Source organism: Thunnus maccoyii, chromosome 6 (assembly GCF_910596095.1).
Source record: "Thunnus maccoyii chromosome 6, fThuMac1.1, whole genome shotgun sequence".
NCBI classification, from domain to species: domain Eukaryota; kingdom Metazoa; phylum Chordata; class Actinopteri; order Scombriformes; family Scombridae; genus Thunnus; species Thunnus maccoyii.
This window is the reverse complement of record NC_056538.1, coordinates 15,491,975-15,636,153: the sequence shown is the minus strand read 5'-3', so window position 1 is coordinate 15,636,153 and position 144,179 is coordinate 15,491,975. Positions and strand designations below refer to the sequence as shown.

The following is a 144,179-nucleotide window of genomic DNA, read 5'->3' as shown; positions in this document are numbered from 1 at the left end:
AAGAGAAACTTTTATGTATGATGAAAAAAAGATTTATGATGAATATCTGCAACTGTTATTTTCATTACTGATTAATGAGCTGATTATTTCAGTAATAATTGATTGTTTGGTTTTTAAAATGTCAGAAAATACAGAAAAATGACTACTTTTCTCCCCATTCTTCTTTGCATTATTCATCTGCTTTACAACCAGCATCTCTTCATCCTTTGAACCCAAACAAATCCCACATTATGTATGTTGGCATTACTTCACTTTGCCCTACAATCTATAGCTAAAAAGAGGACACATGCATTACCATCTATCTGCGATCGATATAAGTGAGCTGTTATTCCCTGGTGTGCAAACACAGACACTAAAACAGCATTAGGCCTCCACTAACCCTAGAGGGGTAGAACAGGAGAGGAGAGGATGAGGGAAAACATCAGGCTTTTCAGACTACTGGTAACCTTTTAGCAGTCACTTGTTAATTCCTCTGCCACTGGGCATGGAGGAGAGGAGGGGAGGGGAGGGGGGAATAGAGAGTGAGGAGAGAAGAGAGGGGGCAAAAAAAAGAGAGCAGGTAAAATGAAGAGAGTGTGTAGGAAGAGAAGAAAGAAAGTGGAATATTGGAGACAAAATATCAAAGAGAAAAGTGGAGATGTGAGAGGAGCAAAGACAAGCAGAGGAGGAGAGGAGATGAAATGAGAAATGGGGAGGAGAGGAGTGATTGCAACAGATGATTCTTCTGCTCTGACAGAGAGGTGCACTCCTCTAATCTCTTGGTGTTGGGAGGGCTGGAGGGCCACTTGAGAGCTCCCCTATCACAATCTCTGGTGTGTATTTCTCTGTGAGACCACCTGTGATTCACTTTACAGACGCTTTCAAGAGGAAGCCACTGGGGAATAGAGAACAGTGGACCCACAGCAGAGCCGCCGAGTCTTTTGAACCACTGCTTTTAAGCTCATTGATTTCCTACAACTGGTTCCATATGTTACTCTTCTAAAAATATGCCACAAGACCACAAATAAGCAGTAATTAAAATGTTCAAACTGCTCTAACTACAACTATAAAATACATTTATCTTTTCTCCATTTTTTACACAAACCTAACTAAACTTTCTTTTTTTCTTCTTCTTAAAGGAATAATTTGACATTTTGGGAAATACACCAATTCATTTTCTTGCTAAGATGACTGTAAAAGTTGCGGTTTTACAGTGGCGTTATTTGCGGGACTATTTCTTGGCCTGGAGCAACATCCTGGAGGCTTGTTGTTACTGTGAGGTTGCCAGGCAACCAGTGGAGATTAAATAAACATGGTTAATGTGTTAATTAGTGAGCTTTAGAGGTACTGATATGCAGATTTTCTTACTTTTGGACAGAGCCAGGCTAGCTGTTTCCCCCTGTTTACAGTCTTTATGCTAAGCTAAGCTAATCTGCTGCTGCTCATACATAGCATACAGACATGAGAGTGGTATCAATCTTCTCATCAAACTCTCGGCAAGAAAATAAATATTAACATATTTCCCAAAAATGTTGAACTATTCCTTTAATTGCTGCTCAAAACAACATTTGGCAAAGCCCAAACCTTGTCTTGGGCAACCTAAAACTATGAGCATGAATTATGAAAAACATGAATAAAGCTGAAATTATTTTAAACAATCTATGGAATTAGCAGAAGTTACAGGAAATAAGATGGTGTGGCAGAATGCCTTTTCAATCTGGCGACTGACCAACAAGAGAAAACACAGCAGACTGCTTCCACTTCTGTTCTGTTCTGACTTAAGTGACAGAAACGTTGTGTATCATGATAAAACTATAAAGCATGGGAGTTGCAGGTAACTTATGCTATTGCTATGTGTGCTGTCTACACCTTTTTGAAATCTGGCAAACTATCTTCTGTCTGCTAATAGAATATCAAAAAAAAAGAAAAAAAAATCATGTTTCTTTGACCTTCTCACTCTTCACACCTGTTTTCAAACGGACTCACTTCAAATATCCAGTCCTCTTGTTCCTCTTCATCTAGATGCATCTTGGTCTGGCGCAGTGTCCGGCCCTGTGTTAGCGGTTCAGAGGGCAGATGAAACTCCACCCTCTGCAGGTTGAAGCCCAGCCCCGTGCCGATGGCTTTGATGAAGCTCTCCTTAAGGGCCTTAGTGGAAAGGGACAAAAACCCAGTCAACTCAGTGAAGAAAATACAAAAGAGAAAGCAGACAAAGCAGAGAAAGGCAGTCTGTGTGTGTGTGTGTGTGTGTGTGTGTGTGTGTGTGTGTATTTTGGCTCAGTAGGACAAAGTAACTTAAAACCACAATAGAATCTATGCTCACATATCAAACAGTGAATATACAAAAGAGTGACTGCGTGTGTGTGTTTGCGTGTGTGTCCGGTCAAAATCAACCCTGCTCGACAGCCAATGAGCCACAACAGTATTACAAGGCTAATCACTATGGCAACCATCAGGCTCTGCCATTAGTCAACAGTGTGGTGATGATATCAGAGCTTGACGTCTCTGTGCCACCCTCTCAATCTCACAACATCTTTACTTAGCACCACCATTGCTGTGCTTGTCCATCTGCGTGTGTGTGTGCAAAAAATTTAAAAAAAACAAAAAAACCTGGAGAAAACAGAGAATGAGGAAATAAAGAAATGACTTTTTGTGTATCTGTAAAGATGAAATGTAGAGATAGAGGAAGACAGAATGTGAAGAAAAGACAGAAATGGAGAGAAAAGACAGTTTCACACATGCATGTGCAAAATGTACAAATGTGTGTGTGTCTCAAGGGACATTGGCAATGTTATTTTCTCTCTATGTTTCCTTCTCTCTCTCGCGCACACACACACACACACACACACACACACACACACACACACACACACACACACACACAAACAAAACAACGCCTGTTGGGCCCAGCAGCAAAGCAATGTGACGACAGGGTAGTATGGTTGCCATGGTTACCCAGTGGCGGTAGAAAGCGGCAAGCTGCCGGTGCTCCGAGTCGGCTGATTGGATGACGCTCCACTCGTACGCTGTAAACTGACGAGTCATGATGCGGAAAAACTCGGGCACAGAGCTGGTACCTGGAGGGAAGGAAAGAGGGAGGGATGAAAGAGCGTAGGGGAAAAGTGTGAGGAAAAAAGAAAAGAAAGGACATATAGATAGGGCGACAGACGCAAGGCAGGAGAGACATAAATAGGAGGAAGGGGGAAGCAATATGAGGTTGGAGGTAGATAGCTGAAGGCGTCAGATATAACAAAGACTAATCCAAACACACCTTTTTTTTAGATTAGAGTGGACTGTTTCCCCTTTTAGAAATACCTCAAAACACCACAGATTTGACAGTTACACACACACACACACACACCTTTGGCCTAGACCTTTTGATTACACAAGACAACAGTGACCCCTTGTGGTCAAACTGGGGAATACAGCTTTTCTGCCTGATAGGGAAGGTTTGTCTGATATGGATAATTATCACAACTATCGGGTAGTTGAAAAGGACGTCTGACGTGGATATTTTTATATCTTAATTTTTAAGATTTTGCCTACTAATCCAGTTATAAAAGTGATCACGGCACACTGTCTTCAGACAGGTAGGTCAGAGAATAAGTGGTGAGTCAAAGTAATAAAAATCAACACCCACACATTGTCGACACTTATGATAAAAAACCAACAGTGTTGAAAGTATGTAGGAGCTGATTTTTGTTACTTTGCCTCCTGATCCAGGCAGCACCGTCAGGATCTGTTGTTGTGCACATTTGGAGCTTGAATCTTCATGACAGACGACATCAACTTAAATTGAATTTAATCAACAGCCAACAATTAGAGCTGGTGAAAATTATTCCCTTAAGTCCCCTAAAAAACTGTTCCACAAGTTTAATGCCACAAAACAGTGACAGAGATTTTGGTGGAGTGATTTTTCTTAACAGAATTTGCTCTGTCTATCTTGTTGTCATTGTTTCTCTCCATTTTCTTCCCACAGCTGACCTTGCTCTCATAGCCAATCTCATGTTGCCACCATTTGCCCTTCTTTCCTCCAGACATTATTGCTGTAAGCGACTTTCAATCTCCAGAGATGAGGAGGCTTCTTTTTTTTTTGCACAGAAGTCTGTGATGGTAAGTAATTTAAAGGAAGTCTGGATGTGGAGGACAAACCAACTGATCTTCAGTGAAAGGCCACTTCATTCTGCTCTGTCATATCTATGTGAGCCTGTTCATTTTACTTTTGAACTGTGCATAAAGTATTTGCCAATTCAGAAAAAAAACTGTGGGAGAAAACTATAGACTTCTATATAGACCGGTAATTATTAGTAAATTTATGTATAAGAAAAACACTTAAGTTTGTGACATTTTTATCACTTGATTGTCAGTAAAATGTATTCAGATCTCAAAGTAAACACAAATACTGATTAACATCATGGGTGCTGCTTTAACTGTTAACATCAGCACTTACCTGGCATGGTGGTCTTCATTATATCTATGCCGACCTGCATCCCCTGCTCTGCAGCGAGCACAGCATAGTCCCCCTGGTGGGAGAGGTTGAAACTCCAGGCCCGGAGCTCAGGGCCTGAATCTGAATGGACCTGGAGGCAGACAGAAACACAGGAAGTATGTGAGATGCTGAAACACCACAGTTTTATATTAATTAATTGGTACAAACATCATACAAAAGTACTGAAAACGTTTGGAAGTGATGCAGCCACTCATGTTTTATAATTCCTGCAGTATTGAGCCGCCCATTCCTACTATTTATACATTGAGTATAGAGCTGCAACGATGAATTGATTAGTTGCCAACTATTAAGTTAATTACCAACAGTTTTGATAATTGATTAATTGTTTTGAGTCATTTTTTGATAGCAGCTCCTGAAATATGAATATTTTCTGGTTTCTTTAGTCCTCTATGACAGTAAACTGAACATCTTTGAGTTATGGACTGTTAATTGGGACAAAACAAGACATTTGAAGAGGTCATCTTGGGCTTTGGGAAACATTAATCAATATTTTTCACCATTTTCTGACATTTGAAAGATCAAACAACTAATCTATTAATCGAGAAAATAATCCTAATGAAAATAATTGTTAGTTGCAGCTCTAATTGAGTAGAGTAAACTGTGATTTGAGGCCCCACTTATGCGATATCCATCTCACACACTATTACAGCCACAACACTGAAGAGTTAGACAGTCTTCATATTTAGATTCAGCTCTGATTCGTATAAATTCACAATAGGAATCACTGTCCTTTGACAAGCACAATAAGAAATGTGCAGCTTTCTGTCTTGATGTAGTCAGTGTAGTATCAGTGAAACAAAAACAGACTTTTTACAAGTGTTAAGGTGAATAAGAATTGCAAACTTGGTCTGTCGAACAACTCAATTACAGTTTGGTGTAATTCACAAAGCTTCAGTCACATAGAACGCTCTGTGATCTCATATTTTAAACTCAACACCTGCAACAATTTAAGAAAGCCATAGAAGGTTTATTTCTCTCTCAGCAATGTTACCCTTATAGATTATCTTTGTAAACTGCCCACTAGTAATTAGTCATTTCAATCATATCTTCTATTTCTCTCTCTCATCCTCTCAATGTTTTTTCTCCTTCTTTTTTAGGTAAGTAAGGTATGCACTGGAGAATGCTTTGTTCAAGCCCCTTTGAGGTTTTTTTTTTGCACCTCTCCATCACATTTTTCTGTTGTTTCTGTGCATAAAAACTTTTGCGTATGTGTAAACGACTAAAAATCAAATCAAATTAAAAAAAAAAACTGCCATAATATGAGACTTTATTGAAACTGACTGCGTGAAGTTAATCGTTTTGAACCTTCAGCGGTGCTGCCAGGTAAGGCTTCCCTCTGGGAGATCGGCCCAGTCGGATCTCTGACCAGGGAATCTGCATCCTCTCACACACAAACCTCCTCAGCAGCAACCTGCCAGCCTGAGAGGGAGAGAGACACATGCATCACACATGGACGCGATGATAGAGCGATGAGTTAGCAGGCAGTGTAGAGTCAGACTCACCATGGCTGATTTAGCATCTTTTGCGAACACAAACTGTCCGATTCTGTCTTTTTCCTCCGGCTGGACACATCGAGCAGCGAACAGCCAGTCGGACCTGCTCGGTATCCACGACCCACAGCGAAAAGCCCAGCGAACAGAGCCCATGTCTTCACCTGTATCCTCCTCACCTGTCATCCGGACTCCTCCACAACTTCAGACTGCTCATAAGTTGTTAATGAACTGACGTAACCGACAGCTAAACTGGAAACGTGATATTTGAGACATTCAGGGTTTTCGCAGCGGCTGTATGCGAGAAGACTGCTGATAAAACTACTCAGTAGTCTCTCTGTTTACATTTTTGGATTTGGACAGCGGCTCACATATCCGGAAGAGTCCGGCGAGATTCTATGTCGTCACAAGTGGGCGCGGTGGAGGTTTGGCCAATGGGAGCGATTGAAACAGTGCGCCATTAACAATGCCTTCAAGGCTCCCAGGAATATTGTAAACACAATTAAAACGGTTGAAGTGGGGAGAAATACGTCGACTGCAGCAACAGTTTCCAAACAACTGAGATGTGACATGTGAGAGGAAATAACTGAGGTTGTTTGAAAACGGTAAAGGTGTCGTATCTCACCTCTGCCCCCTTGAGAAGATATCTTAACCTACATTTTTGACAAACAATGCACCCTCTTTCCTCTGCAACTGAATGAAAAGTAGTGATGTGCTGCTTGAACAAAAGAAAAGGAAATGCTTCTACTGCCGTGTCCAATTTCGAGTTATCCTGTCTCTTAAGATTCGTATTAACAGCTTGATTCTTGTATTCTTCCGTTTTCGAGTCGAGCGTGAACGCAGCCTTATAAAATTACATCGCTACTACGTTGTTTTGATTGCGGCAGGCTGAGATGGCAAAGGTGAGTAATTTAACCAATATATATTCTAGATAATATAATTTTGGGGATGGTAGTGAGAAGAATTAATGCAGAAAACATTGTTCGTGGAATTAGGCGAAATTGTGTTTATCTGAAAAAAAAAATACTCATAGCATAGGTACTCTACATTTGGCAACGAAAAACACGTTATTTTAACTAGAAATATTTTGCAACCTCCGTATATTTAACATTGTAGACCAATGGAAGAAACGCACAATGATAAAAAATATCGAAACAATACACAGAAACACATTTGATTACTTTGAAATATGATCTATTCGGAGTGAATTAAGAGATGTAATGCTTTATATAACTGTTGCACAACCGGTTTATTAACGTGCTGTAGAGGAAATGCAGTGTTATTTCAAATGTGTAAATTAGCATTTTTTGCATGTTTACATCTTGTATTTTATACTGATGTTCATTAATCTTCTCTGTCCTTATCAAATAAACAAATAAATAAATTAAATAACTGTCAGCATCCAATTAATCTGCATTTCTTGTTGACTGACAAATATTTAAGTGAGTGAGAGATCCTTTAATCAGAATGTGACACAATGACATATCTTTAATCCTCCACTGTGATCCAATAAGACTGCTACTCTTTGCTTTACCTATAGGAAATCTGCAGAGCCATTTGTCCCTGTGATGTTCTTCTTACCTGGCAGCCGTCCAGCACAGGAGATAGAGGTAGAAAAATCCAACAAGACTTGTGATAATAACATAACATCAAATCGGTTTCTCATCAAGGCAAGACGTGACCCTTCCCCAACCTACTCGGTGTGACCTCTTCAACTAAACACACGTCTTTCTATTTGATGACTCTGAGTCTCACATGTCGCCACATAGATCCAGCCTCTAGTCTAACAACTAGGATCAGTCGCCCAGGTGGGAAACTTGACAAGGACTGGTGGAGCCACAGAGGAATTCCTCCCTCATGAAAAACTCTTTTGAAGGAAAGCTTCACAGCCAGACTCTGTTGCGCATGGACCAACCTTTACAACAAACACCTACGCTCTCCATCTGAGGAGACCCGTCTTTCATCTGACCTGTGATCTCTCTTTGTACCCCTGTTTCCATTTTCCCTCTCTCTTCTGATACATTCCTCTTTTATTTTTTTTGCCGATTTCTCCTTCCATAACTACTTGGTTTCCTCTGTCTTCTCTTCATCTACTGTTTTTTCCCCCTCCACTACTCTCTCCTTGTCTCTGATTCTCTTCTCTGTGTTTCTGGGGTTCTGTCCCCTCCTTCGCTGCCAAGCTGGATTTCCTGCAGGTGAAGCATCTGAAGAGGAAGAGGAAGAGTAACTACAGTGTGAGAGAGACGCAGACTCTCATCAGGGAGATCCACAAGAGAAAGGACGTGTTGTTCTCCAGACAGCAGGTGTAGATCTTCCTCTTCTCTTCTTCTCTTCTTTCTAATCATGCATGATAATGATAATATTTTGTCTCAGAATATGACAAATACCACAATATTATGTCATCAAAAATGATACATAACCAGTAGTGTAGTGCAAGATATTCTGCATAAAGTACAAACTGCTTTTTGTGCTACTCACACACTCATTCATTGTAAAATAGTGTAGACAAAGCACTTATTTTCTGTGAACTCTGAAGCGTGGGTTGAGTTGGGCAGAAGTCCAGCACGAACCAATTAACTAGCGCGTCTGTCCCGTCCAATTAGCAGCTTCTTCCATGTCTTTTGTAACCTCTTGTTAGAGGATGGGTTCACAGTTTTTCAAGTCTGGCTTAAAACAACAGTCGTACCCAAATGAACACTGGAATAGTGTTTTCTTGCCATAATCATTCCCCCTGTTTATACTGGCCATTAGAAGATCCCTTCGTAATGCACTTAGAATGTAAGTGAAGGGAGCCAAAATCCACAGGCAAAAATATATTTAAAAGTTTATCTGAAGCTAATATGAAATATCAGCCGTCCAAATTGGTCAAATCAAGTAGATATCTTTCAAAGATACAGTCTTTTTAGTGCCAAAGTCTGTCTTTTTGTTACTACACTAACTATCTCACTAAATGTAGCAGATATCAACTTTTGATATGACTAACTCAGACTGCTGAAGCCTCATATAAGCGTCAGATAAACTTTTAAATGCATTTTTGCACAAAAATGGACACAGTGGGAGAGGATTTTGGCCCCCATCACTCACATTCAAAGTGCATTTCAAAGGGATCTTTTCATAGCCAGTATGAACATGAGGAATGATTTCAGTGAGGAAAACCTCGTTCAGTGTTCATATGAGCATCTGACTGTTAAAGTTTTCATGTCTGTTTTTAGACAGAAAAAACTCACTTTTATTGACAGAAAAGCACCATTAAGTGAAATACCATAGAATTTGATAAATATATGTAATATATAAATCAAGTCAAATATATGCATCAGAGGGATTTGATATGATTAACTAACATGCTCCGCAAAAATCAAGTCACAACCAAAAGAGTCAGATAAAGAGTAGGTGCGAGACTGATCAGTAGATAGGGTTGATATATTGGCTGATATAAGCTGCTGATATATTGGCACCAGCATATGTGTAGGCTCTTCAGTAGCAAGAAATCAAAGTACAGAAATTCCAAAATATGTTTGAAATTATTTAAAAACACATAATTTTTCCACCAGAAGGCATCAACAAAATTAGTTTTCCATTGTGAAATGTCTCAGTATACATGTATATCTTGGTCACAATTCTTTCCTAAAGAAATGTAAGGGATCTTTACAAAACATGTTTATACCATGTGTTTATTAAAACAATGATCCGTGATATATCATTATTAAGTACTGATACTGGTATTGGCCTCAAAAATCCAGTATGAGCTGGGCTATACTGCAGAGGATAGTTTTGTTTTACAGATGTGGCAACTTTGTTATGTCCTATGGAAAAGTGGCATTTGCGTTATTTTTGCTCTGCATTTCTCACACCACTCTGCAGACTTACAAGAACTTCTTAATTTACCACAACAGCACACTGTCATCTAAAAGCCTTGCTAGAATTGTTAGAGTAAAAAAAGTCTAATTGTTTCTTCTTGTTCTGTTTCTCTCCTCTGTGTTTCTGAACAGAACACGGCCATTAACGAGCTGAAGAGACAGGCATGGGAGGAAGTGGCACGAGGTGTTAATTCACTGGGGGAGGGGGAGCTACGTACTGCTGCTGAGGTTTGTTTGTGTTCAAATCGCACTTTTATATTCCTCTAGTCTTGGTTTCTTGGTGTTCTGTCAGAAAAAATAAAAATGTAGTTCCTTTTCCATTCCCTCCGCAGGTGAAGCGCCGTTACCTGGACTGGCGTGCGCTGATGAAGAGAAAACAGCTTCAGGCTGAGCTCTCTCTCTCCTCCTCCTCCTCCTCTTTGGCCCTGAAGACGGAGTGTGATCTATCCTCCCCTGAGAATGAGGCGGCCTCTCTGGGATCTGGATGTGACCAGCTGCTAGACCTCTCAGGCTTCCCGAAGGACTGTCACTGCGACTGGCCGGAGCTGGCGGCTCTCGGAGAGCCGAGCGGGCAGGCTGTGATGGCGCCACTGGGCGTGAAGATGGAGGATGATGTCGGTGAATACAGAGTAAGAAACATCAACATGGTGCAGCAGTAGAGCCTGTTTGTGCAGATAAAGTCCACTCAAGAAGAGAACAACAGAAGCTTTGTTGTTACACCACAGGTTCCCTCTATATATCATATTATAGAGTGATTTATATAAATTTGCATATAAATGAGGACAAACAGACTTCATCAAACACATTGTTGCTTTAAGATACAGAGCTCATTTTAAAGCCACTCATGTTATGAGAAAACAAGCAGCAAGTATTTGCTAATGTCATAATTAGCTTAATTAATGTCCTCATCAACAGAGCTAGCTCTGTTTAATATGTTACAGTGATCATACCAGCACATTATGTTGATCAAGTGGCTCTTGTTAATCCAGTCTTTTGATTGGGCTCATGTAGGTACACACGGTAGAGATTAGAAATTAAGAACACAGTCTCAGTATTAATGAGAGTGTAGTTTCAATTTAAACTTAACATTTGAATAGTTTTTGTGATTGAATTAAGAGCTACTTTCCTGTGATATCTGTCAGTTTATTACAATCTTCCACAAAAATTCCACTTTATTTCTTAACAATGTTACTAAACTATCCAGTCTATTCAAATCTTGTCTCATCACAGTGGAAATTGAACAACATATAGCAAGTTTTGTGTGTCAGACCAGATCATTTTGTTTCATTACATGATCAGCTGACCACATGAAAACATTAGTTAGAGTCTTGTTTTTGGGTGTAAATAATTTAGGAAACTGACCTAACCACCTTAAAATTACTCAAAACCCCAATAAACACGCATTAAAAGCTCAAAACTGCCCAACATTTCTTTTTATTGATAAATCTTTGTAATTTTTCTTTTCTGGATTATGCGTTGCTACGTATTTAATGACGCGACTCTCTCGCTCTAGCTGGATGGCGATGGTGACGTGGGAGATGGAGATGAGGAATTAGATGAAGACGATATTCCCTCCCTCCTCAGCGACATCGAGTCACGTAGCGAGGGCCACATCGCTGATGTCTACTCCCACAATGACTTGGTGATGCTTAGCTCCTCTAAAGCTCCGACCTCCACCACCAGCCGAGACTTGCCGTTGGCTGGTGGCCTGATGGGGACACCGACTCATGCTCTGGGTGGACTATCCGGTCACGAGAACATGGGAGCCGGGTTTCTGGTTGCTGTTGAAAAACAGCGTCTGGAGCTGGAGAAACAGCGCCTGGCTGTTGAAACTGAACGCCTGGTAGTGGAGAAAGAGCGGCTGGTGGTGGAGAAGGAGCGACTCCGTCAGATGGAGGTAGAGCGGGAGCGGCTGCAGCTGGAGAGAGAGAGGTTACAGGTGGAGAGGGAGAGACTGAGGCTTGTGCTCCTCAGCCAATCGGAGCATGTCGACTCCTCTTTTAACCTGCCACCACAACAAGGCCCACCCTCGTCCTCTACGTCGTCTTTATCCTCCGCTCATGATGGACAGAGGGAGAGAGAGAAGCAAGGTAAAGGGTCGATGCCAGTGGTGGATCTGGAGACGGAGCGGATAAAACTGGAGAAGGAGAGACTGCAGCTGGAGAAAGAGAGACTGCAGTTTTTCAGATTTGAGGCAGGTAGACTGCAGATCGAAAGAGAGCGCCTTCAAGTGGAAAAAGAAAGAATGCAGCTGCACAAGGATCATCAGGGCCACTGAGAGAAAATGAGAAGAGAGAGAGAGAGAGAGAAGGAGGAGAATCAGTTAGTCAAGACCATAGCTACATGGCTACATGGGAAGCATTCAATTTTCACCAGCTTCCAGGGTGCTTTTAATACTGAGCAAACACAGAACATGTGGATTTACATCAGCAGCTGTTCCCTGAGCAACAGATGTTCCTCAAGTTTCATCAGAATTTGACCAAGGAGAAGACTTGATATGAAGGGCTGGCATATTGATGACTATCATGATAAAGCAGTGCCTTATGATGCCTTTATAAAAAAAAAAATGTGGCAGGACAGAAAAGATTCCCTGATAATAAAATTTTGGTTTTGTTTGGCAGTTTGATTAGCACACATACACAGCTGGCTAGCCCTGAAAATATATTTGATTCATAAAATAAATAATAAAAATAGTAAAAACATAAATGCAGGAGTAGCAATGCAACACATACAGTATGTAAAGAAAATGTAAAAAATAAAAAAAATGGGATCATGATGTCTTATTCTGCGTTTATGCACCAAATCAGTGCCAATTTATCTACAGCATGGGTGCTTGCTTTTAAGATTTAACATTGAAAAAAACCAAACTGGACAAATTTCTTTTATGCTATTTATATGTCTTGTTGTCTGGTGCTTGTGTTACAATGATCACGATTTGTGTTAACAGAGCCATATGTGGTGAGCATGTGGGAAAAAATAAAGTGTGCAAAGTGAAATATTCCTGTACGGCTATGTTTTCAATGTAGGGGTTACTACACTTGGAAATTAATATTATTCACTCGTAAGACTGAAAGGGGCACCACCTCTATTAATGAATTAATTAGGAGGAAAATTATTTACATCAAATGAATCAATGAGTCTTATATCTGAAAGTAGTGAACTCTGAATACAGGGAGCTTCATCTCTGTTGTAAAGGAATACACAAATACAATCTGGTGATAAATCAAGACATTTATTGAGCTACCAAGGAATAGAGAAGAATAGGGAACACTAAGAATATATACATATATACAACTAGAGTGGATGAATGCAGGAATGAATGGGTAAATTAATTTAACAAGTTGTCAGCATCAACTCTCAAACAGAACACTTGGAGGATGGTTAGTTCCTACCGTCTCTTGATGGAGGGCTGATGATGAGATGAACTCCCCGGACAGTGCAGCATGGTGACGCAGATTCTGTGATCTTCGGGGGGGCTGAGGTGACAGCCAGATGAGAACCGCTTTGGTTCAGTGGGGCACTTTGGTGCAAAACTTCCCAGGAGAGTGAATCCAATGCTAGACAGTCTCAAACAAGCCACACAGCAAACACACAGCAGGGCTGTGTGTCCCAGTCTTGGTGCGTTCAAAGGCAGGCTGGAGAGTTGAAGTTGAAGTCTTGACAAGTCTAACAAAAATTTTTTACTGCATGATAAAAATAGGAGATTACAAAAATAATAGATTAATCATATAGCAAACGGCGTGCAATGGCTAATGGTACTTGGTCTGTGGCTTTAGGCGTCTTTTCAGTCTTTCTTCTTAGTTGAAAGTTTCTTTTCTGGAGCTCTCAGCCAGAGTAAAAAGGGACAATGCCTGAAACGCAATGAACGGGCCATCACGACAAAGCCGTGTGATAAAAAGGGAGAAGCAGAAGAAGCAGCCAGTAAGCACCAGCCAAAAGTTGTAAAATTTTTTATAGTCAAGGAGGCTTGTTTTGAAAGAAATAGGATCCTTGGTGCTCTTTTGGATTACTAATTAATAACTTTGTGTGGAGAGAGAGCTGGCCTTTAACTAAAAGGGAAATCATTTTATTTTAATCCTATATGTGCTTGCAATTGGATACTCATTCATTTCTGTTGTCAGTGTTAACCAAATAAATACAGAATAAAACCTATACCTTCATTTTTAGGGGCAGATCTAGAGAAATATTCATAGGGTAGCATAAGGGTGGCATGGAGACTTTAAGGGATGGCAGAAATATATCTATATATCTATATATATATCTATATATATCTATCTATCTTTACCTATCTATCTATCTATCTATATCTATATCTATCTATCTATCTATCTATCTATCTATCTATCTATCTATCTATCTATATATATATATATATATATATATATATATATATATATATATATGTTGATTTAATTGCAAACAATCGACATACAATAGATCAGTACTTGCCTGGAAAAGCCCCCAAATGAAGATATTTGAACTCAAAACATTACGTTATTGTGGCACATGAGTAAAGCATTGAATAGAAATATGAGGTGGCATTAGAAATCAATAAATTGTTGTTTTGTTTTGTTTTTTTCCAAATACATGTCTTTTGTTCATCTTTGTGGTGTTCTCCTTCTTCCACCTCGTCACCTCTCTGGTCTTCTTTGCCTTCCACCTTTTCACTTCCCTGTTGCTCTTTCTATCACCAGTTCTCCTGATGTATCTCTCTGTTCATTGGTTGGTGTCCTCCTTGGTAAAAAACAAACAAAAAAAAACTGGTGTTGTCACCCTTCCTCTTTTATACAAGTGTCTCCCACAAGATTCAGAGTAACTTAATGTTTTTCCTTTAATAATCATCATTATTAATAACGGTGTACAACTTAACACTGAATGTTGCGGAAAGTTTGAGTGAATGCGTGTTTGTTGTTTTTCACTTGCTGTCTGTTTCAACCTCCTGCAGCCCCCCAATGTTTCCCAACAGATTTCTGAAATAAGATTCAAAATGATCAGTAATGTCAATGCAAGCTTTCTTTAAGGCTTTAAATTGGCTCCTAGGCAGAGACCTACATATAAAGATGATATTCACCAGTTGTGTCACTTATACTCTCTGAAGCCACACAGTGTTGTTAATGATCCAAGATATCCTATCCAATGTTTATCCAGTAATGTTGATTAAACAGCAAAACTCCTTTTCTCTGAGCTTCAATTTGAAAATGTGGTAAAAGTGCAAACTCTCAGATAAGATTTGAATGAACTGTCAATGCATTGCTGACTAATGTAGCTTTTTGTTTGGAGCTTGGAGCAAATGATTTTAATGCTTTTTATGCTAGGTGCTTTTGTATGTTGCACTTGCATGACTGATCTCAAGTTTGGACATTTGTCTGCAGAATGAGCAGTTTCAAAGATGTTGGTAGCTGCAGACACTCATAAGCACCAGTGAATATTTGGGTTTAGTCAGGTTTAATCTGTCCCTCACACAATAAAAAGTAAGTTACTATTACTAAACAAAACATGCTTTTAAACAAAACAACCCCGCCACTATCCATCTGCAGCTGTTGTATATTTCTACCAGTGCAAGTTGGCAACCCTACACACGCATTAACCAGGTCATGTTGACCTGGAGTGGGAAAGGTTGCACAGAAAGCTGCCAGGGCTGGTAGAAAACTGAGCTGCTGCCTGCTGCAGGGACCAGCATTGCCAGATGGGAAATGTTAAAATATTGTACCAGAGGTTTAAAATTATCGTATTTTGAGGAAAATTATCATACTCAGGAGAACAAATAGGCATAAATGTGTAATTTCAGAAAACACATATTTATTGAGACAAACAACTTTTTGATACTGCATACAAATCTAGCCACATTGTTTAAAAAAAACATTAAATTGCTGACATAGTTATATGATGCTTGGAAGGGGATAATCTTTTGGAACTCACTGAAAAAACGTCTCAACATTGAAAACAAAAGCATAGCTATTCAATAAACTTATGGCTATAATAGTAAACTATAACAACATGAGGTGTAACCTGTTCAGCATTTAACTTACATGGAAATTAAATAAATAACACGGTTACCTTATCAGCTCATGTTCCACATAGCCTACCACTGTACAATCTTCCAATAGGCTACTCCATGTGTCCACTCCATTGGTCTGATGAGCTGAACTTTTCAGCACTCATTTTCTTTATTTTTTTTTTCACATGGATGCAGCAGTAGCCTTCTCTCGAGCACACTCTCGCGGGAGAACGACAGCCAAGCTTGTGAGTCACGTTCATCATCACAAGAAGCATGATCTGCTGGAAAGACGTCACATGAGAAGAGATGCGTGAACACAGATGTAGAATCCAAATTTTACTATCCTGATCGTGTCGGTAAATTAAATAAAATGAGATAGCCTAGACTGATTACAACTACTAATACTGTCACAAAATAATCAAATTATCATACGTTATGGGACTTTTGGTATATTGATCGCACATCATACAGAGGGCAAAATTATCGTACAAATACGATAATTGTACATGGCAGGGATGGCTAGCAGCAGGGTATATGGCTCTGGCCCTGTTCATTTTCTAATCTGTAAGAACTAATTAGAAAGATCTACATGATCTTGGCACTCAAACCATAGCTCAATAATACACTTACACTGGTTAATATCAAATACACTCATGTGGTACTATGTAAATTAACAGATTTTGAAGCAGAATTTGAATTTCCCATAATATCATTAATGACATTGTTCTGAAACACAATAAAGGTTCTGGTATCTGGTATCTGAAGGTATCTGAAAAGAAAAACAAAGTCATTAATTCCAACTGTCCATTTTCCCTTATTCATGGCTGGGAAAGGCTGAGTTTTTAATTCTATTCAATGTCTTTGACAATGTCTGTCCACTGACATCCTTCATGCCTGTAGGTCAGAGGTCACTGGGTCTGTGTGTGTGTGCCCCTGCACCTACACAGACAGACTGTTAGACCAAAAGAATTCAAAATGTTTTTGAAAGAATATTAGCTTCTTCTTATATTCCTAGGTTCGTCCCCGTATCACACAACTCTTCTCCAATATGTTCTTCTTGTAATGCATTATAAATGTATCATGTGATATCATATATACATATTAGTGATGCACAGATCGCAGTTTTATCTGTGGGCACTTTGGTTAATCTTTGGATTGGGCAAGCCGAGTCATAAAAATTAACATTCTGAATAATAGCAGATGGGTTGTGGGTGGGTGAAATAATACATAATTAATGAGAAAAATATTAATTACATTCTCTAAAATGTGAACATATTTTAAGCTTTGTTTTTTGTCAGGCACGAATTAGCAGGCTAGACTCTCATTGCAGGGTCCATTTGTCTTAAGCAGCAATGGAGGCAAAAGAGACAGTGGGAGAGCTGCAGGCAGACAGAGGCAGCATACACTAATGTTACCATATTTGACAAGGCACACACACAACCATATTCTCCTGCCACATACACGACTGCACACACATACAGAGAAGAAGGGGAGATGGGTGCGCAAACACACACACACATGCACACTGGAAAGACAGCCCTCAAATGCAGATGTGTGGATAAACAAGAAGGATCCAACTGCAGACCTCCCTCTTGAGGCCCCTAGCTCTGTCAGCCAATGGGGTTTGAACATGAGTATTAGGGTTTTGTTCAATGAAGTATGGACACTTTCACTAATTTCACTTTAGCAGTCCACCAAAATCTGTTTCTGAACAAATTTGCGTAAATTTGGGCACAGCCGTAATTTAGACGCGTAAACTTATTGGTTAACTATTATTTTTTGTTTTCTTTGCCCCCAGACTTTCCAACTGTGGTCACACTCGCTGACATGCTTTCCTTTCAGTGTAGCTCCAGAGAGAGATGTGCACGTGTGGGAAACATGAGCAGAAAAGCTGTGATAGTTTGACACATTGTTTATGGGACTCTGTGTGCAAAAGAGGCTTCGCATTTGTGTGATAAGAAGTGATTTTGTGCAGCCTGAGGCAGGATCAGTGCAAACGGGGAGGATGAAGGGATCTGTCAGCTGCAGGGTTTTCAGCCCTTCACATTGGCTGGTTGTGCTGAACTCTGCAGGTTGTTCCCATTTTGTAAAATCAAAGTGAATTTGATCATTAACTGGTTCCTTCCTGCTGCTGTTTAGGTCTCATAGAGGAACATCAGGCCTGACAGAAATATGTGTGTCTCCAGAGAAAAACAAATGTTTGTGTCAGAGGTGCCAGAAAACATCAATCAGCTCCTGAGATAAATGTTATTTTATCTCTGCAAATGACAAATTGGGGACAAAATGATTTATGATTTATTTCCAGTCTAAATCCTTAATTTGAATAAAACCACTTTACATATTTAACTACTACTAAAACTTAAATTTTACCTAATTTTCCCCTTAAAAATAATTTCCATCATTGTAGGGTAGAGCTTTTTTTGGGTGTGACCGCATGGAGATTTTAGCTGCCTCTTGCTGGAATTATTGCCCTAATCTCCTGAAATTATACAGTACCTGCATGAGAGGGGTGTGAGGTTCTGCAATACATCCTCCGACCAGCAGGGTATGATAATACCTGCATGAGAGGGGCCTGAGGGGAGAGGTCTGAGGAGGGAGGTTTGAGGTGCTGCAGTTGGACCCTCATGGGATAAACACACACACGCAAACACACATATACACACATACTCTAACGCGTGCAGAGCAGGAATGACATACATAGCGATGTCAACAGGAAATACCTGATATCCCACTGAGAAATAATTATAATGTGTGTGCGGGTCTCTAAATCTGAGAAAATAATTTGTTCGGGCGGGTGGCAGTTGGATGATTTATGCGTACATCTGACTTGGATGACATCAGAGCCGATCTGCGCATCATTAAGACGTGTATTTATACTTTTTTAAAATGATTTCTTATTTGGTCTCATTTTTTTTTTAGATGATGTGTGTGCTGTTTGTAAATAAAGTTTGTTGAGGAGAAGAATTGTGACTTTCAGACAAATTTTGTCACACAGAGTTCAGTGAAAGCTGTGTTAGATATTCAAGTTTTATTGCTTTTGACAACCAGCCTTTGTGGTCTCCCTCATGCCTTTATGCTCTTAGAATTGTCTTTGAAGAATAATATTTAAAGAAAATGAGAAGATATTTCTAAATCTTACTTTTGTCTCATCTGTATTGATGCTCCCAGGAAGCCCATCAGGGAATCCAGATCATTGCAGGATAATAAGAAGAGACAGGCGTTAAAAATCACTTTGAAAGCAAAACACCAACCCTGCCTCCCTAAAGAGTTGACTTTTTAGGATTTCGGCAAAACTGATGCAACCCAGTGACACTCCTGCTTTATTATCATTATTATTTTTGCATTTGACATTTAAAATGTTTATCAGTAGCATGAAAGCACAGCCAAACTGCAAAAACTGGACCACACACTCTAAACAGAGAAATTAATGGTGGCAAGTTCCCGATGTATAAATCCATAAGTGAGCTTTCTTAAACTCTAAGATCACCTGAGCTCCTACAGATCCCAAACACACACACTCACAGGCAGGGACTCAAGGCAGGCAGATCAAATCGCAAAGACTCATTTATTTTTTCATCTGAAGGTTATTTTGTTGTCTTCCTGTGAGATGAAAGCTTATATAAAAGGCAGTTCTTTAGCTCTGTCTGGATTTAGAACTGGTGTGAAAATCCACTGTACTATTATGAAAAGGTTCCTCAGCACTGGAGGCATGCAGTGACTTAAGTGACTAATGTGTGGGAAAAGAACTGCAATATTTCATCGGTGATACTGTATCAATTTTTTATATTTAAATCCACAATTATAACAGCCTACTTTACCAATTAGTCAAGTATAGTATCATATAGGGTAATCCAAATATCAAATCAGGTTTAGCCCCATCTGCGCTGTATTACAGCTCAGAGTGCTTCAAGGTGAGAGTGAAAAATAAAAAACATAAAGGGTTGTTAGAGAACCAGATGTCAAAATACAGTATACTAGTCTGAAATGTCCACAGACTGACACCCTCAGATCATCTGACAGATCAGGATATAAAAGCCAAAAGCTGCTTGCTCATAGGTCACAGATCTCACTGTGGGTACAGCTCAAAGGTCTGCACCCAAGGATTTGAGGGGGCTTTGAGGGCAAATACCTTAAAAGCATGTCTGACATTTAGTATATCCAGGTGTTTTGAGTCTGTGAAGATTCTCAGTCATCCAGGTGGTTATCCAAGGAGAGCTGAATTGACTGTTGCCCTTGATTCAACTCTCCTTGGACAGGTGTTTCGAGGTTTAAAAAACAGTGGATGGACCTAACAGATGATTTTAGGTCTTTGTAAACAGACTTGCTGCTGAATTTTGAACAAACTGCAGTTCATTTGGAGCTTTAACAGTTTAGATTGAAGTAGGTCTTGGTAATGGGCTTCATTGTTTGGGATCAAATCCAAAATGCATGTCTACATTTTATATTAGTGTTTTATTACACGTGGGCAATAAGACGTAGTCATCACTACAAATAACACTCAAGAGGATTACATCATTAAGTGACACTGAAACAAATAGCTGTGAGTCATCTGTATAGCACTCAGAATACACTCAACTGCCATTTTATTAGGTACACATAGCTAAAATGGAGACTAATGCCAGTATAGCCCTTTAATGAATGAACCTTCATGAAGGTTATACTTTTCATCGTTTGTTTAAACAGTTTGAGAGAGATGTTGTGTGATAGCCTTCCTGCTGTAGCAGGGCCTGTTGTATGTGTTCCCCCTTGTCTGTCTGTGTTGCCTCGCAGGTCCTGGTAGGTGGAGTTCATTAGTGCAACTGGGAACACCTGGCCAGTCTCCCAGAAGAATTTAAGACCTGACTGTCCCAGTCCACTCTCTTTCTCCATTCCTCCAGCACCATGTATTTGTCTGGTTGGTTTCAGCCGTGTTGCTAGTTTAGGTTTTACATTATACAACACCCTCCACTCAGCCTGGTTGCCAGAATAAAACGTTGGCATTGTATGTTTCTGCAAGCCACAGAAACGTTGAATATCTATGTTTCAACACGTGTAATACATAGCAAATTAACATTTCTACAAAATGTATCATATCAATATTTCCAAAATACGTATCATCACAACATTTCTAAAGTGACGTAGTTCACATGCGATCTATATGAGCTGACTTTCATATTAGGAGGAGGAGGGGTTGATGGATGGTTAGTAAGTTTCTTGGCAGCAAGTTGGAGATCAGCAGAGAGCTGTTTTTCTGGTGACAAAACCAGGTGTTTTTAGTGAGACTTTTTTATTTTATTTTAACCCAAACCATGATCTTTCCCTAACCCTAACCAAGTGGTCTTTATGCCTAAACCCAACCAGACCTTAACAACAGCGTTGTCACACCATAAAACATCATTATTCAAAGGGGTGAAATGTTAATATGCTATGTTTGTAGAAATGTTGATATGATATTACATGTGTTGAAACGTGATGATTGGGTTGCTCAACTCATCACTCAACCACTCAGCCATCTGCTGACACACTGATAACACTGATATATACACATCATAACTTTTTTGCATCATTTTATTTTAAGTAATGAACTTGTACACCTTTCAGTATAAAACCATGTATTTTTTTGTCATAGCTCATGAGCTGACAGTTGATTTAACTTTATGGTCATTTTGGGGCCAGCAGTTTGTGGTGCTGTTGATTTTTATGGCAATACACTAAAAGGTGTTTGGTCCACCCTCATTGGGGTAGATCAGGCGGTAACTACCATGGCTTGAGACTGATGCCAATGTGGAAGTACCTAAAGTGCAATGCCACTGATGGCTGCTAGATTCTGGCTCAAATTGACTGACATTCAAAAAGCATCTGGTGTGCTGTTGGTCATTTTGGAAATTATTACCCTATTAATAAGATTTGAAGACTCAACTCCTGCTCTTCCCAGCTCCCCGACTCGCACAGTCAGACTATTGCCGGTAATAATATTTTGGTAAGTTTAATGTCACTTGATCGCGATACCTGTCCTTTCAGCACAATTTAGCTAAAGTGGGATGTGTTTCCAGAGTGTGAAAGTCAACATCCCACACTCCTTATTTGGAAGACCCTGGCTCCAAACGGAAAAGACGGTACCAATAAGCAGCAACTCTGGTTTTCAAACTGGTTCCAGTGCAAACCAATGGGTGACATCACACCTTGCTGCGTCCATCTTTATAGCCTATACAGTCTATGTGGTGGATATATACACATTTAATCAGGATTCTGGTCTTGTCAAGATACTGTAATAAAACAAATTTCTGGTGAACTTTGTAGAGTTTGAGTTTTTAATTTTTTTTTAAGTGTTAGTTAGATCAAAGACCATGAAGGCATGAGGTCCACTTTGTGCAGCAGCTCAGTGTCAGCCACTCCAGATTGGGCCATGTCAGCTGTATATTCTGACACAGAGTGGATGGGCAAGAGACGTTTAAGGTTTTCAGATAACATAAATGTTGTTATCTTCTCTTTGAAATATTCAGCAGACTAATCACATTTAGGAGAGGAAGTGATATTGTTGAGGCCATCGGGCATTGGATTTAAGAGGCTGTCAGTAGTTTTATAAAGCACTCTGTGGACGTGCAGCTTTTCAAAAAGTGAACTTTAATTATTTCTTTGCATTAAAGAGAGGGTGACTTGCACTTGCCTTTTTTTAGCTTGACCTGAGCCTGAGAATCAGTGTTCAGTACAATGCTCAATTTACAATTACTTTTAAATATATTGGGATCAGTTTTATTTGATTCATGTTTAATCAAAATTAAAAGGTTTAAGTCACATCTTTCAGATGGAAATAAAAAATGAATAAAAGCCTCATTTATTCCTCATTTAACAAGAAAATTACATATGTATTAATTCAGTCATTAGAATCACAGCTTCATTTATGCATGTGTGTACGGGAGGATATTCATTGTGATATTATGTCTTGTCTGTTTGACCATAGATCTATAGTTAACACACTTCTCAGCAGTCTTGAAATAAATACACCACACAACCAGCAGCAGCAGTAACAACAACACAACAGTAAAGGGATGACTTGCCTGTGTGCACTGAGAGTGTCGGTGCAATTTAATTTCCTATCTGATCTGGAGAGACACCTCAAAGAAAAAAGTGACAGCAGGGGAGGTGGTCATGATAGGAAAAGAGCTGCAGATGAGAAATCAGGGTTTGAGATGGATTCCCTTGTGAGACAGATGCAAAAAAAATGGAGAAATGAAGTAAGACAGGGGGAGGGAGGATAAAGGGAGGGAGCGGAGGAACGCAGAGTGAGAACAGGGGAGAAAAATGAGGAGGGGCGGGACAGAACAGGAGATAATGCAGAACTGAGAGAGGGAAAGATGGAGGCTGAGAAAGAGGAGATGAAATGAGCCAATGAAAATAAAAAGGTGAAAAGGCTGCTTTCACTCTGCAGTAATGATGAGAGGCAGGCTGACGGTATATGTGTGTGTGCATGTGTGAGCATTTGCACGTGAAGGTGCAAGGTTAAAAGGGTGGCAGGAGAGTCTCAAAATTGTCATTCTGCTTCATCTTTGGGTAAATGGGAAATACTTGTTTGTAATAACCCAGCATGATATGTGTGTGTGTGTATGTGTGTGTGTGACAGAGTGAGATGGGAAATAATGGGAAATGCTTGTCAGTGATGGCTCTGCATTAACAGTGTTAGGTCCCCCATGGATTGAAAAAAGGAGCCCAAATGACAAAATCACAGCAGGGAATTTTTAACCCCATAAGTGCTCAGGGCTTCACACACACACAGATAAAAATCTCTGGTAAGGCTTAAAAATTCAAATGCTCTTGAAGACATTAAAGCCACTGAGTGATTGATTGGAATTCTGGCTGTGATTGGAATTTGCTTTGTTGTTAAATACCTTACCATAGCTGTGTTGTAATTTCTGAGTCCCCATTGGGTGTGCAACAATAAAAAGGTTCAGCTAGGCTTATGACAAATTTTGAATTTTTCAGGAAAATTTTAACCACACCAGCTTTAGGGATAGCATTGTCGGTTGGTTGATTAGTTCAGACTGAAATATCTCAACAACTATTGGATGGATTGCCAAGTAGTTTTCAGCACACTTATGGTCCTCAGAGGATGACAATAACTTAGTGTTAGACTTACTCTATTGTCTTGCCACCAAGAGGTTGACTTTTGTGGTTTTGAGTGACATATCTTAACAACTATTGGATGAATTGCCACAGACTTTGGTACACACTATTGTCCACGAATTGGATGAATTTTAATCACTTTAGTGATTCCCTTACTTTTCCTCTAGCACAATCAAAAGGTAAAAACATTTTGGTTCATGACTAAATACCTGCAAACTAATGACATTCCCATCATCAGCTGTAATTTGTGTTTAGTGCTAATTAGCAAATTTGAGCATGCTAATTACTATGTAAACATTATACATGCTAATGAATTATCAGCATGTTCACACTGTTATTTTAGTGTGCCGACATTAGCTAACCTCTGGATTCTTGGTCTTGTTTATTACAGTAAATAAAGTTTTCCATAATTTAATTCAGGCATTATACTGTGCTGTAGTGTGATGTATAGGCATTCCTTTCTCACATTTTACTTGTTTTACAGTCTCCTGTGATACTGTTGATACTACCAGAGTTTTTGACAGTACTTGTTGGACAAACAAGTCCAAACTTTTTTGCTTTTAAAAGAAATTTCACAAGACTTCCATGACACTAACCCACTACCAGTGATGTCCTGATGTCCTAAAGTGAGGTCAGCCTGGGATCCTTAAACTCCATCTGCATGGAGTTACTATATCTTGGTACATGATGGTACTTAAATAATAAATGTTTCTTCAAATGACTGTAATAATGATTTATCTCAGTGGGTCATGTTAAGGACAAAACTCTGTTATTGTAGTAGATTTAAGATGACTGGAGGGTATTTCTTTTCTTACAAAATCTAACAACAAATGAATTTATGGTCTGTAAAAGACTATAATTTATTTCTTTAATAGTTCTGGACATCTGTCAGACTGTCTTGAACATCTATGATCACATTTATAACTAACAGATTAGTCAAGCTTGATACCTGCCAATCCTGTCTTTATACCAGTGCCTTGTTGGAAGGGAAAACTTGTAGAATTAGGCTTAGTACAACATTTGGTAGAACAGTTTTATGCCATTAACGGTAAAGAATCTCATATCTTACTGGTTTAGTAGGCATTCATATTTACTATTTACCACATAGTATCACATTTTAGAGATCTTAACCTTTCTACACAGTGAGACAGAGATTTTTACAGCATTTACTTTGTGTGTGCTGTAAAAAAAGTTTGGTGTTTGTGATTGATTTCAAAGGATATCCTGGTATAAGCATTGTATTGTTAAAAAACAAAAGAAGAAAAGATGTCAATCCTATACAGTGAATAACATGACTTCTATGATTTGGATAAATAACCACACAGAGAGAACAGGTTCAGCATTGATGTTTTACTAGAAAAAGAAACCAAATGGAAAGAAAGAAACAAAGGAAGAAAGAAACAGAGTGTTAAAGCCAGAGTGTTGACAGCCCAGCAGTCTGCTTTTTGCTGTCTACGCATGAAATCTTATTTGAGGTGGTGAAGAAATAAACAGTATCATGTTCAGTTTAACTGCCTGGTGTGTCTGGTCTGGTGATAGCTAGATCAGCGTTAACTGTCTCTTCAGAAATGTATCCACTGTAGAAATCCATCATTTCTCACATGTAGTGCTGCATTGATTCCCTGGACTGAGAGGAAGTGTTTGGAAAATGTCTATCTTGTTCTTTTCAGCCACAAAAGGGTTGTTTTAATCAGCTGTTTGAGATATTTTTATATTCATGTGTTTGTCTGATGAGATCTACTTGAATACATTTGATGCAGGACTGACGCATGATGATGTACTTTGATGAGTTTAACAAAAATGTGACTTTTTAAAAAAGAGATCAAGAATACTTTTTATGAAACGTTAAAGGTTAGAGCGTAAAAGTTATGTAATATTCAGAATGAAGAAACTCAGATTGTCAATTGGTGTTTTGAGTTCTCGATTAATCTCTATCCCACTATTTTGCAGTGTGTCCAGGAAGAAAATGTCACCGTTTGTCATTGTTGAGATGCACTTTGTACAGAGAGTTCTGTCTTACAGTGGGGACAGGAGGAGAGATGAAAGCAGAGGGGAAGGGAAGACAAAACAAGAGAAGGAACCAGATTTGAGAGGTGGGACAGAGGCAGTCCCACAGAGACAGTAGAATTATAAAAAAAAAGAGGACAAGGAAGAAAAGGAGAGGTGAGCAGGGCAGAAAACACATACAGTAGCATTCTGTATTATGACACAGTCCCTCTGTAAGTATCACCATCATGCTAAACTTGTATTCTAACAAAAAGACATAAAACAGCACTAATAGAAATATATTTTTCCCTTTCTAATTGTTTCTCAGATATCAATGTGATGTACTATATCCCCTAAGCCAGTGGTGAATGGATGATAGCAGGCTGCCATATAATATATAACAGATTTGAACAATTTTCTAGGATTGATTGCTCTTGCTGAGCACGATGGGTCCAATAATCTCCCCAAAAAGTGCAAACCCCCCTCAGGTAGAACCGGTGTTGGGAATTCAATCTGTAGCTGATTTATGTCTGGATGAGAAGACAAATGACAAAAAGTGCTGAGGCAATATTGAATGCAACACAAATGCTACAGTCCCCCGAAATGTCAGACAGGATTGTTTCACCACAGTACAGTTGTCAGAGCAGCCCATCCTCTCTAGAGGCCTGCATAAAAACGCTCTCATTGCATCAGCTTCAGTGTTGAATTCTGGAACCTGCACCAACAGATTTTGGGGTAAAAACACCAGTAGACGAAGAAAAGCAGTGAATAAACTAATGGTGCATCAGACAGACATGGGACAAAATAAAAATCATCAGAACCTCTCATGGTGCTGGAGTGATCACTCTGAGCTGACCCTGTGTATGCAACAATATGTGTGCGTGCGTTTTTCTACTGTACGTGTGTGTCCGTGTCAGTGCCAGATGGACATTCAGTGTTGGGTAGGACACACAGAGACGGTGGCATATTAATACTCTCAAGTTATCAAAAACAGCCATATAACAGAATGTATGCCATGGCCCTCTGACAATCAGTGATCAATGTTTTCTATAGCTCTCTATAGACGTATAGATATATATTTATTTGTATTATATATAATATGTAGATTTTATAAAAAAGATTTTATCTTAATTACAAGTAGTGGCATTTTCTTTTATATTCATTATTGCAATGAATTGTTATCTAAGATGATTAAAAAAGACAGGTGAGTTCTGTTTTGCTACGCAGTTATTTACAACAGTTTTAAAAAGCAAGCTTTCTGATATGATACTTTCCCCGGCCACTGGAAAAAGACTGAGGATCTCAAATGACACCCAAACTGACCATTAGATTCATTACTTAGAAAGAAATTGGAAATTGTACGTATAAGTCAAACAAAGCTCGCACAGCATAGACCAGTGGTTCTCAACCTTTTCGACTTATGACCCTTTAAACAAATGGTTCAGTCCTCTGGGCACTCAACTGTAGGCAAATGTGTGAAGAATAATGAGCTCTGATTTGCCTTTTCATTGCGAGGCTGCTCGGATTAATTATTCAAGAGGACTTCGAGTCTGAATGTGTTTCTAAATTTGAAAAGTTTTATCCAAAATATTTTAAACATCATTTTTGCTTTGCTATTTCCCCAATCAGTCACTCTCAAACCTCTGTAAGGTCCCAGTGTTCAGGTTGAGAAGCACCTTTGTTAGGTAGCCATTTGAGATCTGCCCATGTGTTTTATTTTTTCTTTTCACCACTGAATATACAGCTCAAACCTCGACTTTGCCACTTGGCAAAAAAAGTAATCATCAGTTTGCTATTTAGCATTTCTACTGTCATGATGATGTTGATGAAGGACTTTGTTAATTACTACTACTGTTTTTTTTTCTTCTTTTACAAACCCCTGTGTATTCTATGGCCGAGATGAGCCACACATATGTGTTCGAGGTTACTTCTGTTCTATATTGGCTGATTCTCTCACTGGTTTGGGGCGAGAAATCATTCTATATGCGCAGTAAGAAAGCATTTTCATTCAGTTTGAACAGTCCATGGCAAAGTAGAGGGTTTGCACAGACCGAATGTTCAAGCTTACAGTTTTCTGGTCTTCTAAGGGTGATATACCTGGCACTCTTTGCAGGCAAGTTAAGACGACGATGACCACGATGATGATGATGATGGTGAAAACAATGTTTGTCTTAGTAAGGCGTTGTCAAGGGGTGTGGCTGATCGGCCAACGTTGTCCAATGAAGACAGAGCAGGAACAGAGTTGTTTGGTTGTCTCTTTTTGTTGCCATCATCTTTATCACTATCATCATCATGATCAGTTTTGTGGTCGTGTTCACAGCTCGTAGTTCATTTCATGTAAGTCTGTGCTGGCTTTCCTGTCAGTTTGTCGATATCAGGATGGTATCCTCCGAAAAAAAAAAAAAATTTAAAATGAATGCTGCAGGCAAGTGTGATAGTTGTATAGTTGTCCGTTGTTTTTGTTTTTTTTTCTCACTGCTCACTCCACCGTTGTAATTCATTTGTCTCTTGTAAAATTAGTCAGTGGCAGCAGGGAAGTGAGATGATGATACGTAGTGTGTGTTTGTGTATTCAAGTGTGTAAAAATGTGTCTGAGTATTGATTTATGTGAATGTGTATTTGAGTTTCTGTAACTATATGCATCTTTGTGTGAATGTGTGTGTGTGTGTGTTTGTGTTGTGCACATGTGTGAGATCGTATGTAAGCACATGTCCTTGTCCAAGTCTGTATGTTTGTGTGTCGTTAAGGCACGGCAGGTGTTTTTGGTTTTCAGGGCAGTCCGGAAGAGACTACTGCAAGGCCGGGGTGTCGGAGGGAGGCGTGGCCAGCATGCACGGCTTTGGGGCAGTCTGGCGTCAGGACGCGGCCATTCTCCCCCACACTTCCTGTGATGGACAGACGGGCCTTGTTTCGCATGGCTTCAGAAAAAGACAGCTATACGAGGAGAGGCGGAGGGGAGGAAGAGGATAAGAGGGGGACAAAGAGGTGGGTCAGGGAGGAGACGGCAGAGTGGAGATTTTGTGTGAATAAAAATCATCTCATGTACATAGAAACTGTACAACAAATGCAAGACTGCATTAAAGACACACACACATGCACAAAACACCCTTATACATGCATGTGCCTATACAAATACCATAAACACAAGTATGCTAACAATAAGAAAGGTCTGAAGGTGCAATCACACATATAGTTGGAACAATTATTTAAAACTTTTTCTTTGTTGTATTTCAGTCTTTTTTTAGTTGTTCTTAGATCTTTATTACTTAATTATAAGAAAAGTAATGCTGAAACACTTTCAATAGATTAGTCAATCATCAAATTAACCAACATTTTGATAACTGATTAATCATTTAAGTCATTTCAAGCAGGAATGCCAAACATTTGCACTGGTTTCAGTTTCTCAAATATGAGGATTCACTGCTTTTCTCTGTTTTATAGTATTATGGAGGGTTTAAGACTAGCTATTTGAAGACCTCTGTGTTTACATTTTTTCATGCTTTTCTGACATTTTATAGACTGGATGAGTAATTGATCATTAATCAAAAATGTAAAAAAAAAAATGTCTGCAGATTAATGGTTTTGTAAATAAAATGAACATGTTAGTCGAGTGCTTGCTGCAGAGTACATGTTTCACCAAAGCATGAATCATCACTGTGTTTAGAAAAGGCCCAAGGTTTGGGTTTTCACATAATCTCAGGATGCTTATTTGTTATGCATCCAGGTTTGAATGGCATTTCTCTCCCTGTCCAAAACAAACTGAACTACAGGGAGAAATACCGCAGACTTCATTTGAATTAGTTCAAACAGGCGTGGTGTGAATGCACCCCAAACTACATGTTCAAATCTCACTAAAACGCTATCACTGTGCAAATGCTAACACCGTTCTAATAAAGGCAAAAGTAAAGGTAAAAGCAGGCAACAATCAACAAACATGTACAAAGTGGACAAGAAGATTTGGGTAGTAGACATCTGCATTTTAGGTGATCATGCATTTTGGGGGGTTTTAAGTTATCAGAAAAAATCAGGTGAGAATTTAAAAAGGATAGGTTTTGGAAGGTGACTTTGGAAAGACAAAAGGAAAACATAAAGGAGTGATTTTTCTTTCAGGGTTTCGGATTTATAAAGAGGGAGTGACTGACTATACTGCTCAGAGTAGGGTGACGCTTCACAGGGACCGGCTACTCCATGATGTTTCAGTAAGAACTGTGCTGCTACTGTTAGATAAAATATCTCTGAGAGACATTTTTTTCAGAGTGACAGCTGTGCATTTTTTTTTAAAGTAATAAGTTCAAGAGGTGTTGCTTGTGCTGTGATTTTGAAATTTGTTAAAATTCCCCCCATTTATGCTACACTTGCACTGCAGAGGGTATTATACAGAATTAATTTGCCATCCAAAGAAGCTCTGTAAATTATGCAAGGAAAGGAAACATGGTTGGATACTATAGTTTGGCAGGATGGATGTGTTACATTATAGCTTTCTTTTAAAAGAAGCCATGTGACGCTCTGCTTATAAACTACTGGTCTTTATACTAAAGTCTTGGAAAATAAACTTTTTGGGCATATAGATTGCTATAAATAAGCTTTTAGAGGTACTACTTGCCACGACAGTTTACTCTACATTAACAAACAGCCAACAGTGTTTAGTATTACACTGCTGGAAACAGAAGAAAAAGTTTTAATGAGTGCTTTCATACTATTAAAAAGTAAAGCACATGGAATAGATAACTCTAAAATTATAGTATCTGGGGTGAGTTTAAGGAAAGACAAAAGCAAGATAAGTACAGTCCAGAGACTTTGCATTGCAGGCTACAGTCACTGTTAACATCGGTGTCATTGCTTTCGAGAGTAATCCAAAATGGACTTCTTTCAAAATGGTTTATCTGTGGTAAACGTTACACCTCATTTAAAGTTTGCACCATTGTCTTTACAGATAACAGCTGACTTTTATTGTACTGCATTTAGCTGTTTTTTCTTTTGCATGTTGGTGACTGATTGATCCTGCTAATTATTTCAAGGCGATTATCAAATATGTGATGCTACTGAATGGTCTGCTAAGCAGATCATCAAAAATGAAGTCCAGTCTTTCCTTTCACTTCGGTTAATTGCTCTTTTACATCAATACACATGAGTCATGATTTTACAACATCACTGAGTAGCCGTTCTATATGAAGTGTTTGCTTCATCAATTATTCCTCTATAACTGGGCTGTTTTGAAGTTGTCAGGGCTGGAATAAGTCAAAGTGCTTGTTTGGACTGTCAACAGCAGGGGTGCACAACTCTAGTTTATGAACAACACATAAAAGGTGGATGGGAAACAGTGCTGGCTATGAGCCACCAGAGCTGGGAAATCTCAATTCAACAAGAGTAAACTAGCTAATGTGTGCACAAGATGATTATCACTTGTGTACCCTGGGTTGTTATTGCTAAATTGAACTTTTAGTGTAAATATTTCTAGTCCTGGCCTGCCTGACTTACATTTGAAATAAAATACCTAATAAATGCGACTCTATGACTGCATATCAGGTAATCTAAATATAACCAACACAATTATTATGATTAGTTACTGTTTTTAGCTACCATCAAGACTAGAAGTTAAGATTAGTCAACATTTCTCCAGATAAGGGACCGACTAATAACTTGCATTTTTGAGATAAACCATTGGTAGGTTGTAAAGGTATTCAGGATTTTAAAAAAACTTAAAACATTCAAATGATTGCTTCAGGTTGACTAGTATCTATGAACCAAAATTAAAAGCAATTAAAAACTGCTACTGGGGAAAAATAAACCATCCTGCTATTTAATTTGTTCACTTAATAGCTCCCTGATAATAACTTGTACATGTTACCTGAATTCACAAGATTAAATCTCTATTTTAAGGGAATGTTTGCTCAAAAGTCAAAAGCTGAGACTCATCCTGTATAAATTTGAATTGGCTCAGTGGGAACTGGCCTTAACAGGCACAAACAGGGTATTTTCTGCTTTCATGCCCACCTCACAAATTACTTCATCCATACATTTCTCTGGCCTTGTGGTGGTGCTAGTGGTATTACTGTGAAGCCTTGTTATGAAACTTGTTGCAAAAGACTAGACATCCACTGAAATCAAGAATATCTTAGAGTGTTTTTCTCCCTGAGATGTCTATCACATTATGGCTGAAAAAGTATTAGCCAGACCCAAATTGATGAAAATTGGTGTCCACACACTAGCTAATTAACTTGTAGCTGGAAGCAGTCACAATTTAATGAGAAGCACTACATAACAAACTTTTGCTCTCAGGATAGTGAAGTAGACCATCTCTACAACCTTAAAATAGTTTGACTAAAGAAAATACTGAAACATTAGAGGAAAATCTCAGCATTGAGATTCAGGTTTAGTATTAATGAACTTGAAACTTTTATACTTTACTTTCATGTATGCTGATTATCATTATAACTAGAATATATCAGGAAATCCCTTTCATTCCATTCTTATTCTGATGATGGTGTTAATAAAAAGAAGTCCAAAGGGCACTTTATATGTACAATATTTGAGCTAAAATAATCAGTCAAGTAATTGATGAGCCAACAGAAAAGTAATCAGCAACCATTTTGGCAATTGTTTAAGCAAAAATGCTAAACATGATGTGAGGATTTGCTGCTTTTCTCTGCATTTTAGACTGTAAACAGTATATCTTTGAGTTTTTACAAAACAAGTAATGTTCAGGAAACAGTGATGGGTATTCTTCACTACTTTTGACATTCTATGGACCAAATAATGAATTGATTCATTGAGAAAACAATTAGCAGATTAACTGATAAGGAAAATAATAAGCAGCAGCCCTACACTGTATATAAACAGAAAACGTATTTAATATGTCAGCCCCCGAGGATGGAGTTGTGCATCCCTGCGTCATTATTGTTTTGTCAACTGTTTAAGCTAAAATTACAATGCAGGTGCCTAGTTAAGTCATCAGCCATGAGCATCACCATCACTGTCATCATCATCATCATTATCATCATCATCATCACCATCGTCATCATCTGCAGCCAAAGACGATGGAACCAAATCTGTAGTCACAGAAATCTAACCCCAATCTGGTTTAACCATACATTAACAACCAAACAAAAACTCCAAAATCTAAAAAAATATTGAGGCCAATAATAAACAAAACAGCCAAAATAAACTTTCACGAGACATAAAAAGCTACATTGGTTCCACAATGCTTGACCACATCCTCATGACCACATGAAGAACAACACGGTATGCGTGGGGCTGCTGCGACAGCCTCTACATCGACAATACAATAATCTACAGCACCACCACCATGATCAACACCACCATTACCCCACCTATATGGGAGCCTCTAAATCCTACCCCTATATCTTGACCCCCTCGGAGCCGTACACGTTGTACCCCTCCCTATAAGTGGCTAGATTCTGGGTGCTGGGGGAGGGGCTGGGGCAGTGGGGGGGGCTAAGGTCCACCTTCATGCGCTTGGCTTCGGCCCGTGACTTGTAGCAGAACTCGACCAGGGCCACCAGCATGGCCAGGCCCAGGCCGCCCACCAGGATGTAGAAGACCCCGGCTACGTTGGACAGGCTCAGAGCCTGAGACGACTTGTCCTGGAGAGTGGGAGAGGGACGTGTTTGGGGAAAGAGTGAGGTAGGAGGTGGAGGAGGAGTAAAGACCAAGTTTTGGTGGAGTTGGAGGACAGATGTAGGGGAAGAGGAGGAGAAGCAAATGTAGAGGGTAAAACATAAAAAAGAGGAGGGAAAAAGTGTGTAGTAGAACAATGATAGATGAAGAAGATGGTGTGATCAGGAATGGAAAGGCAGATGGGATAAGAGGTGGAGGGAAAATATGGAGAGGTGGGAAGAAGAGAGAATAACAGAGAGAAGTAACAGGGAAGAGAAAATTAAGGAGGGGTAAGAGGAAATGTGAGAGTAAAGAAGTGTAAAGAAGTGGGGGAAAAGCAGACAGAGAAAATAGGGTACACAGGGTTAGACAAAGAGAAAAGGAGATCTCAAAAAAATATGAAAAAAAACATTAGACAGATTTTGGGATTATACAGTTACTATTGTACTATAACATGCTACTGACAATATGGCACAATTTGTTATCACTTAATTATAAATGATAATTATCACATTCTACTTCTACAACTACAATTACTACTATTGTCACCACAACAGCTACAACATACTGTACATATACTACACAATAAAACAGTCATTACAACTACAGAACACATTTCTACTGTAACATAATGATATCAGTTAACATCTAATTTAACAAGTCAAAAAGAGTGTATATCTTTTTTATTAAATAAATAACAGAGCAGGCTTTAATCTGAGTGGTGATGACATTTCATTGCTGTTTTAATGAAATTTTAAGGCTCCAGTAGTCTATTCTAAACATCTAGAACAACTCCCATGTTCTACATTGTAAAAATCCTAACAATGTTCCTGTCTAACAACTTCTTTAATACTCTGAAATATAACTGTAATAAATGCTTTTAACAGGGGAGATAAAGGATATAAATTAGCTGTAGCACTTCAATAACAAATGATAATAAAAATACAGTAATTCTTCATCTCACAGGTCCGTAATTTCCCATTTTGGAGGAAACTTCATGTAAAAAAAAAAATGTAATTATAAGGAAAATAGAGATAAAGTTCTAGTTAGAATTGAGTGGAGCTGCTTTGAGACTGTGAGAAGTTGTTGATTTCAGGATAAGTAATTATTCATTAATTACTACTACTACTTTATTCTCCATATATATTGAATTGTTTTCTCACCATCTGCATGTTCGGCTGACTAAGAGACTCTGGTTACACTACCAATTCATATGTATTAGCCTAAATAATGAACACTGCCCTCTATTTTACTTATAATTACTACAAAATTACAAAGTTTTCTCCAGGAAACTTTCTAGGAAATGATTAGAAAATGATGGACCCATAAAATAAAGCATTACAAAGAAATTCTCCCAAGTTATAGAAATAAATAGGTAGCCTAGTCCTGATTAAATCTCAAACATAAAATCAATAGTCGGCTGTTTCTAACAAGATATACTAATAGTGCTAATGAGACAGTGGTATTCAAATCTGGTGGGTGAGTTTCAGGCTAACAAAAATGAGCTAGTGTATGAGTTCAAAGCAAAAACATGAAAGTGACAACTGTCTGATGGTAATCAAAGTTTATCTCTCTGATGCTAATTGTAATGGAGATGAGATTGCCACAGATTGCTACAGAAACTGAACAAGAATTTGAGTTTAATCTGATGCATGTTTAGGTAAATGTGGTCCACCATCAAAATAGAAATAGGAAGGAAGTAGTTTAAATGGACAGTTCAGTTCAATGTGGAGCACATTCAAGATACTGTATGTTTCAGGTTATTTGAGGGTATTTAAAATGCTATTGCTAAAACAGTAGTTGCAGTAATCTGGAGCGTATTCAGGATGAGAGTTTCAGGCTAGCGTTCTGTGGGCCGCAGCAGCGTGAGACTGACCTTACTTCCAGAGTCCTTGGGTCCACATTCTCCCTTGTCATACCACCATTTGTTTTTCAGTTTGTCTAAGACGCCTGCTTCGCTCAGTTTCAAAACTGCAAGGTTTACCGGGGTTCTTCGCGTGTAAAAATAACATAAATAACATCATAGGTCATGTTATTTTATGTTATTAGGGTATTTCACATTTGCATTTGCACAGCTCAGTCACATAGAAAGGTACTTTTGTTCAGATCAAGTGACCTAGTATGGATCCCACTGAGTACATGTGTGTATGCTCGTTGAGGAGGGGCTGGGGGGAGCGAGGAGCTAAGGCGAGCTACAGACATATGAGTGGGACCCACCTTTGTCGCTTTAGGTAACACACCCATACTGCCCCAGCTGAACCTTTACCAAACCAGAGGCAAGTACTGTTAAGCCAGGACTATTGACATCGGGCCAGCACTGTGCTACGACTGGGAGAGCGAGCTACAGATGTGGAGCTGAGGGTTCAATTCTTCTGGCTTCGGAAGTCGGAGTAAGCTCCTATCTTGTTACAGGTACGATCTTTTCTTGTTACACTCAGATCTCACTTTCCATTCCAAATTTCTCCACTGTATTGTAACTAAACTAATTCTTAAAACACTGAGGCAATGCTTCAAATTTTGCAAGAAGCCTGGTGGGCTGGAAAATGGTTTTACCTCTAAATTTAGGGATCGCTTAATTCCAAAATATTCAATTCTATACTGCTATTGTCTAAAAAGTTAAAAGAAAGTAGTATACATGTTTGATATTAAAAAGAGATACATAGAACACTGTAGAAACCATTAGTTGTACTATTCTTCTACACAAAAAGAATAATGAAAATTGAACTAAAAATACTCAGAATATAATATCTGAAATCCTACAAATGAACAAGAGATGTAGGAAACTTTATCCTGTAATTGCATTCTGCTTCTATCAATTATTCATCCTCCCCTCTGCCAAGTCAACCTGAGCCTAAAGGAATCTGAGAGCTACGATTTCACTTGGGTCTCGTTTTTCCATTAAACGTTTTAAAACCTGTTTCAACTGTCATGTTCTTGAGCAGCGGATTCTCAGTTGGCATTTTGCCTCTCCCTCTTTTCTCTCCTCTCCCCAGAGCTGCCACTAGGGGGCGAATATTCCTGCCTTGACAGTAATTCCTCTCTTTCTTTTTGCATCTATCCATCACCGAGCCCTCTTCCCATTACCTCACACTCTGCAAGGCAGGACCAGATCAGTACCAAATATATTTGAAAACATTTTTATGAGATGTGCTTGATTTCTCTTGGCAGGCACTCAACCACAATGAATTTCTCTGCATGATATTGAAAAATAACCTTATTTTCTGATGATTCCAAATAATTGATCTAGTATATAAATCTTTAAATGCATTTGAAAACATTTTTGTTATCTTTTGGGCTTCCAAATAGCATAGCCGATTGATTTCTTTCAAAAATAATTTTATTTTTGGAGGTTTTTTGTCTGTGTCTCAACAAGCTGTTGTACCTTTGTCACTGGGTCTGAACCTTTTATATAAAAAGGCACACACCGCTGACAACAGATGCAACATGGTGCCGATGTTTGAGGCCGCAGAGTGTCTCAGGAGATTTCAGGGTGTCACTTTGTACGTTCCTTGACTCTTTGCCAGGGCAGATGCATGCATTACACTCTGAGACGGGGGCCGTCGCGGGCTTTCAAGCCGGTGAGAGGCCCCCGTCCCCTAGTGGTGGGGTGGGCAGACAGAGAGGGCTAACCTTGGAATCCCCTCCCCCGCTGCCACATTCTCCTTTGTCATACCACCACTTGTTTTTCAATTTGTCCAACAGGCCCTGCTCGTTGAGCTTTAGCACGGCCAGGTTGACCGCGTTTCTTAAAGTAAAAAAGGGGGGACAGATAAGATAGTTTGGTCAGAGCAGAGGATGGAGGGACAGACAGACAAGATGGACGTGGACCACAGGAAGGAGGAAGAAGGGAAGGGAAATGAGAAGCAAAGGGAGCAAAGGGAGGAGAAATCAGAAGGGTTGAGAGCACAAAGGTGGGTTAGTGGGGAGGGATGCACCTAAGACAATGCTCTGTCTTACTCTTTCTCTTTGACTTTCACTTCAAATTTATTTCTGTTTATTTCACTTTTTCTGCTTTTTATAAAAAAAGATTTTCAATTATTTTTGTGCTCTGCTGTATCTTTCCTCTGTTGCTCTCTTGTACTGGGCTGCACTCACAGAGAATGCTCCACGGTGAGTGTCAGATTGCTGGTATAAAGTGTGTTAACCAGGTCTCTGCAGCATGCTGATGATGCTCTTGTCTTCTCTTGCTGCTCCCCTGCTAGTCTCAACATGCATGCGTGTGTGTGTGTGTGTGTGGCTACAGTTTCCTACAGGCCTCCTGCTCACACCCCTGAAGGGATTGACCTCCAAATAAATTTCAGGGACACAAGGCTAAATATCAAACATTCATGCTGTGTGTGCACATGTACTCAGCTCTGTATATCTGGCAGGTTTATTACAAGAGGAGCTGGACCTGAGTTCAGCTACTATAGGGAAGTGATTAATAAATGTGGTGTATGACTGTGTCTGTCAAGGGATCATATCAATGTTTTTTGCAGATTTTAGCTGATTTGCTATCAGTAATATAAATACTATCAGTATACTTTACATTGTAGCTGTTTATTTTGTAAAGCTAATCATAACTTTTTAGATTGGTGACTGTTTTTTCCACACTATGTCAACCACTGGCTTCTGTTTATTTTACTATACAATGGAAGTAAACTTGCAGGTATTCGAAACCCACTGGAGATAGGTAGATTAGTCATCTTTATTTTTTAAAATGCAGCCTAAAGCATGGATTATTTAGAAAAAAGTTTTGTAGGTTCTCTCAACACTTGATGATCAGTTGCTAAACAAAAGAATCTGCTTCATTGCCTTCTAGTTTTGATTTTTCAGCATCATACTGCACTATATGAATGTCATTTAGCAGCAAACTCTCAGATCTTAGATATTAGTGCTTCTCACTGGCACCCAGAAGACCTAATCCATAATATCTAATGTCCTACTATGCAACAATAACATTAATTGACAGAATAATAAAGAAGACAAAATGGTCACTATGTTATATTAAATCTTGAGTTGATTTTGGCACTGTACTGAACTGAAAGCAATGGCTGTCTAGAAGTTAGAAAATATGGATTCAATTTAAACAGTGAGCTTTAAAAACTGGTTGGCAGTATTGTAAAGTATTTTCCACATTGCAGCAATATTTAGCTGAAACATGCAAAACAATGGCCTTTACAAATATCTCTCTTGATTGCCTCAGTACATTGCCTATGTTCCCTTATAGTTTATATCTTGCATTTTGTATGTAATGGTACACACCTTAATGTGAATATTTTTGTATTTGTTCTGAATAATGTGAACAGTTTTGTTTTTATTATGAATAATATGAACATTTTTGTATTTTTTGTTATATATATTTTATATTTTATATTTTGTATTTATTGTGCACACTCATCTCGTCTATGTTACACTGTGGACCTGGAGGAACAAAATTTCAATTCTCTGTATGTGCTGCACATACTGTGGATTGACAATAAAGGTTGACTTGCCTTGACTAATAATGTTCACTGTCAACTGTCTATAAAACAGGACTCTGGGAGCTGAATGATTTTATCAATTTATTCCCACCATGTTCCTTCTAAAATGTATTTTGTCCTGTCTCCCTTTTCTCTGGTATGTCTCTCCCTATTTGCAGCTACCTGTAAAAGACTTTCCTGTTCTCCCTTTCTCCTGCCACCTCCCTCTGCTGAACACACTTTTGTTTGTGAGACGCTGTAATCAGCGACGCTAATCTCAACAAAAAGGTCACGGTAGACACCGCCTGCTTGTTTGTTAGTTTGCCCCTTTGTCTGTACACCTGCCTATCTGAAAGTCCCATCTCATCTTGGAGTGTGTTGGTACAGTAGACTGTGGGTTATAGAGGGGCTTGTGAGTGGAAGGTTACTGTTTCACGACCAGGTAGGTAAATAAAAGTAGAGCACTGTTCTCACTCAACTGCTACTAGCAATGTGCCACTAAACACGGGACAAGGGGTGATTGTGATCTGATGTTTATCCATGAAAGACATCATTTTCTATTGGCTATTTCTATTTGCAATTTTGATAAACATTGTACCTGAATATGATTAAAATTAGCAATCTATCACTTCTAATTTGGAGGGGGAAAATGTTCTGAGTAAAGATATTCAAGAGATTTAGAGAAAGACAGCATTCTCAGGGGTGATCTAATCTACAAGCCATGACTAATCACATTAACGTAAGAGGTATGGATGAAAACAGTTCAAACATATCAAGAGTCATATCAAAAATAGCTGTACTTCATTAATCATACATCCCTAACATTCATTTTAATCAACAGAGTATTCATTCTCCGCATCAACATCATCAAGTCAAATTAAGCCTGTGATTAAGTGCAGCGAGAGAAGAGGCAGGCTCACCTGACGTGCACACTCACAGCCACATGTGTGCACCTGGATCGGGTTTCCGCTGATTGAGAGAAGCCAGAGACAACCGTGGATAGATCCAGGAATGTGTTTTTTTAGGGGGGGTTGGATGGGGGGGCTTAAAAAGGGACCTATCCACCCGCTGTCTGTCACTTTTCCCTCATAAACGGAAAAACCTTTGCGTAAGCAGTAAGGGATAAACTATAGTGACTGGGGTTTTGAGGGACTTGTTTGCACCACACACAGGGGAAAGTTATAGGACAGGATGTGAGGCATGCTGCTTGTGTTTTGCCTTTCATGAGGCAAATCTGAAATGCTGACAGAGAGAGATGGAGGGACAGAAGAGAGAGCAACTGATCTCTGTATCTAGTCAGTTATTTTCCCTCAGGCACTTGTCACATTGTGATGACAAAGTCTCTATACTGCTGTCATGGTTACCTGAGAAATTAATTATTTGCATTGCTCAGTGAAACCTATTGGGACTGCTTGGCACAAGTTAGCAAGCCAGATAAACAAGTGTCTGCTGAGGGAAAAATAAAAACAAACGGACCAAGTTTAGGACTTGTCACTTTCTCATTCATTCCTTCCATCTTGTGCTCTCTTAATTAAGGTTTTACACACACTGCCCTGCATCTTTTTAAATACAAACCATTTCTGGATTTGGGATTTAATTTGGCATTGTTCAATTACTAATCAAATTAACAGTTTTAAGGAATTGAAGGAATATTTTCCTATGAATTTGTGATTGGATTTTTGGTGTGGGATCCCGTATTATGTTTATTTTCTAGTCCCCCCATTGGTCAGGCCCCTCTACTTCCTGTTTCTCACTTTTTAGTTTCCTGTTCCTCTATAAATTCCCCCTTGTGGCTCTGGATGTAGTGGCAGCAGTCTGAGGTTCTGCCCCTCCTCATGGTCAGTTAATAAATCTCTTTTATCATAGTCATAATAATCATTATCATCATCATCATTATCACATCATGACTACCATCTCTGAGGATGAAAGGGACAAAGACACGGGACAGCAGACAAATTGACAGTTACCTGTAAGGTGGCCCTGTGGAGAAATAGAGTGATTGAAAGAGCAACAGGAAAGGAAGGAGGGACACAGACATTAAGGGACGGACGAATGACTGTGACACAGGACAGAGCAATGGGACTAACAGGCCCTAAGTTAACAGAGAGATGGCAGAAGAGAGTGAGGAAAAGTAGAACAGAGAGAGACAGACAGAATGAGAAGGAAAAAGAAATTAAGAAGTATGATGAAATATAATCTACATAATTAACACACTTGTTTATATCGCTGCTGTAGGGTGAAAACCTATAAATGTTTCTTTGTTTTTGAGCTGAAATACTAAATAAATAAATTGCACTATTTTAATACTGTACTATTTTTTTGAGTTATCCTTATGATCCCTTATTCTTATGAAAGACATTCAACATCCACTGATTAACACATTAATGCACTGTCATCAGTGGGGGAAAAAAAATCAATTGTATCTAAATTGATGAATTTGGGGGATGAGAAGTTTTCACCTAACAGCAGTGACAGGTTAATCTAGGTGTAGTATAAAAGGCACAGCAGGGTAGGTGGAATATCGCAGCAATAGTACAGTAAGAGCTTTGTTACTGTTTCCTATTGTTACACTATTCCACCCACCTTAACTGTGAGCCTTTCGGTGTAGCAATTCCATATCCTTTGGAGTCCAGGTTCCCCCCGACTTTCATGGTATCGCAAGGCTTGCGCTGCTCTGTATACTCGTTCATGGTGGACTCCAGGAGGAAGGCGTACTTCCCCTTGGACTTGCGGACCCTCGCCACCCCCTCTGCTGTGGTTTTGGTGAAGACAGTTGGCTCGGCAGACTTCATGTATGACCACATCTTCTCATATACTGCTATTTTGGACCTCTGGGGTGGAGGAAGGGGGTAAGAGGAGAGAGCAGAGTTTAATTAAGAGAGAATGGGCTACCATATTGCTAACATACAATACCAGATTTTCTCACAGATGATGGTTTTCATAGTTCAGTGAGGAAAAGATTTCCAAAGGAGGAGACATGGTGTAGGGTAAGGAGCTATAAATAGTAATAGATAAATAGTCTAAATCTTTGACAGGTGTAGATAAGGAAGAGCAGCGTGGATGTCTAAGGTCTTACAAGCAAAGGACATAGAGTTTTTCCTAAGTTTTTAGGATATTTGTGCAATTTGAACCTGCAAAACAGGATTCAATCAATTTGACAAAACTGTCACTGTTGTAGCTCAGTAAAGGTAGTTCAACACTTTTTCAGTTTTTTCAGTTGACTGTAACTTTATTCCTTCAAAAAATAAGACAATCTTCTACATACATAAGGCTGGTGATACCTTATTGTCAACAAATCCCATGAAAAGATCAAAACCAACAATTAATTAATCTTACTGAAAAGTTGTTGTCTGTGCAGCCAAAGCCTGACACAGCATATTCCTCTGCTCTCCACGGTTGTACAGAAACTATTAGAAACACATCATTGGGCCACACAGTTGACATGTTTCTTCATTATGATGAATGTGGCCACTGTTTATTTTGAGTCAAACTCACATACACCATCCTAGTGCAAAATACTACAATATAAAATACACATTGTTGATTTTCATTTTTTTCATGGGATTTGCTGACAATAAGAAAAATACCCAACAATACCAACCATTTAAGATTGGTATATTGTTAACACATCCAAGCTGTGCATCTTCTTCCGGATGGACATTCACATCTCAGAGACACCTTAAGTGTTATCAGCGTCTCTAACCACAGATTTGATTATTCAAATTAATGTGCCATTCTCACTGAGACAAACGGGATAAATCTGAGATGTAAATATGAGAACAGAAGAGATGGAAAATTAAGTGAGTAGACACAAGTGCTTTTTCTATGTTTCTACAATGGAACCAACAGTACTGAAGCTAGACTTGTACAAAATATATTAGCATGTTGTTTCATGTGTTTTTAATTAATTATATTTATTGCTCCAGTTCTTTTAAAAGCATAGCAAACTGCTGAGGCTGATTTTCACTCTTATAGTCTTTGAATAAAATTACACTGCTGTTGGTTTGTCTTCCATCATCCATTTTGATCCTCTGGCATATAATGACATTTATAACCACATTTAAACAGTACGGCTCCTTTGACAAGTCAAGCATCAATCTTTTCTTTAAATGAGTTTCTGACTGGAACAGCGGTGTAGTGATCCGTTGCACAGTTATGAATTCAGTTGCCTGCTCTAACAGAAGAGCTTTTGAGAGGACATCTGTCTGGTATGATGTATTGTGTTATGTTGTGTATATACCATGCATATGTGAGTCTGTGTATGTGCATATAGACTGTGCACCAATCTATATGTGTGTGTGTGTGTGTGTTTGAATCAGTGTGCTTTTATGTGTGTACTCAAGAGTGAAAATAACAAGCAGAGGAGTCAAACTGTCATCCTCCACAAGCGTCCTGTTTCTTTCTTCTCTTCCTCTCCCGGTGATAAAGTGTTATTCTGTCGCTCTGCAAGCGACAAGCCATGGCCTCATCCACCGTGTGTGTGTGTGAGCGTGTTGCTAGTGCATGACGGACACCTATCCCATAATAATGTCACTCACATCCAAAGGGCCCCTCCTTTCTCCATTCTACCCTTTCTTTCTCTCTCCATTCTTTCTCTTTTTATTCTCCTTCTGTCTGCCAAAGTCTATCATAAATAAAAAAGCCCCTCCCCCTGCCTTCTATCATCTTCAAGTTTAATCCATCCATTCATCCCTCCATCTGTATTTTTTTTTTTTTAGACATTTTTCTATCTACCAATTTCTCTGGCCGGACACAGCAAAATGTGTGTGTGCTTGTGTGTGTAAGGGAGAGACAGTGATGATGATGACAACGCACATATAAAGCAGCGACTGGCCTTGGAGGGATGGATGTGTGACAATATGGTGTGACTCTTTCCGGATTCTTTAACAATGAGTGAGGCTGTGAAGGGGGAAATGGATGCTGCAAGTCACCTTCAGGCATCCACGCTATGGAAAACAATATACATAGACATACAAATCTGCTTGCAGGAGATGTGCCGCATACACTCACAAGTGCAATGTATAGACGCATACATATGTGGCTGAATATGCATACATGCGTTCTTAGATACACACATGAATGCACACACACATGCTCACACAAACACACACACACACAAACACACACACACACACACACACACACAGATAATTAATGGTGGTGGCGAATCCCCCTCAGCTGTGGGAGAGTAAATTGCTTTTTCACCCTCCACAGATTTCAGCCCGCTCGTTATGTTGATGATGCCAGAGCCGCTCATAGGAGCACAAACTGTCTGCTACAACCTCCCCACCTCCCCCAAGTCCCCAAATACACACACTAGTGCACATATCTTTACAAAGCACAACTGTAAATTGGTATATATCCATGCACACAATGCATGAGCACACAAACAATTCAGAATATTCCTACAGAGCATGACTATGTGATGGAGCAGATTTGTTTTTGTACATATGATGACACTGCTGTTTTACCAACACATCCTCATAATTAAACGACCAAATAGGTTGATTGTACCATGCTCTCCCATAGGAGCGTTTTCTAATATGCCGCCTCTATTGGCAGCTTTGATTTAATTATGTTTTACGGTGTGACAACGCTGTGGTTAATGTCTGGTTAGGTTTAGGCACAAAAACCACTTGGTTAGGGAAAGATCATGATTAAAATCGGGTTAAAATGATCACTTGAAATGTGGTGTGGGTTAAAGTTACTACTTCCTTAAAGTTTGGCAATGTTTGTCGTCATGGCAACAATAAACATCAAACAGGGCCTGCTGGTTGCTGTTAGCCGTGGCTAAGCTACCTGGTTAGCACGGTGAAGAAGTGATATTTTGTTTGACTTATACTCGCTCAGACGAGGCATACGCCTCATAGTCAGATAAGTGAATAGTCTAAGCTAGTCTCTTTGTGCTCCAGTTCTGTTTTTGTTTTATCCAAGAAGTGTGCAGCATGGACAAGGACAGTGGCAGCGTGGACGGCGGCGCCTTTGATGTGCGCGCTTCCTCTCTCTCTTTCTCTCTCTCTCTCTCTTCACACGCACAGACTGTAACTATGGACTGTCTTCAACTCGGACTGTGAGTAAACTGTTATTTCCCTGCCACATTCGACTCTATCACGAACACTGAAAGAGAGAAAGTGCGACGGACAATAATAGCACTGCGAACTGTTTGTCACACCGGTGGCTTCACCCACAGACATTTCATGTGACTGTATCTGTGAGACAGTACCTGTTTTGTGGTTATTTGACCATGAATGTGTAACTGTGATGTGCATTGGTGTTTTCACTGGTATATGGTAAAAAGTGGAGTTTCTGTTCAGCCGTTATTTGGGTAGCTGTTAAGAAGTAGCTGTCACTCGCAGTTGTTATATACCGTGCTGATAGACATTCCTCTAATCTAATATACATATTTCAGTTTTTATTTTTATTTTATTTTTGGTTTCCATTTGGGGTTTGCAGTCCCCATGTTTAAAGTTACATATCTAACTCTGCTGTGTGATGTTGCTATAGGGGCAAAGCTGATTTGACTTTCATTTCATCTTATTTTTTATTATTATTTATTATTTATTTTAGTTCTACTACTAGAATAAACCCCCTATTAGCGTGGTCCAAACTCAAAACTGTTTAGAGTTCATTTCATAGAGGTCATTCTCCAGAGTGGGGGCGATTTAGTCCTGCAACTGTCAAGGAAGGGAATAAGGGGAGCGTTTAGGTGTTATTACACATGAGTACAGGTACAGAGAAAATGCACTAGACTACTACCCTTGTCAGGTAAGCCACGTGACACTGAAAATTCCTGAAGTTTACTCTTCCTAACACCACAGTACAGAGTAGGTCTGAGTCAAATTGTGTTGGGGGGGCCTGGACCAGATCCTTGGTCTTCCTGGCATCTGGAGATAGTAGCATTATTCCCCCACTACACAAGTACAGCTCTATCTGTCACATATAGGTTGTTTTTGGCGACTGAATTTACAACCTATGCTGTCATTTTCTTGGGAGGACGTGCTGTGTTTTGCCCATGTCTGCAGAAAAATTCTGTCTTCATCAACATTGTGTGTGTGTCTATGTTTCTATGTGTGTATATGAGTACTTATGTAACTGCAATCCTCATGGGTGAATGGGTCAAAAGGCCACTCCACATCTACTCTGGGCCACTCCGCTATCATTTCCTGTTTACTATTTTGTTGTAACAGCTCACTGTAGTATATTCTGTTCCACCTTGTCCTCCATCTGTTGTCCATCTCCACTTCACTACTCTTTATTATTATTATCTATCATTACTACTATTATCATTGCTTTATCTGGCAGGGTAGGTGAGTGATTAAATGCAACAGGAGTGTGGTAAACAAACAATCATTCTAATCATGATAGGGGAGGGTTTCACAACGTTAATCAAAAGGTACAAAATCCCATGCTGACTCTTTTTCTTATTCAGTATGCTCCTCCAAAACATTTCTGGGAAGTTTGATGATGCCATCAATCTTTCTAAACAAATTAGCTGGAAAGTAAAAACCAGACATTTCAGCTCAGTGTCATTTCAAAAATTTCCTTTCTCTCCATCCAAGATCTGGAGAAAGTCATACATGCATTCATTGCTTCCCACCTGGACTATTGTAAATTGGTTTACACTGTCATTAGTCACTTGTCCTTGTCCCACCTACAGTCAGACTAGAATTCTGCTTTGGCATTTTGGCTGTTGTCTAGATTCAATAAATGAGACAACACCACCCTCATATTTGCTTCCTCTTACTCTCATTTTTTCTTTTAGAAGTGACTTTCAGATTGTGGTGGTTGTCTGTAAAACTGTGGTCTTGATACATTATCCAATCCTCATTGATGCCACTGGATCTTTGCCCCTCTTTACTCCTCGATTTTCCCTTTTCCTTTTCCAAACCTCCCTCTCCACTCTGTATCACAAGTGAGCAGTAATGCAATAATGGATGGGATGGAGGCCAAGAAAACACCACAAATCAAAGCAGAGTGTTGTTCTTCATTCTGCAGAGTGCATTATTTTGGATAAATGCACATGAGTGTACATCATCATACAGTATTTACACCATAGCCTTTTGTTCTTAAAAAGAACAAAAGACATGAAAATATAAAAATGACCATCATTAAATCATTAATCAATCATTCAGTGCTTCTCGCCAAAATTCATAGTGTGCATCTTTTAGGCATAATAAACATGTTGAATGTATGTCCTTCCTCATAAAACATTTGGAAAGAGAATTTTTGAAGATTTAGTAGTCTTCTTCTTTCCCCCTTTTTGCAAGTGCATTGCTGTCAGTAAGTGGAATAACAAGAAACTATTCACATTAAAGTGTGTTGCATCTATGTGTGCTTGTGGGTGTGTGTTACATACAAACAACATGGGGAGCTGGTCATTAAAATACTGCTCTACTGCTCTGTTAGTGGTCAGAAACTCCCAAATGTACCTTTAAACATCTGCTGGCATATTTGGCAAACAATCTAGATGTCATGAAGATCAGTTTATGTACATTTCTCTGTAAATTGTAACGGTATTTCTTAAAAAGTTCTGTGAGTATGTGTTTCTAATGACCAGAAGAGTGAAAATAGTTTGGCTGTTCCGTAGTCTCAGCTCAGTAGAAAATGAACTTGACTTAACATTGCAAAAGCCTGTTACCTCTCAAGGAATCAAATAAATGAACAGATTGTGTTGGGTCCATACCCTGAAGAACTCCTTAGTAGAGCCTGAGTCCAGTGTCCCGTATGCTATCTCTGTCTGTTTGGCCAAGTCCTCCGCACTCTCTATGGGGGAAACCATCCGCTCCACAGTGAGGAAGGCAGCCAGGTTGGCTGTGTAAGAGGAGATGATGATAAGGGTGAAGAACCACCACACGCCTCCAACAATTCGTCCAGACAGAGACCTGGAGAGAAGTCAGATGGAGGTGAGCAAAGAAGAAAAAAAAAAAGAGTGAGGGAGTGAGGGAGAGGTGGAAGATTGCAAAAGAAGGCAGATGAAAAGATGCGGGAGATGAAAAGTGGGCAGGAAAGTGAGTGAAAGAATGAAGGAAAGGGTGAAGGTGAAGGAAAAGGGATGAAAAGAATACAAGAGGAAAACAGAGCAATGGGGATTAGCAGAGAGAAAAACAGAGAAGGAAACATAATTAATTCCTGAGTCAGAGATATGAAACATACCGCATTTCCGACACCACTGTGTGCATGACTGTGCAACTGACAGTATTGCCAAGTAATTGTCTTTCAACCCTCGAACCAGTTCAGCACACACAATAACAAAGGCTACATGAAACAGATTGTAATCTAGGCGCTCCTCCATCCCTCACATCCTCACGCTCTCCTCTCTCTCTCCATGTTTACTCCCTTTATCTAACAATTGTGAGCAAGAGCATCAAAGTAAGTGGCAATTCATTTTGTTTGCATGAACTTGTTTTTCACTGAGCAAAGAGGGTGAGAGCAAGCAAGAATGAGCACATTAGAGAAAGAGAGAGAAAGATGGAAGAAGGTCGCAAAATGTTAAATTTTCTTTTAAGTGCTGCAGTCAATGAAAGACATTCTAATGGGTGCAAAAAGCAACATAAAACATCCACGCTTTAGAAAGAGTTAGAAAGAAAGTGAAGAGGGTATTGGGAAAGTTCCCCAGGTTTAAACCCAGGTTTAAACTTGTAAAAGAGCGTTCACATTCACAGAGAGTGAAAAGGAAGATGTTTTGTAGGATTTCTCTTTCAGGCCTCACTGAATCTGTGCTAAAAAAACCCACAAAAACGTGTAGTTCAAGCGAATATTCACAGTAAATATGAATACCTCCTCACTAAATAAGCAATTTAAAAATGTGTCACCTCACTTCTAGCCATAGAAAAAATTCCAAAAACACCACAAGATTTGTTACTTGACAACAACTTCAAATTTTCTCCAGCGGGAAAATTGCTCTAACTTAGACTTCAAATCAAAATTTGTATTTTTAAAAAGAATTGGGGATACAAATATCCTTGCCAACCCCCCCTGAACTATATTGTTCACTTCTCATGGTGTTTTTGTATTTCTGCACAAATCCTGACAAAATCATAAGCAGAAAATTCATAGTCAACACAATTTGGGTGATATTCCTTCTTGCACAGAGTTGGAAAATACAGCCTCACATTTCTTGGACAGGTAGCTGTTTGTTGATTCCACAGTCTGATGTGACGTGAGGAGCGATATGTGAGTTATCTTTAGGGTGGACTGGGTTTTAACGAGCGTGTGCTGAAGAGAGAAAACAGGAGCGAGAGAGCCGAGGTGCAGTGACACCTGACTCGGCATAAATTGTCACCTTTCGGAGCAACTCTGCATTCTGCTGCTGTTCAAAAGCCAGCACACTTCTTAGGAGCTTATGAAGGTTTGTGGTGTTCACTTTCAAAAGCAATGGACAAGAAAGTTTCACATACTAAACACACTAAAAACATTAATTCGACTAGCAGTTTGTAAAATATGATTGTTGATGGAAATGCTGATGACAATGATAATGTGATGATGACTTGTGTGTAGGAATGTGGATGATGCGCATTTAGAAACTCATTTTCATAGGTCTCCTACAGAGGCCAAGAGAGACGTGTGATATAATTGGTTAGCTAGTAAACAAGCTGTGACATAATTTTAATCTGACCTGATGGAGTGAGTGTGTGAATTGAGCAGACATCCAAACAGAGAGGGAGGGGGGGTGAATAACAAACAAGGCAAAACAAAAGAGGATGACAGGAGTGCAGATAGAAAAAAGAAGACAGTCAAGAGCAGCACTTCTTCACTTATGCTCAATATGCTCCAAACAATTATATTTTCTCCAAAATATAGCTGAACACACTGCTTCTGTCTCATGATCCTGTCGAGCCTGAGAGCAGGCGCATGCATTGATTTTTGAACTGTCACTTTAAACGACTAACGTGTAAGGAATATGTTTACTATTAGTTTAAATTACACCTTATTGATCTCTTAGGTGAAATTCATCCCGTGTTTGACCTACAGTATTCTAAATGTAAGGATCATTGGACAGCCACAGTGCAGAGCCTGGGGACCAACTCTAGTTCTGAGGCCAGTGCTTTAGACAACAGCAATGACTGAGGTATTCATAATGACATGAATCATTAAATGAGTTGCGATGTGGGAGAAAACCAGAGCTCAGGAGGAATGCCCATGCAAATACAGGATAAGCTCCACACAATTTTTATAAGCCTTTGGACTGATGTCATGAGAGGACAGACTGTAATGAGAAGACACATACAATTTTACAAACAACCAACTGTTCAGCTGTGAAAATTTACTTATATAGTGCCCCTAATTATGAGTTGGCAGATTGTAGTCTGATTTTGGACTGGAGTTTGGCTACAACATACGGCTACAAGTAGGTTTTTGTGTGTGCATAAATGCAAACACTTAAACTAAACCCTGTAACAAATATTTAGTTTAACCCTAACCCAATTAATCAGACTTCTTCTGCAGAAATCAACCCACTAAACAGATTTCTCTTAAAGCTGGGGTAGGCAATCTGGAATAGACAATAAAAACGCCAGAATTTGAAAACACAGCCCTCCTCCTGCAGCTGTCCCCCCCCTTCCCCTCCCCTCTCTGTCCTAAGCCTCTCCCCCGGGCATATGCATGTGCTTCATATGTGCACGCAACAGAACAGTTACTGCACGCACTCACACACACAGTTTCCTCTCAAGGCACAACAACCTTTAGTAAACAGGACCGCCTCTCATCTGTTTGAAGTCCGCCACAAAAGTAATGAGTGTCCCATCTCCCTGCTTAAATTTGAGTGATATCGCGTTTCACTTCTGGGAGCCAAGTTCACTTTCATTGAAAGTCTCTCGCCCCGGCGTTGAGCGATAAGATTATGCGCTGTTCAGTTTCCCCTGCACTACAGGCAATAGTCCGATGTTTTCTGTTGATATCCCCATCTTTTTTCTTTCTCCTTCTGCAATTCATGCAGTCCTGTCACTCCCTATCCATCAGTATGCCAATGCTCCCCCGGCCTCCAAACTTTCTGTTTTGAAGACTCTGGTCATGTGCAATGAGTGCACGGGCAGAGTGCACACAGGTAGACAGGCAGGTCGGCCATCCAATCACTTCATGCGGGCCAAATGAAATGATTGGACGGACTTATTACAGGCCTGCGACAGCTACAGATACCGGATTTTTTTCTTTTTTATTATCAGAGCATTTGATTTATTGATAGCTGTCAGGATGTAAAGAGAATTTCAACAAATATAAGAAAAAATGCTTCTAAAATAAATTGCCTACCCCAATGCAGGAAATCAGGTTCCTCAGGAAATCAGGTGTGTGTGTATGTGTGAGAGAGAGAGAGAAAATGAAAGAGGGCGGTATTAACCTGCATTTGGCCTTGTACCAAGTTGAAGAACATGTTTACTTACTGGAGGTCAATGGAGCGTGCTTGATTCAGATGAGACCATGTATAAAAGCGTGCATGCATGCATGTGTATAAGTGTGTGTGTTTGCATGCGCACACATCTCTAGCTGATGTACGAGAGCATTTTGTGTTGATGGGTGGGCTTTGGGAGTGACGTCCTTGATTCTTTATGTGACATGTCTGTGTGAGTGTGTGTGTGTGTTTGCAGCAGTGTGAATGTGTGTGTTGCCTGTGTGTGCAGTTGTGTCGTGTGTGTTGGTATGCAACAGGCGAATCATTCTATAGCGGGTCATGTATCATCTATGATAGCCAACAGATTGCCTCCCCAATCCTCAGTGTGAAAGATTAATGGCATGCTGTTCCTTTGTCTCTCTTACACACACACACACACACACATTTCTGAACTATACGGTTTCTTTTCATCCAATGCATCTAGGTTTTCTCACCTATTTTATACTTTGTGTGTATGTATGTATGTATGTGTGCATGTATGCGTGTGTGTGTGTGTGTGTGTCTGTCATAGGCTACTTTAGGGGACAAATTTCACACTAAAGACCAGTTAATTGGGGACCAATTGAAGACAAAAGCCATGTCCCCAATTGGTAAAATGCAAATTTTTGGGTCAGTGGTTTAAGTTAGGCTTAGATTAAGGTTAAGGATAGGTAGTGGGGATGGTTAGGGTTCTCCAGGAAATGAATGTAAGTTTATGTAATGTCCCCAAAAGTGACCTAGGACAACCTGTGTGTGTGTGTGCGTGTGTTTGTGTGTGTGTGTGTGTGCGCATATGATGTTGGATGAACTAATAGAAGACAATTATGTACCCTGTGGTTCAATTGTGTGGTGACAGTAATCACAATCATCTGGACAGAAAAAAAAAATCTGTTGATGAAATGAATATAACAAAGACTCACACACAAACTCACACACATACATACACACACACAAAAAATATGCCTATGCACATAAAAGCTCATAAACAGATTGATGCTGACACATCCAAACACACAAAGGCAATCAGAAAGACAGACACAAACAACAGCTGAGTGAGCTAGTGCTGGATTGTTGCATTTTTCACTGTTTATGTGTTGTGTTTTTGTGCACATGCAGTTTGTGTGCATATTGACATTTCTACTCCTTCATTAAAAAAAGTCAATTTTTAGTAACCTATTGAGTCTGACTATCTTATTTTCCTTAAAATAATTTAAAATTGCCTGACATAATTGAGGACATTTTGTACATTTCTAAATAACAAGCATGAAAAGGAAAAAGAAAGAATAATTAATTACAGCAGAAAAATGACACATGACAGAAGTCTTCCAACAAATTATAGTTTTGTACTTCCTTCAAGAAAAATGTTAATTTTTGTCAATTTTTCAAACCTCTTTGGAGGCAGCAGACAAGTCAAGAGTGACATGCATCCAAAAATCATGAGCTTGTTAAAAACCCATCTTCTTGTTTATTAAAGAAATGCCGACAGGGAAAATTCTTCACATTATTAGTTGCTGTGATCCAACTGGGGAGCAAACAGGACACCAGTGATGGTGGCAGACATGTTAACAAAGGTAGAGTCTATCTCCACCACCTGATGTTTCAACAAGCACATGATGCATGAATGTTTGATGAGTGCAACCATAAAGACCAGGAAGACAACGAGAAATACATATAGACAGAACATATTTCTTCTTGTGTTTCATGTCTTTGATCTCTCTTATAAGGACTACAAGTGTGAAATAATGTGAATTGACAGAGTGAGTGAACCAGGCGGAAATACTAGATAGAGGCAGAAGAAAGGGTGTGAGGGCAACATGTGAAAGAAAATCAGATTAATAGATTAAAGATTAGGTGCAGCAGACAGATAATGAAAAGCAGAATAAAATGAAACAAGGATCATAAAAGTGAAGCAGGAGAGATATGAGACAGCCAGAGAGAGGAACAGTGAGAAGATTATTAAAGAGTATGTAAAAACTATTTCATAAACAAAGTCAGTCAGTATGACTGGATTCTAATCAGTGGCTTAAGACTAATCATTAATTAGTCAGTATGCTTCAGTGCTCCACTGTATTTAGTCATGCCATTAGCTGGATCTGTTGCCACCATTAACTATTCAGCACACCCACGGCCATTTACTCAATACTTACACATGACACTCACACACATACAAACACACACACACTCAGGGCTAAATGGAGAGAAGTGCACAAGTGCCCTCACCCTGACGCACACACTCACACACACACACACACACACACACACACACACACACACACACACACACACACACACACACACACTCACACACAAGAGAAGAGCGCTGTAATTTCAGATGTTTATTGACAGAGACAGATCCAATCCCTCTGAGATGTTCACTGGTGATCAGTTTACCTCTCTCCCCTCTCCTGCACTTGCTCCTGGTCCTTCCTCGGTGTACACCCTGTCACTTTTCTGCCATTTATTAATTTCCACTTTTTAAAAATTCCAGTCCCATCACCTAACTGTCCATCACTGTGTTCCCACCCTTTGTGCGGTGACCAGGCCAATCACTAACATTAAAAGCCCAATATCCTGGGCTGAAAGATGACAGGTGGGTGGTGCAAATGGCATCTGAAGGTCACACTGACAATGTGTGTGTGAGTGTGTGTAAATGTCTTCATGTCACCTGCCAGCCATTACCTTCTGCTTGATCGGAAAGGAGAAGGAATCACATGTCGGTGCGTTTGCGCCTCTGAGAAAAAAGTGAAGTCATGAGCATGCAGACCACACACACATGTGCGCTGTAATTTATAGTTATGGAAATGCCAATTACTTAATTAAATAACTTGATGATTAGACTGCAAAGCAGCAGGAAGAGTCTCTAAAACATCCAGAGAGGAAGACAACGTGAGGAGATGAACAAGAAGGGAGGAAAAGAGATAAGGATGAGACAGAAAGAAAAAAGGAAAGATGAAGAGAAATCAGAACAACATGGATAGACAGATATGCACAGTATAGATAGATAGATCAATAGATAGATAGGGCAAAGGAGAGGAGACAGAGTGAGAGTTGGAGAGTTGAATAGGGGTGTGTGTTGTCTCCCAGACTGCAGAGATGACTGCAGCAGGGAGAGAGGGACCCACACAGCATACCAATGGACCCACCGTACTATGGCAGCTCAATACACAATGCACACTGTCTCACACACACACACACACACATACACAGTGTATAAAGTCAAAACAAACAGTGTTGAACACATGGACCAGCTGACCAACAGATGCCCATGAAGGTTATAAAACAGAAGAGTATTGTACTTTTGAAAGATAAACATAAAGACACTGCAAACAGCCAAGCAGGGAGAAGGCAGAGCATATATAAATTCACACACACACACACACACTCAGACATAACCATATACAATAGATGTCTCAGCATTCAACCAGTCTGTAAGAAAACCTCTTCCCATAGAGGCTGTCTCCTTCTCTTTATTCCCAGCTCCACAGTAAATGTCAACTTCAATACTCTGATCCCAGCTGACTAGCCAGAGACGATACGAGTGGCGGGATGGAGGAGAGGGAGGATAAAACCAGGACAAGTATGAACATCCCATGGTCAGCACAGACGTTTGGAAGATGGGAAAAGTATGTTATGTGCATGAAAATACTGCTTCCTCTGACAGAGTTGAGTTGCTGCTGGTGTCTGTCAACTCACCGGTGACGCATAAGGGGAAGAGATTTTTCCGCTGGATGATGTGTAAGCCATAGGTGGTAGTTGGTAGCCATATTGGACAAGATACATTATGTAGAGATTTAGAAACAAACAAACTTGGAAATGGAGCAGCTGACTCACTACAAAGCACATGATTATTTTCAGATACTTGCAGAGAAGGAAGTATGGATGGCATAAATTATCATCTGTTCATACCAAATTATCAGAGGACTAGTGTATTGAAACAATACACATAATAAAATTAATTGCACTTGTTATTGCTTTCAAACTTATAATAAGGACTCAATTAGTATCAGCTCAGTTGATGCATTTTGAGTCAATGGACAAGCAAACTGAATAAACAGGCCTATTTTTAAAATCAGTAACATTTAATTTTTCATTATTCCCATCTGTTTAATGCTTTTAAGAATTTTACGTGATCATTGAAACAGAAACTAAACCTCCATTACCTGAGACTTCAGTGTAAATTTACATCTGCCTTATTGGCCTAAATCAACACACCACACAGAAGAGTATTATGCTCCGTAATTGAGACCCTGTGGATTTGATCTGTGAGTGCAACTGAAGTAGAGACACTGGTGAGAAATGTTCTCCTTTATGGGTAATTAAAATTGGTTCAGTAAGTTGCTTGCACACATTGCTATGCCTCCTATAGAGGGTAGGTAGACCTACAAACATACACATATTTTCAATAACAATCCACAATATATTCTTAAAGAAGTAGTAAAAGTAAATGATTAAAAGGCAGTTATATCAGTTAGAAGGAAACTTGAAGAAGTGGTGAGAGCAAATCTTGTGATAGGCTTTTTACACATTCCTGCTGTTGGTTGTGAGTTAAGTTAGCATTGTGTCTTTACCTACCCAACAGAGGTGAACAAGGGAATGCTAGATTAGAGGAAATGTACTGAGGGGATGGGAAAATGATATGGCCTGGTGATATGCATGACACAACTCCTTTTTTAAGGCCATGATCTAGTCTTTTGGCAGATCATGGTGTCACAGTGGAGGCTCATCCTTTACATGGTTTTATGGCAGAAAGCCTGTTTATTTAATTTCTTCATCAAAATCTAATGAATGAGGAAATGTACTTTTAGATCACTGTTTTGAATTTTATTATTATATTATTAATATTTTATTTATACTTTTTCTTGCATAACCATAAATGGCTACTTAGGTATTTCTGCCAGTCCGCTTCTGTGAAATGGTTGAATTAATATGTAAATACAAGATATGGTTAATTTTACCATCTAGGTACATGATTCAAGCCTCATCAGTCCCTGCAGCATACACTTAAGCCTGCACTTAGAGAGATTAGGGCGTGATGATTATAAATTTCCCCTTCTTCAGGCTCCTACAATACAATCAGTGGCTACAGGTGGATTCTGGCGTGGAGATGAGGTTGATTAAATGCTATATGCTAGCAGCAGCAGTGATGATGCACTGATGCTCACGATGAGCACTATAGCAGCTACAGCTTAGGAAGAACAAAAGAGTGAGCAGAGCATGACAGATTAAATAGACTGCTGTATTGCAAAGAATGCTGGATATGTGTGTGCCAAGACAGGAGTGTGTAACATATAAGAATAGGAGCGCAACTTGAGAGACACTTAGAAGTACTGTTGGTTTCATAAAGGATGCTTTAGTCAGGGGCAGCCCGTGGCAAAGGCCACACAGGCGATTGCCTAGGGCATCAAATAAGGGAGAGGGCACCAAATGAGTGGGACATGTTTTTCTTTTGGTTTTTTCTTTTTTCAATGAAACAAAGTAGTCGTGTGCACCTCAACAAAACCTCGGTGGGGTAAGTGCTGGATACAAAAACAATTAAGCTTCACACAAGGAGTACCCCCACACTGAATCATAACTCCCTTTTATTTATTTGCAGTGTTTCAACCAATGACAGGTCTTCCTCAGGCAAAAGAAGACCTGAGGAAAACATGTTGTTGGTTGATTACAGTGTGCGTGTACTCCTAGTTTCCTTTCTTTTCCCCCATTGACTTACATGGGTTTTCTTCTGGTTTGATTTTAAAAGCCTTACTGGTTGATCAGTTTTCACCCAACTGCCAAATAAACTTCATGTGCTACCTCAGGCCAGGCCACAGGCCAACACTGAATGAATGGCAACTTAACCCCCACTCGCCTTTTTGCCTGGAGGACTGAGAGGACACTCTCTGGCCAGTGGCGCCCCCATAAATTTTTCATAAGGGTGGCCAGATCGGGTCACTGAAAATCTTGGGATGGCACACAAAAACCAAAAACCATTACTGAATTTCAGGAATTCTATTATGCTGTTGTAGTATATAGGCCAATTAAAAACTATGTCAATATGAGAGTTAAGGAATCGCATACTGGTTTTGGTTTATTATTTTCAGTTAAAATTACTATTTATCTGATGTGAACAGACTAACACTGATTCAGTTAATATTTTGACTTCCACAGCAATCCTGTTTTAATGTGTTATATATCTGTATATAAAGTATATGTGTTAAGTGATTCATTGTTCTTCAAATAGGCTGTGATTTGAATCCCATTTCTTGCATTCCTACAAACATATAGGGACTATGGTAACTAATACAAAATCTGGGAAATAATTAAGTTGGTAATCATGTTAAATTCTGCCAGAATACTATTAAGTATGCATAAGAAAAAGCTGTCTTACGTTCTGTATCGTTTAACAACCATAATTTTACACATCTTCACAAATTGAATTATTCATTTATTGATTTAAATGTATTTTGAAGAATAGGACTGACAGATCTGTTGTACATTATTGTGGCAATATCGATAGACAATGTGTCATTTGCAACTTCAATCACAACAAACATATGTATCAAAGAATATGAAACTTTTTTTTAGAAGTTACACACTTTCAATACTTGTATATAAGAGCACTGTCAATGAATGTGTCAGCTTCTTTATATAAATCTAATGTGTAGTTATCTTTATAATTGACCTGTAACAGGCCTACTGTACTTTGTATTATGTATGAAATTGGCACACAGCAAAGTTCTGTCTTAGGTACCACTTCCACTTTTAATCAGAACTATAAAATACAGCTCGTACCTGCTGCCGAGTGACAGCTGAACTGGACGCATAAATAAAGTTTGTTAACAAAATCCGCGCAGTGAGAGCCATGCTTCAAACAAATTGCCATGTAAAGGTTTAAAATAATAGCTGGAGTCATTCTTTCACGTCAGAAGCTGACAACGGTTCATAACAGGAGCTGCAGCAGTTAAAACCCCGTGAAATAGGTCTGTGTGTCAGCGCAGCTCCATCCATGTATTTCTGGGTGGTACAAGGCCTCTCCGGTAAGGCGCCTCCATCCAGCCACAACAACAGCCACCAGAGGCCAAGACACAAACAAAACTAACCCGTTATTGACAGAGACACATATATTGATGTCTGAAATCAGCAGCTCAATTCACATTCTCAGCCAGAATCTGATGGCTGGCCAAACAGTAGTGTAATGATTTTTGTGGTTAAATAAATGATACAAAGATGAGCGCTGTCTTTGGCACTTTATCGTTTTGCATTTCCCTACTGTATCCTGCTGTTTGTTCCTGCCTTTCACTCTATCTTTCACTCAACCCCCTCTTCCTCTTTAGGAAGCAGTAATTCACCTTATGCTAGCTAGTATGTCTCTTTATTGTAAATATTACTATTAAGTTCCATTCATCTTCACATCTGCAGCATACTTCCATAAATCGGTTCATCTTGTGAGACTGAAATTGTGCTACATTAGATCTCATGCCTTTTGAGGCACACATTTGAATTTAAACTTCTCTTATCTGAAAATAGGAGAAGATGAAAGAATAAAAAGTATATAAGTGACAGTTTTTGCTCATTGTAAGAATATAATCTGGCATTTATGACTGCAGTAATCGTGGCCTTTAGAGGAGTTGTGCTGTATTGGAAGTGACAGGACCGGGTGATTTATATGACGAACGCTGGCTTCATGTTAAGTATCACATTATCGCTATGACAGCTGTAGCTTATGCGCACACATCTATAACAAGACCTACAAGTGATGGAGAACTCTGCATGTGTGTTGGATTGTTGTGAAAGTGCATACTGGGTGTTTTTCTGCATGTGTGTGTAAGCAAAGTCAGTGTGTGACGTGTATGTGTTTTTGTGTATTCTTGTGCACATCCTGTGTGTTCGTGCATGTGAATGTGGGTGCATGCAGCTGGTGTGAGTGATTTCCATCTTGTGTGTTGGAGCTAGAATTGGCCTGTCACTCACACTAAAGTGGGGAGGAGTGGGAGACGACAGGTGCTGGGGAGCTGAGGAGAGAGAGCGTGAAAGAGATGGAAGAAAGAGTGTAAGAGAAGGGCCGAAAAGCAAAAGAGGAGGATGAAGAAAGTGAAGTTGGGCCACTGATGTACGACTTTTGTTCTTTTCCCAAAAGTGAAATGCTAATGGGAATGCAGTGGAAATGTTTAGAGATACTAGGTGTAAAACTAGGTTTGAAAGCAGAGGAAAAGACATGGAGATGAGAAAGATTCAATGTTTATCAGTCATAAATTCATGTTAAGATTAACAAGGGGCTTATGCCTTCAGGGGTTACATATAGAAGCAACCTTTTCATAAACAAATATATATAATACACTTTTTTATTATTAGTGTAAAGGACACAAGATTGATTTCTTAGGAAAGGCATGTTAAGGTAAAAAAAAATGCCATAACTAAAATTACTAACTATTCATCTTTGTCCTAAAGCACAGTGCTGACCACTTTGTCTCCACCTCTATAACAGAGTGTGAAGTTTCCATTAACATACTTGCTACCAATTTGTATTATTTTCTCAAGCAAACACACACATTTTGCTCAACCGTTCACACTTTTTTCTTCGTTTTCTCATTGTCTATCACTCTTTTCTATCATTTGTTTTGGTGTGAAGCTCTCCTTGCTGCTCCCTCTCTCCTCAGATTTGCTCCCTAAAGGTCTTGAGGATGATGGCCATGAATATTTCACTAAACTGCATTCTCAGGTTATCAATAATAAAATGCCATATTCTTATAAATATTCTAAAAATACAGCTGGACTCTGCCTCTTCGGCAGTGCATTAAACATTCATACACACCTAGCAAACCGCTAAATCTTCCACCATAGCACACCCGTATGGACATGACCACTGGACTGTGTGCAGGTGTTTTCTTCACACTTTTATGTTTTTTTGTATGTGCATGTCTGTATGTGTATTTCCAGCATTCTGTAACACACAGTGTCTTGGAGTCGCAGTCCAGTTCAGTGCTAAAGTGAGAAAAGTGTGAAGAGAGGTGATTCACATTGTCAACAGTCTGAATCACCAAAGCCTAATACCACAACACTCTGACATTACAGACAGTTAGACACACACACTATCCCCAACCCACACACTCTTATGAACACATCCTGCATACAGACTCAAATACTATCTCTTACCCTCTGAGTCTGATGCACACTCGTACACAGATGCACTCTGTTTGCCTCACACACTTCATTTCCCTCCCTCACCGTGGTGAGATGTCGCAGCCCTGTTGCATGAATGCTCCCAGTGAGAACCAGAGAGAGTTGAAGATGCCAAATTCGTTCGGAGGTTGGTCAGTGGGGCCCAGCTCTGCGGTGCCCTCCTCTGGTTCTTCAGCATGCCACTCATATGGACTGAAGCGACTCACCTGAGACAGCAGAAGGAAAAATATGTCAGATTTGAAGGACCATAAATGAGGGTAGCCCACTGCTTCACATATTTTTCTAGAGTGTGATCTAAACAAGAGATCTGTTCTATCATCTCTAAACCCAAGCCCTCAAATCTCTTCCAACTGTGACAGGAATGCAACCCAACTCATGCGCTGACTTTTTATAAATCTATGTCACTCACCAAAAACAGCACAACACTGACTCCAATGTAAGCGAACACTATGCACATCCAGATCTCGTAGGCCAGTGGGTCCAGGAAAGAGAAAACACCCGGTTTTGACTTCTGGGGCTTCTTGATCATGATGGAGATCCCCAGGGACATGAAAGGCTTTGAGAAGTCGATCACCTCCTCTCTCACCAGAGTGATGGTCAGCGGGGCAACAGCAATTTCTGCTTTCTGTAAAGAAGAGGGGTTGTTGAGAAAAGAAGGTATTTAGTTTACTCATATTGTAGTGCAATTGATTCGTAAGGACTGTATTTAAAACAGGTGAGTGATGGTGAGCAGGAATTGTCCGCAATCTCCATTTTCTGCAGAAAGTGTCTGAGGAGAAAGATAAAGGATGGAGGAGGGACGATTTAAACACAAGGGGCAGGTGAAGTAGACAAGCACAGTAAAGGATCAGTGGATTTTGAAGTGGGAGCAAGATTCTTTATTCTTTATGTGGATTCCCATTAGCCTACACAAAGTAGTCACTAGTCTTCCTGGGCCCACACAAAAACAGCAACAATAAAAACAACCAATAATTAAAATCACACTGTATCAATAAAACAAAAAGGCAAAACAAGCCAAATAAAGAACAGCACCACCAGATGACCAGTGCTGACTTGATGTGTATTATACCCATGACAAAAAACAGTATAAACTAGTTTTTCACACAAGAAGTGTGGTGTAGTATTCCAAATAAGATTTTGTATGAATAACAGAAGACAAGATTTTAATTTAGCCTCCAAATTTAGCCATGATAATTGTTTATGCATCTCACTCACATTAGCACAGACAGAACAATGGAGAATTAATCAGGCTGCTCTGTTCTGTGCAATTTGAAGTTTTTTTTTTTAGATGTTTCTCAGAAGCACTTGACCAAAGAACTGGGCAGTACTCAAGGTGTGACAAGTGACTGAACAACATCAATGATAACAGAAGATGGAACATATGTAGAATGTTTCCTTGAAATTGAAATGCTGTTTCCCATGATGAAAACTATGTGATCAATCTGATCAGACCAAGACAATAAATTATTTAACTTATTATTTATTTGGTTTTAGTGACCTAATCAACTGATATCTCATCTACAGAGAGATTACATGTGGTGGCATTAGCAAGAACATACATACTACCAAATACAATACTTTTAGTTTTGGCAATGTTTAGTACAAATATGTTTATTCTCACCCATTTGGTAATGCTATATGACTCAACATGTAGAGTCCTCAGCATACATAAGTTGAGTCATCAGCATACATAACTACATCCGCATTTTTACATACGGTAGGTCATTTATGAATATTGAAAATAAAAGTGGACCCAAGCAACTTCCTTGTGGAACACCACAATACATTTTTTTGCTGTCAGAAAAACTGCCATTGAACTAATTTCCTGTTATCCATATATGTTAATCACTGATCAACATAAACAATATATTTTATCCCTCATAATACTGTAAACAATGTTGCATGTTAAATGTACCTCTTCTGATTGCATGCAAGATCTTAAGCTGTCTACTTTGTTGATAAAGAAATGATTAAAGTAGCTACAGCACATGACCTGGTGATATACTGACCTGCACATTCCACATACTTAGAATTGTGTGACTTCATACACAAAATATCATTCAAAGTTTTCCATAATTTTTTACTATCATTTACAGAGCTGTTATTTATTTATTTTTGATGTAATTTATCTTGGTAATCTTATTTCTCAATTTACAATAAAGACTTTTATCTAAAAAGATTTATGAACAGCTACCTTCACTTTGGCACTTTGAAGCATTAAAGATCTGAACTCATCGTCAGCCCATGGTGCACTATTTCCCTTCACAGACCTTTTTCTAAGTGGAGCATTCTCATCCACCCACCTCACTGATTTATCCAAGAAATTTTTAGAAAGCAATCATTCATTTGTTAATGATGTTAAAGATTTAAAGTGGTCTGATGTATGTCAGGAAACTTATGCAATGGCTATATCATTTTCCTGACATACATCAGACCACTTTAATTAACAAATGAGTCTGCATTAAATCTTTTCTGTGACCTGTGGTAAACATTCATAACCCCAGACTTGGGCATTTTAGTCTTTCTTTTTAAAGCAAATGAAATGTATTCCTGAACATAAAAAGCAACTCCACCACCGTATTTATCCCTGTCTCTTATATAGTAAGTGAGTAGTAAGCGTAGTTGTAAGTAGTGTCCAGGTGTGTTCTGAAGGTGCTAAAACATGAATATTATTTAACGAGCAAATCCTGGTAATCTCATGAACCTTGTTCCTAAGGCTACATATATTTAAGTGAACTAATATCAATCCTTTCCTTGGCAAACTTAATAACCAAGGTGTAGTTTGTTATTTGGACACATAAACAAAAACAGCATAAAAAGTAAAATATAAGACAAGAAAGTCCTTTTATAAAAGAAGAGTTGAACCTTGAAGTGCAGGGTATGATGACCAGCTTATACTTCAGGCTGGCTTTATCACCTCTTTCTCAGACAGCTTTCAACTTGGGCAGCAACTCTTTTCTCCTCAGTTGCACAGCTTCTGAGAAGTCTTCATTTATATAGATTTTTGTGCCCTTTTATTTCTTGGCAGAAGAAAGGATACTCTGTCTTTTAAGTGCAAAAATATTACAACAATTTTCCTAGGTTTTCTCCCCTCCTGGTACTGACCAATTCTCTGGGCATGCTCAACATCCATATGTATTCCCTCTAGTCCCAGGTTGCTTGAGAGCATTTGTTGAACCTTCTTCTCTGATTCACCCCAGTTCTCTCCTTTCTCATCAGCAATCCCATCAATTAAAATGTTTGTCCTCCTGCACTGATTTTCACTGCAGTCCAGCTTGGTAAACATTTCATCAATTTCCTGCTTAGAATTCATTATGTTGTTTTCAAATGATTTTATCTTTGTTTCAATCTCCTTGTATCCCCTTCTTGTCTCATCAGACTTATCTTGGGTGAATTCCAAGCTGTTCCTCAGCTCCTGTGCATCTCTAATAACACCATCCAGTCTTTTGTTAGTTCCATCCATGATCAGCTGAATAAAGCATTTAAAATTTTCCTGCTGCTGAAGTAACATCTCTTTGTAAAACTCTCTCTGCTGTTCCAATAACTGGGAGAATACATTCATTGTAACCACTGAATCATTCTTGCAAGGGGATGTTTTAGTGTGTTTGGGAGGCATGCTCTGCCTTGCAGGATGTACCAGGAGTTGATAGATTGGGAAGATAGGGAAGAATGGACGAGTGGAGGCAAAAGGAGGAAATTAGTACTGCATGAGAGAGTGAGAAAGGGTTGAAAGAGACAGGTAAGAGAGAGGGAAACCAGTGGAATGACAGAGAAGTAATTCATACGCAGGCATGACAGCAACACTGCCAGAATATAAAGTAGTGAGCAAGGTCTCACAAACACTTGCATACACACACACACACACACACACACACACACACACACACACACACACACACACACACACACACATACACACACACATTCAAAATCTGTCAAATGTGAGTTGAAAGCATTATTCATTCAGCACAATGGGTATCTGTTTCTGAATAGCTGCATGTGTCTAAACAACATCTGCAGTCTTAACTGAAAAGGAAGCTACAATGACTGCATATCAAACAAGTTCTACAAGGAGTAAAGATGTTACAATGCAAAGACAATAAACAGGAAAAGAAAGACAAGGGAATCAGAAGTGACATGGAATAAAACCAGAGGAGGAGAGGGCAGTGGTATATCAAGACCCACAGCACACCACAGACAGAGAGATGAAATAAATTAGGAAAGCTGGTGACAGAAGAACACAACATGAAAGAATGAAAAGTCACAAAGATAAACAGAGAGTAAGTGACACAAAGATATAAAAGCAACCAAGAAGTGAACTAGAGGACAAAGTGCTGAAATCTTACAAACGTATTTCTTCTTACGTGGCAGAAGATTCATCAGAAAGGACTGCCAGTGTTTGGAACAAATCAAACATGATTAGTCAATGCGGCGGTTCTGCTGTGTCACCTTCCACTACGGATTCTGGAGGCTAATTAATTCTGTCGCTGTTCTGCAGCAATGTCTCCACTTTCACTCTTCCGCAAAGTGACGACTGACATTGTCTTCTGCATGTTGATAAAGTTTGAAAAGCAGGCAATGTTTAAATCTAAGACTGTGCGTGGCTGTCAATGGCATAATTAGCCAGCTTGCCAGATTCTTAAGGAATAAGTGAACCCTTTGAGACCCGACATCTTGGCAGGAAACAGATATGGCAACTATGAGGACGCAGAGCTCTAGATAAGTTTATGTACTGCAATAAGTTATTTTGAGCATTTCTAAGCTATTGTGCGATGGACCATGATGGGGTCACAATAGCAGGTGCACATAATGAAATTTAATATCCCTGCAGTATACACTCTACTACCTTTAAGAAGATTCCAACATTCAAGTTTGGTTGAGACTGCATCAACTTTCCATAATTTGTGGTGATATTATACTGGATTGCACTACACTATATTATCCTCTCTTGTGCATTGTCATTATGAAGTAATTTGAAGACCATACAATTATTATTATTATTATTTGTTATTGTGTGCTATATTATCATGTTTTGTAGAGTTGAATACATTGCTTGAGTAATTGATTACTCAATCTACAGAAAATTAAATGACAGCTATTTTGATAATCACTTAATTGAATTTATTGATTATATTTGGGTTTTTGGCTGCTGGTTAGAGAAAACAAGAAATTTGAAGGCTGCATCTTTTCATCTGGGTAATTTTCAATATAAATATCTGAATATTATCCATCCACTCTTACCCCGTACACAAGCTCTCCGACCATCCCGTTCCATATCTTCGTCTCTGGATCCCTGGCTCCATATTTCCCATCTGGTACGATAGAGATCTTGTATTTGATTCCGATGTGTTTGGCGATCTCTGAGGCCAGGTCCACACAGTATCCTTCATACTGGTCATTGCCTTCATATAACTCCCAGTTCTTCTTCAGCATCACATAGGGACCCTCCTACAAAACCAGCATAAGGGGAGAGAGACACAACTGTTTGGAGGAATGCGACAGCAGTGATGATAAAAACAAGGCAAATGAAAGCTTGACAGGTTTGTTGTAAACATTGTACCAGGGAAAATACATACAAAGACCAATGAAAATGATACCTGTGAAAAAATATAGGTTTATACATTTTCAAAAGAAACTCATATTACTTTTTTTTTTTTTTATCATACTCAGAGGGACACAGCAAGGAATTCAATTCTGCTTTGACAAATGAAACTGGAAACAAGCCTATATAAAAGCAGAATCATAACATTAAGATTGTAACAAACTGGATGTGTACATCATTATGAGAGGCATATTTTACCGTACTTGTAGGACAATGAAGGCAAACCGAATGTCAAACATGTTTATGTACTTTATATTCACATTCTCTCAAACTATTACAGAAGATAAATGTCTAATAGGCGAATCATCTTGTAAGTAAAACCAAACAGCCTAAAAAAAAAACAGTTAATAAAAAAAACAGAGTATATAAAAAGGGTAAAATAGCTGTTTTTTAAAAGGCCATATCTGAGGAAGATGTTTTATATCTTGTGTTTATGACTTCTCTGTACCTTGTTTTATGCCTTCACCTGACCCTACACGCTGGGACCTGTACCTGACTCAGTAACAGTAATGCTGAGATGAGGAAAATGTACAAGAGAGGGGAAAAAGAAGAAAAAGAGATTACACTGCTGTTTTGGTAATGTGTTGTAAGAGGTAGAATGATTTTTGTACATACAGTTAAAAAAGATGAGAGATGAAGAGATGCTGTCAACGGAGATAGCAGATGCGTTTTACTGGCAAGTATTACTGTAGGAATGACACACACACAAACACACTCACACGAGCACAGAGAAGCATGCACACACCTAGAGTATCCACACAGAAAAGAAACACACACAGATGTTTGAATGACAGCGCATCCATCAGGAGCAGTGAGTTATGGTATTATGCCTGAGGCTGCTCACCCTGTAATCCAACTGAAACCAAGCCTATTAAAATGCTATCAAACCTCTTTTAATCAAAGACTAATCTAACATAATTAATCAAACAGGCTTTTATAATATCCAACACTCTCAAGCTATGAAATGGTTTATGAAGATCATAAAACACAATAAAAAATGATAACATATATTTGAATAGAATTCTTCATTCAGGAAATTGATTCACATTGACAATAAGGACAGTTTAATCACAGAGCATTTTAGACGGACATGTTTTAAAAGGGGTCAAATGAGCAATGAAATCAGAGCGAGACAGATTTGGATGCAATTGACAGAACAATTCAATCATTTCAGTCCAGGATATTGAATTACAGTGAAAGCAAGTCTAGATGAGAGACAGGCAGGAAGAGGGATTAAAAAATCCCACAATGGAAACAATATATAAACAAAAACCCACAGAGGGCAGCTGGATTTATTAATTGATTCTCTTTTCTTTTGAGTAAACAATGAGCTTAAAACAAAACCCAGTACTACAGTAGTAATTTTGTAAAAGTAAAATATGGAAAAACATATTTTTATGAGGATATTCATGAAGTATGAGTTTAATTGTGTGTCTACCTTGATGTAGTTATGAAAACATGTAATTAATAAAGAAAATAACGTATGTAAATAATGTACTTAAATGTATTTAAGTGTATTTTTCTAAACCAGAAAGTGAGGTCTTCATCTTCTAGTGACTAGGTTTTCTTCCTGTTAGATAGTTTGTAAATGTCAAAATGTACTTTCCAACAGTTGTCAGAAACATTCTTTGGGATAGGCATATGTCCATTCTTTTGTACATAAACAAATGATATTAAATATAAAAGAATACGATAGGAATAGTGTGTTAGAACTACATATAGATGACAGAGAACACATACTTTAAAACAAACAAAAAAACACCCCGAGTATTGCATCATCACATTTCTGACAAACCATTATTCAGTCATCAGTATAAGATTTGTTACAAAAAAATACATTTACTCCAAAACCAACCACACAAATTCAGCTCTTATTTTCGCTGAACATTTTACACTTTTATCACCATCAACATTATCATCATCAAAATGAAGAAAAATCTGTCCTATTGTGCTCAATGTCAGAACATACAAAAACGTTTCTCCTAAAATGTCATCATTGGAGACATTAGCAGGTCCTGGGGTGCTCATTCCATTGACTCAACATGAATCCTAATGTTAATGAACAGCAAAACAGTTTCAAAAATATTCCTTTTAATAGATCAACTAAGACATCGAGGCTGCTCAGTAACAAGGACAAACACTAGAGGACATGAAGATGAGCGCTGAAAAGGTGAATACCAGTGTTATTTAGAGTTGTAACCCAATTACTGTTTATGTCTAATTTATATTGTTCACATCATTGTGTGATGCAAACCACTGACACTTTTTTAATATAATTCAGTTTCCATTACTACATTCATTACATTACACTGAAATTACAAACCTGATGGTTTACAACATTGCATGATTTTACCTTCAGTTCTGGCTCATGAATAGAAACACATCAAATAATGTTGACAGGAATGTGATGTTACAGTTTGTGAGGAAACATGTGTATGAGGGATTATTTTATGGCAGAGACTACTTGATCCATTTTTCAGGTGAATCACACCAAGCTGACAACATGAAAAATCTCAATTTGAACCCACAAATGAAGATAAAACAGAAACTTTCTACAAAATCAAAGTAAAATAGACTTTATAGTGAGGGAATATTTAAGCAAGTGTACATGATTAAACCCATTAAAAATCACTATAGTACTGGGTAGACTGGTTTTGGATACAGTGAAACACAAATTCAAGCATCTTAACCATTTAAATTAAGCCAGCTTTGTATAGACATTTTCATCTATACATCTAACGGACTGAGAGGATATGCACTACAGTAATCTAATTCAGTGTTAATTCATTCAGCAATTCTCTTTTCATTTCTGAGTTGAGACAAAAAGCAAAATGATTTTCCAATACAGTAGATGTAGGAGAAATAATCAATTTCACAGAGATATGAAAGTGTACTAGTTTTTGAAGGAATAATCCAACATTTTGGAAAATACACTTCTTTCTTTCAAAGTCCAAGTGGGTTAGAAGCACAAAAATGTGCTTTGATTATTGATTATTGACCCCAAATTACTCTAATAGATGACACTGGGAGATTGTCTTATCAGGAACTGTCCCTCAAAAAGTGTGAGAATGTTATTTCGCCTCACTTTTCATTTAATCTCAAATCATTGATTCTCAAGGGGAATCACTTTCTTAATTTGTGTTAACAAGGACAACAAAACCATCTCACTTGCCTCCTCCAACAAATTACCCTCAGCTTTATCATGTTGGAAGGTTGAGTGTTTGACATCAGAGCAGTCTATTTTGTTGAGTTAATTTGGTATTATGTAAGCAACTATACACACACACACACACACACACACACACACACACACACACACACACACACAGGGAGCTCTGCCAACAGTGGCACTGTTTCACTTTAAAGTCTCCTTAAGGTTTGTTATCAGTTTGCCCCAGACACCTTTGTCTTGTTGTGAAGGTAATAATGCCAATGTTTGTGTGTGTGTGTGTGTGTGTGTGTGTGTGTGTGTGTGTGTGTGTGTGTGTGTGTGTGTGTGTGTGTGTGTTTGTGTGTGTGTGTGTACTGGATGTTAGTGTGTGTATTTACTGCTGGGAAGGTAGCATCATGTTTGGGTGTTGCCTAATGTGGCATTATGAGTCTATCAGGACATGGAAAGAAAGTGAAGGTGAAAAGGGGAAAAAAAGAGAGTGAGACGGAGGAAATGGGAAGAAAGATCAGGAGGTTGAATGGAATAGAAAGAGAGGACATGGGTAAGATAAATAGGAGGAAATATGTATGAGCATGAGGGATATGGAGTGTATTGGCCATATGAAACTACAGAGGAAAGATGAAGGGGCAGATCAGAATACAAACAGAGATAGCTACAGGGAGAATGAGGATAGATAGAAACAGAAAGTAGGAACGTGTGAAGGAGAGATAAAGAGAAAGAGAGAATATGACAAAGTGAAAAATGGAGAGGAAGAGAGATAGAATGAGAGGGGGATGGGCTGAAAAGACAGACATGAAGCAGGAAAATTGGTGGGCAAAAGAGGGAGAACTGCTTTGTAGAAGCAAATGGTTCAGGCTGATAAGACATGAAACACTTCACATCCGAGCCAAAAAGGCAGACAGGAATTACTATGTAAGCCAGTTAGCCAGCCAGTGAAAGAAATAGGGACCCAGCTGGACAGTCACCTAACTGTCCGGTCACTCATTCAGTCTGCCAGCCGAACGCTCAATCAGTTCAGCATTTCAAAAGCCAGACTGTCACGTAACGAGTTAGCTAACTACTGAGAGATTTAATCAGCCTGAGAGCCATCCGTTGGAATGGCCAGAGAAGCAAGCCAGCCAGTCAGTTAGTCACAGCCTGTTTCAGTCTTTCAGTTGGTCAATCAATCCATTTATTAATGAATTACTGCAATTAGAGTACATAATCATCTACCCAATCACATATTTGGCCAATGAGTCAGCATGATTATCTTCAAGCTATTCAGCCAGAAAAAGAGCAAGCCAGTTCAGCACTTGGTCAGTCTTTCAATCGGTCATTCAGTGACCAGTTGACAGCCATTAGGTTTGTCACCGAGTCAACCTGCCAGTTTTGGCCAGCTTTTCACCCAGCTTGTCAGCGAGCCAAATTTCCACGAAGACTGTCACAAGTCAATCAGATGCTAAGTACATCACTCCAACAGGTAATTAATCAATCAGCTAAAAAAAAAAACCTGGTAGTCAGTCTAACCAAACATGTTACAGAGTCACCAGCCAGTCAACCAGCAAGCACTTTTTTTCACCATTATTTTGGTTGACTATATTCTATTATATATCTTTCCAAGGTCAATTTTTTCAAAAATTTGTGTTTCCTTATTTGCATAATTACTTCACCTGGCTCATGTCAATTTCCCATCTGCAGCTCTTTGAGTGTCCTGCATATCCTTACTTATCCTGATAAAAAGCCTTTTGGGATAAGAACATTCACCTCTCATTTATAAACATACCATGGGACACAGTTTAACAGTGAGAGGTCTGTACAATCTTTCTTCAGCACTCTATGTGCTGCCCCTGAGCACTGACTAAATAAACATGTTGCACATTTTCACAACATTGGCAGAACTCCATCCATCATCAAGCGTGAAATGTATCAAATACATAGAGAGGCAAATTAAAGGTCAAATATCTGCTTGTAATCTAATCTATTAGTCTAAGGCCAAGAAAAAAAAAAGCATAAATAAAAGATTGTCATGTCATCAGCTGCTACTGTATATTATAAGTAACAAGTATAGCAGGTGCACACTAATAAAGGCAAATGCCACCAGGCTTAACAATCGATCCCCATCGATGCACTTATGTTGCACATACAGGCTGTGTTTGTGTATATGTGCATGTGTGCATTCATGTGGTTCTTATTGTGTGATGGGTTAAGAGCTTGCATGTATGAATGACCCACATGGCAGCAGCTAGGTATGTCTGTAAATGGGTGCATATATCACTTTTCATTTGTCTGTTGGATGATGATAATGCAACATCAGTTAATGGTGAGTTAAAGCTGCGTTTTTCAGTTTTTGCAACATGCTATACTTTTACATATTTAATGTCAAAAAGCAATTACAATGCCAATATGAAAGTAACATCATTAACAAGATAAAAAATAAATAATGGTGTCATTTCAATGTTAAGTTGTTGTCTCAAGTTGACAAAAACCCAGAGTGCTGAATACCCTAAACTAAAAGAATACTAAACATCTTAACTTCACCCTTCCATTCAGGCGTAGACCGTCATGCCTCCTCTCAGAGGAAATGAAATACAGTGGAGGAAAGTTGAGTGAGGAGGCATAGCTGAGTAGATTTAAAAAGTGACGGAGCAGAAAGATCAAGATGGAGGTAGACCTTTCCTCCCTCATGTTATCTTGAAAGAAAGAGGTAAAATATTTAAAAAAGAATAAAGGGAAGTGGTCATGATTGTAGGGTCCTCAAAAAGGAGGGAAGTCTACTAACAAGGCTGAATATAACAACAGAATCCCTCGCAGAGCCCCTGTCCAACTGTGGCTTTTGCCATGAGAGGAAGACGGAAACACAGTAAGCAAGACATCCCAGTGTCTCACTGGCTCATTGAACATTGACTCACTGACTTCAACATTGAAGTCTTGTATCTTCACTTAAACCATATAGTCCCTCTCCACCATTGTTGCTGTGTTAATACACCACATCTATGCAAATCAATAAATTTATAAAATAAAAATCACTTTTTCTAACAAATATACAAGAAAAAAATACACAAAGAAAAACATATTCATGACAAAAACAATATATGTACAGAGCTTTGGAGACACCCAGTCTATCAGTCTGTGTGTCCTCTGTCTTTCCTGAAGGTCTGCGACTCAGGTGAGTCTGTGTTTCAGTCTGTTGCTCTGTCTGCAGACCCGGCATCAGTGTCACAGCAGAGGCTTCCTCATCATCAAAGGCTGCAAAGAGGAGGAGGTGGCTGAGCTAACGTTAGCCAAGGTCTGCTGAGGTCATCATCCACAGAGAAATATGCAGGAGGTGGGGTGGGGGGCGGCATGGAGGTAAAAATGAAGGGTGTGGGGGGGGGGGGATGAGAGGAGTTTAAGAGGGATAGCGAGACAGATACAGTGAGGGAGAGAGAAAGAGGAAGGAACAAACATCGAAAAGACATATACGGTAATGCCACACTCTGTCTTTCACACTTTTACAACCACACAAAATAAATGTAATTTGAAACACAAGCCCAACAGCCATGGGAACAACAACAATAGACTGTGATAGATTCTAACAGTAATGGTACATTAACATAATATACGCATATTCAAAATAGGATTTTGTCACTGATTAACAACTTGTCCTTTTATATATTCGATTGTGTTAATGTGTTTTCATTTGCTTGTCTTTGGCCTGGCTGTAGGCAACACAGCACACACTGCACTGGGGTTTAACACATTGCCAGTTGAAGTGTGCATATCTGGAGGCGGGGCTGTCACTGGGGACATTTAGTCCAGCTGAATTCATTTTTCTGAACTCTTTCCAGCAGTGTATGTGGTTGTTTTCCTCTCTGCAGACCGGACTGGTTACTACCACTTCTAGCCACTGGAGGCACTCTAGACTCACTGTACTATCCAGGCAACATCTTTGATTGTTTTTTTTCTTCCATTTTTACGTATTTGTTCACAGTATGACACTTCAGTAAGTACTGCTACAGATAATTTGGTCATATTAGAGAGTTTGCTGGATGAAGAAATGTGGCTTGAAACAAAAGAATGAATTGCTGAAGCTCAAGCATCTGGGACTTGTTTTATCTCTGGGCTGAAATTAGTCTTTTGAGTTGCTTTCACATCATTTTGCATGCCCAATTGAATTAAACTGATTGCATTTACAGGAAGGGGATGGTCACCATAAAAAGGCTGCAGATGGGTGAAGTGAAATCAAATGTAAGCAGAGGATGTGCACAAATCCACCGATTAGCCCCCCTTTTTATCCTTGTTTGTAGAAGAAAGAGGAATAATTAAACTGGCCACAGACTGGTGTCTATGTGAAAGCCATTAGAAGGAACTGGACTGAGGTCACTTCTAAATGGTAATCTGAAGTCAGTTTTAGATTTGCCTACTAATGAGACATTAGTGTAATCAAGTGCCACTCCCTCGTGGCCATGCTCTGAGTGCTCTTTTCAACTTGCACAGCTCATCTAGCTCGAGGCTGATTTTTCTTCAACATTAACAAAAGTCTGCCAAATGACAATGCTTCTATACTTCATCACCTGGCTTTCTGACTGTTCCTATTATGCCACTAAGGGAAATAAACTCCAGTCTACAGCTCTTGGTTAAACCCTAACATTCAGCCTATGACTTGTGCAGTGCAAGCAGCAGACAGTCACTGTCACAAGGTTAGGTAGCACACTGGTCGTTAATGTATCAGTGGTTGACAGTAGTATCTAATCAAACTTAATAACCCTAATTGTCACCAAATGTTGTAATTGCTCATCTCATTCATGATTGCTACAACTATTTTTATCGTATGCTGTCAAATCCATCTTTTTAGAAAACAATGTTTCCCCTTTCTCCTGCATATGTACCTGATCTTGCTTGAAAGACAAAGAAAAAAGTATATTTTCATCCAGCACCTGTTACATCGGGTGTTTAAACACCTGGTGACTCATTTGCATTTGCACCAGTCTGCATATCCATGAAACTCAAACCTCTACATGAGACAGATGTTAGCTGGAAAATCAGGTGTGAGCAAGGTTTTGGTGAAATAAAATTGTGGAATAAGGAAGACTGATTGTCACTGCGTTGGACAGCTTTGCCCAAATCTCAAAACAGCACCTAAACTATGAAGAAGTGAAAGCATTCATAGGGTACATTACCATGATGGTTGTCACGACCACAGTCCGGTTCTCCATCGCCGAGCTGTCATTGGACAGAGCATTTTCATTCTGGACCAACACAAGTTTGTCTATGTCGTTCCAGTAACCAATCTGAGGGTGACGCAGGGGAAAAAAAGAGAGAGAATGAGAGTGATAAAAGATATAAAAAACAATCAATCAGTCTTTATGGCACAGTTCATGCAGAAATAAAATCTAAGGTGATTACAATAAAATCAAGATAGAGACAAACACAAATAAAATATACATTAAAAAAACAATGTGAAATGGAAAGAAAAGAACAGAGAGAATAAAAAACGAGTCAACAGGATGAGCTCACTCCAGCAAATTTCCCACTGGAACTGTAGAAGATATTGAGAGATATGGAGTGTGAGCCAAGAACTTTCAATAAACACATACTGCTGTCAAAGGAACACTTGAGAAGCTGGAACATGGTGTTATATCTTTATTATAGGTGCCACATGTATACTTTTTCTGGTAAAGAGAAATTATGGGTACTTTCAACCTGAGCCTTAACTTTCTACTTTTTGCCATTATGAAGAAGGATTATGTTCAAACTTTCCCTATTTACGTCACTGCAGAGCTTTATGCGCCCCTAGGTCGTCTGAGAGCTGCACTCCAATGCACAAAAGCAAAAGCTGCAACAGTTCAATAGCAGTTATGCAAAGTATTTATAACTGCAGTAGGACAGTTATTAATTAAGAATTATGGAGATAATGATGCAGAAAGTAAATTAATATTTTAACAATCAACCATCATGAGGGTTAAAACAACAAAAATGAAAGCTATACGAATTATCCTTTAACAGTAAAAGAGAGCCAATGTCTAATGTTAGTGGTAATTAAATAATAAGAACTTTCCTGTTCTCCCAAGAAAAACAACACAAAGGGGGTAATGTCAGTCATCCGGAAACGACATAGTTACATTTGAACAACAGATGCCATTCTGCGGCCGTAGCAATTATAAACCTGAGCAATGGCACCGTTGAGTTGATGTCTTTATATGTAGACATATTTCCTCATACAGAAGAGGAGAATTGAATGGGGAAATTAATCCAACAATGGGCTTTGCCACAGGAGACAGCTGTTTGTTTCGTGTTTCTAGCCACAAGTCACATTTCAGACAGCGAGTCGGGACAGTTTTTAAAAAAAAAAAGTAACTATGATCATCCCTGTGATTATTATTGTAGCCATGCCAACCGAAGTCGCCTAACTTTTGGGAAGTAGTATCTTTAACCCACACCACAGGTTTCTCTAACCTTAACAAAGTGATCGTTTTGACCTAACCAAGTATTTTTGTGCCTAAACCTAACCAGACCTTAACCACAGCAATGTCACATCATAACACATAATTATCTTTTAACAATGATTTGTAACAGTTTTGGAAAGCACAGACAAATTACACTGTCCTGCTGATGATTGTTGACGGGGGCAGCAGATCAGACAACACTTCTATGTATCGTTCTAGAGTGCATGGTCAAACAACGTATTTGGTTGTTTAATTTGGAGGACTTGTCGCATAAAATCTGAACTAAAGTAGTTGGGTTTGATATGTTTATGATGTTTATGATTTCAAAGTGTTGTTTATCTTTGTTTCTAAGCCATGAGGAAAGCCTACCTTGCGTGGTCCATTGCTCTTCAGCTCAAACACGTCCATCGTGTAGTTGACCCTCCGACCGTAGTGATCAAACTGAATATTCCCTGTCAGGCCCTGAATGCGCACCTGGATTTATATCAACAATGATGGTGAGAACATTTAATTAAAAGTAGCATCAATAAATTTTTCCCAGTGTATAACTCATATTGAAGACAATAGTTTGTCAGATAACACCTTTTTGTGTCACCACTTTAAATGATATGAAACATTGAAAATATTCAGCAAAACACTGCATACCTTTCGCTCTAAAATAACAAAACTAAATAGCAATCTTCTAGTGGGTGTGTGTATATGCGCTATACAGTATATTCATGACATTATGGGGACAAAAACATTCACCACGTCACATTTCCATTTGAGGACAAAAATTCAGTCCCTAACATGGTAAACTAACAACGTATTTAAGGGTTAAGATTTGGTTTTAAGGTTAATGTAAACGTTGACGACAGGGTAAGACATGTAGTGGCTATTGGTAATGTTCTAGTACATCCCTGAGAAATGAATGAAGCCAATACAGTTTCCTCACAAGTAAAGCAGTACAGGTTTGTGTGTGTGTGTTTTCTCTGTGTTCTCTTGTGGGGACTCCATCAAGGTCCAAACAAAAAATGTAAAACACATAAATGTGGGCACGGATTTCTGGAACGTTTTCAATTATTTTGTGCCAGCTGTTTCACCGACTGTGTTTTTGTGTGTTGTGTGTATTTGAGAACATCTGTACGAGCGATTTCGAGTCTGTGTGTCTACACTAAATGAAACAAAGTCAAGTGTGTACCAACCTGTTTGAGTGCCCGCTCCATGTCTATTCCTTGGTTCCAGGGAGCAGCAGGATTGGCCAGGCAGTCACCAGCATTGCCACGTCGACTAATGTCAATTTTCTGACGGCGGAGAGTGCGGAAGGCTTCGGCCATCACAAGGACTCCATCATATGTTAAAGATGAGGTATACTAAAGAATGGAGGACAAAAACAGAGAGAGGAAGGAGACAGAAAAAAGAAAAGAAAATGTTATCTTCTCTTCAAGGAGTTTGAAATTATAATTTTTCATAGATCTTATAGGGACAGACAAACAAATAGTTCTTTGTTAGTCTAAGAATGCAGATATACTATATATATATATATATAACATCAATAAAGATATCAATAAAGATATGGGCCTACATATTTATGAACTAATCTGTAACAGCGTTAGAAAACATCTTAAATTTAGTTGTTGTCCGCTTCTGCTGCATGTATGTATTAATAGTCAATAAACTTGCCAGTGATAACAGTTTAACAGTCACGTGATTTGATTTCTTTAAATGTCCAAAGGTGAAGGAACAATTTTGCTTACATTAAAGTGACAGGTTTTAAAAACAATGTCGTAATCAGTGTTTTAGGCCACTCATTTCAATGCTAGAAACCTTAAGTACAATAGAATCACTGTTGAATTCTTCTGAGCTGCTTGGTGGCCAGTGCCATTTTCAGAAAATGTCTTAATAGTTTTTTCAATGACTTACTCCACCGGATTTAATGTGTTCCGATACACAACTGGGTTAAAAAGATCCTATCTGTGATTTACAAAGCCTAAGTAGAATAAGCTAATGTTACAAGATGCATTGTATGCTTATGCATTTTAAATCTAAAATGAGAACCAGTATAAGCTCAGACAACAGCTGAATTCTTACATTAGGCATCAAACCATATTAACCCCATATGAACTAACCTAGCCAGTATGCAAATATGCTGACCAGTGCCTCAACCTACCTCACCACTCTGACTTTTATTTGATTTCCACAGTTAATACCAATGAACATCAATCAACACCACTGTAAATGTAACATCACTGTAAATGTGCCAGTTTTAGACAGGCTTATAGTTTTCAAATACAGTCACTGGACACGATCTTAAAACCATTAAAATGACATCAAAGCGTCTTTAAATCATACTGTAAACTTGCTAATTAAATTCACTTTGTCAGGGAATTCCCCTTGATGGTGAAATTTTGATTCCCAAGATTTATAGATGTGGTTATATTAGGTTATATTCCAAAACAGGAAAAGGTGAAGTGGGTTGAAGTAAATTAAGAAATGCAGTGATTTAAGGGGCCTTTGAAATGCAAGCAGGAAAAAGAGAAAGGGTGAGAGGTGATCAATATCTGTTCTCTAATGAAAAGCTAAAAAGCTGTGGTAATCTTGACAGGTTATTTGACAAATTCATTACAGGTAAGACATGGCGCAGCAGGGAACAACATCACAAACTCAGCAGCAACACCCCCACCCAGCCCACACATAGACACACACAGCACCACATAGACAGAGGCAGTCAAACACACAGCGGGCTGCCATCACATCACGGCGGAAACAAGTGGAGAGATGAAAATGGGAGGAAAGAGGGAAGTCAGCTGAGGAACTCTGTGGATCCTCTCCATGCCTCTGCAGGTAGTTTTCTCTCTTACTGACATCTCTTGATTTGTATCCCACAAGGCGTGTTTTGGGAGGCTGCAGTGCACAACCATGTCATCCTCCCTTCATCTCTCCCCTTTGAAACCAAAGAAGCCTTTAGGTGTGTGACTGACAGATGGTGACTATAGAATCCAAATCAAGGAGAAAACAACTACAAAACTGAGCCAACTAGCGTTCTATTTTTTGTTTCTGTCAGGGGCAGGACAGAAACATCTTCGGGGCACAAAAAGATTTCAATTGGTCCTGAAATTATTGCTGAGAATTTGGTGTTTTTGAAAACCAATATTCTTAGCTGAGTTCAGCTAAAAGCCATCAAGTCAAAAAAGATTTTCTTTAGAAATCTGGATCCTCAAATTTTTCAAATCATATGATGCAAGTTACTTTAACATTTTATATCACACTAATGGCCAGATTCATAAATGATGTACTCACAGAAAAAGAAAGTATGTGCCACTTTTCACACAGAAACTACCATCTATAAAAAATGTATACAGTGCATTTAGAATGTACATATCTGCATGCTTTACAGCTTGCATACTTACTTACAGTACTTACACTAAGACCTTTATGAGTGAACTGACCTGAGTGAGGTAAAGCAATATTGCAAGCATGAGTTCAACCAACTAAATCATTTTATTCATTCATTTGTTTCTCTGTCAGTTGGTCGGTCTGTTAGTCAGTCCAGACTTAAATATGTCAACAACTATTTAACAGATTGTCATCATAGACTGTAAAAAAAAATATGGACGTAGTCACTGTGACGTCAACCATTGGTTTGTGGACTGCTATTTTGAAGCATGGATGTATAATAAGAGCTGGATAGGGCTCTGCTGCTCAGCCTTGCAGACAATTTTTCCTAGTGGCCACTCATGGTATTGCAGAGAAAAATAACCCTGCGTCCCAAAAAAGATTTTCCCCATAGACCACCATTGTAAAAGAGACATCTATAAAACTGTTAACAGGGCAGCTCAAACTGCAGACAAGGTCAATTATGACTCTTTCTAATATGAATTTTTGATCCATGGAGGTTTTATATTTGTAAAACTTTCTTCAAGCCGAGAGAGGTGATTTAAAAATCTGTGATGTCATCACAATGTAAAATTTACAGGCCGAGGCGGGGGCCAGTGGGAGAAACTCTACTGCCCATATTCAGTGTGCCGCACAACATGGAAGCAATTCTTATTGGACTGACTGGGCACCATATTTAGTCCAGTATCCAGCTCTTATAATATATCCATGTTTTGAAGCCTCGAGTTTAGCGATTTGAATGTGGCCATCTTTGATTTTTGGAGCCAGAAATGACCATATTTGGATGAGAGGGTGTAGCTGACCCTAGCACTAGCAGTTAGCTTGGTTAGCAAGGTGCATTTACAGTCTATGGTTAACTGCTAATGCTAATGCTGATTTCTGCTAGTGAAAAACGGGCCTAAAACTATAAAACAAAATGTACTTAATGGAAAAACTGAACAGCAGACTCCTTAGAGGGTCTTTTACTACAACCAAACACTGAAAAAGACTTTTTTAGGCAACCAAAATATTACAATTAACTTTCATGAACTGAAAACACACTGTGAAAAAACAGCAGATATCCCTATACCTTGTGAATGTGGGGTTACGCCATGGTTATGTTACGTAATCAATGTTGTCACCGTGGTAGCAACTTGACAATCACAAGGTAGTCACGCCCTAAAGCATAGCCTGCTTTATCATCTATTTCACTTTAAATGAGACCATAAATTACAAAATGAAGCTCATGCTGTATTGAAGAGGACTTGAAACTAGTGACTGAGACCATAAACTCATTAGGAAACAGTTTATTTAGGTAATAAATCAAGTGACTTCCATACAATTGGACTTATTTTTTCAGCCAGTGGAGTCCACTGCTGGCCATTAGAAACAATGCAGTTTTTAGGCACTTTATTGGCTTCACTTTACAGACCTGGAATTACCTGACTGATTGTCATAAAATTCATAGTTCCCAGAGGATGAATATAACTTCTTCTCTTGTGCCACTATGTGGTTGACATTTGTGGTTTTGACTCAAAAGTCTCAACAATATGGACTTGTGCATCAACATTCTCCTGTCTACAACATAAACTACTAACAAATAACACACAACATAAGGACAGAGTAGAGAGAGCACCATTAGAGCATGTTGCCAATGTCAGACTAAGGACAGCATAGGTCTGTTTTTTTGTCCAAAGTTTAACAGGAGACGCGAGTGGTCATCAGTCCCATGCATGTATGCAGCTACAATACAGCTACAATATACAGTACTCACTGTATATGTGATGATTTATAAATCCAGTGGAAAGACTGCGTACATGTTTCTGCTTTTTAATGACATCAAGTAATCTCTGAATACACAGAGTGAACATATTGTAGCAGAGGCAGGGTTAATGACACATTGAAAAACACAAAGCTCTTTCAGTCATTTTTCTCTTCAAATGAGATGAGAGACTGAAGTGAAAAATTAAGACAGCAGCTTTAAAACAATTAGGACATGCATATTTAATTCATAGAATGATCTTTGTACTGGCTTGTGGCAAACATGAAATGTTTTACATGTGGACAAATATTCATAAAGGCAGTCCATTATCTGCTAATTATGCTAACATGTTATAAAGCAATTTATATTCTTATCATGCAATTAGGGTAAGTGTGTGAAAAAAATGAAATGGCCCAAAAGGCTTTAACTTGGATAAGATATGTGTGATCATAAGCAATGTGGCTGAATTTTGATGTTAACATATTACTTTGCCAGGTCACTGATCATTTTCATTACATTTCAACAAAATCTCCAGGCACACGAGAGCTCATTTCAAGGCACACCAGCTGAGAGTCACTGGGTTAAGAGATTTACATTGATGGCCAAAAGCAGCTAACTCAAAATCCAGTCTCTAGTCTCACACTCCACATTATTACACCAGAGTTCTACTTGGCCTGAGGCTATGAGTTGGCCCAAGGCTAACTGAGCTCAGTTTTTACACAGCACCAATTAGCCTCGAGCAATTTGGAGGTATCTGTCAACACTGGAGATATCTGGTTTTCTGTTATTGTTTTAAATCAATAATAAAGTTGCATTTTCTTGTTTGCAAAAGGCTTAGGTAAGACTTTTTTTGTGGTTGCAAGGGGAAGAAAACATTTGGAAGGGCTTTAACAAATGATATCTACAAAGTTCATTGAGAATACCAGCAGCTGTGTTTACCTTTATTTAGTATTTCTAAGCATGCTCACTGTACCTGTCTGTCAACATGCATAAATATACCTCCATTAACACACTAAATGTTGTGTGTGTGGAGGAAAATTGATACAGCTAATGAGAATTCATCAGGTCAATCTGAGAATGATGATTAGCCAATTAACACTGGTCCCTGGGTGAAAAATGACATGCCAATAATGAAACAATATGACTATCAATATATATTTACGTTGTTGAGAGACTTATACACAGCATCACCTTTTATAGATACTACAGTGATTGTGTGTCTTCTGAGAGTGACAGTGCATGTGTGCGTGAGCCAGAGAGCAAGGGACAGAAAGCTGCAGTATTATGTATTTTTAATGGGTAGGTGGACATGTTTCCAGTTAATGTATGCACAAATCAACCGCAATTGGCTACAGGTCAGTATCTAGTCAATAGAGGTGTGGAGTAAAGAAGAGGGACAAGGATGGTGGTGGGATGGGGGGAGTGGGGGGATGCAGGCACACTAATATGTCATGGAGAAAGGGACATGGATAGTGAGAGAAAATAGACACTGAGAATGGTCAATACAGAGAGAGAAGATGGGAAATACAGACAGACAAATGATGAGAGGAAAGAGGTGAGAAGGGCGGATAGGAAGAAAATAAGAGAACAAAATCTGCATGCTTGACACAGAAGCATTGTCGAATTTACTCAGCCATAGTAGAATCAGCCAATTCACCTCCCTCACAGCCACAGATTGACTAAGAGGTTTTTAGCAAATGCAGGAAATGCAGCGCATAGTACTCAGTGGACACCTGATTGAAGAAGCTGTTTATTTGTTTATTCTGAATACAATGTGCACACTACTGCCACCACTGCAACAAAATATGTGTGTATGAGTGTGTGCACTGCAAACACTTTTGTGTATCAGTGCAGAATTTCTTGGTGTACTGTATGTACTGGTGTGTACAGAGATTTAGCTAAAGGTCGGAGCAGGATAACATTTAGATGATATTGCAGATACAGGATTACAATCTGTATATTCTAGGGTATATATGTATGTATGTATCAGTGGAGGCTGGTCCATAGAGGCAGAGGATGTTGATCCTCCTCTATTTTTTGAGAGGCAAAGGGGAGATCAAAATATAGTTGATAGAGGTAAGTTGGTGGAGGTAAAGTGGGGGACAGAGGAGGACGGGTGCCTGCTGTCCTCCACAGGGCGGGATCTCTTACATTGGACTTAATGTATTTCATTTTTGGCCATGTCACGTAAAATGATGCTCCAAGGGAGGCTGTCCTCCCTTACCAATCAACAATCAGAATGCAATATTGACATTGAGTTGGTCCAATGATAGTTTCCAGATTTCATCTTCAATTCTCTCCACTGTAAGGCAGAGTAGCAGCAGTGGATAGCTCCTTTGGTTAGCCAATGCAACAGCTGGCTTGTTGTAGCAGCCTGAAGGACTCTTTATACATCCACCCAGCCGAAAGCTCCCCAGTCTCCGCACAACCCAATCACCTGAAGAAAACGTTGGCATTGAATGTTTCTGCAAACCACAGAAACGTTGAATATATATGTTTCAACACGTGTAATACGTATCATATCAACATTTCTACAAACGTAGCATATTAACATTTCTATCTGTTCAATAATGATGTTTTATGGTGTGCCAACGCTGTGGTTAAGGTCTGGTTAGGTTTAGGCACACAGACCACTTGGTTAGGGTTAGGGTTAGGGTTAGGGAAAGATCATGGTTTGGGTTAAAATAAAAAATAAAATAAAAATGTCCTGATGTCTCACTAAAAACACCCACTTTTGTCAGTTGAAACGGGAAGTGGACATTGGTTTCAAGGTGGTCTCGAATCCTGTTCTCTGCTGATTTCCAACTTGCTGCCGAGAAACTTACTAACCATCCACCAACCCGTCCTCCTCCTAATAGGAAAGATCAACTCATATAGATCTCACGTGAACTACATCGCTTTAGAAATGTTGAGATGATGCGTATTTTGGAAATGTTGATATGATACGTTTTGTAGAAATGTTGAGATGGTACGATTTGTTGAAATGTTAATATGCTACATATTTCATGTGTTGAAATGTAGATATTCAATGTTTCTGTGGTTTGCAGAAACGTAAACTGCCAATGTTTTATTCTGGCGACCAGGCTGCTCCGCCGCTGCTCCTACTGTTTCCGCCATTAGCTGCTTGGCCTCAACTGCTTTGTCTGTATCTTCTTCATCCCCTGAGGAAGAGGAATCAGGCACCGGCTGGTACTCTTCATCATCACCTGTGATGCTGTCATCCTCTGAGGAGGATGTGTCCTCATCATGGGTGGACGATGTCTCTTCATCAAGGGTGGATGATGTCTCTTCATCAAGGGTGGACGATGTCTCTTCATCAAGGGTGGACAATGTCTCTTCATCATGGGTGGACGATGTCTCTTCATCATGGGTAGATGATGTCTCTTCATCAAGGGCAGAGGATTTCTCCTCATCCTTGCTTGCTGAGCGCATAACATAATTTTGTGCTTGAAGCAGCGAATATGACCTTCTTGCCATCTTGCCAGAGAAAAAATAATCTGGGAGCTGTTAGGCTTACTTATAGCTACAGGTGCTTTCAACATGTATATCAAAGGCAAGTTTACCTGGGAAACCCTCAAAGCTGAATAGCCTGCATCAACAGAAATTCACTGCAACTTGGAGGAAGGATACATCATAATTGATTTCACTCTATCTTGCAAATACATATTTGCGCTGCAGTTTCACACACATGCACTTTTTTTTCATGCACACACAAAAATCATTATCTGACATCCTTAAAATTACACCTATGTCAAAATTGTGTCATTCATTTGCTTCAGTGGAGTGCAGTAAGCCATCGTACACCCCTAATGGAAACTAAGAATATTGCATGAATTTGCTCCTTAGGCCAAAAATTGACCAATGACACTATCTAATGGAAAACATTAAAAACCATAAATTTCAAGTGTTGAGTTCAGAATGAAACCCAATTTGAATTGCACTTTGTTGGTAAAATGACACATTTGATCCACTCCATGGCTAAAATGAGCACGTCTTTGTTTAGAGACAATATGTGTATGCTAAATGTCTTTAAAGAAGCAGCCTTTTCACCACTCAAGCAAATTGTTTTATTGGCATACAAAATTGCCCCCCACCCCTCCGATTTCATCAGGTGGGACAATGATATAGTTTGATGCGGTTTGTTGTAAGATTCCATGTTGGTTTTCCTCCTGTCCTCCCCAATTTTTTGAGTCACCAGCCACCACGGGTATGTATGTATGTTTTCATTACCTTAGGTGGGCTTTCAGATCCAGGGTACTCCCTCTGATCAAGTTTGTTCCAGCGCTGCATCAGTTTAATGACGATAGGCTTGCTGAAGTCCACCAGCTGGAAACCAGTCACGTTGGCCCCACCATGCATGAACCTTTCCAGAGATATGTCTTTAAAACCCTGAAAGACAGAAAGACAGAAAGAAAGAAAGAAAGAAAGAAAGAAAGAAAGAAAGAAAGAAAGAAAGAAAGAAAGAAAGAAAGGACAGATGATGCAAACACAGAAAAAAATACAGAAGGATGAAAAAAGAGAAACATGAGTTGAGTTCCCTTCCAAACTAGTTAATGGAGCATAGAAATGGACTTCAAAACCTTCTCATAGAGCGTGTGCACCTCAGCTGACCCTTTATACTCCACACACACATAGTTTATCTGACTATTTATACCTCTACTTAATATGGAGTGGCTTCCAACTGCTGCGAGTGTGACTTCATGCAGAGTGACACTTTGTGGTGAAGTGGTCGTGGAGAGGGATTCATTTGGGAAAGGGCCAGAGACAGAGGTAAAGACATGCGAGGGTTATCCTGGGTTGATGGATGCTAATTGCTGAAAGCTCTGAGAGCCTATCTAGCTTGACCTGAGCTCAGTGGCCCCTTTTTCACTGTCCCGGTGAGAACAGCTGTGTAGCAGATTTTAAGGATTAAGGCTGAAGCAATACTTAATTTACTGACATGGCTATAACTTTGCTGAGGAGAGACAAGTGATAATATACAATGACTTTCTCATCTAATAATCAGATCACATAGTAGTATGGGAATATTAAGAAAGATGTGTCTGTTTTTCTGCTAATAAATGTACAATAGATCGTGATTGTGTGTGTCATGGCTGATCCCAAAGACTTTATCTTGATGATGTGTATGTGTGTGTGTTTGCCAAACACCTTGCTGTCTTCTCTCTCTAGCATATTAGAAATTGAATTATCCTCATGTACAATATCAAAACAAGATGTTACACCATCACTGTAATAAACATGTCTCAAAATAACAGCCAGCAGCAATGCCATTAAGAGGTCTTACCAGGTTTGCTATGATGTAATGGTAGCCTTTTACATGTTTGCCCACACTGACAGCCTGGAGAGAGAGAAACAAAGAAAGGGAAAACATTGTTAGTTTGCTATCTACTGATATTGCATGTGTGACAAACAGGCTGTGGAGTCAAACTACAAATAAAGGAACCTCCCTTCCAACTCTCTCCGGCTCCCTTGTCTTCCCCAAAAGCAACTGCGGTTATTTTATTATGCTGATGAAATGCAAAAGGAGGACTGTGACTCTGAGGACTTCACTTGTCCTTGGTACCGTTCTGGGGCTTGTTTCACAAAAGATCATCACTTGCAAATTGCGAGCCCTACAGTCCTCATGTATGCTCATGTGTGGGTCACAAGTATGGTGCTTTTTTAATAAGTTAAATGTGTCCAAATTAATGTGAGAGGAAATGTTCTCCTGTTGCAAACCGCAGCTTGCATATTACACAGTTGGTAAAACAGGCCCCTGGGTCAGACTCTGTAGCCTCTTAGAACATTTATAGAGCTTCAGTAGTGTTTTCGAGGGTAGAGCTCTCTCAACCAGCCTGGTCCCGATGGTGTGGTGATTACTTTACTGGGTAAAAGTGTGCCCAGATCCATTTGCAACAGTTGGTTGCTGCAAACTAAGAGGAAACCTTTTTCATACAAGAATTACATTCATATTTTATATTAGCAAAATACATTTTGGAGGAAATGTAATACAGTACTTCTGGCATTATATTTTTAAATCAACATTTCAGAAAAAAACATTTCTATTTAAACATATTTGCAAAATGTTTTTGGGGTCATATCTTGAATTTGAACATATGTCCATGTTTTTCAGCTTGCCCTACAACATCCACTCATGGCAACTAGAGCATGAGTAGGGTATGTCATAAATATTGAAAATCTCAACGCTGATTGTATGAGACAGCACAAGAACCCTGCTATGTTTAAGTCAAACACATTGTAGACCCATGCACCACGCCAACCTCAACAACCATATCATCTTTTCTCACTTCATACATGAGCCAGTGGACAAAAGTCACTGTTGCCTGTTAGGCTGGTATGCTGCTGCTGCTCTTGGTCATTGCATGTGATTGCATGGTTGCTGCTTTGGCACAGAAGTCAACTTATAGCTGAAATTCTGCTCAAAATGATGTAATATTTGTATAATTATTTTACATTTTAACAGTAGAATGTAGTGATTAATATTTTTTTTGGACAAATAAAAGAGTAAGCACCTTCATATTAACATAGCACATCAGCTTAATTAATAAATTGTTCACATTCTTTTTCTCTGTCCTACTCACACATATCAGCAGCTATATACTGACACAGACAGATGCACACACACACACACACACACACACACACGTGCAGCGCAGCTGGCAGGGGCAGACAAACAGAGCAGTCTCTGTCTCACAGAGGGGACGGTAGCCAATGCCAGCACTGCAGAGCTCACCGTGACGAGAGTGTGTGTTTGTGTCTGTATGCCCTGTCTCATCATACACTGATGTGTGTGTGTGTGTGTGTGTGTGTGTGTTCATGTGTGTCTCCGTCTGTCTGTTCACTCACCACAGAAGCCAATTAAGAAACAGTCTGTCTGGTATGTTGCTACTCGTGTGTGTTTGTGTGTAGCTGTATACGTAGGTACATTTAAAAGCTGGTGTGTATGTATGTTTGTCAGGCTGTAGCATGTTTTTATATCTTTATGTATTACTGGTAAGTGTGTATGTGGGGTATGTGTTTATGTGTTTGTGTGTGATTATGTCTGTGTGTGTGTGTTTAGCTTTGTGTGTCATTGAATTTGTCAGATGTGCAGACAGAGGATCAGATGTGATGACAGGTGGCAGAACCAATGGGATGTTACACCGAAACCTGAGTCAAAGGGCACACACACACACACACACACACATATCCGCACCAACTGTCAGAGCCCAAGTCTCAACCATCAAGCAAGACGGATAATCTAATGAACTTGGACAAGCGTAAGGTGTCAGAGTGTGTGCCTTCATACACTGTGTATGTGTTTGTGCTTGAATTATGTATCTGAATGGACAGTACGGTGTGTTTACTGCAACAACACACGTTGACGTATCTGTTGGGGGAAGTCACATTTTTCATTCCGCGTCATGAACTTCAGGAAAAAACTCAAATCTTGTTTTCTGTCTAGATGTCAGAAAGCATAAGGATCGCTGTTACAACTAGCTGGCTGATGCAGACAGACACCAGTAATACAGTGAATAAAACATTATGGGATACTATAATAATCGGTAATAACTGACTGTAATTGTTATAAAAGTTTATCACAGGGTGGTTTTAACCACTTAAAAATTGACACAACAGTCTACTCTGTTGACTATAGTTTCAGGTAGTAACTGTGTGCCATTATAGTGTGGTTAAACCTTATTATCAAGCGTTAAGTGCTATTAAGTTCAGGTCAGTGATGTAATCTCTGCCCTCTCTGTCTGTAGTAATCTCAGTGCCAGATAAAACTATGCTGTGGCCTCCATTAAAGCATTATCTCATGATCTAAAATGCTGCAGGGTTCCTCAGGTTCCAGATCAGTGTCACATATCTTCATGCACCTGCAGTCAGCTAATAGTGATCTTTTTATCTTGTTATGCACTGTATTTAGGGACCATGCAGAGTTTAGTAATGTAATGTGTGATGTAGGAGTAAATAACAACTGCTATTATTTTAAAATAATCTCATGAAGTTAGGTGGGTTTACATGCCTGATTACGTCCCTGACTCCAGTACTAGTAGGCTCTTATTATACTATGTGTTGTAGCCTTATGGTTAATGTAGTGTATTAATAATAGTACCTGTTCTAGGATGCTCTGTAGTCTTTCAGGCTCCAGGTCAATGACATATTTCCGCTCCTGACGTCGATCCAGGTCTTCTAAGAGTCGGCGATATGCTGCCTCATTGAAACTCTCCACACAGATCGCACTCACCTGGATTAACACACATGCATGTATTCATAGGAAATGTGTAAGTGAAAAAAAATGCATGTAGGAACAAGGTCATGCAAGTAAGTTGACAATGCTGTGTGAGGAATTAACAAAAACCACAGTGTAAATATGTGTGGGCACTCTGCGTGTGTGTAGTTGTGCAAGCTACATACGTATGTTGCATGAGATCATATGTGTTATGGTGTGTGTGGTTTTTTGGCCTGTTTCCAGGGATGTGTTTGTGTGTGTCCTGACCTGCCAGCCATTCTGGCCCGCTCTCTCCATAATTGCCTGCAGTATTGCATAACCTAGACAACAGAGAGTAAAGGAAGGAAAAAAAGAGAGAGAATTAACAGTTCACAAAAGGTGTACTTGGGATATGGAGTAATTATATTTTGCCATTTTTGCTGTAATGCTTAAAGCCAAAAATTCCCACCAGTATTTAGAAAATCTTTTATTTAATCTCAGTTACCACAATGTGCCTGCACAAGATGCTGAAATCAGCAAAGTGGTTGCAGGTGTGCATTATTTTCCGGCAGATTCACCAGCCAATCTCATTTAACAAAGCAATACCCTGATGTCTTCTCTTCAAAAGTGGAGGGTAAAGCACTTAGCATCCCAAGCAAAAGTCCTCTCTTGACCACCAAGTTTATCAGGAGACAGAGTTATGTGCTAAAACAATTGACTGTCACTTTCATTGTGAGTGATATGGTTAATAGTGACACTTTATTGAAATTGCAACTTATCTGGGAACACAAATCCAGCCTAGCAGAAAAGAAGAAAGGATAGTTTTTTTCTTTACAAAATGATGGAGTACAGTTTTGAATAGGGAGAGGATACCTCTCAGCGTGATATTAAATGGGTTTGGATGGAATTTCAAAGGTAATATGATCCAACAGTATGAGCTGCAAATGGCAACATGAGCGACAATGAATGACAGTGTATTACGTTGAACAGCTGTCTAGATGGGTCAAAACAAGAGGAAATATGAGAATAATGAAAGACAACTCAATTATCACCATAATAATCCTTTATAATATTGGCACACATTTCTCATCACAATAATCTTTCTTCCAATTATGTTGTTAACTCTGTGCTGAGCTAGGATAGGAATTGGGTAAAAAAAAAGAGTCATGTACGCACACACACACACACACACACACACAAAACCACAGCTACACGTGGTGTACATTTCTGCATGAAACACAGTGACGTGAATAGACACACACACCGCAGTGCAACAATGCCGAGTGTAATCCTTTTCTGGAGGTAGCTCTTTACTACTTGAGTTGAAACAAAAAGCACATCTGAAGCCTCGGTAATCTTGGTGTGTATGTGTGTGTGTGTGTGTTACGTTTGTGTATACATGTATTGTTGTGATTTACATTGCAATGGAGTCTGTCTTTATGTGTGGTTATGAGAATGCATTTTCAGCTTTTCAGCTTCACAAATGATGTTGTAAATAAGTGTGCCCGCACCTAAATGAATGTACTTGTGTTAAGGGTTGCACTTGTCTGTGCGTTGTTTATGTGTGTGTTTTGCTTGTACCATATGTACATACATTAATCTTCTGTATGTGAATTTATGCGCATCTTTGTATATGTGTGTGTATGCATTTGTCTTTGTATACATGTGTGTAAGTATGTGGACATACCTCTGTTTGTATATGTGTGTGTGTGTGTGTGTGTGTGTATGTGTGTGTGTGTATGTCAGCAGGCTGTCTGTGTAGTACAGCAGAGCAGGGAGCATAAAACAGATCACAGCGTTACTGCCCATTTTCCAGCACATTACCGGCAGCAGGGCCTGATGGGAGCTTATAATGAAGGGCCCTGCCTTGGCCAAGTCACGGGTGAGCACAGCCCAAACTCTACGCATCCATCCTTCGCTCCATTTCTCCCTCCCCCCCCCCCCCCCCCCCATTCTCTCACTCTCCGCCCCCTCCTATTACTGTTATATGCTACTGTATATCCCTAGAGGCTTGTGATCTTGTTTGTCCTCCTCCTTTCTGCCCCTTCTGTACTCTCCAATCTGCCTCCCTCCACTGCCTCCCATCCACCTGTCTCATCCTCCTGTCTCTTCCCCTGCCACCTTCTTTGTCTCCTCCTCCCTTGTTTCGCACCTGTCTTTCCTCTTCTCTCTCTTTTTGGCTGCTCCACCAGCTCAACTCACCTAACCTGTCTTTCCTGCTCCTGCCCTTGTCTCTCTTCTTTCTTCCTCTGCTCCCCCTGGGTACTAACCCAGACAACCTGGACCAGAGGGAGGCTGACAGAGGCACAGAGAGAGCACACACACACACACATACACACACATACACATATTCATAGACAGTGCAGCTCACTGATTTCCTAACACGCCACTATACCGTGGTCTGGGGACTCTGCGTCATGTTTGACCTGTGTTTCTGTCCCTGTGGCAGGAAACTGTGTGTGTATGTGTGTGAGAGAGAAAGAAAGAGATAACGTGCCAAGCATTTCTATAACAGGTTATGGGCTGAGGGTGTCAGCTGTGCCTACTCCACTAATTTACATGCACTGCATGATTGGATGGTTAAATTAAAGGTGGGTGAATGCTGCAAGATTTGAGGCCAAACCCTAGTTTCTGGCTGAAATCACAGCCCTGCTTCTGCAGTTGTATTCTTTCATCAGGACAATGTGGTTTCTAATGGCACAGCCTTTGTGCTTCTACGTGCCTCTGACATAAGACTGGGCCGGCTTCTACCACCACACAGGGCTAAATTTGGGAGTTAAATTAAGGCAAAAACAATCCCAAATAACACCAAATAGCCTTTTAAAGAGATGATTATGACTTGATGGTATTATAATAGTGTTTTCAGCATGGCATTCCAAACTGAACCCAAATTAATGAATAATTTTTCATGCAAAAAAGTGTTTTGAACCAGAGTAATTTGGAAATCTATTTTAATCTTCCGTAACTGAGTTTTGAATATAGTCCCACAGACAGAAAACAACAGATCTACCCGTTACCTCTTATTATCACAGCAGAGTTTATGAATCTCTGGTGGTGCCATAAAGACACAATGCGGCTCCAGTTACAGTTATTTGGACTGTTCTAGTATACAGTGAGTGTAGACTATAATACTGAGTTACAGCCTCTTTTGCATATTTTCCCCAAAGCCTTCTTTGACCTTTCACTGAAAAGCCAACAAGGAAGGAAAATGGAGGAGAAAACAGACGAGAGGTGGTACAGTGATGTCTTGCTTACAACAACATGATGCCAATTGCTGCACTTTGATGGTAACTGGTAGAATTAAATAAATATACCATCAAAATCATGCACTGAAACTCACTCTAGTCATTCACATTATTTCCCTTAATCCCTGAACCCAGTGACCAGTGATGACTAATATGTTTTTGTTTTGTACTCTATAAAAGAAACAGCTTAAGGGTCCAAAAAATAACATTGCAGAAAAGCCTTTTCCAGAAGCTTGAAAAAAAAATCATTCATTTTTGGGTAAAAAAAAAGGCAATTAAATAGTTTGAGATGTTTTATTTTGTAACGACAGCTCTTCGTATACCATGTTAATGTACTTCTATGTACATACATTTGCACATTTACCTCTGTCTGTATCATAGAGGAAGACAAATCGGCTCCAGTCATAGTGGTCCAACAGTGACAGCAAAGCCCCTCTGATGGACGGCCGGAGCTGCAGGGTGAACTGGCCCTCTCCTTCAGTGGGGAAGCTGGGCGTCACTAGGCTGATGTGCAGGGCCCCACAGAACGACGTCAGCGTGTTCACTGAGCGCTTGTCATAAAGGCCAAAGATAGCGAAGACTCCCCTTGAATACTGAGAACAGACTGATGTGAGGAAGGAAGAGGGGAGAGAGGAATGAAGGAGGAAGGAGAGGATAAATGGAGGAAGGTGGGGTATTGGGATTAGAGGGAGGTAAGAAAGAGGGTGAATGGAGACAAATTAGGGAACATTGATAGAAAGTATACTCAGTGACAATGTTTTTGAAAGCTTTGCATTGATTTCGCAAATGAACAGAGTATAAAGAGCAAATAAGAGGGGGGAAAGGAGGAAAGACATACAGCCTTTAATTAAATTCACACTGTAGAATCTGGTTAGACATGTCAACCATTTTAATGACCCGACAGCTTTAGCTTGTGTCAGCTATACCTTCCCACTCCTAATTAGACTCACAAACAACACTCTCTGAGTGGTGTGTAAGCATCCACAAGAGTGACGAGTCTACCAAAACAGCCAGATGAAACTGAGATAAATCTAAGAAATGCAGTCATTTTTAGATCTGTCCTGTTGAGTTTCCTCTGAAAAACAACTTTTTTTTATCCAACATAGAACGGATGCGGGCACCAAAAGCAAAATCCCTCTCTGCGGTATCACATACATGTAGTTATGAGTGCAAGCAGGCACATTTGTACGAATATGAGTGGAAGTCAGACTACCCAATAAGCCCCTGGCAAGCAATTTTCAAAATGTCTGACTAACACGAAATCATTCCCACTAGCCAAAACTGGCATGGTTGCTTATACAGTTGTTAGGGAAATTACAGTCAAATAACCCCACCTGCTGAGAGCTTAAAATCCTCAAGATCCATCCATGCACACACACACACACACACACACACGTACACACATAACAAAACCCTTGACCGAGCCGCGAGCTCACTTCAGATGTGAAGTCATTTTCCACTACAACACTGCAACTCAGTCTTCAAATACCCCGAAGCTTTCATCCATGACAGAGAGGCGAGTGAAAAGCACTGACGTCCTCTGCTATCTCACTTTGGCAAAAATCTCTCTTCTGCTTTCAGTTTGTCGTTCATCTACACGGCCCTACCGAAACCGTGTTTGAACAAAAATAGTGTGGGGAATCAGTGAGTCCTGCATATTCTGACAAATCAACCAAAATGTGCACAAGAATCCAGCGAGTCAAGTGTCTAAAAGTGTGTGTTCTTTTTTACACACTTAAATGTTTCTCCTTGTCCGTCTACATTCTCTTTCATCTTCCCATTTCCTCTCTTCAGCCCCATTCATCCTTCTTCCAGGCAAGCACGACTTGAGCCTCAGCTGTATGCTGCATCATAATTCACTCTCCACCATGTGATACATCGCACTGAAAGTAAACAGTAATACTGCAGACTTTGCTTTTGGCAACGGCTGACCATCACGCCGTAACCCCTTCTCTCCCTCCTTTGATCTCCTTCTACATCACTTTATCTCACACCTTTTTTCTCTTTCTTCTGTTTTCATGGTGGACGCTGCATCCATCCTCTCTCTTTCAGCTTCCACCATCCACTTTCCTTTCTCTGCTCTCCCACTCTCCCTCTATGACTGCCTCCTCTTTACCCCTCTTTCTGTTCTTCCCTCTCTCCCTCCTCCTGGGACTCAGAGTAATTCCATTATCAGCTATAAGCCTCAGTGGGGGTAAACACTGAGGGAGATGCAGCTTTGACGGTTCAGCTTGTGGCAATTAAACAAAGCTGAGGCCTCTGCACCCAGGAGGCGATAAGGCAGGGATTTAGTCTCCGATTATAACGGGAGCTAAATGTCTTCAATTCAGAGAACTAGCATACTATGTAGCCTACTTAGCATGCGTCATTCAGCAGGAGCTGAGTCATGGTGTCCTCAGAGTCAACGTATTTAGTGTCTTCCAATTTGAGTTTTGAAGCATTTCCAGGTTTTATTCGATACTTCAGAGCACATAACAACATTAAAGATGGTTATAGAGATGAGACTGTGTGTGATAAACTTCTAAATGACAGGTGCAGTATTTCACCGCGACAGCAGAATGCACAAAGATATTTATGCTATAGTAATTAAGTTGACATCATAATTAATGCTCAGAGGATATGAACAAATCAAAAATCAAAATAACAGCAAAATAACAGGGGTTGAAGTGAACAGCAAGCAGAGACAGTTTGGTCAAATGCGTGTACATATTCAGACTGACACACACAGAGAAAATTATACTTGGTGTTCATTTTCGATGACACCTGACTGATCTGATGGCTCTTGGCTGAGGGAAGTAATGTGCTTTTACAGTCTAGGGGCAAAAGGGAATCAAAATACAATTGAATTTCGTTGACAGCAGTGCCATGGAAAATATAATTTCCTTGTTTTTAAATGAATTTGTGTTTTTGAGATCAGCTGTTTCTGGGCACAGAGTGAGAAAAAAAGGAAAGTAGCGGAACAAAAAGAAAGCCTCACACATGTGATCAGTCATACTGTGTAGCAGTGTTGAGTGCTGCCTCCAAACCAGTTTATGACTTTTTGTGAAACTTTACTAAAACTACTGGCCTAGATGCAGTTGTGACATCACTCTCTGCATATTGTATTTTTCACCTTTCTCCTGGGTCTCCATTAAAACTTAAGCAAATATTGATAGCATTTATCCCAAACCATTCTGTTTTCAAACAATACCAAGACATCTGCAACCATACAGACATACGCACAGGCCCAGAGCACATAGAAAAACCCCTACGCATGTCTCATTCTCCATTCATCCACTCTCTCTTTCTATGTTGCTCTCCCCTATCCTTTACCTCATCACTCCCTTATTCCTTTATTTTCTGCCTATGCTTTCTGATCCTGGCTTTGCCTCTCTGACTATCTCATCCTTTCTTTCTCCCTTGTTTCCCTTTCTGATGTACGTCTCGATGGGCTTGTTTCGCTGCAACCCACTCCACCACCACCACCCAGCCGCAAGGCTGGAATGTGCCAGACAGTGGCGTCATTGTAATAAAATGTGTGCTAAGCTTGCTTCATAAAGCTTTAATGAGAGGAGGGGACCAGCGGCATGGTGCATCATCACCACACATCAGACACAATAGGTCTCCTGGGACTTCCTCTACCTCTACCTCTTGTTGCCTCCCCCTCGCTTGTTCTCTCAGCATCTCCATATGTTAGATTTTTTTTGGTGTACATCCCGGTGTCTTTTTCTGGTTCTTAATTGCTCACTCCGTCTGTCAAACCTCTCTCTTTCTCTGTGCAGACCTCTCCATAAATCTCTTTAAGACGGCCCCTCCTTTATAGGCATTACTCTTCACAGTATATCAGCTTCTGCATCCTTGCATCTTCCCCTGCAGCTATCCCTGTCTCTCTCTCAGTGGTTCATTTCATTTGTGTTTCTGTGCATTTAGAAAGCCCTCTCAATCATGTGCATACTCTGCATAACTCCTCATTTCTTGTTTATATTTCAAATTCAAATGTGGCTAATTTGCATAACAGGGGAGAAAATATGTGGCTCAAGCAGTATAATACTTTCCAGACTAATATCTTCGCTCACTTTGTTTCTCTAGTATTGTTTTCAATGCGTTTGCTCTTTCCCATATTTCTCCCATCCCTCTCCCTCCCTCCCCTCTTCTTTACCTCTCTCACTATGTCTCTAGACCGGCCGCTTGTTTGTATTTCAAATGACAGCAAGAACGGATGCTTACAGATAAACCTACTACTGATTTTACTGTCACTACAGCACCACATAAAAACACATCCAGTCACCTATGCATATTTTGAACATACAAACACAGAACCACCTCTCCTCCAGCATACACACACACACATATAAAACTTTCAGACTTGCAGTTCCTTCTCACCCATTAGTATGAATAACAACCATCTAGTGGCTGAGACATCCTCCAGACAACCACAGAAACACAGAAGAAATACTGCAAGTTCTCATTACCTGCAGATAAAGGCTGAAACAAAGGAAGCACCTGAGGGAATGAGGAATACATACTAGTTTAAAAAACATAAGGTGTATTTTTTCTGACATTGCTAGGGGCTACCTGCAGTACAATGCAGCGATACCTACAGGGTGATGGAAGGTAAATGCCAATAATAACTTTTTATGAGCTGTATAATTAGGGAGAAATCTACCGCCCAATACCTTACACTGACATTTCACATTTAAGCCATTTACAGTAATAACCTCAGGAGAAGAAAGCTCCTGAATGAATGTTTCAGTACTGTAAGAGTTTTCAGAGTCCTTCTTACAGAGAAAAGCAAGAGTATAGCATCTTAAAGCAAGTGGTGGAATTTCTACAATGACTAGTGTATAATAAATGAACACTGAAGAAGATGAAGAAAGAATGTGACAAAGCTAAGACACTGCAGACTTGTTTTGCAGCTGTAAGAGGTGTTAAATATGAGCGAAATGACATTAAATTGTGGTAACTTTTGTGAAATGATGTTAAATTCACCTTGAGTTAGTTCCAAGCCAAGGGCTACAAATTAGAAGAAATATGTCTCATGTCTTACTTGCTCCAGCTCTGGATACCTAACATCTTCTGTCTCCCATTCATCTATCCACTGAACTACATAATGTGCAGGTTTTGTCCTACACTTGGATATTTAGGGTGACAAACAAACAAATTCTCATACTTATGCATTGTTTTTATGGAGGATCCAATGTTGACATCAGGATTATATGAATGCCATTCTAAAATGTAGATATAAATGTAAATCCCAAAATGTAGAAATCTTTTCTATTCATTGATAACAGCCCATGTAGAGCCCAACATAGTTGTATGGATATAAAATATGTAAAGGTTCCCTCTGTAGAGACAGCGAAACACTACTTTTATACTGACAATGGCACCTTCTCTGTTAAAGAGGAGCGGCGTTATATAGACAAGACAGAAGACAAAGTCTGCAGATCAATAGTTTCTGGCAGAGAGTACAGTCATTGTATGGATTTCATATTTGTGCATCTACAGTACAACATAGATTATGACACAATGGAGCAACTTCTCAGAAACAAAGCACTGGCACCTGAGAGGGTAGAAAAGATTTTTTTTCCCAAAAATAATGCATTTTTATTATTTTACAGTGTTGTTTACAAAGAAAAAAGACCTGAAACAGCCAAACACATGCCCCTTCATGAAGTCCATCTTAAGATTATTTTTAAACCAGACAACAACTAGTCATCCATCTTAAGCAGCAGTTTTATGATGACAAGCCAAAAGCCTGCAGATCAATATTCTCGGGAGGAGAGCACACTTGCTGTTGGACGATATCTAATTTATAACAGCATAGGCAATAATAAGTAGGCATACGGGAGAGCATTTCAAGCTGTGGTCATCATCATCATACCATCAGCTGAGAAAACCAAGAGTTTCCTATGACCTGTTAAGAAAAGGGCACGCTCTAATTAGCTAAATTATGTCTGGTTTAATAAAATTATTTAATGATATAAAATATTCCAGCTTGTGATGTTCAGTTGCTGAGACATTAAAAAAAAAATTTTTAAAAAAATTAAATACTGACAACAGGCCTCAAGGGTGCTCATCAGCGGCATTATAAAGACAAGATAAAAGATAAAGCTTGACAATCAATAGTCTGGCAGGGGAGTTCAGCCACCTTATGGATTTCATATCTGATCCTCTCCATAAGAACATAGTTTACAAGATAACTGAGATGCAACAGCTTCATAAACAGGCCAGTGATTATTGAGAGTGATAGGATATTGTGCGCTGTGCCGTAGCTGTGTGTGTCCAGCTCTCTGTGCTTGTGAATGGGGCCATTCATTCCTGTCTGCTTCCTTCGCCTGTCTGTCTATCTTCTCTCTTTCACAAAACTGCCTCAAGCAGAGAGAGAGAGAGAGGGAGCTTCAGTCATTCTCAGCAAGAGAAGGAAAGAAGAAACATAGAGAGCGAGCGAAAGCGGGAAAGGAAGAGAATGGTTCTGAAAACTCACAAGGGGCTCTGACAGTGAGGAGAGAGTGCATTTCTGCCAAGCAGACACTGCAGAGAGACACAAACAGAGGTAGAATGAGAAAGAGTGTGGATATGCTGTTCTGCAAGCCAGTTATGGAACAGAAAAGGCTGGAAATTAGTCCTTAAATGCTCTCACAGCTCTTTGTGAGTGTGTCTGTGCGTGTGTTGGAGTGGGTTGGTAAATGAGTGCACACAAACACTCGCAGAAGGACACACACTAACACCCACACACGTGGACAGAGCTGCTGCCTCAAAGGCCGTCTAGAATAGATCTCTTTTTTGGCTCCCCTGTCAGAATACAGGGCTGAATATGAGGTTAAAGGTGAGGGACAGCAGGAGAAAAAGCTCTTGGGTAAAACTGCCACACTTCACTTCTTTATTCACTTTGATTACATCTTTCCACTTCTCTGCACCTGTTCTTCCTCCCTCCCTCCTCCCCTTGCTTCTCCTCCAGGCCCTGTCCCCCAGGCTGCATGAATAAAGCTTCTAAGAATAAAAGTACTGATTGGGGAAAATGAGGGCAGGTACCCAAGAGGGGGGCAGCTATCTCTATGGCCTTTGGTGTTGTCGCAGTTAGTGAATATGCTAATAGTTGCTGACATATGTCTTCTTCCCTCTTGCAGTCAAAGGAAATCAACCACCGTGCCGTGCGAGAACTCAGTTCTCACTTGAGGGTAATTTTTGAAAAAATGATCAATTTTACGGCTGGCTGTGATGAGATGAAGGGAGAATTCAATAACAATCAGAAAGCAAAAATATTAAGTATACAAAAGGGATAATACTGGCTTCTTTCCTCACTCATGTTCCCAACTGGTTATAACATCATTAATATATTAACATTATTTAGTTTTTCTTTAGCATAGAATTTTCTGATTGCCTATTTTATCCTTTCTATGATTAGTTTTCCTCTATTGATTGATAGCAAGACTGGCCACCTGTGCATAAAACCTTCAGAGACTTGCTGCTGCTAGAATAATGGATTCACTGTTTGCTTTTCAACTGACATTTTAATATTTTTCTACTGTTTCTACTGTCTAGAAAAATTCTACATTTTTCTAGAGTTTGCATGTTCTCTCTGAAGACATGATGCAGGTAAGGTGAACTGACAACTCTGTTTTGCCCGTAGATGTTATGGTGTTTATCGTTCTGTATGTGTTGATGTGATAGATTGGCAACCTGTCAAATGCATGCTGGTAAAGCTCTTTCGTAACAGGACAAGTGGTATGGAAAATGGACAGAAAAATGAATAATCGTTTATTTTCTGCTTATATGAACAACGAGAGACCAATAACTTAAGACATGCATTAACGTCTGGAAATCTGGAAAAAACATATAATTTAAGCAGAACTAATGTTTGGGGGAAATCTGTCTGCTTTATAAATACCAAATGGGTGGCAAGACTGTGAAATTGACATTTCATAAATAGCCATTTTTGGGTTTCACTCCCTAGTTTTTAATACTTTGTTGTGATGTGTTGCGAAGCTCGGCACATTAGGGAAATCACAGGCTTCAAAAATTACTTTTCAATATTAAGTTCCTGGCATTTCTCTGCATTAGTCAACAGTGGAAATGGAGAGGGACAAGAAAATAGGACGTGAGGGGAATTACATGCAAAGGAGACTGAACACTGATGTTGGTTGTCGCTGGTATGATCTCAGTCCAATGAGCCATGGATATGACCAATCAGCACTTCTGTTTTATTTTCTGTAAAGTCATGAGGAAATGAACACATTTTGGTGACGTCTCATTAGTGTCTAAAGTTCATATCTCTTAGCTCAGCACATTAGTTGGAACATCAAGCTTGTCTGGCACAATCACACACAATGACAGAGGTGTTGCTCTCCCATTAAAACAACAGAGAGATATTACCCACAAAACTGCTGATATCAAGTATTCTACATGTTTTCTGAAATTGGAGCCTACCATAACCAGCAGCAGTCCTATAATGTACAGTATATTAGGCAATGCCTTGAACGGCAAGTGAAGTATGATGCCTCCAACCAGTACTCCTTGTTAAGCACACACACAAAACAATTTCAGATAATTAACCACAAGCAGAGAATCCTTGGACTAAAACGACAATAAAGCCACTAAAGTGGACACACTGCTAACCCTGTTTGCTAAATTGGCATGCATATCCAATTATGTTAAAAACAGAGTTCAAAATGTACCAATTTTCTAAACTGAGCTGCACAACAACTAAAATTAAATTGTCCTCTAAAATAAAACCAAGTAACTCAGGGGTCAGGGTAGGATGAGGAAGGGTACCTTTACGAATCATGATGTACTGTACAGCATTTGACCACAGCAGGATTATCAACAGTTTTTTAAGAAATTAAAAACAGGATGGACAAGAAATCAGAATCCTTGAATTGGTGAATAGGCTGTTTAACTGGCTGCTATACAGACTTTAATGACATTGTTATGTTTGGTCTGTGAGATCTAGAAATCATTGCATCACCATGGCAAAGGATCATTTTGTTGAACATTCAAGCAGCAATTGCACTAAGCATTCTGCATTTCTAAATCTAATGCCCTTTAAAGAAAAACAATTCTTGTTTTCATGGCAGCATTATAAAAAATGTCCTTAGGACCTGTGTTCATTGACGCATGTTATAAATCTTGTAATACTGTACCCGACAAAAAGAGGCTCAGGGCAAAACAGCGACTCATAGCATATCCGCTCACAGCATGATACACCAGTTAAACATGCATTCACACATGCACAAAGCACACACACAGACACACACACACATTTTTAGCTAGAATATTGACAATGTGCTGTAGAAACTTTGGCTCACCGATGAGGTCTGCAGCCACAGAGATAAAAGATAGAGGGAGGGGGAGAGAGGCAAGAAAAAGATAAGAGAGAAAAAGAGAGGGAAACTACATGTCACCTGTCATGGTGCTGTGCTGTGTGCCCCTAGGACACAGTCCTTTAAACGGGGCTAATCTGTGTGTGCATATGTGTGTGTGTGTGTGTGTGTGTACGTGTGCATGTGTGCGTATAAGAGAGAAAGATGTGACAGAGAGCCTTTTTACTCCAGTCAACTTTAAGCACTACTAACAGTAGCTAAAGCCCTGCGGGCCTGTCCAGTATGAACACAGTCATTCATCACACACACACACATACACGTACACACACACTCGCACACACAGTCATGTTTCTATCACTTCAGAGGACATTACATTCATTTCCTGGAGGCTTATCCTAATCTGAAGCATAACCACCACATGCCTAACCCTAACCTTTACATAACCCTAAACTTACCTTAACTTGAAACAAATATTCACCATAAAATGAATGATTTACGTTAAAGGGACTTGCTTTTTGCCTCCATAAGGCGAGTCCCCACAACATGAGGAATACCTGGTCCAAGCACACACACAAACACACACACATATACACAAAGAAACACACGGCTGATATCAAAACCATTCATCACAGCAGGCAGGGAAAGAAGGAGGAGAAGAGAAGAAAGTGAGGAGGGGAGGAGTAACTTGCTCACTATGCTAGACTCATAGTGTATGTAAGTACTCTGCTTTCATGTCCCCCTGAGGGAGCGATCACACAGGGAAACCTGCAAAAACACATTGGTTTCTCATGGTATGGCATACTCGGCATGCGCCCCTCTCTTGTGATGTGCTTTTTATTTTCCTTGCGGTTTTGTAGCCATGCATAAACCTTCAAATATTCTCATCTTGTCAATTTCACACTCAGGCCTGACAGCCTCAGGTACATGGAGCCATTTTTCCCCAACATGATTTACCTATAGGCATTTTTGAAGTGGATGCCTCTGTTGCGACATGTCTCAGAGTAATTGCTCCTTAAGAGTGCATAAACATGATGAGTGTTCATACTGCGATCACTCAGAAAGAAGTAGAGCTTGTTACATTATTACAGTGTGCATGTACATACAAGGCTGGGAATATAACACCAGTTCTAAAATCTCAGACACATACATGTATAAATCAAATTGTGCCTCCATGTTTTTCCCATTTTCCCATTTATAAATGGGAGTTCTTTTAAAGGTCAGCTGAAAATTGGGACAAGTTTCAGCTAATTTCAACTTTGAATGCAGCAGTGAGGATTTGGATTAGTGTCCAGTGCCAAAGGTGGTGCTGCATCTGGTGCGTCTTCCACAGGAGAACAATACAGTCGCTCAGTTTATCACTCTTAACACACTGCAAGTCAAAGAAGTAACTCAGAGACAATGACGATTACTAGTCAAAGCTACAGTATTGGCTGCAAAACTGTATGAATACAAAGTGGTCCATCTTATCTCATAAGTAAGCACTGACCACCTACTAATGCACAATGAAGATAGTGCAACAGATTGAGAAGCTTTCAGGGACAAATCTGTGTAAACCTCTTTTATAATGCAGCTATGGTCTCTTGCTGTAAAAACAGTTGAATGTCTCTTTGGCTTTCATATTACCTCTGACCTTGTCTCTTCTTCTTTGACAATACAATTTATGGGTATACAATGGTCAGAAATGAATGAGAGGAGGAGAGAGATATTGGTTGTGAATTGAATGTGGTTTCTCACAGGACCTTTGAGATGAAACAGGCACACATTCCAGCCAAATACTGCATCAGGCACAACTGTGTGTGTGTTGTACGTTTATCCTTTTCCATCATAACCACAAGGAATGGGAGAATATTACTTGATGGAATGTCCTAAAAAGTAATAAAAATATGTGCTCATCCCTGTGTACATGCATGTGTGGCGCACACATATACACAAGTGTTTGTGCGCGTATGCCCTTCCAGCTGAGTAGGTCCGCAGTGATTGAGTGTGCTCACAAGATAAACAGAGCAGTAATTTAAGAGAGGAAATGACATCCCACTACCCATTTCTCCTGCTGTCTCAGTCCTCACCTTGCTACCCCTCATTCTCTCTTCAGTCCATCCATCTCACTGTCCTGCTTGTCTCCTCTTTCCTCTTCTCCATCTCGCTCCATCCTCTGGCCTCTCATGACTTTGACCTACTCTTCTATTCAGTTCAACTCAATCTGTCTTGTTTTGATTTGGTCAATTCAATACAATTCAATTCAATTTGAACTCACTTATCACAAAACAGTACATGCTCAGCCGGCTGTGGCTCAGGAGGTAGAGAGGAATGTCTGTGGATTAGCCTTTTGCTGTTGAGTGGTGGTTCGATCCCGGGTCCTCAAGGCCACATGTTGAAGTGTCCTTGAGTAAGACTTTAATCTCCGAAATGCTTCCACTGGCCAAGCATTGCACAACGTATGCCATGTGTGTGTGTGTGTGTGTAAATAGGTGAATGGGATTCAAATTGTAAATTGCTTAAGAGATAAAAAGAGATACACTATACAAGGACAATCCATTTTTACAACATAAACAATGTTGTAAGATGGAAGCAGCTATCAAACTACTTTTAGATTACTCAAATCAAACAATTTTGTTGTCAAAACTCATTCATAATTTAATGGGAACTAAAGAGACTCTGATGCTATCCCCATTAAAGAGGAGCTCTGATGCTATTTGTCACTGTAAAACAGTAAAAAAAAAAAAAAAAAAGCGTAGTGGAGGTACATTACACTATGCTACACTAACCACTGTCTCTACATAATATGAAAAATGCATGTATGGTCTGTACTGATGAGGTACATTACTGTAGCTTACTGACTACTTTAATGTACAATAGATACAATAAAGAAGGATGCCACCCTGCTGTCTCACATCCATATCATGTGAGTTTAAAGTGGAAAGCCTGTGAAGAAAAAACACAAGGCAAGAGAAATTAAACTGTTAAGCATTTTATTCTAAAGAAGACTAAGGGAGAAAATACTAAACACATACTGTATTAGTACATAAAAGTCTAAAACACATCAGTTCCACCACATTTTTCTGATTAAGCTTCGAAGACGTTTTTTTATATTAGTCTGTTTGCATTTTAGAGTGATCCTTCCCTCAGCTTTCAATTTTTATTAATCCTTTACACATACTGTCATGTAACAAGACATCACCTTGGTTATTATTTTCTATTTTTCCACATAGGCTACCATACTATGAGTGGCATGAATGAGATGTGGAAAGATGAGATGTGGCATTATGCATCTGTGCAAAAAACATCCAATAGAGTTATTTGCTAAGTTTAATTTGACATTATTTTAGCTATTTTGTTACATTATTTTTATACAATTAAAACAACTGAACAAAACAACCTGGTATGCACAATTAAAATTTTAATTGAATTGTTATAAATAGCCTTTTCTGTTTTTGCTAATTAATGCGTAGTTCATTTATCTTTGAAGTTTGCATAGAGTATGCACACATACTGTGTGTGAAGAAGTTGTCTTTGCTGCTGCTTAAAGTGCTAAGAGCTGAACATATTTGTACAAAATGTGCCATTGTGATTCAAGTTAACAACCAATTTTATCCAAAGAGCTCTGTGCTTCTAGTTGTCTCATATTGTCTCATAGCAACAGTAGGAACCATGACTAGCACTTTTTCCAAGCATCTGCTGAGTGCTGCTACAAGCTAAAAAAAACAAAAAAAGAGGTGTTTGGTGGACATGAGCTGCGTAATTGGAAGAGCCAAATCTTATTTGTTTATATCAATATCAGTTTGGTGATATGTCTCCTGCTCCCACAGCCACTGAGTCCCTACAGAGCTTCGCTCCACAGCTGACCCTGAAGTGGTAACCTGCTGATAGAGGTGAAGAAAGTATTTCTGCACTGGGGTCAGTAAGTATTACTGGCTTTTTATTACTGTGGATCTATTCTACATGAACAGGTTCTTATGTAATGTAATGTTTGACTTCTCTACTTCAGTTATATGCTGTATCTAATAAAATTTGGACATTAGCTGCATATACTGGTGTGCTGTGCAGCGTAAACACCAGCTGAGGACAATAATTCTTACCGCTCTTAAAGTAAAAAACATTAAAAAACAAAACAAAACACTAAGAACATGCTTTTAAAGAAACTAGCAATATACTAGAATGATTTAGCACCATCAGGGATGTAAACAGTGGTTGGTATATTGCAGAAATGGCTGCACATTTAATGTTAAGGTACTTTATAATCAGCCACACTGCTTGATTCACATTGAAATCAAAAGTCAAAAGAAAAGCTACTTATATAAAGAGCTCATGTGCACCGGCAGTAACTGCGAGGACAATCAATCTAATCTCTGGTTGAACAGTTTTCCAAAACAAAACATTTTCACATGCGGCTGTGAAACCTCCAGCAAAATGTCCAATATTGTAACCAAAATTGCATTCTCTCAAAACCAATCACCAGATTGTGGCTACTGTATGTGTGCCTGCTGAGCTCCCAGCCTGGGTAAACACAGACTGTCTTAGACAGAAGGTTTGGGATTCCAATACCAACAAGTTACTCATTAAAGAAAACTTGTGAGCAAACTTGCCTGGTAATACTTCCAATGCTAATGTAGTTGTCAAGGACTGAAATGAGCTCCAGACATGGGGGAATAATTCAGGCAAGTTGGTTTAAAGAATATTGATTATGACGACAGATGACTCTAATTAGAAAGCAAACAATGACTAATCTTTGCATAATCCGCTGAATTCTGGAGGTTGCTAATTGACTTATAGTAAATAGCCAACTTGTGATCATTTTTCAGGTAGCCACCTGTAAATTCTGGTGAAATTAATTAAAGAGTCTGAAACTCCAATCTGAAGCTAACTAGAAACTCTGTCCCCTGAAACACATTTTCTCATGATATTTCATGCTGAGAGAGGAAGGCAGGACAATTGTTGACCACATAACTGGGTTGTCCCACCTTTTTCAGAAAACGCGCTAGTGTGAGGTTAGTAAAATCTGCAACATTTTGGGAAATACAGCAGTGTTAGATGTGTTTGGTAACAGATCTAATGTTCAAACACAGCACCTCAGCTGGTAGAAATGCAGTCAGGCATTTTTTCCTCTCAGAAGTGAAACTGCTCTTGTGTCCAGTTACTCATCTGGTGTTTTACTCTCTTTGTGAGGCTGTAACATCACTGCTAGTGGTGATGAGGAGAATTACGCCTCACTACACTTCACATAGGTAAGTGATGGGCAAGCAATGGAATATTTAGTTTGGAGCTTTATTTACTAAACTTCCTGAATTTTATTTGCTTTGTAGCAGTCTAAAAGTTGTTTACTGGGTATATTACTTTTAATGAACACTTTAGGAAATAGAAATCACAACTTTATAAACAGCAAGTTTAGATCACTTGCATCTGTCATACTATAACATGTCAGTTACAAGTAACATATGACAGCATCTGGATTGATTACTGATAGAAAGATAGTGTTCAGATGACTATAAATCCCAATTTACTTTAAAGGGGGATCATTGATGGTATCAATACTGTTCAAACTTAAATATTTTACCTTGACTATCTGTTTACCAAACATTGGGATTACATTGGCCTTTAGATAATATGCACCTGCACAAAACACACTGATTGGTGATTACTTTGCATGCAAGTCTGCCATAAGTGTCTGTTGTTGCATTTATCTACTAGAATTTTTTAGATAATTCGACTCACATGTCTTAGTAAAGCACACCTGAAAAAGAAAAGTGAGAGAAGGAGAGATGAAGAGATGAAGAGACAGAGGGAATATATGAAGGAACTAGACCTTTCCCTCTCGTCCACAGCTCTGCCCCAGAGTGTTGCTACACTTTCTCCGCACACAGACACACTGCAGGGTAGCAGCACAGTGAACAGTCCTTGTCCCCAAGCAAAAAGCCAACCTCTGCTGATGAAAGCTAAACAGACGCACACATGCACACACATTCTGCCTTATTTGCCAAAACTGCATGCTCATAAAGTTCCCTCTTCCCTCAAGACTATCCAGCATAACCTTAGTTGAACTCTAACACTTCGTAGCATCAGTGATACATAATATGCAAACACACACACACAAATCCATAATTAAAGAAACACAAGTTCTCTTGAGACCTGACTACACATTATCGTGGTGATAAGAGTTACACCCTATCTAAGCCTTACCAAACTAAACCGCACATGAAGGACAGACAGCGTTCTTCAGTTTCTTTCCAAAAATGTTGCTGTGAAAATTCTTAGGCTGCCCACATAAGCAGTTTAACTGACCTCTAAAAAATAACTGTGAACCTAATCTATTTTGAACACTTTCCCTGGTTTACGATTGCAGTTTTGTGCTGCCCTTTCTTGGTGAGGGGATAATGAATTGCCTCCAAAAGTCTTACATCCCTAAAGGTTACTTCATGCTCTTCAAACCCCTTTCCCTTACAAAATATCTCAGTTTACATTTTAACCTTTTTCTGAGGCTCTCATCCGGAGAATTACAATGAGTGAGCAGGTAGAGTTTCAGTATGATGGACAAGCACTTACTGCCACAAGAGACCAGGAACCTAAGGTTATTATTATAGAGTAGTCCATCAAAATGCTGCAGTAACTAATGAATTAACCATGCAAAACATGATTAAATGTCAAAGTAAACCCAGTTGGGGTGGTAGCAGGTTTTAAGAGAGATAGAGGACTGTGACCAGAGGAAGGCTGGTTCAAGTATGGTTAGGGGATAGCAATGAGTCAGTAGTGCTCCAGCTTCTTTCAACAACCACTGTTGAGGTGCCCTTGAACAAGGCACTCAATGTGTATTGCTCTAGTGGAGCTGTTCAGGGGCCAGTGAAAAAAATGACAGAGATGGTTGTACAGAGAGCCACATGCATGCTAAACAGGGCATTGCTAGTTAAGTTCCAAGTAGTAAAACCGGTATTAAAGCATAGATCTGTAGTTTACTTCAGTTCTTTGCTGGAAAATGAAGCCCCCAGTGCCACCTAGTCTTGCACACTTTTTCAGACTTGCATGTGTTCCAATTTACATTGAAATGATTAATTGCTTAATTAATTAATCAACAGAAAATTGATCAGCAACTATTTTGATAATTGTTTTGATATCATTTCATCATTTTCAAGCCAAACATTTGCTGGTTCCAGTTTCTCCCATGTGTTGATGCTGCTGATTTTCTTTGTCTCCTATGATACATATCATGCCACATATGATGGAACATTTTAACAATTTTCAGACATTTTACAGATATTTTAGAGATAAAATGATTAATCAATTAATCTAAAAAATTTGGCAGATTAATTGATAACAAAAATAATTGTTACTTGCAGCCCTAGTTCCAATAGGGGGACTTTTAACATAATGACAAATGAGTATCTGCTTCTGTACTGGACAGTAAAACCCTCTCGTTTAAACATCAGATATATTGTTAGCAATACAATAGCTACAACTCCCCAAAGGTTTTGATATCAGCTATGGCTCAAGGTCTTCAATAGCTTCGAAAAGAATGGACAGAAAATACATCACAAAGTTTCAGCTTTTTAGAAAGAGCATGATAGGAACCCTCTGTGGAAAAAAAAGATTTAGAACTGACAGCTACAGTAGTGTAACAGAAGCTAACACTGAAATGGGTCGAAACTATACGCTCCTGGAATCTCTTATGAGTACTTTCATGTAAGACAAAGTCAGCAATCCATTATAGTAAAAAAAAGAAATATCCCATGAGCTGTTAACAGAATATTACATATAGTATACGAATAAAAACAGATGAGGAAAATACAAAAAACCAACACTGAGTAGCAGTGATGAATCCACACTCTAGATTCAGCTGACCCAGTGTTTATGTAATTAAAGTGAGGTGAGAGTGCAAAAACACATCAGTATTTACTGCTGTCTATTGTTTTGACAGAACTAGTTGGATAAACCATAAGCAGAAGCATAGAAGACTCTTGCTTTCTTTAAATGGACACAGTTATGACGAGCAGAATACTGTCAAGTATCAAATGCACATGTACACACTAGGACTGCAAGATGTGTAATTACACTGCAGCTGCTGTACAAGATTTGTGTCCACAGTAAACATAAGTCTCAATACACAGTTGTGGAAGCTGTAGAATTTTTCTTCACAATGCGTTTTTTCATTTATTTATTTATTTTTTTTCCTGGGTAGGGAATCTAATGCTGAGGATTTGCCCAATGAACACAATGAAAAAAAAGTTTATCAGAGACGCATAGCAGCAGAATGTCCTAGTTAGAAAGCTGTTTGAAACAGATTTCTCCTTGACAGAGAAATAGTCGAAAAAGAAATGTTACTCAGGTTCTTTTTTTTTTTAAATTTAAACATCAGTAGTCAATATGCACAGCCAACACATTCATGCACTGTAACACCAACACATATAAGTTCAAACAAAGACATAAATAGGTGTGAATTAGTAATAAGTAACTGGCTTGGGAACATGGGCAAAACCAATGATGGCAACGACTGGAAGAATGTTGTATGTCAGCAGAATGTTTCTCAAGTCTGCTGAATAAGAGCTTGTGCATTATTAGCCTAGTTTACACAGCTAGGGTTTACTCGTTATCTATACATAAAAAATCATTCTCAAACTAACATCCACTGGTATTTTGCATTTTTGTAGGGTACTTTTATCTTCTTGCATCTTAATAGAGTTGGTAAATCAATTAATTCAAAGATTCATAGGCTGGCTTAGGTCAGCCACAATAGTTTCCCTGTAGCAGAAGTCACATTATTTACATACACCACTGGCCTCATACTCTATACATACGCACACTATTACACATGCGCAGATACACATTCAGAGCCTTATCTGCACATCAGGCTTCCAGGAGCTCTGTTTGATAATGACTCAGTCTCTCTCTTTCTTCAGGCTAAGCTGTTTGCATGCAGATAAACACAAACAAACAGGGCAGATAATTGCACACAAAAATGAAATATGAAGAAGAATGTGCAAAGGCATGTGCGGGATATGAACAAATGCTTGGATGGATGGTTGGATGAGCACAAATGCAGGAACACACATACTGTACAGAGATTCAGTGAATATTGCAATTCACCGCCTATACTATGCCTGGGAGAAAATATCCCATTTGTTACAATTAATAAAAAGAGACATGTTTCCCAAGCTTGATATGTAGTTAACGTATAATGTGTCTATTCAGTATCTCTTTCTCTCATGTCTCATTTTCTCTCGGCTGGCAGCATTGTATCTAGCATCCACAGCAGCCAAACACTCAAAAAGTCCAGAGCTCAGAACGCAGAAGTCGTCTCATGAAATATAGATTCTTGCTCTATAAAAAGAACCTACAATCTATACCCTCTGGTCTTTTAGAGTTGTTTCTACACAACAGGAAGTGATTTGGAGGGGTATGGAGAGTGATGATGTTAAGAGTTCCTTTAGAGATTGAATCATATTGTTGATTATTTATATTGTAATAGACATTTCCTGGTTAGTTCAGTGGCAAAAGTGCAGGTAATGTACCTGTGACATGCAGTGATGCAGCTGTTGATCAGAACTGGGTTCCAGGGGTCAAGATACATTGGATGGTTTTAAAAGACAAAAGATCAGAACTATTTTCCATGTCCATGCTACACCATGCCAATCAGAAACACTATATTCATCAGACCATAAAGGATAAAAAGCACACATATAGTTAAATAATCATATCTAGTGATAATATGAGGCAAATCATCAGTTAATCTAATTAAGTTAGCATTGATTTGTACATATTAACTGCTTATGATCTCAGCCTGTAATTACAGTAGGTTATTTCAACATTTATTTAACTACTGCCCCGTCATTATATATACAATATAATAAACCAGAACATGAGGCCATTAACAAAACCAATCTGTGAATTTATTAGCACACATTTCTATATCACATATACACATAGCATGTAACTCAGTTAGAACAATTAGCAATTTAGCAATATCTAATTTGATGTAATGCTACTGTAATGTGTAAATATGGCTACCATAGTGAAAATAAGTAGTTGTGCCCTTTTTCTGCAATTCCACAAGTTGAGGTTAATGCTACTATGAAATAAATCTGTGCATATGTTAAATCGGTTGAACCAGATAAAATCCCTGCAGTGCCAAAGACCATTGTCATGGAAATTTGAGATGACTAATTTATTATTTTTGTATTCACTTCCAGATAAGTGCTTTAGATACTTGACTTAAGCTGGAGTTCTTAAAAATCTGTCTAAAACTCGTGTCCATTTGGCCCAATAGAGATGTTTATCATGAGAGCTATCCATGGTGGTGATCCTTCCACACACCCTGGAACCATAGACTGTATATAAAGATGGACGTCATAACAGCTCCCCAAAAGTGACATGAGTCAAACTAAAAAATCAAAGTACACATCAAACAAATTTTTCCCAAAGATGGTTTCTGTCATTTCAGGTAGTTCTTATCATGCTGATGTTTGTTCAAGTGCTAATTTTTCTGATAAATTTGTTCTTTATTAGTTATTTGACGATGTAAAAAGGAGGTCTGACGTCATGATTGACAGCTGTGACAGCCGCTCACCATCAGTGGTTGTGGTAGTTTTCAATTCAAGTCATCAGCCCCATCCTGTTCACCTATGTTCATACAATCCAAGTTAAACCTCTGTTTTCTCTATGGACTGTGCATTCTTTAGAGTCTGCTAGAGAGATACATCAGTTTATAGCAGCAATGCTATAATGTACAAACATCAGTCTTTCAGTTCGAAGTTACCTCAGTTGTTTATTAGTTACTGTTTTAGACAAGAGTCTCCATGGTTACAATCTGCTTGCCTGACCGTTGATTGAACACTTCAAGGTTTTCTATGTCTCTGTACTTCTGTCTCTCCTTATTTATAGTTACACAGTATCCCTCAAATATCAAGGCAAGACATTTTATTATTAATATTCAAATACACTCTAACCTACTATAATGTGTAACCTATACTGCATATGAACCTGTGGATAGAGTATGGTAACAACTCAGTGGTCAACATAAAATGTCAGATGGGCCATTAAAACATGATCTGACACTGATTCAAAATATAACGACAATGTAGCTCATTGGACACTGACAACTCTTTCTTTCTATAAAGACATTTATTATAATATAAACTGAAACTATTTTGCATTACCAAATTCAGTCCAGTACAATCCTTTGGCCATGTACAACACAAACGCTCTCTGTGTCTCTCCCTGCAGACCTAATCTCCCTCTCTCCATCTCCCCAGGCGACTGCTCTGACTATATTACCTTCCCATATGGAGAATATTACTCTAGTATGCCATCTGTACTATCATCCAATCGTCCCCTTGAGCATGTGACCGTGTGTGTGTGAGGGATAGAGCCTGCGGGAGAATGAGTGAAGGGAGGAGGACATGTGTATGTGTGTCTATAGTTGTGTGGATGAGTGAGCTGGAGAGAGAATTTAAGTGCATGTGCATCAGTGCCAATAATTCACAGTCTGTGTGATAAGACACAGTGTAATAATCCCCACCTAGAGCTGATTGCTGTTGTAGATGCTCTTTGTCTGTGTGAGTGTTTCCATGACTCTGTCACTGTCTCACAAACACAATTATCAATGTTACATTCTTGTATACATTATAGACCGCCGAACATTATTGTCTAGAATATCAAACAGGAAACAATATGTGTTATGTCACACAGACTGTATCCTTTTTCAACAAGGAGCTGCACAGATAGATGTGATGAGATAAAACTGGCAACAGATACGTAAATAGAGATCTGCACATGCATACACATGCACTAATCTTCCGGTGAGCTGAAAAGTTGTCTTTTTCTTCCTGTTCCTTCCTCTCTCACCCAATATAGTGCCACGTCTTCCAACCTCTTGCAGACACCAACTACATTACTGACCCAAATATTTCTTTTCCAGTCTAACCTACTGCCTCACAAACACCAAAACCTTTCTGAAGAAAGAAAGAAAGAAAAGTGATAGAAAGAGAGAAAAAAAAGAAAAAAGAGAGAAAGAAAAAGAAAAGAAAGAGTATGCCAATATGAGAGAAATGTAATGAAGAAAAGTAATGGGATCTTTCTTGACACACAACATGCACACAGTTTGACACCTATGTGAATTCTATATGTATAATTACTAACTGTACTTTGACAACTCTTGCAATCAAGGGTTTCAGAGTGGAACGTTTACCTTGACAGACTATAATAGCTGCTAATGGAAGGGTATTTAGCTACTTGTTCTGCAGACAGATGGATGGATACAGGCAGGCTTGAAATAGAATGACAGAATTGAGCATTGAGTTAAAATATGAGTCGTGGGTGGTACAGTTGGACAGTTTATCATTGGACAGTGAACAGTGCCATTTACCTTGAGAACAGCAGTGGGGTCCTCCAGGCAGTTGGTGATCCCATTTAGTAAGCAGCCTCTGGTGACTCCTCCAACTAAAAAGGCCCCAGATGGGATGGCTTTGACCTTGTTTTAAACTCTTTCCACACAGCACAATAAGTAATGTGGATATTCAGTTAGTTTACATTTCCCAGCTCAATGCCTCTCTGAATGGAGGCATGATAGAAACAGTGATTGAGAATGTTTTACAGTGATTAGCACACAAATTCAACAGATATTTGACACACACACTTTGACATGAGTGTGTTTTCATAATATAGGGGTGATTCTGTTAATATTAATTAAGTGGGCTCCCCACTCCACTTGTGATCATTTTCATTTATATTTTTCTCCAAATCATGCTTTATTGTCTGGAGGCTGCTTTGATTGGATTTACAATGAGAGGAAACATAGTGGATTGTCAGGAAAATAATGAAGAGCTGTAGTGTCCTTGAGTGTTAACGCTGCCAATGTCGCAGCTGGGGGGGAAAAAATATATTTCCACTTATATTGGACATGATCTCAGTGAGGGTCAAAGGAGAAAATATGGTGATCATTACAGCTTGTCCTTTAGCCTCAAATTCAAGTTCTGAAATCTTAGATAGATCAGCAGAAAAAAAGGAGGAGGAGTTCATTGTTCCAGATGCATGATAACTTTCAGAAATGGGTTGTTCACAATCATTGGCGCTGATTCTGTTGGTGCTCGGGAACTCGGGGTTATTCGGAGCACGGGTAATTGTGAGCGCCTGTGGGGAAACAAATCCACCATAAAAAACATATCTGCCATAAAAAAAGAAAACTAACAGCATCTGTTGGAGATAGAGAATTGGACACAGTGTCTGAGAGTTTCAACTCCTAAATTTTTTATGGAGTTGTCCAACAGTCCTATCAGCTTTGGCCACTCACTGGTTACATACAGTGCAACGAGAATCATTTTGCATCACTTTGTGATGTTTTTGTGTGGATTATTATATTTGCTTAGTTATTGATTTTTCTTGGTCGGTGGTAGTTTGGTTATACATTCTTTTCTTACTTATGTGATCAACTGATCATCCTAATATGGTGATGTGATGGTCCTTGCATGCTTTACATATGGATTCATGTTTTGACCCTAGGAAAAATAAATTCTTTGCTTACTGCATCCTAATAGAAGCACAACAAGACATATTCAGCAGAGCTAACACTGCATATCCAAGCAGCATGAGAGTTGCAACTTTGATCTTGTTTTGATTTGACATGTTTCTGTATGATTAGAGAAGGAAGACTGCTCAGGAGCCTCCTTGTGAGGCAGCAAGTGGTACCATGTGGTGCTGTGCCTCACTGCTGCCTCAGAAGTAGGAGAGTCAGGAGGCTGAATTAAGAAGATGTGGCTCAGCCAGGAAAAACCTGCTGGGCTGCTACCAGGGCGAAAAAAACACACTAATCATCAATTGTTAAAATGTATAAGGGATGCACACAATCACAAATATCCTCCAGGCAGGCACACATGCATGCGGACTAGTTTGTGGTTTGTATTATGATGCAAGGATTTTCTTCATGTTTCTATACTTTATGAAGATAAGACAGCAGGCACACAGAGTGCTCAGGGGTAAAAATAGAAGCGAGGGAGTGTCCATCCATCACTGTGACTGTCTGAAGGGCCAGATCGATTGTGTGTGTGTGTGTGTGTGTGTGTGTGTGCATGTTATTTGATGCACTCAACTACCTCAGCAAGAAGAGCCAGAAGCCGTGATGTGACTTTTGAAACACAGACACACACACACATGAACAAACACAGGTAAACCAGTGAGCTTAAGGAGATAAATACCAATGCTGTCAGAAAGAAATTGACCTCTGAGGACCTGTAAACACACAAACAAGAACATGTCCAAACATACACAGCAGCCATCTCTCTGTCTAGCATAAAGGTTAGATGACTTCAACTGCATTTCTGAGTGTGTTTGCATCAGTGCTTATGTGTTCATATGTGCCTCTCTGGATCTATCTGGCCCCATGATAATCACCAGAGAGTGCATAATTAATTATTTTCTTCTATTTCCATGAGAGCTTTTCTCTCTTCATATGAGCCCTGTTCCTGCTCTGATCTGTTTAATAGCTTTTTTGCTTCCTACTCTGTCTCTTCCTATTTGTAAGTGTGATGAATTACCTGCTGGTTACCTCGGAATCTATTACCCTTGCTGAATACCAATGGGCCATTAGGGATGAATTGGTTCAAGGCTGACACTGGCTTTGAGGTTTGGGAGAATCTCAGCATTCTCAATGAGCAAACACACATTTTACCCAATGCAAACAAGCATATGTGCATGCTCACACACACACACACACACACTCAGATGTTGGGTAAGTCCAATTAAATGCACAGAGTGGTGATGGTTCAACTTATATAACACAGCAATGCACAAATTGAATTACTTTTATTTTCCTGCCCATATCTGTTTGGTTTGGGTCTGTCATAGGTTACTTTTGGGGAGAAGTTTCAGACTTAGGAGTAGTTAATTGGGGACGGCTTGTCCAATTGAGGACAAAAGCCATGTTCCCAATTGGGAAAAAGCTGATTTTTGGGTCAGTGGTTAAGATTACTGTTAGGCAAGTAGTAGTTAATGTTTGGGTTAGGGTAAGTCTCCAGGAAATGAATGTAAGTCTATGTAATGTCCCCAAAAGTGACCATGATCTGATGTGTGTGTGTGTGTGTGTGTGTGTGTGTGTGTGTGCGCGTGTATAAAGGTCATGCTTCTCATCTCTAAGTGAGCCTCAGTGAGAAGGACTGAGTGGCAGCACTCATCAATATTAACTAATGCCCTTCCTTTCATCCACATCATAAATCCATGGAAACAAACACACATATGAGGGTTTGGGGACGAGTTCTTGTGTGTCTGTGTGTGTGTGTGTGTGTGTGTGTGTGTGTGTGTGTGTGTGTGTGTGTGTGTTTACGTCTAAGAAAGAGAAAGAGAATGAGATAGCATGGCGTGCGTTATGATTAAGAAGAAATGTCAAAATCAAATCAAAAACAGTATTGCAGTTAAAATTGTGCTATTTATAATATATTATTTACTGAAATGATGTTTTCTGAGATTCTAAGTTCCAGTCTGAGGTGGAGATAAAGATATCAAGTGCTCAGGAGAGACAATTAGAGACAGAGAAATCAGTACAAAGAGACAGACAGATACTGTGGGTGACAGATATGATGACGTACAGTGTGTGCTTCAGCAACTGATGTGTAAGTTTGAGTTTAAATAAACCCACTACACACTCATCACAGCTTTTGTCCCACACCAAAAGCCACTTAACAGCTGATGAGTAATGAGAGAGATCAATGACAGACAGAGGAGGGTGAGAGAGAGACGAAAGAGAAAGAGAGAAGAAGGAAATACGGTGAGTGTGGCAAAAACAAAAGATAAATGTTGAGCATGACTCAAGGAAATTGGAAGTGAGAAAAAATGAAGGGAAGAGAAGCAGAAAAATGTTGGAAAATGCATTGTTTGTGTTTGTGATTATACAGGAGTGCATGCTTGTGCTTATAAGCGTAAAAAAAAAGCAAAAGTGAGGGGAAGGAAAGGGAATGGGAAGAGAAGAAAGTCTGCAAATGGAAATCCTTTGATCAGAACATGAAAACAACAGCAGCTAAGCTGAGAGTGAAGAACAACAAAAAGACGTCACAGACAATTACTGCGAACATGGCTCCATTCAGTATAAACACCCCTGTGTTTTGCTAAGGCGACGCGTAACACTTAAAATCCTCTGTCATCTCTTCTCATGCTTTTCATCTTCCAAACGCCAGCGCGTGAAAAACAAACACAGAGGAAACAGACATTTTTTCTGTTTACAGCACAGCTATCATGCCCAGTGGGAACATAGGGGTCTTAATGAAACACATTAGACAGACAGAGCCAGTGGAGCCTCTTACTGTGTGTGTATACAAGTGTGTAGGTGTGGGTCAGTGTGTGTATCTGCCTTTTATCCCGGTGAAGTCAGATTACCTGGAGGGATCGTGGCTATTCATTGAGACATACTGCATGGTCTAATAATATTATTCACTGTTCATTACTAAGGCTTGAACAAACAGGCAAGAGAATACAGTGCTGACCTGCAATTCATATACACATGCCAAAAAAAACCCACCTCCATCCTTCTGCTGAATATTCCCTACCTGACCACAGCTTGTTAATTAAATGTTTTTCTTATTGTTACTTCAGTATCGCCGCGTCGAACCAGACGAATCATCGCATCATGTTGTGGGAGGATTTTTCTCAACCAGCTTCAGGGTTGGTAGTCTGTAAAACCTGCAATAAGACTCATTCTGTCTCATCTTGCCTCAAGGAACTGCAGACTCTCAAAAATGAATTTCATTAATATGAGTTTCAGAGCAGCTTTAGTATCAGTATGATTCCCTAAATGCTGCTTCATAGCCTTCTGCACACTAATAACTAAAGCTTCTGTACACCAACCGTCAGATGTACAGATAATGAATATCAATGCAAAATATTGCCTGTAGTGACATCTTTAGTCCAAAAAGATTACTAGCTACTTGTCTAAAAAACTCAAAAGATTCATATTTTGGTACCATAACCTCCTCTGTTGACTTTGATTTGTATTTTCTGATAGAAATAGTTTTAATGTATGCACCCAACCATTACCGTTCTCTTGAAATATATTGAAAAATATTTAAAGGTATCTTCAGTGACATGTCCTATGACTCTAAGAGACTATTCATGATGAGGATATTAGCAGACTGAGCCACTAGTGCACACTCTAATGTTCTTAGTATAATTCAAGCCTCTATAAAGCCCTTGAAAATTGACATTGATTCCTGCTTTTGAATCAGTTTACACTGCTACTGCTGTGTACTATATGTCTTAATGTTGAGTTAACTCAAGATGATGCTGTATGATAAGCGGCATGAAAATACTACTCTCATCATGGACCAGGTCTTACAAATTTTGAAATAAGATCCCGTGTTTATTGCAGAATTGGTAATAAAGAACAAAATTTACCAAACAATACTGTTTGTCATAAGTGCTGACAAATATTGAGTCTAATGTTGTGTGTGCATCATAGCCCTCAGCACTATCTGTAGCAGAAAGAACATTTACTGCCCTTAAAAATATCCTTTCACTATTGCCAGTGCAGTGAAATGTCAGCCTCACTCCCTGGCAGTGGACTTTTTAATGAAAGAGGTGAGACACAATGAGAAATAGTCTGTTTTATTGCACCACTAAATGAAATCAGATTACCTGGAGCAAGTGTATGGATTCATTGCAACATGCTGCATGGTCTAATAATATTGCTTGCTGTTTGGTCATTACTGCTGAGGCTTGAATAAAATGATGCAACAGAGCAATTCTTCAGGGAGCACTTACCGCACTCCGCATGAACCACCATGTACGTGTACACACACACACACACACACACACACACAGACACACACATACACAAGCATTTGGTCGTCACTGGTGATTAAAGGAAAATGTGAAATTGTGAAAAATGATACTGTTGTGAGGCACTCAATGCATGTGTGCACACAGCGATAGATGTTAGTGTTTGCTAAGCTGATCAACCTAAACTGAATAGAATTCCAAAGAAGATATCGAAAAGCTAACAGTCTATTTGTACTGGACATATGTTCCATTTAAAGCAATTGAAAGCATAATGCCTCTGACTTTTTACATTGCTACTGCTATGAGAGGGGTTCTTTTAATGAACTACTTGGACAATTTTATTGATCTTGGTTCAAGTGAAGGGTTCCAGTTGAACAAATACCATGGTCTCAGTGCTCGGTGAAAATATCAAATGAATAACTTAAAAAATTACATGAACATTCACTTCATATTCACAATATGGTTTAACAGCACACAACAAGGTGTTCCTCTACAGAGTTTCATGTCATCAATATTAAATACAGTAGAAGGGAATGAAAGAGATTTTCCCCTTCACAGCTTCACCTTGCTACTCCAAAAACTGCGTTAAATTGTGCTTTTTATTTCTGATTATAAGAAAACCTTAAAAGCAATGTCTGTGTCAGTCTTAACAATGCAATGCTGATAGAATTCAGTCTGAGAGTAATTCATGCAGCAGGTTAGCATAAAAAAACAGTTTCTATTGTATTTATCTAAAAAAAAAAAAAATAGAGGCAGATGACTGGAGAGGTATTGTATGTCATTGAGACCAATGATTAGCCCTAAGGGTGCATTCAGATAAAGCATAATCTTGTTCTATTTGTGCAAATTTGACTACTGGAGGTTTGTTAATCACAACAGGACACTACAAAGATTTGCTTTATCTAGTTAACAACAGGTTGGTACCTGCTGTCTGTGATTATGTGTATAAGCAGGGTGAGACTCAGATTGATTTCAGGAATTCCTGCAGTTTCTGTTATTTCCCTTCAGAATCATCTCATTTTTGCTTTTCTTGTTTTCTTGTTAATCATTACTTTGTCATTATCACTAATCCAGTAACACAAATAGACTTTAACTTGAGTCTAAATGGGAACATATTAATTTAATCACATTATTTCACATTTAAATTGCAGGAGTAACAAACTAATGGTCCAGTAAAGGTGCCTGCAAATGGAAAAAAGTTCAAATGATACTGTATTAATCAATTATTGCCATACTATTAGCCTTGAACCAGATAATGTATCTTGATGCCAGGAAAAGCATTTAGGCTGTCGTCAGAGTCAGCCAGCAACCTCAGTATGCTAGTAACATGAATAAACGAAAGCTTGCTGCAAAGTAAATCTCCCTGCCTTGCCAGGCTTTCAGATATCATTTCACTCTATTTCCCCCAGTGTGGCTGTTAAGAAGACATATAACCATGCAAAACGTCACCAATAAAGATGATGGTACAGTGCTATTATTGAGTGCCTCAAATCATCTACAAGATGACTGAGCCATTAAATGAAAGGAGTGAGTTAGCAAAAAGGCACGGAGACATGCTGTATGTAGGGAAGTTGGAAATATATGGACAGGTTGGCAAATCAATGTGTTTATGTGTCAGAGAGAGTGAGAGAGACTGTGTAAAAAATTGTATTTATGTGTGTTTGTGTATGTGTGTGTGCAACCGTGCTCTGCTGAGTTGTAGCAAAGTGTTCCAGGAATCTATTTAATCAGTGCTCCTGGACACGTGGAGTGAATGTAGACTGATGAACTCTTTGAAAGTGTGTGTTTGTTTGTGTATGTATACACACGTCTTTATGGCCGACACTGTATTAACACTCTTTCAATTAACAACTAATCACTGCGGAAGCAGTAATTTTCTTGTCAACATGGGGAAAAAAAGACTTGTAAGTGTGAGTCTCCACTTGGCATCTTTAATGAGCAGGAAAGTTCTAAAAGATGTCGAAAAAATAATGGCTGGAAAACAATGGCACCAAGAGCTGGAAAATGATCTCAACCAGATTATGATTGGTCAGCTTTTAGAATTACACTGACAAGAGCTGCAAGCCGCTGAAAATCTCTAAATTACCCTTATAATGTAAGAATCTAAAAAGTATTACAGTCGTTGCGAAGAGTTAACGTGAGTCCTGTTGTACATATCTATGGTGTATGTTTTTATTTATAGTTCAACTTCACCCTTTGATAACACCACCACAACTTTGTCTGCATTCATTTACTTTGTGATATAAAGTATGGCAAAAGATGATAACATCCAGGGAATTTATAATTCTTGACTTATGTTTCGCCATTTGTTTCACTAATTAATAGGAGACTAATTGCTGTGTTAAAGTTAATTGATTTATATAGAATGGCGGTCGCAGTGGGCAGAAGATTTGCAGTGGAGATAGATGTGTGCTACTGAAACTGGGAAGGCTACTGAGTCTTTCTTCAACTTCTTTGATGTATCAGCTCTCTTTACAGTCATCCCTACTTCAGAAACTTGAAGGAAAAAACATAAGCAGCCCAAGCAGACCAATCAGAGTTCTTGGGATCCCCATGTGGTATCTCTGTAGCTGCTGTAGCCCCTAGGTGTAATTACATTTTTGAGGAGATGCAGATCGGCTATAGCTGCATAGCGATGCCACATGCAACCCCTTAACACATGACCATAAATCAAGCTTTAGCATATTCAGTATTTTGTATGTTGGTGATGGAATTACCCTTGTTTTTACACTTTGGATAAGACACCTTAATAAAAGAGATGTTGGTAAAGAAATGAATACCTAGTGACCCCATTCTGCAGAGTGATACCAGAGCTGTTTCGATATTGTTTTCACAACCTACTGTCTTCCCTTGATTGTACACAGCAGAGTTCACAGATTCAATCCAAACCATCCCGACTGACTCACACACCAAATTACCATGGAAACTTTTGTCTTGTTATGACTTTAGTTTACTGGTCTAACTACAGTACTAATTCAAGATCCTAATCACCTTCACATCTCAGAATTAATTAATGTTGTCCTTAACTCCTAACAACAGAGGGATAAAACAGGACTGACACCTCAAGGAGATTCTGACACAACTATTTGATTCTGTTTGGCTGCAAAGATAATCAGGTGCAGCCTGCATGTAAATGCAATCTGTGGCAGTCAATAATACATAAACAGTATTGATTTATGAATGATTCACTATAGGCACAATCTATATTAACTCTAGATGACAAATGTGGTTCTGCATCACCACAATAATCAACCACCCAAACCACCACACACATCATCATCATTATCATTGCTGCAGTGGGTACAGCATAGAAGAGAATATCATTTATTTGTCTTAGTGTTGGACCTCAAAAGGATTAAAATAGAAGTATTATACCGCATATCAAGAATTGCATTTACAACTGTGACAGCGCATCATTGTGTCTCTCAGCCCTGGCACCACAAACCAGGCATAACCACCTCTTTGTTACAAATCCTTTTCCCCCCATTTCTTTTTCCTCCATCCCTAATTCACCTTATCACTTTCTGTCTATCTCCATCATGCTCTGGCTAAGCTGATTTTTTTTCATTGCACGCACACAGTCACATGTGCCCATGCACCTCAGTGACACACAAGTTTGCACACATGCATTCTGTGTGTCCAGAAATGTCACCAAACATGCACACACACACACACACACACACACACACACACACACACACACACACACACACACACACACACACACACACACACACACACACACACACACACACATTCAGTGCAGCTTTTGGTCATGCTAATCCATGTGCATTATTTTCTATAAGCCAGTGAATAGAGACACAGTGGTGAGCCCAGTGGAATGGTGTGCTTCTCTAGCTGAGGCAAATCAAAAAGATACACAGATACACAGATCCAAAAAACAGTGAGGAGAAAGTAAGACACAAACACACCTACATTGATATACATATCTATACTACAAAAGACATAGACACATGGGTATACATGTGCATGCAGGAAACAACAAAGACAGACTGACAACAGCAGAGAATATGGATGTGTGACCCTGGGACAAGAAAATGGGTTATATTCCATGGTGAATAGGGAAAACGATGGGGACCAGGGATTTTTATGATCCATTCACGCCTCCTGAATACTAGAATAGAGAGGAACTAGCCAAGGTCAGTGGCAGAATTCCCTATTCTAATTCGGAGCGTTGCTCACCACCCGGAGCAAGAGTCAGGGATTAATTTAGAGATCCATTCACCACGCCTGTGCAGAGGGGAGAGACGGCAAAACATGGCGAAGAATAGAGGAGCGGAGGAAGAGTGATGAGATGGAGAGACAAGGGGGAGAACAACAGAGAGGAAGAAACAGAGGGAAGGACAGAGAGAGAGAGACAATGGGTGAGAAAGACAGACAGAAAGACAGAAAGAAAGAGAGAGAGAGACAGAGAGAGAGAGAGAGAGAGAGAGAGAGAGAAGTGGTTCCGCTTGTTATGTGTGGCCTGCGGAGAGAGAGCAGACGGTTCACATAGAAGAGCTTCATTTTCCAAACACTCCTCCTCTTATGGCCCAATGCCTTCCTGAGAGTATGTGTGTGTGTGTGTGTGTGTGCATGTATGAGAGAAAGGTAGACAGAGACTGGAAAGGGAAATGGGAAAAAAGAAATGGGCAGAGGGAAACAGGCACTGTAAACGAAGATGACAAACAGTGAGAGTTGGTAGTTTAAAGGAGACCTATTATGCTCACTCCCAGCTCTACATTTTTATTCTGTGACTCCACTAGAGTAGCTTTGCATGATCCACTGTTCAAAAAACTCCTTATTTATCTTATACTAGCCCTTTATACAGCCCCTCAGTTCAGCCTCTGTCTCTTAACAGGCGATCTTAGCCCACTCTGTTCTGATTGGCCAGCTTTCCAGCAAGCCTGCTAAAGGGCAGCTGTATCAGAGTCGTGTAAATTTACCACCGATGCAGACCCAACATTTCCTGCTTTACTGCTTCATATTAAAAGCTTTTAAATTACTAAATAATGGGAGACTTTTATTGTGAAGAATTTACAGGAAATTGAATAAGCAGAGTTTCGTTAGCGGCGCTAAAAACCAGTCGACACAACAACATATGGAGATATTTGGAGTTCTTTGTTCAGTGGATTAGTTAGAAATAATGCAGGGAGGAATAGTAAGAGCAGAAACAGCCACAGTGATGATGATGATTGATGAAGAGCGGAAGATGACCAGCACACCTCCAACACGTAAACTACTTATTTTACTTTGCTGTGCTGTGTAATGGAAACACACTCACAGCGTGCCAGTTCGACTCGAGTCATGGCTTGGCTACTCCCAAAACATTGGAAAAACGCCATAATTTTAGTGTAGCAGAGCAGCAAACTCTTGTGCTATGCTTGGAAAATGACCATATAAAGAAATCTGTCACATGGTGACGTCAGCTCAGGCTGAAAGTAGGAAAAAATGTTGGAAACCAAGTGTTCACAGCAGTCTGAAGCTGGTGCTTTTTGCTCACAGTGATTACCTCTACATGCATTAACCTCATTATTTGACACTTTAGCTACGTTTAATATGAACATCCGACATTGTAACATTACATATATGACTGAAAATATGGAAAATCATAATAGGTCAAACATAGAAGAGTATACATTGATATATCCCCTCAAAGGATAAGGCTGACATTATTTTATATTGTTTACAGTGTCAACAAATCCCATGAAAAGATCAAAACATACACTGTGTTAATCTGTCTCTAAATACTTTCCGACTTATGTATGCTGTTGGTGACACTTGGCCCCATGCCCTTTTGTTTCTGCTGAAGACAAATCTTTCAAAATGGGTCATATATAAAAAGTTTCATTCATAGATCAGCTACTGTACTTAATTTCCTTAAATATCTGGGCACTGTAGTTTTTAGCATACTTTACTCAAACAGTAAATAGTGCACTTGTTGGGGACTATTTTCAGCTCCATATTGACACAAATGTGTTATACAACTATAATGGTTTATAGGGAATTGACTTAAATAAACTGCAGTGTCAGTGTTCACTGCAACAAAGAAACATGTCACCCTTTGCAAAGGTGTGGCTCACTGATGTATTTTCAGAGTTTTTGGACAATAATGGAGCTCTATGGCACAGAGGGATAAACTGTATCAGACTTTGGCTAGAGGCAACACTTATTAGTAAGATCAATTCATTGTTGGTTTTGGTCTTTTCCACATCTATTCTCCTTTAACTAACTTTAAGGTTGTATATGTGATCTGACAATATTACATATGCAGTATATTCTGTATCATCTTGTTCCAACTCTTTATTAAAGCTACTGTATATGATATTTACACTGAAAAACTCAAACACAAGACTACATGTTTTTTATGGCTGCACCATTCCATTAAATTGAAATATTCTAGGCCTTTTGAGGATCAATGTATTCACTTGTCTCTGCCCAAATTCAGTCTGACATATTAGGTATATTTGGAGACTTTAGGGTTTCCACTAGAATTGAAAATAAAGTTCAGCAGGTTTGATCAATGTGTAGCTGTGATGACTCAATCATTGGAGGTCAGTGCCATTTAAGAGGATGTAATAGAGATAAGAGCGAGGGAGCAAAGAGGGAGTTAGGTTTAGAGTGGTCACTGTAACATACAGTGGTCAGTCAGGGTTTGCTACATGCATACATATTTTAAAATACCTGCTGGATTGTTTTGTACTCTCAGAACTGATTGTGCCAAAACCCTTATCACTAATAAAATTCATACCTCTCCCCTTACATTATAGAAAAATCTGATATGTGTTCAATGTGGACCTTCCCACTCACACAGCTCAACAGTGAACATAAACAGATGCAGCTTTTGATTATATTTCCGAGTGTGAGGAAATTGATGGACTATTAATTTTGAGCCTGTCCTCCCAAGAAAAACGACCCTATAGGTTGTAATGTCAGTTGCCAAAAACGACCTGTAGTTACGTTTGAGTGACGCTATCTAGTGGCCCTAATAATAATGACCTGGAGTAGTGAAGCAGTTCAGATGACATCTGGAATCTGCTGTTTGCTTCCCATTTCCTACCACTAGTGTCACGTTTCCAACTTTGAGTTGGGGCAGTTTTTTAAAAATGTAACTACAATTGTCGTGGTGTGTACTGTTGCCAAGACAAAAGTTGCCTAAGCGGTAACTTTAAGCCACAGCACATTTCATTTTAACCCAAACCATGATCTTTCCCTAACCCTAACCCAGTGGTTTTGTGCCTAAACCTAACCAGACCTTAACCACAGGCTTGTTGCGTCATAAAACATAATTAGTGAAAATGAACAGTGAAACAGTGAAAACAGTGAAAATGCTCCTATGGGTCATTTTGGAATGCATGGTCAAACAACCAATTCGGTAGTTTAATTTGGAGGAATTGTTCGTTTTCCAATTATTGTACTGTGCGTTGTATTAAGAAGTCTATTCATTCATGTGGGGCCATAATACAGGGTGGCAGGAGACAACCAAACTTTGAAATTGCATTACACAGAAATGATTTATGATTCTATGTGACTTGCATTTGGTTGAGGTTAAACCCTCTAATAATACCCTCAAGGGATATAAACTGTCAGTTTATTGTGTTCATGCGTACCACAACATGAATCAATTGCTAGATGCTATTCAAGACCTTTCAGACTTCCAAACACTCTTCTGACAGCCATGTCTTTGCCATTTTCAGTAGTCTTGTTTGACAATGGAGCTGCTTTTGTGGGCCTTCATTAACAACCTGGAAATATTTGAAGAATCTTGTTAAACATGATGATAAGAGGAGCTGTACTGTTGTATTATACTGTATTGATTTTATTTCCCAGCTAAGTTAACAGCCCCAGTGGTCAATTTGTTAAAGTTTAATGAGAAAAGGAGGTAAAATATTTCAGTGCAGTCCCTTGTAAATTTTCTTAAAATAAGATGGATGCACCATAGGACTGTGTTAATGAGGGGGTATGATATAATACATTACCCTTGAGGGAAATTCAGCTTGTAAGAACAGCACATAAAGCTGTGCACCAGGTACTGCACAATAATGCACAACACTCAACCCCTTCATATTTTGCAGCAAGGAAAAATGGTTTTCATATTCTACTATTAGTACTCTCTTTCATTTGTGTTGTAGCAAAGTGCAAAAAAATAAACCAAATTTACTCAAAAACTAAGTTCAACTCATCGAGAGTAACAACAGAACCTTCATCCCCTCTCATGCGCCGACATGAAAGGACTCACTCCTCTCACCAGGAGGCAGATGAGTAAGAGAATTAGGGAAAGAGTATCCTGTAGAGAGTGTTTCCATCTTAAATACAACAGTCAAACACACAGGAGCAAACACTCACAAGCACACACAGAGATACACCTAACCACATTGTAGGCTTTTAGATTATGGTGGCATAAACCAGTGTCACTCAGCAGATGTGAAGGCAAATAACCAAATGTCTTCACTCATGCAAACACAAAGAGAGAGAGAATCACAACACCGTAAGAAAGAAGCTAGTTGAGCAAACCACAAATTAAGGAGAGCTCACACACACTTGTGGGTGGTGAAACTATAGCAATGATGATCTCAGTAATCTTTTCTTAAATGTTGATAAATATGATTAGTTAAATCATTTTCAGTAAATTCCACAGCCCTCTACAAGCATAGGGGAAGTGGCACCCCAGGAGGCCAATCTGATTGAAAGAATAACGTTAATCTCATTTCAACAACCAACTGAGTGTTCATAAGGAAAAAAATGCCATGACCACTGTAAATAAATACACACTATAGTGCAGGGAAGGGCAGGAAAACTGTGGGTGGGATGACAGCCAAATTGAACAAAGTGGAGAAAGAACATCAAATGAGCACAATTTCAATTTAAGATGGCGTTTTGACAAAATTTTTTAGAGCATGTCGTGTTTGGATTGAAATGATCTTTATAGCCTAACCAAATGTCCATTGTAAATATTACAAGACATGTCCAAATAAAGCTGGTAAACGGCTCTAACTCAGAGACACCTGTGGCACATTGAGCAGTTCTTTAGTGTTAGTGAGGCTGCCCACATAGCCTTGTTAACGCTGACTTGCCAGTACAATCATCACGAACTGTCCCCTATACCCTCCCAGGTCAAAGGGGAGTGTGCAGGATTAGATCTTAACTCCCAGAAAACAGAGAGGGATGGTGAAAGATTAGCTGTCATCCTTCAAAAGACCAGGGAGGACACGATTACCAACTGCTCCCCTTTGTTCTGAGCATTTTCACCACTGTCTGCAACTGTTATAGGACCAATTTTACAATGATTGTGTATGAAAAATATGGGTAATTTTGCAGTTTTTGCAGATAGGATGGATAGCACTAAGTGGGTATAGGTGTGAATAACATATGTAGGACTTGGACAGAATTGACCATAATTGTTTGCAAAATAAACCACAAACACCGCCTCAAAATGTCCATGCAGTTGTCTGTTTAGGATTCTTAAAATGTACTTTACAGTGCCTAAAATCAACATTTCAAAATGATAATTTGTTCAGAAACTGTTGCAGAAAAGCCAGTTTTCAAACCAAGTTCACCAAAGACCGCTCAGCTGCTGTATTGTGCATGACCAAGATAATGAAGTTGCAGTCTGAACCTTTAAACAACCTAAGCCCCTAATTAAAGCAATCTTTATCCAACAGTATGGCAAAGAGAGAACAGAGACTGAAAAACAAACACAGAGAGAGCAAGACAGAGAGAAAGTCAGAGAGATATGGAGAGAAAGAAAGAGAGGAATACCTCCATTCTCTCATCCTCGTTTTCGGTCACACATAGATATAAATACTTACATGCGTTGGTGACTGCAAAGCTGTTGGCGGTCTCTATGTTGTCAACATGTGGGACCAGGTTAAAGGGAGCTTCCGTAGCATTAGGGCTGGTGTTGTGAAGGAAGATAGCTAGTCGAAACGCTGTATACTCCTGATCAGTATTCCTTATGAACAACCCACCTAGAAAGAGGGACGAAGAGAGAGAGGGGCAAGGAGGAGAAGAACATGATAAAGAATGGAAATGGAAGTGAGTTATGGGGGAATGGTCAGAAGGGAGTGTTGTGAGAGAGAGAGAGAGAGAGAGATAGGAAGAAGGGGAGTAATGTGGGGAAAGAAAGATAGATAGAGAGGGAGGGAGAGAGAAAAGAAAGCCAAGATCTTCATTAGCTTTGTTAGAAAAAGGTAATTTGTCTTTCAGCAAGTACTCTCACACAAACATGAATACAGAGACACGGATACCCACACTGCGCATTTTATTGATGAAATCATAGAAAGGGGAGAAGAGAGGAGAAGAAAAGAGAGACAAATAAGCTGAAAGGGAAGCAGTCAAAGAGATAATGAGTTGGAGAGGACATAAAAGAAAACAGAAGAGGAAGGCCAGCTCAAAAAGTGTCAGCTAAATAAAGGAAGATCATTGGCCATGCAGAAAAGAGAGGGAGAGGGAGGTGGGTGCAAAGTGTCAGCTGGCCTTTAAAGATGAGAGCATCCCTCAGTAGTGTACGTTCCATCTAACAAAATGAGTATAAGAGGGGAAAGAAGAGATGATGAGAAACAGTCAAGCTGACAGTGTAGAGTCCAAAAAATTAGAGGCCAATTTAAGAAGGAGAGGAGGCATAGAGTATGAGAGAGAGAGTGATAGAGAGAGAGAGAGAAAGAGAGAGAGAGAGAACTAGCGTCTATGGCCAAGCCTGGCAGACCACCACCTCGGATTCATGTTGAGAAAAGCCTCTACAAATTGGGGTGGGGGGGTTGGGGATCATATGATCCTTTCAGGCTTTCTGCCCAGAGGGACCTCTTCTATTTTCTGAGTATGATGAACTCTGTACTATCTAATACCAACAATTACACTGAAATGAATTGAAAATGAATAAAACATGATATACTGTATACTTGTTATAGGCTAAATTAAAAGGGAAATGAGAAAAGTAGAAAAAGAGAAAGAGAGGCTTGGATCATAATCCAAACACATTAACCATGACCTGATCACTGAAGATGAGTGTCAGAGGAAATAAAATAACCATAATAGAGCCATAATCAATGTATTGACAAAACATTTACGTAAAAGAAAAACGCAAAAAGCTTAAGATTTATGACTTAAATAAAATATTATTAGAAATTCATCATATTTTTATTAACTGAATAAAACTTGTTTTGTTGCATTGTTGTTGATTACACTGATACAGTTGTTTGTTATTGCTAATCTGATAGATTACTTCCACAATGTTTCATGGCTTAAACTGAACTGAAATAAACTGATGTGATTTAACTGAATCAGACTCAACTCAACTCAACTGAATTGGATTACACTGGCAGTCTGTGAAGCCTTGACATTGCATCGGGGGAGAAAAGGGAGGGAGAGAGAGAAAAGATGACAGGGGAGGAGTCAGGAGGCAGAGCATATTGAACCAAGCTATTGTCACTTTATAACATGTCATTTATCTGTGTCTGAGTCTCATTCATGTGAAATGTTTGCATCATCTACACCTTTTCTGTCTCAGAAACATCATTATACGTCTTAGTAGACCAGTCCCCAAAGCCAGACATACAGCTGGAGTGTGTGTGGGGGTAATGTGCAAAGCTCACTATAACTTAGATTAATGGGAAAAATCCACCCAAAGACAAAGCCGAGGCAAATAAATTACATTAACTCTCCTGTTTATGATTACAAATCTGGAATGAATTGGTTTGCGGTTTCTGTTTTTGGGTAAAATTCAATTTTAGAGCACACACATACACAGACACAGACACACACACACACACATTCATACACATGCGCTTCAAGATGAGAAGTCTAGATATATCCCAACATGACATCTTATTGCACCAGTTTCTCCAAGAAATTCCACAAACATTCTCATCTGTGTCAAGTCTCTGTGTCTCTCCTGCACACAAATATGCAAAAAGAAACTGTCTGTGCTTTCCACTGACATTACACTTGTGTGCAATGCAGAGATATGCAAATGACTCTTCAAGTGAACTGCTGGAGAACCTAATGAATGATCATGTGTGTGGATGGTCAGTGGGAAGGAAAGAAAGTGTGCATGTGTGTGCTTCTGCACAAACATGTATGCGTTATGCGCATGCATGCATGTCCACTGTGTAGTGCATCTGCATGCTGCACATGTATGTGAATGTACATTTGCAGCTTTGCCAGTGAATCCCATACATTAGTGCATTTTTGTGACTTGCACAGTATACATGTGCACATGCATGCATGAAAACCGATGCAAAAATGTTTGTGTATGTGTGTGTCTGTGTGGGTGTGCCAAGCAGAAAATATTTAGCATATTAAGTTTATTGGCAGCTGTAGGGAGACAGAGTCAAGGAGCCGAATCTCATTATAGGACCTCCCAACTGCCCCCACAAGGAGTGATGCAGCGCATTCATTATCACACACATGCCTGCACGAATGTGTGTGTGTGTGTGTGTGTGTGTGTGTGTGTGTGTGTGTGTGTGTGTGTGTGTGTGTGTGTGTGTGTGTGTGTGTGCGTGTGAGTGAGTGAGTGAGTGAGAGAGAGAGACAGGTGAGAGATCCATGTGTGTATGTGTGGTCCATATGCACTGAGCAAACCAATGATGATCCAGATTTAGTTAACTTTATCTCTGATCTGTAAGGCGGATTGAAAGACAGGCTTCTCCTGCACTGACACGGGGGTAACTGGAAAAGGGCAGAGAAAGAGGGAGAGAGAGAGAGAGAGAGAGAGAGGGAGAGAGAGAGAGAGAATACTGCAGTGTCTAAACACTGAAGAAGACAAGAAGGGAACAAAGCTCGCTGAAACATTCATGAGCACAGAACAGCCTTTAAAATACACGCAAATACAGTAAAGGAATAGATAGAGTGAGTTTGTATGCATTTATAAATCATTTGAGTCACAGCAGAGAAGACACACCAATCTCTCCTTAACGCAAAATATCTTGGATAAAAGCAAGAACCAGAGGATACACCAGAAGAAAAAAAAGACTTGTATGTTTTTACTTGTGTGTTTTCTTGTTCCATCATCCCTGTATGATTTTTTGTATTTTGGTGCCAGAGGGGTCCTGATGCACCCCCCTTTTTTCTTGGTGACTGCTGTCCGCTAAAATCCACTAATATTCAGTGTAGTGTGTCAGTTCTGAGTGTCCGTGCGTAAAATCCGTAATCCTCCAACTCACCTATCTGCACTGAGCTAGGGAAAGCCCCCGTCGCCAGCCCCCAAAGGGCGGAATACACCCCCAGAAAGTGCCAAGAAAAAATAATAATCCTCATTTTTCTTTCCTTCAATCCCTTCAGAAACTGTTGAGAGACATCGAGAGGGAAGGGGGAGATGCGAGAGAGGGAAAAATGCGTCAGAAAAAAGGGGAAAAAAGAAGAAAGATGAGAGAGGTTTTTTCCCCCGTTTTGTCCAGTATGTATTCCTATTCCATGGTGGGTTCCGTTCGCTTCTTCTCCCTGCAGTGGCCGCTCAGGAGAGAGCTGTGTCCGGTGCACATGTAAAGACGGAAGAGAGAAAGAGTGGGGAAACTCGTTAGAATGATTGGCGAGCTGAGAGAACAGTCTGCATGGAAGAACTGGACATGCGCGCCCCGTCTCTCTCTCTTTCTTTCTCACACACCACCTCTGTCCTTCTCTCTCTCTCTCTCTCTCTCTCTCTCTCTCTCTCTCTCTCTCTCTCTCTCTCTCTCTCTCTCTCTCTCTCTCTCTCTCTCTCTCTCTCCCCCAGAGAGTCGGTCTGCTTCTCTCTCTCTACCTCCTCCTCTCCATCTCCCACTTTCCCCCTCCCTTGACTGCCGTCTTTAACTTTCTGTAACACTGACTCTCATAGCTGTAGCATATTGATAAGTCTTGGTCGGGCTACATGTAAGGAGACGCATGAAAAACAAGGATCTGCGTGAGTTTGCGCGCTCCACTTGGTTTATGACCCCCCTCTGTGTGCGTTTGACAACATTTAGCCTAACAGGGTTCATATTTTCATCTGTCACCACTCCCATTCATTTATGTTTAACAGATTGTGTGTGCGCAATAAAGAAAGCATTGAAAACGGGGGAATGGCAAATGAAGATTGCTGAGGTTTGATTGGTGAGGCAGTCTAAAATGAGAATGAGAAAGAGAGGTTCTGACTGCGCCTACAACTAATTGCATTACATCCCCAATCCATCCTGACGCACTGGTCCACTCCGCGGCCAAACCACACTCCGTGTGTCCCACCAAAGCAGCAGCACACAGGCCAGCTGACAGAGGGAAACCTCAGGCCGCCTACAGCTGCGGGATGCTGATGGCGCCCCGGGGACCCGCCATCGTTATTTCAGCGTTACGACCTCATGAGCAAAAACATCTGGTCACGGAAAGGAAAATACAGAGACTCACAAGGAAGAAAGAGCGATCATTCAACACACAGCGAGCAACACAGAATGATAAAAAGGCTGAAATAATGAGGGGGTGTTATGTTGCTTAAAGTAAGAAAATTAAACGGTGGAAAAAAAGAAAAAAGAATCATAGCCCGGAGTACATTATGTTAGAGCCCACTCATAGTCGTTTTATCTAGCTTGACGGTAGCAGGTCGGTAAAACTGACAGACGGTCTGGGATCGCCTAGTTACACCCGGCGGAGAGCACAGTGGCAAAACGTAAGAGATGCTTCACGGCTTGTCCCATTGAAAGATGCGGTCTGTCCATCTCTGAGCGGTTTTCCCGGTCGGCTGCAGAGCAGATGAGTAAGTCAAAGCCTGGAAAAATGCGAGTTCAACATTTCTTACATTTTACACCTCTTATTTATACACAGACATGATGTTAATTCGCTTAAAATGAGCTTTTCCGCCAGCCCCCAATTAAATTTAAAGTTGGTTTTATAAAATAAATAGAAGGCAGCCAATTAAACGGGGTCCATACTTATAGATTAATCTACCGTATATCTGCCCATAAGACATCTGCTTCACTGGGCAGACATATATCGACCCCTGTGAATTGGTTGATTACTGAAAATGACGTATACAAGATAAGTACGTGATATGTGTATAGAGAGATTTAAAATGAACTAAAACAACACAGCAGTCAGTTATTGTCAACTTTCATGCTGCCAGCGTCCAATTCTTCCACCAGACTGACGGACTCTGTCCATGGTGCTGAAATCAAACTGCGCTACATGCAAGAAGCAGAGAGCTGGCTCTTCTCTGCTCTCACGCCATGTGACACTGAGAGCAGAGAGTCTGCAGGTATGGCTTAAAACAAATACTACACAGTGAGACTTCACTGATCACTTGTCTCTGGATGAAGTTGTACTAATTAGTAAAATCACCTGCAGTGCAGCAGACTGCAACTCTTAACTGACCTCCATGGCACCTTAATATGTATGTCTCAGAAACGTATGCACTGAATGACATGTTGTACGTATTTTCTTATTTCCTAACATTCTTGAAACTTGAAATCAGCCACACTTATTGTAAGAGTACATGTATGATGACTTCAAGTTTGAATTCATTCATGTAATACCTCATAAACTATTAGGAACGTACAAGAATTAACAGTATCTCATGAATGCTTTGATGCGCAACACAGTCTCACATCAAAATATGTAATAGCTACGTTGGTCCACAGCATAATGCGTATTAGTTTCACAATAACGGCTCTAAAATTGTGAGATGCCTATATTTTTTTTTTGGCCTATTATTTTCTATTGGCCTGCGTCCATGTTACGTGACTGCCAAGTTTTTGTCTGCTCAAAAATGAAACAAACTAACAAACAAACAGACCTTATATTATTATTGCCAGACAGGAAACAATTCATTCATTCAATGATGTTGTGCAAAAAGACAAAATTATATTACTGTCATTCTTATTTTACTGGAGGTGTAAGTCCTTTCTTCTTGGCCCACATGTCTGGAAAAGGGCCTGGATTGTGGTCATTTTTTCAGAGTTGGTATAGCATATTCTCTCCAGCTATATAAAAGAAATCATTTCATTTAACCATTGCATGAGAGTTGTTAATGATGTCCATGTCTTCTTCATAGTTAAGTTTGCAGTTAAAGGGAGGGACTAAAAAACGGTAATTCATAAACCCGTACATAAGAATGTTACCATATGTACCAGTAATGGTTACACATACATTGAACCACAGACACAGACGGTTACACTAGACTTACAACATGGCTGTAATGCAAGGTGGGGAAGCTTACTGCATGGCTCAGAAATACAGTGTCATTGCCTTAAATACACTGCCAAAATCACCATGTTAAAACAACCTATGTTTACATTTTCATGGCACGCGACCTCTTGTGGTTGTGTGACTGATGGCTCTGCTCTCTCAGAAGCAAAGGCAGAAGTAGCATGATGTTTAGTACCATAAATCCTGTTGGTGGGGATTTGGGTTTGGGTGAAAAGTTGGGCCAAAAAAGCAAGTGATGTTGACATGAGAAGCCAAAGTTTGCTAACGCTCTCTCCTACCAACTGTTTATGTTGGTTGCTTTTAACCAAGACCACAATCCTCTCCTAACCTTTACCAAGTAGTTTTAGTTGCCTCAACTCTTCCAAATTGTGACCAAAAAACACTTATATCAATATTTTTTAGAACAGTGAAATGTGTTGTTGTGGAAGACACATATTTGGTTATTTAGGCATGTGGACTTGATGCAATTAAAATGTATTCACAATAGCAGGTGAAATCAGTGTTGGATTTTAGCTGCTCTGGGCAGAATTTTGAGACCCACATTTACATTAAATACCACAGTACTGATACAGTAGTGGATGTATTTCTAATTTCACCATATCAAACGTGAGGCAGTATGAAAGAAATCATTTCATTTAACCATTTCCTGAAAGTCAGAGATCATCATGATTGTTTTTATTGATGTTCATGTCTTCTTCATAGTTAAATCTGCAGTTAAAGGGAGGGACTAAAAAACTGGTAATTCATGTATACTTCTCATAAAATGTTATCATATGTACCAGTAATGCTTCACATAGACTGAACCACAGACACAGACAGTTACAGCAAACTTTAACTACACCATGGCTGTAATGCAAAGTGGGGAAGCTTATTGCATGGCTCAGAAATACAGCATCATTGCCAGTATATTGGCATAATGCCTCAAATACACAGAGAGGGAGAGCCAGATGCACTCACTATTTAGTTTCTCTTAAAATGTATTAAAGTGGCTCTTTTTAAAAATCTAGCTGTGAAAAGAAATTAGTGACTAGGTCAGCATTAGTTTGTATTAGAACCTTAATGATGCTTTCAGTGTTGTAAGATAAGCATTTTAGAATGGCTCCAGCCCTGATTGTACCCAGTAGAAACATGAGTATAGGAAGATTTCACCTGGTTGTAACTTATTACAAAACAACAAAGTCTGCAGCCATAATAGATCCACTGTCCTCTGTGTTAGATTTATATAAGCTTAGTGCAGGGTGTGGTGCTGGGGAACTCAACTAAAGTAATTTTCTCAAACTTTTTGTGGTAGACCAGGGTTAAGCCATCTGTGCGATAATTTGTTTGTGTTTGTGATCATAATGGTGATTCATGGTAGTTTATTTTTAGCCTACAATCACTGCAGATGTAAGATTTTGAGCAAAATGTCTCATAAAGGACTTCAGTCTGTTACTTATTTATGATTGCTCACTGAATGTGATAATGACTTTTTCGCTTACCTGTGACTTACTGTATTTCATGCTTGTACAGTCCAACATGGGATCTCAGGTTTTATTGTGAGTGGGTTATATACAGCATGTAAATGGTACTGAGGGTTGTGACAGTTCTTTCTCCTACTGCATTATATAAGCCTAATGAATATGGGCAACATACAGTATATTTTTACTTCTGTTTTCATGGTGTACACACACACTCTCTCTCTCTCTCACACACACACACACATATGCAGACTTACATACAGTACCTTTGTGAGGCCTCCCTGTGGGAATATTTATTTTTTTATAGTGGGGCAACTTGTTGGGTGTTTAAAGGTATCCTTAAAGGGATATGTCTCATTGAACTCCATGTGACACCATTAATGGTCAACCTCTGATATAAGGGCTCTTCGAAAACATATTAATCATGAACACTCAGCTTTTTTCATCATCACTAATCATTCAAAGAAACCTCTTTAATAAGATAATTTTTAAAGTAAGCAACAGAATACAGTGCAATTCAGAAAGTGTCTCATATGCTAATATAATAAATATGACACGTGTAACTAGTGAACATGTTAAAAAGTTTAGTAAAACAATCTTGAGAAAGTGCAGATTTTTTGAAGTGAGGTGAACTGGGGCCTAGCTAGACATTCAGACTGATATACAGGTAGTAGCTTAATTGGTGATAATTGTTTTAAAAAGAAAAATGTAGAAAATTAGAAATTTATTGTTACCTCAACACAAGAAGATCATGATTATGAATCCAGTCCAAAGACATGCAGCTCAGGTAAGGATAACACTCCACATAGTCTATATGTGTGAGTGTGAATGTCTTTCTTTGTTTTGGTGTTAGCCCTACCATAGATAGATCTACCAAGACCAATCAATCAATTAAACAAACTGATGTTCATTGTCCAGTTGACCAACAAGTACAGAGGAACAAGAACAAAATAAACCAAGTTTTACTGTATCTACAGGACAATATGCCATACAGGAAGTCTGACATAAAATCATGTTTTGAGTCCGTTTGTCCTTGAGAATATTTCTGGGATTGGGATTGTTGGAAATTAAATGAAACAGCCATACAATCTGTGTTTTACATGCCAACAACCACACAACATCTACAAGCACTGCTGATGCATTTGGTAGAAAATTATTGCATTTGTATCTGGTTGAAACCTTGTATTTCCAGTTTTACCCATTTTGTGTTTCCATTGCCTTGCAAATGCAGAAAATGGATCATGACCCTGCGATGCATTAGTAATGCATCACATAATAAAACGTTAAGAATAAACTAGTTTAGCAGACATTTTAGAGAAACAAGTCTTTTTGTAGTTTTCAGTGAGGGCATCAATTCAAAGTACTCCATGGGGCCAGAGACAAATAATGCTACTGCTAATGTACAACCTGCATTATCTTATTACACAGCTCAGCTGAGCACATGGAATTAGTAGGACACCAAACTTTACACACAAAAATAGGCATATATAATAGTACACACCTCTCTCTCACAGCAAGTCAATATGGATAACGTCACAGCAGAAATGTATTGCTAGTTCTCCCATACTGTATCTCACAGTACGTCTAATCTATATATCTGTATCCAGTATATCTAAATCCATTCATCCATATGCCCATTGCCTACCAGCCGTTCTCTCTCCCTCGTGAATTGACCAAAGTGAAATTACTTTGTCACAGTCAATATACCACCTTGGTAATAAAGACCCATCAATACAGAGTCCTATAGGCATGTGGTAATTGACACTCTGATGTTAGGTTTGCACTGACTCAAACCATATTGAGTGTAAGCTGACATTGTGATAGCATCATTAAAGAAGAAACCGTTACCTTTCATTTGGACATTTCTTGACAAATCTGTTTTGTATACTGTTGCAAAATTTTGCGGTGCAAAATGTGTTTGATACCATTAAGATTATAGTCAATATGGCCGTACAGCAGTACATGTTTTGGAGAACCAATTAACAAGTCTAATGCCACGTCTCTACTGGCCAGAGTTGAAACATGCCAAAGTCTATCTGGCCAAATGCCAGCATCTCAGCTGTGTTTTAAGAGGTTGCCAAACTTGGCTGAATTGTAACTAAAATGGCTACATTTCATCATGTGATCAGAAAAACTGTAAAGATCCATGTTTATTGTCCCCCAACCACAACAGTTATTATCATTAATGGATAGCGCAGATGTAAATCAAAAGCTTTATGAAATTTATATGTGAAGAATATTATTGTATTTTTAATCCCTGTCCTTTTTTTAATGTGCCCTTCCCAATGGTTTTCAGAAGACAGTATTGCCATTAGCCCCACTGGCCAAACAGTGAGCTCAGTAATATGAACAGTAAAAAAAATGCAGTATTACTGATTTTATTCCTCATTTAGTAATGGAAAATAATTGAAAAATCACCCATTTTGTCTGTCTGTGACTCTACCCAAGGAATGGTAAATGTACTCCGTGCTATGGTACAATGGCTGACAATGTGACGCCCATACACTTACATTCAGCTCAAGTCAATACACAGCATTACTAATGCTGCCTATCTGTATCTGTCATCTCCATCTAACCCTTGCAGTTGACCTTGTGGCACCCACAGACAATAACCAGAAACCTTGGAGACAAGATGAAGAGTCAGTATGTGTGTGGCTGTTTAAAATTGACAGATAAGAAAAAATAAATAAATTTAAAAAAAAAACTCTTCTGAGGCGGTGCAAGATTTGTATATTTATGCATTACAGTTTGGAGTTGTGTGATATAAAATAAAGTAATAAATAGAGGCAGTAAAAGGTGTGCGTGTGTGTGTGTGTGTACGTATACCTCCTCCCCCATCTTTCCTTGACCTAACTCCATCTATTTGTGCTGTCATCATGCAGCGCGAGTGGTCATTATAGGACGACCTCCCATAGATTGTACTTTACACACTAATGGACACCATGCTAGTAGCCACCTTTAAAGTCATTCTCCTGACATAGCAACATACGGCGGCTCTATCTATCTATCTACCTATCAATCTATCTGTCTGTGTCTTTCTGTCTGTCTCTCTCTCTCACACTCTCTCTCTTTCTCTCTGTATATATATATATAAATATAAAAGATTCTCCACCACTTCTTAAGTAGTCATTACAGATTGTTTCCCAGGTGTTATGTTGAGTCGGTGCCAGCAGTCATCCAGCCAACTTGTCACCACCCCTGCTTGAAAGGTTACAAGAATAACCCTCCTCCCCTCCACTTTCATCTCTGGTTATTCATCCATCCATCCCTCTATCTCTCTTTCTCCTTCCCCTGGGTGTGATGACTCATCAATCTAAATGTCCGTCTCCTCCTCCCATTCACCTCCTCCTTCCCCACTCCTCTCATACATCCCACAGCTCCTCGGCATTATCCTCTACCTTACCCATGACTCATCCCCTTGACTGTACGTCTTCAACTTTCCATCCCTCCTCTAACCCTTCTGCATTTTCTTCAGTACATCATTTGGGTAATATCAGTATCCACCAGCCCTCTCTACTCCTTGCCCTCACCTATATCTTTTCTTCCTTTTTTTTGCCCCAGAACCTTCCTTTCCTCTGATTCGGCCTCCTGCTCCAAGTGAAATCATTACTTTTCTCCTTATTTCTGCTGAAGAACATCTCTTTCTGCTGTCCCCTGCCCTCTTTCTTTCTCTCTCATTTCTATCTTTCTCCATCTCTACTTACTCTCTCTCCCCATAACCCCAGCAGCTATCTTGTATCTTATTGGAAACAGACAAAAAGAACATTAGCAGATACAAATCAATTGATGGTGTTACACTGTGAGGTTGCAGCTGGGGACTCGTCGCATTACTCTAAGTAAGGTGAAGATCAATGGAAGTCAATGGCAGCAGGTGAACAGTGCATTTATAACATGCTGCGGCAATTGTTCAGTTGCAATGACTTTGGGCTGATTCCTTCATTGAAAGGATGGATGGCATATTTCAACACTACACTATTGAACAGAGGGCAGAGGGCATGCAACATAGTCATGGGTATTGTTTTTCTCATTGTTATGCAAATCCACACTCCTCCTTGTTGAGAACCTTTTTATTTAAACACCCTCCCAACTTTCCTGGAATTGAGTGAACTATAGCTTTATTTTCAGAAAACAACCTTCTCTATTAAAAGTGGTTGTTAATGGCTCTTATCAAAAGACCATTAACATTTTTGGTCCAAATAGAAAGTTAACAAAGTGTCACACCAACTCACCACAGCTCGATCTATACCACTGCAAGGCTGAAGCGAGAGCCCACGCATCCTGTAGTTTCACAAACCTTTGAAGAGCTTTGAAGGTCTGTGCAGAACACACTGACGATTGATTGAACTAGCATGCTCATTGTGGTTACAGACTCCACTCAGTCTCTCCCGGTCTCGTCAAATTAGAGCCCTCTGTGCCGATAAACCGTGACTTGTAAATAAATGGTATTATGGTTTGATTCAGTGACAGAGTGGCAGCGTGCAGCATCAATATGACTACCGGCAAGAATTAACGTCAGGCTAAATTACGGGCAGCTGGAACTGCGAGGTAGCTAGTAATTCACAGATTAAGGCAGCGCAGTTGTGCTCATCACTGTCTGGACAAGACACAATTTAGTTTTGTGTTTTTAAACAATGACATTGTCTAATGTGTGAAGAACATATATCTATATATCATATATATCATATATCTATATACATTAAAATGCACATATGCAGTATATGTGTGAAGGTGACAATGACAGACCTAAAATCTATTACATTCCAAGCATTTATATGGAGGTTTTTATTTACAGTTAAGTACTAACAACTATCAGAAAAACACACATGAACATGCAGGAAGTAAAACTCTGAAGAAAAAATCTTTAACAAGCAAAATGGTCACAGAGGTCTTGGACATATTTCAATGTCTTTTATATAAAGTAATGCTTAAATAGAAATAATTAATCTAGTAGAGGAGTGTTGATGTCCTTTTTTGTTCTCTCATGATCTGCTGATCAGATGGAAGGCACTGAGGCCTTGTGTGGTCTCAATTGTTTTTTTGTATCAACCATCAATAGCCTGCCATTTGACATGGTAAACGATTCTTACTGCTGTAAAAGGATTACACACACACACACACACATACATACACAGAAACACTGAATGCACTCAATGTCCTTCACCAGTTTTTCACTGAGTAATGAATTGCAGTGAATGGCAGGAAGTAGGTGTCTGTAATGTACGTGTGCTCACAATTTTTGTCCCTGGCTGTGATAAATATGATACTGTACATTAGGAATGTATAGGAGCTCACAGAGGACACTAACGCTGCCAAACACATGATTGACAATTGTATAAATTCTCTTTCTTCAAAGGGAAAGTGTACATCCTGTGCAATGCTGAGAATGTACGTTTATGTTTGTATTAAGCATTAGGTTTGTATTCATTGCAAAAACTCCACTGATTACATTTTACATTTTTCCATGTTTCATTTATTCCTAACTAATACAACATCAGGGAATTAACTGTGCAGTCTTGCAGTCTTATGGACGGGTCTGTTCAGCTTTGTGAACAGATGTAATGACAGTATCAATTTGAATAGCCGGCTCATTTTCTGCATCTGTTTTGTATTGACAGAATCATTGTAGAGAAAATGTATTTTAGGTTGAGCAACTCTCCTTTCAAAGATTTTTGTATTCTGCTGCATTTTAGCTACAACTCCCAGAATCCTCTTCTTTTGCTCTCAAGATGTAAATTGCTGTACTTTTACAGTTTTTGTAAACATGCAGAATATGACCAAGTTTATGATGAGGGTTTTTTTTGTTTGTTTGTTTCTTTTAGGTAGTTTATGAAATCACCATAAGCACAATGGGACTTCACACAATCTGCACTTGCTGTGCTTGAGTCTGCATGTGTCTCAAGTCGTCCTCACCACCTCATTTTTGATGAATCCTTGTGGAGAGGGTATGGAGTCAACAGGCAAATGACTTAGCTGGGCTAGCTGCCAAAACCATTAAATGCCATCCCTGGGTGTCTGTCACATAATGATTACCCTCTTATACTATGGTCCTGGATCTTCACACACCTTGTCTAAATGCTCAGCCCGGGTTCCAGCAAGGGAGACTAAATGCAAACTGTTTGACAGATCATAGACAGCACTGTCCCCACAGGCTGGCAGATGGCTATAAACAGTCTTCATAACATGTGTGTATGCACAGACACACACCCACACACACAAATGTGCACCAATGCTAATTCGTGCTTACCTAAAAATACAGATCTAAACACATGCGTTTAGAATGGGTTTAAAATCATGTGAAAATGGTAAGACAGGCATGTGTTGTTGAGTGTACATATCCATCTAACATTTTGTGCTTTTACTGAATGGATGCCCACAGAATATCTCTGTGTATCTCTCATTCAGGTGTCCTAGTCGGATATGTGCCAGCTCCTTTCTCCTCTTCTCTGATCCTGCCACGGGCCGACATAAAACATCTGGGAGTTCACACTGTGTGTATGAGTGTGTGTTCACTCTGAGAGTGCACTAGATTTGCAGTGAGCCTGTGTCTGTGCGTGTGTTAGTGTGTGTTGGCTTCTCAGCAAGCCTGCCAGGCTAAGAGTCCAACATCTGTGAGTTCAGATGTTTTCTAATGATATGCTAATGGTGCTGGAGGGAGACAAGCACAGAGGCTAATGTAGCGGTCACAAACCTCTGCCTCCATCTCTCTATCTCTCTTCCTCCTTACTAGTCTGATGATTTACCCATCTCTTGCTCTTCTCTCTATCTATCTACAGTTCTATCCTGCACCGTTTTATTCAAAGCTAAAAAACTTTTTTTTAGAAAAAAAAAAAAACCTTCAAAAAGTGAGTTCACCCAGTACTTTTATGAATCTATATATTCAATCCAATCCTTAACATGTCATATAATCACTTCAACAGTTAACACATCATCGAGGGCTTGTTTAGTAGCAGACATTTTCTGTGAGGTGAGACATAACGAGACTCTACCCTCATTGTCGTTGTAGTTTGAACGTCATTGCAGTGACCTCTATTCACTGTTGACACCAACAGTGTTAAGAAGGTTACATATTTCTGTTTTGCATAGAGGTCACACCGGCTAATTAACTCCTATATGTTTGCAGGAATATTTAACCTCATCTCAAACACACCATATAATCTATCATCCATGTGGGAAGCTACTGTAACTCTATGTTACTGTATGACACAATATACTTACACTGCTATATGTTACTGTTATACATGGATGTGTTTAGACTGTCATCAGTTAATCTAACAAACTAACTATCAACATTCAGAGGTACCAAT

At 39.3% G+C, this 144,179-nt stretch overlaps 3 protein-coding genes across 11 annotated transcripts in view; 1 reads left to right on the top strand and 2 right to left on the bottom strand.

Annotated features, from left to right (window-relative positions):
* aasdhppt (aminoadipate-semialdehyde dehydrogenase-phosphopantetheinyl transferase) overlaps nucleotides 1–6,362 on the bottom strand; it is a 10,186-nt gene extending 3,824 nt beyond the window's left edge. Inside the window, exons 1-5 of the mRNA XM_042415176.1 lie at nucleotides 5,992–6,362; nucleotides 5,795–5,908; nucleotides 4,430–4,559; nucleotides 2,935–3,056; nucleotides 1,966–2,127 (exon numbers count right to left, since the gene is read on the bottom strand). Coding sequence (XP_042271110.1) covers nucleotides 1,966–2,127; nucleotides 2,935–3,056; nucleotides 4,430–4,559; nucleotides 5,795–5,908; nucleotides 5,992–6,165 — 702 coding nt within the window. The 5' untranslated portion in view covers nucleotides 6,166–6,362. The remainder of the gene's footprint in view (nucleotides 1–1,965; nucleotides 2,128–2,934; nucleotides 3,057–4,429; nucleotides 4,560–5,794; nucleotides 5,909–5,991) is intronic.
* Nucleotides 6,363–6,772: 410 nt separating this feature from the next.
* On the top strand, nucleotides 6,773–12,510 carry msantd4 (Myb/SANT-like DNA-binding domain containing 4 with coiled-coils). 2 transcript variants are annotated; one of them, XM_042415175.1, is made up of 6 exons: nucleotides 6,773–6,881; nucleotides 7,520–7,589; nucleotides 8,175–8,282; nucleotides 9,969–10,064; nucleotides 10,169–10,465; nucleotides 11,350–12,510. In XM_042415175.1, exons 2-6 carry the CDS (start codon nucleotides 7,548–7,550, stop codon nucleotides 12,112–12,114), a joined length of 1,308 nt encoding a protein of 435 aa, XP_042271109.1. In that variant the 5' UTR covers nucleotides 6,773–6,881; nucleotides 7,520–7,547; the 3' UTR covers nucleotides 12,115–12,510. The 2 variants fall into 2 exon arrangements, with proteins under 2 accessions (XP_042271109.1, XP_042271108.1); XM_042415174.1 differs by having other exon boundaries at nucleotides 6,775–6,881; nucleotides 8,160–8,282.
* Nucleotides 12,511–25,225: 12,715 nt separating this feature from the next.
* Nucleotides 25,226–132,565, bottom strand: gria4a (glutamate receptor, ionotropic, AMPA 4a). 8 transcript variants are annotated; one of them, XM_042415475.1, is made up of 18 exons: nucleotides 132,433–132,565; nucleotides 129,082–129,240; nucleotides 92,599–92,838; nucleotides 89,278–89,330; nucleotides 88,894–89,025; nucleotides 86,080–86,133; nucleotides 85,026–85,184; nucleotides 76,864–77,031; nucleotides 76,049–76,153; nucleotides 74,414–74,524; nucleotides 65,743–65,949; nucleotides 60,911–61,126; nucleotides 60,547–60,707; nucleotides 47,662–47,860; nucleotides 41,562–41,809; nucleotides 37,168–37,282; nucleotides 33,387–33,524; nucleotides 25,226–28,854 (listed from the first exon to the last, which is right to left on the bottom strand). In XM_042415475.1, exons 1-18 carry the CDS (start codon nucleotides 132,524–132,526, stop codon nucleotides 28,690–28,692), a joined length of 2,724 nt encoding a protein of 907 aa, XP_042271409.1. In that variant the 5' UTR covers nucleotides 132,527–132,565; the 3' UTR covers nucleotides 25,226–28,689. The 8 variants fall into 8 exon arrangements, 7 of the variants coding, with proteins under 7 accessions (XP_042271409.1, XP_042271403.1, XP_042271404.1 ...); XM_042415469.1 differs by lacking the exon at nucleotides 37,168–37,282 and adding an exon at nucleotides 35,414–35,528 and having other exon boundaries at nucleotides 25,227–28,854; XM_042415470.1 differs by lacking the exon at nucleotides 37,168–37,282 and adding an exon at nucleotides 35,414–35,528 and having other exon boundaries at nucleotides 28,767–28,854; nucleotides 33,277–33,524.
* Between the last annotated feature and the right edge of the window lie 11,614 nt (nucleotides 132,566–144,179).

What these genes read in the sequence shown, in the direction of transcription:
- gria4a (XM_042415475.1), bottom strand. Translation starts at nt 132,526, where the DNA reads ATGAGGATTATTATTTTTTCTTGGCACTTTCTGGGGGTGTATTCCGCC. An exon ending in CGGGCCAGAATGGCTGGCAG is followed by an intron (nt 89,026 to 89,277) that starts GTCAGGACACAC and finishes GTGTTAATCCAG; the next exon opens with GTGAGTGCGATCTGTGTGGA. An exon ending in GGCTGCGACATCTCACCACG is followed by an intron (nt 47,861 to 60,546) that starts GTGAGGGAGGGA and finishes ACTTCTCTCCAG; the next exon opens with GTCTCTGTCTGGACGAATTG.
- msantd4 (XM_042415174.1), top strand. Translation starts at nt 7,548, where the DNA reads ATGTTCTTCTTACCTGGCAGCCGTCCAGCACAGGAGATAGAG. An exon ending in GTCCAGCACAGGAGATAGAG is followed by an intron (nt 7,590 to 8,159) that starts GTAGAAAAATCC and finishes TTCGCTGCCAAG; the next exon opens with CTGGATTTCCTGCAGGTGAA. An exon ending in TGTTGTTCTCCAGACAGCAG is followed by an intron (nt 8,283 to 9,968) that starts GTGTAGATCTTC and finishes GTTTCTGAACAG; the next exon opens with AACACGGCCATTAACGAGCT.